The sequence below is a fragment of the Sebastes umbrosus genome, chromosome 17 (genome assembly GCF_015220745.1).
Source record: "Sebastes umbrosus isolate fSebUmb1 chromosome 17, fSebUmb1.pri, whole genome shotgun sequence".
Taxonomy (NCBI): domain Eukaryota; kingdom Metazoa; phylum Chordata; class Actinopteri; order Perciformes; family Sebastidae; genus Sebastes; species Sebastes umbrosus.
This window is the reverse complement of record NC_051285.1, coordinates 16,109,970-16,254,148: the sequence shown is the minus strand read 5'-3', so window position 1 is coordinate 16,254,148 and position 144,179 is coordinate 16,109,970. Positions and strand designations below refer to the sequence as shown.

Genomic DNA, 144,179 nt, shown 5'->3' with positions numbered 1-144,179 from the left:
GCATCTGCCACCTACTGTATATCTCTCACAAGGAAAACTGTGAGGAGGAGAACTGCAAAAGATCCACTTTCCCACTACCGGAGCTTCAGTTCCTCAATTTAGCCGACAACAAGGTGTGTTGGATAATTTCCACATATAAATCAACCGCGTAAATCCTTTTGAAAAATGAGCTAACATGTCTCATCAGTGTTTCTTCACCAGATAGCAGAGGAGGAAGCGCTGATGGCTGCCACTCTTTTCCCGATGCTTCGAGAAATTGACATTCACTCCAACCCTCTGACCACAAAGAGAAGTGGTAATGCTTCTCTCTTCTCCTTTAAGAGAAATTTTTAAAAGATCGGTTTATGGATTGTCAACGCTGAAATTGCTTTGTTTGGACACAGGAGACCCTCCCTTACTGACCCATTACCTCCAAGAGAGACTGGGGATTACGATAAAGCGTAAGAAGACACAACAGGTGGTGAAGCGTCCACTGAAGGTGTCCGCTGATCCTAAATGGAAGGTTGGATGTGTTCTGCATTGACATTTCATCATGACCCTCCAGATTTATGAACGTTAAACAGTTATGATTCATCTTTTCTTTTTGGTAGTTTGTGGAAGAAAGAATCCCAAAGGTGTCAAAGAAGCCATTGTTGATGGATGCGCCCTGTCCTGCTCAAACTCAGGTTGAGAAAAGTGAGGTGAATTTTAAGAGAACATCAGAATCTGAGGATAGCGGAGACGACACCATCCAAGAAAATACAGAGCGCTTCTTTGTTACTCAGGTACGTACATGTCCTGTTTTTGTGGTTTTCAAATTCCTCCTCTCTTTTAGTCTCAACATTTTCTCTTTTTACTGGATCACGCTCAGGTAACAGATGTTCCTGAATATGAGTTCGATCTTCAAGTTGATGAGAGAGAAACTGCAGAACACAAGGACGATGCCATTCCTGAAAGATTGATGGATGCAAAACCAAATCCTGATGTGGTGGAGCCTATCGGTGAGGATTCAGCTATTTATTTTTTGGATATTTTCCTCGAGCTTTGAAAAGTTAGTGAAGGAGAATATATCTATATTTTTTTATAGTTTCTTTGTCTTTCAACAGGAATTCAAACCGCTGTTCGGATGCTGGAACACAAACTGAAGAATCTCAATGTTTACAGAGACTCCAAACCAAAGCTTGATAGCATCCAGATGCCGTACAGAGAAAGAGAGAAAAGGGTTTCATATTTTGCATTAACACTCAATATCACTGTCAAATTATAATAAATCTACTATAAATAACGAGGAACATGTTACCACCTTCATGTCATGACTTTAAAAGAATAACTTCTCTGTACACAAATTAAGGAACTTCCACCTTTGAAGCCAATGAAGCAGCCAACTGATAGGGTTGATGAAATGATCAAGGAAATGAAGGAGAGAACAACGATCAGCAAAGTGCCCTTAAGTATGCACATTTCTGATACAATGAATGTTAACTTGACCTTTCATGACCTTTCTCTATATAACACTTCGTTCTCTGTACAGGCAACGCCATACACGGTACAGGTGTTAGCAAGCAAGAGCATAAGGAAGCTCTGTCTCTGCTGAGGGACATGGAGACAAGGCACAAGATGGTCCATAAGAGAACAATGGAACAAGCAGCCAGCATCGAGTCTGATAGAAACACCAGCCGAAACAGAGCTGAACCTCCACCTATGCAGAGGCCCTCAAGTGCTTAGCTAAACTGTGATTTTCTTTCTGCCTTGAATAACAGCTTGTTGATGTTTGTGTGAGTGGAATTGATGAGAAAACCAATCATGTCAAAAATAAAAGTAGTGGTTGCATGTTGTTGTGCATCTTATTCAACAACTAAGATGCTGCCTGTAAAAACAAACTTTATTTTGAAGTTAACCAGCTAGAAACCTGTAGCCTAGCATATAGCAGGCAATAGATCATGTTGTATCATGTGTAAGTCGCACCAACAGAGTTGCTTAATGCTGAAAAAAAATATTTAATCATGTGGAAATACTTTCTATGATTGAAATAAGATCATTCAAAGAATTATTTTTTGAGTGATGGTTTTGAGCAGCTGCACCACCACTGCTGCTGCTGCTATCGTTGAATGAATCCAGCATGCATAATATGCTTGACTGTTTGCCAATAGAATTCAGGGGTAACAATAAAAAATGATGTGGGTCTTCTTTGGGAAAAGGCCAACTTGTGTACATTTGTATCTTTTCAGTCCAAAAAGAAGTTTCCTTTGGCCCCAACTGCTTCCATAAGCATGCACTTGAACACCCCCAGGCTGTAGTTACTAATCATATGTTTAATTCCAATATACGGTTACGTGCTGTGATAATTAGTAAGGAAGATGCGGATTCCAGCACGCATGTTGTAAGCCTCTACCTCGCTGAAGTGTCCTGAAGCAATAAAGCAACGCAGCTTTATAGATGACTGCTCTGACTTCCTTCATTTCACTTTTCACCTTCTGACAAGTGAAGAAAGACAACAGAATTGTGTGCATTGATAAAATGTCATATTGATAGTTAAAATCAGCTACAGAGCATTTATACTGCAATGTGCTAAGCAATAGGTTTGATAGACCATTGATCCACTATTATAACTGATAACTATGTCTAATAACTAATGTTACATTGTGATATGCATGAATTCGGTATCATCCTTTAGTGAAGCTAGCCGGGATTATTTGTATTGGGCAGGAACAAGAGTATTTAGTGGAGCAGAAGTTGTTTTTAACTTTAAACAGACCTCTTCAGTTCAATATGATTTACAGTCCGCATTCTTAAAAACAAATGGTAATGTTTTATTATACCATAATATGTCATACTTCCTACCACAATAGATGCTTTTTCATTTCATGTTCGGTATTTATTTTTCCATTCCCTTTTTTATTTCATGGACTCGTCTTTCAATTTGTCTCCTTCAAAGCAGCTTGCAGATGTGGAATGCAGGTTCAGCCCAGGTGGAATAAATCAATAAGATATTTCATGGGATTCAGGTGTGGCTATTTCCCTGCTTCTGCTTTGTATTGAATGGTGAATAATATATGTATTGCATACAGTAAGCAAATTTTCCTTTGAAAAAGCTTGAGTCCTTATTATCATTCAAAACCAATCATCAAATTATTTGCTTCGAAATTTTACAATAACCAACCCTGAGACATAGAGTTGGTGCTCCAGCAACCTCTGCAGTACTAGTTTGACATGGGAAAAAATCAGCACTTTTAGCACATTTAAATATGGGCTATTCAAGTGTTCGTACCGGGAGGTTGATTTACCTAAAAAAAAATTATCCACACAGTTACAGACGCTTCTTTTCAAATGTAAATCAATGGGAAAAAGTCTTCTTGGGCCCAATGGCATAACGTGATGGACACAGAAGTTTTAGTACCACCATTGGGCCACTACGAAAATTTGCTTCAAAGCCTGGCGCTCTTCCTGGGGGCTTGTAATGTATTAGGAGCCCTAATGTAACCCAATAAGACGTTTAGCCGCTTCCTGGCCGCTTATGTCACTGTCAAAAACTCTAATTTTATTGCAAGATGGGTTTACAATGTAGGAAAGCCCAGTGCCTCTCATACCGACATTAAAGGGTGCCTTGTGCATCGGTATATAACGGTGCTTGGACTTTGGGTGGAGTCGGTCCGGGTTTCTGTTTCTCTTAACATGTTTGTCATGAGAAGCCTGTTGTGCAGCGATGGCACGGAGCATCTGCACAGTGAAGCCAGGCCACACAGACCTACCCCACTCTAACAAACTAAGCACGAAGAGCAAACAAAAAACGTTGAGCAAATCATGCAGATAGGTTCACATGGTACCTTCTGCCAATTCACACACCTCTACACAGCGAGGACAAGCAACAGAGTGAAGCTTTCACTACCTCTCCCAATGAGACAATGAGTCTGAGCTCTGAAACCATGGGAGGCCATCTTGTCTTTAACCTTCTCTGATAAGGAATGGATAAAAGCTACCATCAGGGCTTCCCTGTTCCACCCCGATTCAGCAGCTAAGGTGCAGAATTCAATGGAGAACTCGGCTACACTGGTGTAGCCCTAATGTAATCCATAACATGTTTAGCAGCTTCCTGGCCGCTTATGCCACGGTCAAAGACTCTCCTCATTTCGGCCACGAAGAGAGCAGCATCCGAACAGAGAGGGGTCTGCTCCTCCAACAGTGCCGTAACCCATGAAAAACCCAACACATCCTCATCACAACACGTACTGACGCTTTGTTAGAGCCCTCTGCGTCACTTTTCGGTCACAATAAACACATGCTTAATATTGTGAATTAAAGAAAAACACTTGCTTAGGTTTAGGCAATAAAACCACTATAGTTAGGTTTAGGAAAAAACAACATGGTTGGGCTTAAAACTACTATGTTCGTACACATGTTCGGCACTCTAACAAACTAAGCTCAAAGAGTAAACAGAAAACGGTGAGCAAATCACGCAAATAGGTTCACGTGGTAACTTCTGCCAATTCACACACCTCTACACAGCGAGGACAAGCAACAGAAAGAAGCTTTCACTACTGACAATGAGTCAGCATCCGAGCTCTGAAACCAGGGGTAGATATAGGCTTCACACACCTGATCCTCATCAGGGACAATTGGGCTCCACAGCTGCCTCTCCTCAGAGATAATGATAATGAACCCAACCAGCCCAGTGGCAAGTGGCCCTCACATATACTGTACATCACACACATCTCAAATATTAGAAATTTAAAGTTACAATACCATAGGTAGTTTACATATATGACAGTGTGGTTTAATTTAACTTAGAACAGTGTTGATCTGGTAAATAATTTCACATTTTGAAAATCAATCAATTTTTATTTATATAGCACCTTACGAACGAATCAAATGCACTTCACATCAAGTGCTTTACAAGCGATTGACAAATAAATTGACAAATGTCATAATGATCAACAGTTCCTCAAAGTAATGTAGTAGTAGTAAAATGTTGATAAAACCAAATGAGTAAAATAGAGTATAAAATAGTATAAATAATAAAACCAGTAAAATTGTAAAACACTACATGAAAGCCAGACTAAATAGATACAAAATGTCAATATTTTCAGCTTTTTTCAGATCCTCTGGAAGGCCGTTCTAGCAGCTTGGAGTGCGATGGCTGAAAGCAGCATCACCAAATCGTTTTGCTCTGCTTTGTGGAACAACTAAAAGAGAGAAACCTTCCTGGTTCACAAACCGAAAGCATTTCTGAGATGTAGTCTGGTGCACGGCCATGCAGTGCCTAATAATCTAGTAAAAGAATTTAAAAATCAAAACGAAAACTAACAGATAACCAGTGTAAAGACTTTAAAATAGGCGTAATGTGTGCTCTTCTTTTGGTCTTGGTCAGCACTCGAGCAGCAGAATTTTGAATTAGTTGTAGTTGATTTATTGTATTCCTTGGTAGACCAGAAAGGAGAGCATTACAATAGTCTAGCTGCTAGTTATATAAGTGTGAATCAGTCTCTCTGTGTTGCTCAGAGAGAGAAATGGCCTCACTACACACAATGTTAAAATGCTGTGTTTGTGACACCCCACACATGAGCCTTCAAATTAAAATCTGAATCAAAAATCACTCCTAGATTTTTTACTTCTTGACTTGGGTTTAGTCTTACTGTATTTAGTTTGGAGGCCGGTTTCTCTCCCTGAGCCTTTGAACCAGTGATCAGTTCTTCTGTTTTACCCTGGTCAAGCTTTAAAAAATTCTTTGACATCCAGGCCTTTATATCTAAAATACAGTTAAAAAGTAAAAACAATCAGTTTCCTGATCTATGCAATCAGACAAACACCTGGCCTTCAGTCTGAGGGTCTGGTTGGGATCTTTTCATCTTTAGCGGTAGGCTATATTTGTTGGTAATGAGGACACTGTGCCAAATGGCAGAGATTTGACACGCTGCAGAAATACTATTTTCCAGTCCGCTGGAGCTCAGCTCCACTCAGCAGAGCTCGCCTGTGTTGCAGAGTTATCCCACAGTATCGGACACAGCTGCTAAAAATATCTGATGTTCAATGTGATTGAATTTGATCAAAATTGTGATAAATCTCCTCCGAATTACTATTTGTTCCCCATAATACTTTCCCTGTTTTATTCAGGCTCGAGGGCAATTCACGAAAAAAACTTCTGAGGATTTGTTGTTGCTTTTAGGAACAACATAGTTTGTTTTCAGCCAGTGAGTCCTGGCACGACTTTATTTTGCCTGACCAGAATGCTGTTACTATGTAATTTCGAAGTGATAATTATTAGTACTTCAGACTACGGTTGCATAAGTGCAATGTTTTCATGATGGAATTCTAGAAAGAAAATGGACTATTGTGCAAGAGGTATACACATACTTTTTCCACAGTTTTGGGCGATGATCAGTCACAGTAACGACTGTTATGTTCCAGGGAGATGTCGGCATTCACTGACTTCATCACAGAATCATAAAACACTTAAGTAACAGAAAATCTGAAACAATTTTTCCCCACATATGCATGTTCACAAGATGGTGAAGAATAGCGTGAATGTGTTTGTCGGCTTGTGTTTGTGCCAACTATTATAATTAAAACCTGCCAGAATGATAACGTGTGTAGCCAGACCTTTCTTTAACGCTGTGGAGATAGGTCCGGCTATGTGAGACTAACATCATCATGAAATACCATCAAACAGAGGAACTGTTAAAGGGGTACTCCAGCTATTTTGTATTGGACTTCCATAAAGTATGGGGACTCACAAGAGACCTATTACAAAAAAGAGCGATCAAAATCGAAGCAGCAGAGGCTGAAATATCCTGACTTTTAGCCCCTTTGGTTCAAGCTCCAAAAACACTGGATCCTACACTTCCCATAATGCAACTTGATGGCTTGTCTTTTATTGAAACCTCCCTGTCTGGTAAATTGGTGCCTTCAAATGTGGTCGTGTTTACCGTGTTCAGGAGAAGAATCCCTATGAACGCCCCCCTCTTGTGGTATTCACAACCTCGTGAGTGGAAAGTTTCTGAAAGCCCAGAGTTCACGAGTTGTGACGTGTTTGTTGATGTCAGAAATAGAGGCCATTGAAGTTAATTTTTCAGTGGATAATAAGTTAATATATTGTCATTTTAGTCATATATTGCTTTTCTTCGTCATATTAAAATATGTCTGAGGAAAATGTTGATATTCCCAACGCTCTCATTTTTTTCCTCTGTCATTACGCCTTTGCATTTACTGCATTATTACCACTTGCTAGCTTGCTAAATGTTAGCCGTTGTGGCTTCTAGACGCCAACAGTAACGTTAATATTGCCGTTGCTTAGCAGCAGTGTTCTCACGACTTGAATGGTAAGCATATCGTCTACACGACTTCCCATGTTGTAAACATAAGCTCACGAGTTTCATTTGAAGGCACCAAATGCCCACATCGTATTCAGACTCCACACAACAAGGTTGTAACGAAGGGTTTCTGTTATAAATTGTAGTCTCTAGACCCAAGATAACCCTGATGACATCACTATGACGTCATCGGGATTATTTATTTAGACTCTGGAGTGCTCCCCCATGAGTCACAGAGGCATTAAGATTTTTTTTGTTCATGTTACTTTGATTAGCCTCCAACTTAACTCCCATTTCTAATTGTACTTGAGTGGCTTTTGAATGTAACAGTGTGACATTCTGGCTTTTCAAACGTCACTACACATCTGGCCAGCCTCATGGAGGCATGCATGCAAAAGAAGTGAAAATGGGCTATTAATGTGACAAATCACTTCAAGATTGAAGATAATTGCTCCATCCACACATGTCTGCAATTTGTTTCCTACAAATATGTTGTTATTCCTGAGGTTTCGTTATAATAAGCACAAGGTTAGTGGTAGAGTGAAGCCATTAGAAATGCATGTCTCTTTTTATTTTCATTGGACTCTTCCACACATTAACATCAGCACAGAATAAACAGGCCGACATAAAAGGTTCAGTTGTGCTTTTCCTCTGTAACATCTTTTGTTCTTAGCATGACAAACTGATGAGGTGAGTTATTAACTGAAAACACATTTTCATCCATGCTCTCTGTGATATAACAAACTCTGGCAGGAGAGCGAGATACTCTGTCCAAAATAACAAAAAACATGGTGCAGAAAGACATCGATGGTTTGTGTCAAGACGGATCTTTGTTTATATATCTATAAGTGTTTTGTTTTTTTTCCCTTATATTTCAACGCAGCACATTCTCACATCTGGAGCAGTCATCGCTGCAATCAAGCCTTGAGAAATGTTTGGGTAAGGTTTGTTTGACTCTGAAATTGAGGTCCAACAGTTAAGCTTTGAGAATAACCCTGTGGAGACTCAGACACCAGATTTGGCTCAGGACGAATAGGCCTGAATACCTCATCAACACTCCTCATTACTCGAGTGCCAAATGAGTTCACTGCGGATCGGACCTATTCATTATTTCTTTTGATGGGACAATTGAACTGTAACACACTTATCATGTAATCCTGGAAAGGCCTCGGACACTCTGGCTGGCATCTGAAAAGAGGCTGTTATTAGTTACAGATCATAACCGTAAAGTTGTTGGTCTTCTCCGTCCTGTGAAACAAAAGATCTTGCTGTGGTCTGTCTTTAATAGTTTACAGTCACTACAAACACGTGTTTAAAATGTTGTCCTTGAGCCGCTCTGGATAAGGAGATGAAGACCAAAGTTTTCACGACATGTATCCCGGTATAGTTCATGTTCTCTTGGCCACAGTCCAATCATCAGCTAAAATGATCAGGGCCAACTTAATTAATGAGAGGGTAAGGGTGTAAAAAAACAGAGCCCTTGATAGATTTCGGAAGTATTTTGATGAAGTATAAGCTCAGGGCTTCTGCTGAGCACCTTAATCAGCTATGAAAGCAAACACATCTATCAGACTCAATTAACTTAACACAGTTTGGCTCCCTTTGAATCAAAAGACTGATTTGCGATGCTTCAGTTCCTCACAAACACTGTACGTGCATCAGCGAGGGACTACCTGCTGCAGCACATGAGGAAATGTTTTATTCAATCTTCTGAAATCAGTTCAACTCAGCTGCTTTTCTTTGCAAGACAGCATGTTCGTTAGCCATAAAGAGAAACTCTGTAATAAAATCCTTTATTAACATGAACTCAAAGTCTTTTGTGCGACATGCATGAATTGGTGTTCTCTGAGACTTGTTAATATCACAACAATGGCTCAGAAGTGCATCCAATCCTGGGCCGAGTCTTGACCCCCAGAGTCTCACATTTTCTTCCCTTCTAGCTGAATCTGGGCTACGTGGGCAGCAGGGTGGAGTACACTACTGTATACACAGAGAGCTGAGCAACTGCATGATTTATACCTACTGACTGCCCCCAGCTGTTACAATTGCCAGAGCCAAGACTAAGCATGCATAGTTGAATTGGCCCGTGAGATGAATTTAAACCTCCACAAAATGAGGACTGATAGGATTTCCATCAAAAAAAGAGATCGAAACATGCAGTGTGGACACGTCATGTTCATTGCTTAATGACCTGCATGGGAAAATGGCTGCGTGGAAATGTTAATTACTAATTTCAGTTGGCAGCAATAAAGTAGAACACCTCTTTCTCACCCTTTTGACCGGAACAGCCTCTTTGGGCAGCTAAGGGAGAGGCTGTTATAAACTGTCAGCTTACAGAGAAATATGACAGCCTTTATGTGAGAGTAATGAAGGCGTACAAGGGGAGTGCGTCCGTTTCAAAATATTGTTTCATGCCTTTAGTGAGAGAGAGACAGAGAGCCGTCTGGCGCAAAGTGTGAAAGAAACACAATGAGTCATTGTGGAAGGGGAGGGGACAGGGAGAGCACGTCGGGGGTTCACAGAGAAGGGAAGCAATATTATTCTGAAGCGCCCACTCAGTCTACCAAATCTACCGTTGCACACTGACTGAGTCATGGGAACCACGGTGATAATTTGACACCTGTTGATCAAACAAGCCTGCGGACAGACTGTGGAGCAAAAAGACGGCTTTCACATAGGTTCTAGGGTGCTTATTATTTCCATGAAATTGTGTTTGGATAGGAAGTGTTATACTTCCTTTACTCTGTGTTTTGGAAATACTTCATTTTCTTGGCCTACATTTAGATCTAACAGCACAATCTCAACCATTGACAATTGAAATCACTGCTACATAAATTAAATATTAAGGTTTATTATTTTGGAGTGATCTATAAGGTTTAAGTTACAAAGGGCCCCCTGATGGCTGGGAAAAAATGAAGATTTATACTTGCAGCCATGCCAGAATATTTATTGTGCGGTCAGTTATTCAAAATTGCACTTATAGATTTTATGGGCAAATGAAATTGAATCTGTGTACATAGACACAAATTTCCCTTTTTTTTCCGTGACACTCAGCATAACTTTCAACTATGTATTTTTTCCCTACGAATGTCCAGCAACACGTGATGCATGTGTCAATTTCCGCTCCAGTCTTTTCAAAATAAAACTAGTTAAGGTTTAAGAAAAGATAGACTTAGTTAGGTTTAGACTTTAGACTGGGCGAAAGTCCAGTATTTACCCATCCACCCCAACCTCCTCCCTACACGGCGTTCGCTGGTATTTATATTTCCTAGTTCACGATTACGTGAATTACACACAAATTGATTTTGTGGGGTATATACGAATTACAGTACATTACTTTTTGTAGATATAGCTACGAATGGTGTGAGACCAGCCTGTGCAACCACAACACTGACATTATCACCATTTGAGTTGATACGACAAACACCTTAGCTAACAGTTGCTTATCGACACATCCAGCAGATACAGAGTAACATTAGCATTCAGGTGTTTCTGACCTGATTTACTCTTTTTAGCTCTACTTTTGGTCTCCACCATGATGAGCAAAATATCTGTCCCTTTACCTGCAAAATGCTGCACTATGTTCACCAGTTAGTTGCTAACTTTGTCTCTATGCTGTTTGGTGCTGGGATTACTGGATATAGCAGTAAGTTTACTCAAAGCTCAAAGGCATATTGCTTTATGGCATAGAACACGCAAAGAGCACTGTTACGCCAGTGTACATAGAGGTTTTTTTTGCAATATAAGATGGATCAAGTCTAGGCTGTTCTTGGCATCCTGAATCACTATAACTAATAAGAGGAGAGATTCAACATAGAAGTGTAAGGATGAGGCACTTTACGTCAGGAAAATCTCACGTATTCATTTTGAGGAAAAGGTAGAAAATGCTGATGTTGGGAAAATAGTGTGTGTTTGTGTGTGTGTGTGTGTGTGTGTGTGTGTGTGTGGTGGTTTTGAGTTTGAACCTCTGCTTTTGATTTCCATGCCTCTGATAACATTTCATCTCCAGCGGGAAAACAGTTTATCCGGCCTTCCGGAGTTTGATTTAATGGAAGCCTTCAGGCGACGACGGTGTGAGGACCGCTCTGCATGCAGACCATAAATGAATCAGCAAATCGTTTTCAAGCAACGCCTTCAAAGGCAACTCTGAGCTCAGTGAGCTCACATCTTAAGCCCATCTCAAGTACATATTCCCAGTGTTTTACTGTGCAGGCTATGACTCCATGCAAATGAGTCCGTCACATGTGGGCACAATTTAAGCATGAAAGTTACAGCTAAAAACAAATCAGACAAAGTTTTCTGGTGTAAAACACTGAGAAAACTTTATGCATTAAAATTGTGAGCAGAAGTACAGAGTGCATTCAACTATGATCACTTTAAAATACAAATATTTCTGGAATGTGGAGTTGTAGAATGTCATTAGGCTACGATAACAAACTAAATCCTGTGGCTGCATAAAAATAGCTAAAGTATGTCTATATTTTGACATCAGACAGAATTAGGACGGCTGTTTTCTCTCTAACAAATACACAGCTGGTGTATTTGTTAGAGCAGATTGAACCCCAAAGCAATGCCTCTTGCTACTTCATGCAAATAAAAAACATTCAGACAGTCTAATGTATATACACAGAAATGATACAAGAACCAATACGCTTTAAATAAGGTGACAAAACCTCAGTTTGTATTTACAATAAATATGTTGATGACCATATAACATCCTTAAAAAAAACTTTATATTCTGAACAGAACATGGCCCGTTGTCCAACATATTCTAAAATGGTTAAAGCAAAAGGTTTGTTGGAGAAATACTGATTGCAAAATGTCCTTGGTCATTAAAGGGGGCAGAGGCAGAACTATAATGTGCCAGTTTATGACCACGACAGTTATCAAACACTGCTACTGTATATCATGTGTTTTGTAACCTAATAAATTACATATAAAAATGTGATGATTAAAACATGATGGACAACAATGTATAAATCAATAAACAATATTATAAATGAGAAATTCCACTTGTATTACAGGAATGACGTAGGACATGTATGAATAAAGTATGCACTGTATGTCAACCCTGTAGTTATTATTGGGAATATTGATATAAAAAGAAAGTCAAGGGAGGAAAACCCATCAGGGTGAACACAGGTCTTCAATCTGCTTGGGATTTAAGAAAGTCACCATCTCCCGAATGCCGTCTTCGCAGATTGTGGTCTGAGGAGCTGTACTCAGATTATCTCCCTCCTCTTTAAATTTTCTCCATGTCTCTGAAAAGTTGAATTAATATAAATCTGTCACCAGAACCCTAAAATAAGTTTCACCAAATTAAAGTATTTCCAAAATCTAGAAATCAAAAAGGAATCAGGAAACAAACCTTCATCAAGTGTCGTAAGTAATGTGTAATTTTCTGGATGATCCACAATATCTTTTCTTTGAACGTCACCAATTTCCATTAATTGTAAAACACCTGCATGAATAAAGAACACAGTTGAGAGTCATACATGCATGCAACAATACTGTGTATTTGTCTTAAAGGAATAGTTTGACAGTTGGAAAATACTCATTTGTTTTCTTGCAAAGGTATACAGGTGTCGTTCCAACACATGTGCGTGTGTTTCTTTTAATCGGGAAATACTGTGTGCTTCTGTGGAGAATAATAAACCCACAGTACTTTAACTTTGTTTCACGGATGTAGTGATTTGTTTGGTCGGGGTGAAATTGATTTCCGTTTCCTGATTTCTTCTACGTTTTCTTTACATTGAGGTTTGCTAAATGTGACACTGCCTCCTAGTGGACACGTACGTTATAGCCAGTCCGTACAAGTATAAAAGAACCACATATGTGCGAACGTGAACTAATGACATCTGTCTGTGTTCAATTACCTGCAGCCCAGAGAAGCATAATTCCAGCTTTAGTTGAGAAGACTCAGATCACTCATGTCAATATGAGTAATGTGAAGGTGCAGTCAGCAGCCGGTTAGCTTAGCTTAGCATAAAGACTGGAAACAGGGGGAAACAGCTAGCCTGTTAACAAAATCCTTCGACTAGCACCTCTAAAACTCATTAATGAACATGTTATATTTTGTTTTTTTAATCCATACAAAAACAAAGTATAACATTTCTGAATTTATGGCAAGTTATATGCTAGACTATGTCTTGGCTAGCTGTTTCCCCGTTTCCAGTCTTTACGTTAAAGCTAAGCTAACTGGCTGCTGGCTGTAGCTTCATATCTAAAGGACAGATATCAGAGTGGTGCAACGTATCCTCATACAACGTATCCTCATACAACGTTCCGTATAATATCTTTGGAAAAGTTATTCCTCATTTTTCGTGCGTTTTCCTCCGAATGTCCAGTAACATGTGACGCCCGTGTCAATTTCCGCTCGTTACATGCATGCAGTCTTTTCAAAATAAACTTCCGTCTTTACAGGAAATAAAAGGTTTAGGCAACAAAACTACTATGTTAGGTTTAGGAAAGGATCGTCTTGGTTAGGTTTAGGAAGCAAAACTACTATATTTTAGTTAGGTTTAGGAAAAGATCATGGTTTGGGTTAAAATAACTCCAGAAGTGGCATAACTGAAGTACGGAAGAAAAATGACGGCAACAAAACTACTTAGGTTTTGGAAAAAATCGTGGTTTGCGTTAAAATAACTCTGGAAGTGGCGTAACTGAAGTACAGAAGTTACATGACAAATAAATCAACGTTGACTTCTGGTTTCACACGGGGTACGAACACCTGTCTACTGGGTGAAAGTCCAATGTTTTTTGATCTGTCCTTACAGTACGTGCCGTTTGTCACTCTTCATACTTCCTGGTTCACAATTTCATGGATTACATATGAATTGTTTTCGTGGGATATATATGAATTACAGTGAATTACTTTTCATAGGAATAGCTATGAACGGTGTATAAGAACAAGCCTGAATGGTATCAATCTTCTCATTTGTCAAACTATTCCTTTAATATAGTTCCCACTAGTAGTTACAGTACCTTCTACATTCTTCCACACTTGCACTTCAACCTCAGCAGTACTTTGTCTTTCAACAGCAATGATCCTGACTGTGTTGGGTGGATCAACCTTCAAAGATGAGTCTACTTTATACACCAGGAGGTTATTTTTATATCCGAGGTAACACTGAGTCTGGTTACTTTCAGCTTTACTCTCTAGAGGGACAAAACAGAGACAAGTTGTGCGGATGGTGTTTACAGCCAATCAACGTAATGTCGGTATAAACAGTTCATTATGTTGGCCATGTTTGACTACCTGGACACGTCTTGCAGCACTTCCCCGCTGATTTCATAGGATGTTGGCATGGGTACTGGCTGGGACACGTGATGCGTTTGCAGTCCTGGAGGCCATCAGTACAAGTGCAGAGGATGCATTCCAGGACCTTCCCCAAAACTGGGTGCCACATGTCTCCATGAGAGTACGTCTTGCCATTGTACAAACACGCTGAGAGAAATGGGAAACATCTGAGCGTTGCGCTACATGTGGAAGCGATCGTAAAGTTGTGAGGAACATGTCTATAAAATCAAATACCTGTACAGGATCTTTCTGTTTTGACAAAGTCTCACCTCTTTGGTGTTTCCTCTGCAACAAAATCTTCACGGTGGTCTCCGAAGCCCCTTTGAGGTTGAGTTTACTGAGGATCAGGCCTCGCGGAGCAGTCCTGACCCTGGGTGGGGTGGCACGGTCGAACCGCGCCCTGCTCTGCTCTCCAGAACACTGGTCGACTGAATGCCTCTTTTGTAAACACAGATATAATAGAACACAGTTATCTTTTATCTATTCAGCTCTTGGCTTTACTTGCTTTTCCCCTGAGTGATAGCTGAAGGAGCATCACATCATAGCCTGGCTCCAGATCTCTGAATCACAGCCCACATTTCAGCAATTCAAAGAGAACATGGCAATTCAGTCGTATCATCAGGCCAAGTGGTTTATGGATCTTGAGGGAAATTTGACGGCTTCAGCAAACTGGATAATTCAGAAATTATTTAAATAATGTGATCCTCAAGGGAAAATAATCCCCTTGCACAGGGAGGTCAAAGGTCAGCGTGAGCTACAGAGCAGCGCCCCTAAAGCTTGTAGTGAACTCAGTGTTATGTTCAAGGACACTTCATCAGAGCAGACACTTGCCTATGTAATTAGAGTGCAGCTGCTCAACTGATAACACCACGTTGCTACTTTCAATTTCATTTCAATATATTTTCAAAGACAGACACGATTCATAATATGAAAGCAATGTCTAAGATATGTAAATTTTATGATGAATCAGCAAGAACGTACAACGCCTCTGTTCAGTTGCTGGTTTCCATCCTCAATTGATGAGGACCCACTGGTGGCATGATCTAACGACCAAAGAGAAAAAAAATAAGCGTGAGGACAATGTAATTAACATGGACAATATGACTTGAATTATCATATATCAACTTTTAGTTGAATCGTATCATGATGATATGATCACATTGTGATAATTTGTTGCGTGCTGTCTAAATTAGTGTGTTACAGTGAAACAAGATTCATTGAATTGAACATTATTTTGATTATTTTCAGTGTAATTTTGCATGTATTTGCATTTTGCAATATATACTGTATATCAATATGAGAAAAAAACATTTTTAATAATCAGCCATATGATCAGGCCTAATCTACAAAATATTATTGCAGAGAGTTGACTACCTTTACACACCAAACAGCAGGTATCTGAGACTGAGACTGGTGAGGAACAGGTGATTGGTTGACACGTTTTCAGACCGCAGAAGATATTTCCATTCTGAGAAAAGAAAGGGAGGGGAAATGTATTATTTTCTAAATTATAAACTATGAGCTCTAGAAGCCAAGGCTCAAGTACTCCAAGGTTTCTCTAGAACTGTTTATGTATTTATATGGACCTGAATTTATGTCAATCAGAACTCTCAAACAACATAATCACAGCGTCTCCTCAGATCTAATGTTCTTGAAAAATACCAGCAAACATGTACATGTAATATTACATTAAATTTATTTTGATTTAGTCCAAATCAATTGACATATTCTTATACTTAGACACACTCACACTCCAGTGGTGGCTGAGCTGCTGTGTGAGGTGCTTTGCTACTCATCTGAGGCAATAAATGGTTCAGTGTTTTGCTCAAGGACACAAATACCTACAAATAATGGACAACCTGCTCTAGTACCTGAGCAACCTCCGAACATATAAAGGCATGTTTTGAAAAACTTTCAGATGAATCCATTTTAAAAACAGCAGTAAATCATAATCCCACTGTCCTCCGTCATATACAGGAAACCGCTATCGTAGTAATAAACAAAAGCTGTGACGATGTTACACTGAAATCAGGTCTGAGAGAAAAGAACGAGATAATATTGACTAAGAGATCCATGGAATTGGTGATTTGTACTGCTCTAAAAAAATTGTTAAGTATATTGTTATGTGATGTCTCCCTGGAGACATCTGTTATCAAACAACACTTAACAATTCATTAAATTAACTCCTAACATCATGTAGCTAGCCTTTCAAAGGACAACTCCAGGGTGATGTCAATTTTGGCTTAAAAAAGTATTCTGCTTTTCTCTCCGATATCTGCTTTTGGTTTTATAAATTGAAAACTGTTATCCATTTTCTTGTAAAAATCACAACCAAAGTAAGCCATGCAGCTACAAAATCAAATGGAATTTAATTATACATTTCGACTTTCATAGCATTGGCAGCTGCTGTATATGTTGATGGGGGAGAGACTTTTCATGACTTTTCATGCATACGCAACATTACATGCAGCTCAAAAACACAAACACACATAATGAAGTTTTGAAAAATGTAAAATCTTTCAATACATGAAATATGAGACATTTTAACATTCATTTAATGTGCCTAATGTCAGCTGGGATTGGCCCCAGACACCCGTGACCCTGAATAGGATAAGCAGTTACAGATAATGGATAGATGGATAGTAATTAAAGCAGTTATTTTTTATTTGACTTTTAAGCTGTGCTGGTAGAGCTTAAATGTGTTGTTTAAGAGGAAATGAACTATTCCCAATCAAAAGAGAATTGTGAGAAACTCATAAATATTCAGTGGGAAAACATTTCGCAAACATAAGACACCATTGGCAAATATTGAGGTTTTGTTATGTACTTTAAAATTAAGATACATCTGAAAATTCTGCTATTTTTCTGTTTTATTCTTTAATTTCTTCATTTCTTTATTGTCTATAAAGCACATGGTCACTTTGCTCTGAAAAGTAGTATGAACAAAAGGAAAGTATTTGGTACTTTTTAGATAAATGTACAGATCTTGTTTGGAGCAGTGAGTATTTGATGTAAAGTTAATCAACCTATTTTGGATTTGGGGATTTATCTTATAATTGTTATCACTGTCATTAATGTTTATTTAATTTATAATAATTTATTTTATAATTTATTATTTTATTTTATTATTTTAAATTGTCTTTTTTTTCTTTATTATTATTATTTATTTTTTATTTTTTATCCTACCTGAATAAAATATAACTGAACAAAAAAAAATGTTGCTACATGTAGGATTATAGACCTTAAATGTCTTACATACTGCATACATTTAGATAATAATACTATATCACCAAATCAATAAAAATAGATGTAACTTACAGAACATGTGCACATGACACACTGATTGCTTTGCTTGGATGGGAAGAGGTCAAGCTTGGTGAAGGTCTCCCCCGGCTGATAGATACTTCCATTATGCCTGCAGGACTTCACTGAGGCTCTCAGCCCTGCAGGGATCCTGGGCTCATCTGAGGAGGAGGACACATCACACATCACACAACACACAGGACATGTCAGGAGTGGCTTTAAAGTCAGTTTCTCTATACAACTCTGATAGAGGACAGTCTACCTGTGCATCTGGGACAACACTGCTGAGGCTGAGCTACTGGGTTTTCACATGGCAGAGCAGGACACTTGATTGTGTTACATTTCACATGACCTGTCTAAAAGAGAGAGTTTACTAGCACCTTTAATTAATCCACATCACAGAGTTCTTCAGACAGTTTAGATGTTGGTTTAGGAGTGATAAGTAAATGTTCAGAGGTACCTCTGTGCAGACACAGCGCATGCAGAACATGAATCCAAAGGGCTCCAGATAGGGATGCCAGCTGTCTCCTGGGCTATATGTCTTGTCTTTGAAAGTACACACCACCCCGGAGCCTGGGTGACAAACATGAGGAGGAGGATGAGCTACATGTGAAGATGAACCCGATGGCAAAAACAAAAGCAGTTCCTAGTGGACTAATATATATATATATATATATATATATATATCCTCCTGAGACCCAGCCCATTGACATGTGTCCTCTGTAGTGGACATTTTGTCCACATGCATATCCTCTTACTCTTTTGACCTACTCTATCAACCCCTGGTGTATTGTAAAGAGGACATCTTAGGCTTTCAAGTGATATGGCATGTGCTTTGTTTTTTTTAATCAATTTGAATGTATTTTTGGTTTGATATCACTCTACAGCCATAATCTGTTCATTTGTTTTAGTCTTTTCACACTGAAATAATCCTGTAGTCCACTACATTGGACAATAAAAATAAAGTTTAACAAGCCTAAATTGTTAAGATTTTCTTTTAACCCCTAAATAGGAAGGAAATCACAAAAAAAAGTAATTGGAAGACACATTTGTTAAGGACATTTAGTCAAAGTCAATCAGCTCCAAGTAATGCAAACCAGAGGAAAACATGTGGAACTGCCACCAACAGCCCATCAAAACAACACAAGTTCAACTTTTAGTGGCTTGTGAGACAGAATTATATAAATAAGCTTTAAAACAAAACACCACAGCTATGTTTAGAGCAATAGAGGATGTTAATCTTAAGTGTCAGTTCAGTTTAGTCCAACTAAACTTTCCATATCTTAGCCACATCTTCATGCTTTTCCTTATTTTAAGCATCTGATGAGGACAGAAGAAGCATCAACAGGGTGTGAGTCTTACCTTTCCGGGGTTTTAGCTCCGCATCTGCAAACCAAATGATGAAAAAGAAGAAAAACGTGGACTTCATTTTTTCACATGTGCGTGCCTGAGTGTTCAGAGCGCAATAAGTGTGTTTCTGCAGGACAGAAACTGCAGGGCAGTGTGAGACAAGGATTAAAAAAAAAACTTTTTTCTTGGTTGAACTCTGGCGCCTCCTGCAGGAGACAAAAGGTAGTTCAGGAACAGCAGACTACATGACTCTAAAATAGATTACATATGAAATGATTAAATAACCTTTCATGACTATTATTAATACAAATGCATTATTGGCATTTCTTATAGGTTAGCTGGTTGAGGTGGACATCATTTTAATGATACATTATACTAGAAATCTATAACTATGCATAATATTTTCTGAGCTATTGTGCTATATCTATCAGATAAATGTAGTGAAGTAAAAAGCATTAAGTAAAAATATTTCCTTCTGAAATGTAGTGAAGTATAAAGTAGCTTAAAATGGAAGGACTCAGTAAAGCCCCATTAGAGTACTGTAAATGCATTTGTTTACATTGCACCACTGCCAAATAATTCCCATAAATGCACATTACCGTCCATAACATAATATTTTCTCTATTGGTCTCCTCATGAGAGAATGTTAGTTGTCAGAGATACAAGTACAGAAGTTTATGTGGTTGATATATACTGCGTACTTGAGTTGGATTAAATTATATTGTAAGACACTAAAAGCAGTCTAAAAACAGCTGACATTCAAAAATGAGGCTACTAAGAAATGAGGGCAGCATCCAGACAAAGACTTAACACTGATCTCCGTTTTATTAACACACATGGGGGGATAAAACAGTGCAACCATGTTAAAATAGACACCAAGATGCCGAGAAACTTACTTGAAGATATGACAAACAAAAAAGAGAGATGTGACCAATATTCCTACAATGAGTCTGGTACTTCTGCTCCATAATGTGATGCCTATTGCCTGGCTCAATAATGAAACATTTAGTTTGGAGTAACAGTGTAATTCACAGTCAGTGCAGACGTATCGGAACAAAGAAAATCTCAGAGACTTAAATCACAGATTCCTAAAATCCACAAAACAGTATTTTCTAAAATGAGATTCCTCCTGAAATGGAGGAAATGGCATGCTTCCAACGCTACAAAGATCTGAAACAGGTTGAGACTAAGATAAAAAAAAACAAAAGTTAAACCAAAAGCTGGTCATTAGACGGCATTCCTGTTTCCCTTTTAAAAGCTGCACTGGATATTTGGAACACTTACTTTTCCACCTAAAAACGTGTCAATATTTTCATGATTAAAATGTCACTTAGACTGTGAATGCTCATCTGCATCACACATAATCACTGCCAAAAATGTCCTTTAAAAAGTATGTATGAAGATTTTGGGTGTTTTTTAAGTAGCTGAACACCCAGACATGATCTTTGTTTTTTGTTTTTTACTGAAAACAGGTTTTTCATACTGCCAAACGGTGTGTGTGTGTGAAACTTGATAACTGACGTCACAAGCAAATGTTTAACACGTATAGTAATCCACCTGCTGGATCAGATCCACCTGAGCATCCTCCACTAAACAAGTCAGACAGTGGCATACATACAGGATTCAACGGCTGTCATATAAGTTATACTTTTAAATGTCTGAAGTACAAGATATTGCATTATAGGATGAATTTGACCACTAATGTGCCCACACACACTCTCTCACACACACACACACACACACACACGCACACACACACGCGCGCACAACAGAAAGCAAAAAAATGGTGGAGACTCAAGAGCTGCTGCTGTGCGCCCCTGAGTCGTCCCCCAGCTTCTGCCGTTTCTTCGCTCTGATTTCATTCATGGCTTCCTCTATGGAGCGAGTGTCCCTCTTGTTGGCCACTGGCACTGGAAGAGGAAAAATACCAACATGAGGAGTAAATAAAAAGGCAGGACTAGGAGGCGAAGCAATGCAATAAACAGCGCGACAACATTTATTACTCACCGCAGCCATACGTGCTGTTGGCCTCTAGTGTGTGTGCTGCATCTTTTGCAGCCGAGGTGCCGATCAGGTGGCTGTACTTGTCTCTGTAGTTGGAGTTGGGGCACATTTCCGTCTTCTTTGTCTGACTGGATGCCGTTTCCTCCAATGCAGCCTGTTCCTGCAGCGAAGAGGAAAGAGAAAAAGTCAGAGTGACAGAAATTCAAGGATTAAATCAACCCCTTATACATAGTTAGATATCACATTCTAGGAGTTACTTGGCAATAAAAATGTAAAACGAGTTTTTATATATACCTGCTTCCGCTCAACCTGCCTCATCAGCTTCTATTTCAATAAATAAATTAACATAAACTGGGAAAGAAAAGTTCGTAAACTTGGGTTTGGTCGATTATTTCTCTGTTGTTACAATGCTAATTGGCATTTTATTTTACATCGTTGGAAAGCCTGTTTATTTACCTTCACAATGATGTCAAACTTGTAAGGGTCATGCATTTGTAGGATGAGCAGCACAGCTGATTATGTGGGTAGCGCCCAAGAAAAATTTGTCAAAATGCTCTGCGAATGGTAAACAGTGTATTCTCATAAGGCTACCAGGAAGCCTGCAATGACTGCCCTTCACCGTCAGGCCCGTTTGCGCTGGTGTCGACAACACAGACAATGGAACCTGAACATGTGGGGGAATGTCATGTTCAGTGATGAGTTCAGGTTCTGTCTGCGAAAGTTGGATGGCAGGGTCAAAGTATGGAGCAAAGCGGAGAACGCTATGCTGATTGTTGCACCGATGGAGTAACAGCTTTTGGTGGGGGCAGTGTCGTGGTGTGGGGCGGCATCTCCCTCACTGGCAAAACAAGGCTTGTCATCATTGAAGGCCATCTCAATGCAGTGAGATATCGGGATGAGATTCTGCAGCCAGTGGCGATCCCATATCTCCACAATCTGGGACCTAACTTCATCCTCCAAGATGACAACGCTCGCCCCCACAGAGCCAGGGTTATCACAGACTACCTCCACAATTTGGGAGTAAAGAGAATGGAACGGCCTGCCAAGAGTCCAGACCTCAACCCAATCGATGACTTGTGGGATCAGCTTGGGCGTCCTGTACGTGTTAGAGTGACCAACACAACCACGCTGGCTGACCTACAATGAATCCTGGTTGAGGAATGGAATGCCATCCCACAGCAGCGTGTGACCAGGTTGGTGACCAGCATGAGGAGGAGGTGCCAGGCTTTTGTGGTTGTGTATGGATCTTCCACTGCTACTGAGGCTCCTGACGGTGTATTAAATGAATAGAGTGTAAAATAGCCAATATGTCTTGTTTGTTCCTTGTTACTGATAGAGAGTTCAATCATCCAATCCACCAAACAACTCAAAACAAGAGTCAATTCCAACAGGAGAATACACTGTTTACCATTGGCAGAGCATTTTGGCAAATTTTTCTTGGCCGCTACCCACATAATCAACTGTGCTGCTCATCCCACAAATGCACGATCCTTACAAGTTGGACATCATTGTGAAGGTAAATAAACAGGCTTTTCAACGATGTAAAATATAATGCCAATTAGCATTGTAACAACAAAGAAATAATCCACCAAACACAAGTTTCCGAACTTTTTTTCCCAGTTTATATACCTGCTTCCCATCAACCTGCCTCGACAGCTTCTATTTTAGTAAATAAATTAACATATTTCAACTATAGATCAGATTAATGTAATGGGGTGCATGTCTGAAAGGGGCCACAGTGAAATAAAAAAAAGAGCATCTAGTCCTACTTTTAGCCTGCGCCGTTGCTCTGCCAGCTTGGGATCCCACTCCTCTCCTTTGCGATAGGCTTCTAGCTCGTCATCTGATGGAGCAAACTCCTGCCACAGCACAATGTGGAGATTAGTCACATGTCCCCACATTATTTTAATATCTAAACATTGGATTAAAAGCAAAGTATTCAGACCTTCTTGAAAAGCATGACATAACGGCTCTCCTCATCCTCCCCAAAAGAAAAAGAAGTCAGACCAGCCACTTCTGAAACATCATGCCTATGAGACGGGGAGGGATGAAACGTAAATAGTTGTGAGCATCTTATCACAAAACATGTCATGTTTCTTGGAGCTTATTGTAATTATCTGACTTACAATATACTCCTTTCAATCTTCCCCATAGGGTTGTATTTTCGTTTCTGTTGTGCACTGTCTTGAATGAAGTCTGACACCTCTTTCTCCATCTAAACAAGAAATATAGGGAGAAACATGCATGTGATAAATACCAACAGTAGTGAAGGGAGGTCACAGGAGCTCTGTGTGCCAGAGCTACAGAATATTCTTTGTGTATTAGATGTGACACTCGAGCTCTCACCTTTTTCCTGAACTCTGCTTTCTTTCTTTTCTCATCTTCCGCCATCTTCTTGAGTCTCGCTGCTTGCTCTGAAAAAAGGGACAGAAATTAACGTTTTCATGTGGTTTGTTTTTGTCCGATAGCATTTAAAGTTTCCGTTGTAAACCCATATCACGTAGTCTCACCGCTACGAACCGGCCTGATATATTTTTATTAAAGTCTGAAGTCACAAAAAAAGCTAATCAAGACACAGACTTCCTGTAATCGCAAAACCACATTTCCGAATCATTCAGGGCAAGTACAGAGTGACTCAAATCCCATTATTTGTTGCATGTGTCTACCGGCAAACAGCCTCTGATGTTTTATTGGCAGGCATACTCATAACAGTTAATGAAACGGATTTGGTCACTTTTTTTATCACCGCTGTCATGTGCTTATGTCTTCACAACAACTGAACATTGAACGCTGGACAAGTCTGGAGTTTTGAGTGCCTCAGTATGGTCTGAATTTATTGTTTGTTTGTTTGTATTTCCAGTTTGTTTGTTTGTTTTTCTATAGACATCTGTTTAGTTACAGCAACACTCCACTAAACACACCGACAGTGTTATAATGTAGAGGTGGCCTCTGAAGAAGTACAGGTTCCACGTGAAGCTGTGAAAACAGGAAATAGTAGCTGCTGTTTGTCACTCTGAAAGTCTCTAGTATTTATCACTACCAATGAACAAATATATGAATCATGTCTATTATTCACATGTATCTACTTATAAAATGCCCATAACCTAATCTAATAGCAAAGATGATGCTTTCTGAAAGCTGTGAATTCATTAGCAAAGAGAAAAGGTGGCTGATCATAAATGGGAATAATAGGGTCTTATAATAAAGTGATATCTAAATGCAGAGCACCATGAATGCTCTTATAAAAAATATAATAACTTCTTGTCTGTGTCAACATACAGCAGGCTGCAGCAGCAGCAGATTAAACAGTACTGGTTGTTTACAGGGTGCTTTTAGTAGCTTTGTATTACAGTAACAGCAGAGCCACTTGACTGACTGTATGATGATGATCTCACATTTAAGGATTTGGCCAGCAGATGTCGTCATTTTGGACTGTATCAAATGCTTCCAAACATTAAACCGTGTTCAATACAAAGTGTTTCAGGTGGCTTCATTTGTTTCCCACATCACTAGCCAAGACTGTGACCTCAGGTCTGCGGCAGTCTGCAGGACATGCGGGGCTGCATGCTCCCGTTGAGGCGGTGCTAAACCGAGGCCTATTGAAGGAGGCTAGGACACGCGTCATACCATGAGGGGTACGAGGCATGCGCAGTAAAATCTGGTCTAGCTTCAGTTACACTGCGCATGCGTTATACCCCACACCCCAAGACCGATGTCCGCCCATGTCCTAGCCTCCTTCCATAGGCCCTGTGCTAAACCCGGGTGCTTACTTGAAGTCTCAACTGGCCAATGGCAGCACCAGAAACGCTCTCCTCGCCTGTCCTTTTCATTTTTACACACACACACACACACACACCTTGTAATATCCATTTCAACCGTTTCAAACTAACGCAAAACGAGTCGTTATTTAAGTCAAACATGATGTACCTCGAGCCTTTCGTCGGCTCTCCTGGTTGCCGACTGTTGGAGGCTTCTCCATCGAGTTTAAGATCGAGCCTAGGAGGTCCGCCATCTTGGAATGATAGAGCGCACCGTTCACCCTGTTGTTGTTGTTGGCTGCAGCTGGACAAGACTGCGCATGCGTGGATGACCAGTGTTCTTCTTCGCTGTGTGGAAAAACCGACGTGTAGAATCTCTGTCGCCACCCTGTGTACCAGAGAGTTATTACTACCAGTAGTGACATGTAAATAAGTAGGACTAGCCTACATTTACTCAGGTATTGACCAAAATTGAGGTAGGCCTACTTTACTACTTTACTTTAGTATTTATATTTTATGCTACTTTACACTAAGTTCTACTCCACTATAATTCAGAGGGAAATATTGTATGTATCCTACTCCTATCTGACAGCATTAGTTAAGATAAGATAAAATAGAACTTTATTAATCCCAAAGGAAATTCTTGTGCCAGAGATTGCTCAAAAATACAACAAAATTACAACAAGTTCAAGTGTGTATAAAATAAAAAAGTACTATTTCCAGCACCAGTGCCTAATAGAATAACAATTAAGTAAGATACATTTAGTAAAATGAGTAAATATGATAAGATAAGTAAAATAAAAAAGGTAAAGTAAGCTAAAAAACAGAAAAATAAGTAATATTGCACATGTTGGACATTAATATTGCACACAATTAACAGTGATATTGCAATTGAGAATGTAAAAAGTAGTATTGCACATGATATTGATATTATGTGCAATAGTTACTTACTAGTATTATTGGCGCAAAAATAAATAATAAATTGTGAGAGTTAAACCTCACTTAAATGTTTTTTTTTAAAGAAATGGAACTATATATTAAGACAATATCTTCTGCAAAAAAACAAAAAAAGCCTAGAAAAAGAGTGAGTTTGTGCTCCCCATTTTAAGGTTTTTACACAAGTTACTATTATTTATTTATATTAACCTCTGGCATGTTTTTATATTAACCCTCTGGCATGTTTTATGTTACTTTTTTTATTTATTTATTTAATTTTTATGCTTGTTTGTTTTAATTTATCCCTTTATTTCCTTTATATGTAGTGTTTACCTATGTGTTGATTTAATTGTTCTTTCTATTAATTACAAATTGAAAGAACATTTTTACTTACTAGTTACTTTTTATCAAGATTATATATGTCAGTTTATCAAATGTGCATTGTTTTAAAGGGAAATTAGCCAACACTATATACAGCTGTTAAAATCAACAATACCTTGACAACATTCAGATGCACCTTAGACGATTATGAATCAGGAATAAAATCGAAAAAGAAATAGGAATGACAATAACCGGGTTACTTTTACTTTTCATATGCTAAGTACAATTTGCTGCCTATGTATTTGGATGCAGGACTTTTAGTTGTCAGAGTATTTTTTTTTTGCGGTAAAAGTAGAAATACATATAGTGAGAATGGCTTTCTGCACTATTGCAGCCTCACTATGTGATTCAAACTGATTATTTTCAGCATAAAATATTATCCAGACTAATGTTCAATCAAAATAATGTAGGTCATTCATTGGCAAAAAAACAATTTGATTTCTCAATTTCTTTGTCATTGATCACATTTTTACAATTGTGTGCAGCCCTGGGATTTGAGATGGGAGAGCTTGAGTAGGTTTTTGCTCCTCTTCAGGAAAAGTGCTTTTAAATTTGGCAGGTTGCTCCCTGCCCTGTCCTTTATTCTGATGCTGAGCACAGTAATGCTGCGAGGCTCCTCGTGCTCAGTTGTTTTCTAATTTCGGAACACCAAGTCCAAGATCTTTAGACTGATTAATCACAGATTGGCTCACGATTTGTCCCTTTATGCTGGTTTATCTGTACATGTGTGTGTGTATGTGTGAGTGTGAGAGAGAGAGAATAAACAGGCAAACATCTGTCCATAAGCACTAGGGGGCATGCTATACAAGTACATGTCTGCGTGCCTTGTGTTGTTATTGTTTTGTTAACAATCCTCCTCTGTGTCACTGGAGCAGCATGTTTTGTGCTGTTCGATTGTAGTTTCACAGCATCAGCGATAACACACTACAACACTACTGCCATATTCAGATGTGGGCAGAGCAGTGGTGGTCGAACAGAGGGCAGCCCTGAAAACACAGCAGGACAGACAGAACTGTACTGCTTACTGTGTCTAAAACAAACAGATTCGTTAGTATTTCACCTATAATTATAACTTTTGGAGGGTTTGTTGTTTTGAAGGAGTCCTTTGTGGTACAGCCATAGGGGTGAATGTAAGTACAAAACCAAAGAACTCCCTTTTTCATTTAGATTTCTGTGTTGGTGAACAGCAGGATACAGATACTTTACAGTATCTCTAAATCACAGAGCAGGTTGAATAATAAAGTAATGTTTTGCACAGAAATTACAGTATAGCTCTTTGTTTTGATGTCTTCAATTTCTCAAGAAGCTGCTGCGGCTGTTGACTAAGCTGAGTAAGCTGATAGTCCTGACCTCCAGCCCCTCAGACTGCCATCATTCAGCGATACTTTGTTATTGTGATTTGGACAGAGCACGACGGACTCCTCCCCCGTGGTGGAAATGCTGTATAAATGCAGCATCAGCCTGTCAACAACAGAGTCTGAGAGCTTTTTGGTACCCAGACATGAAGGGACTGAGCTTGGTTCTCCTTGTGCTTCTCCTGATGCTCGCAGTCGGGGAGGGTAAGCGACGGATACACCAATTTTCTTACTGTGTGAGATCAAATCAAGCAAATCATGATATCAAACTACACTGTGCTCGCTGCTGGGCTTGTTTGTGTGGCTCTGAGGAGTAAAGTAAATTATGAAATCACAAATTTGACAATTTTCTTAACCATTAAGTCATTTAAATTGCGCTAACTTCTTTTTAAGATGAAGGGATTTCTTGTGATTACAGTTTATGCAAAGGTCAAAAGTCAATATTCGCGATTCTTTTCTAATTCTCTCCAGGCAATGATCCAGAAATGCAGTACTGGACATGTGGGTATAGAGGACTCTGCAGACGGTTCTGCTATGCTCAGGAGTACATCGTTGGTCATCACGGTTGCCCTCGGCGATACAGGTAGGACTGCTAAGATCATAAAGTACAACTGTGCACAACATTGTAATATTTGTACTTTTATTGCAAAGACAACAGACAGACTTAAGTTGTACTGTGCTCATTTTCAGATGCTGTGCCGTGCGGTCTTAGCACCTGCATGCATGAGGGCTGACGTCTTCAGTGCAGGTAGCTGGAATCCTGGTAACCGACGACAACCTTCTGGATAAACCGTTTTGACAACTTCAACCCCTCTTGTGCTTCTAACATGCAGTGGGATCTGATAAAAGAGTGCTTTTGAAGTGGACTTCATATAGTTATACCAAGCTCATTTACAGCTATTGTGTTATGTTATTATTGCCTAAAACCGTGTGACTGATCATGTATCTCAACATTTAATAACAATTGATAATCAATCCTTTGTGAAATGCAGTGTTGCCAATAAATGCATGAAAATAAACTGTCTGATGTTTTTAGTTTGTTGCTGTTTAGTTAGGATAATCATCACTATCAGTTTTAATTATAATATAAATATATTCCTAAATATAATGCAAACACATCTAACATATATTGTTACCAATAACTCTGCAGCCCATCGCCAACTTGGCTTGACCTTATGGGGAATAACAGCATGGAAAGCAGTCTGATTTGAATCTGGCATGCTTTCACTCAGGGCTCTACCGACAGGACACAATAACGGTCAAGTGACCGACCCGAATAGCTGTGATGGAAAAGAGCTTTTGTGAATGAAGTGTTATGTCTCTTGTCTGTGTTTATGTTATCTCTCCATTCTGTCTGTCTGGACAACAGTGTCTGGAACAGACGGACTACGTCACCATCCAACAGTCAACGCAAATTCATTACCATATTGTCTCCGATTGGAAGGTCAAATGTCTTTGTTGGAGAACTTTGGCTTTATTTTTTTTGGAAACAACATAACTGTCACCTGAAAACAAAATATACTAACCTTTACATACATTAAATACTGACATCTAGTAACCAACTAACTATATGATTCAAGCATTTTATTATCCATCTGGTTACTGGATGTTGTACCAGAGTTAACAGATCCAGGATCTGAAGATGGTTGATGGCTGGTCCGGGCCAGTAGGTGTTAAAGGCATGGATGCTATTTGTAAACAAGAGCCGCTGTATTGTGCCCTGCATTGTCATCTGAGTGGAATCTTTGTGCTATTCAGACAGCGCAGCGTGACCCAACTACAAAGGGCTAACCCGCCACGAACCTGTTTACATGAGGCTGTCTGTCTGACACAAAGTTATTACAGGATGGATGTGTTTTTTTTAACAGTATAAACCTGTCTTACGGTAGAGAAATTAGGGTTTGAAAATGCTGCGGGCGCTTTTTTATGAATTGAAGAGAAATCACATAGACATATTCTAATGCTAGCAGGAAACGATGACCTTTAACAATGCAGTAAGTCCTGGTTAAGGGTGCAGTTCCTCAAGTCTGAGTGTCTTATCAAAATAACTTTAATGAGAAATTATTAATTAGAGAGGAAATCACAGATCTGATACTTGACTTTAACAATGGCGTCTTTAATATAAGTAAAAGTGAATATGTTTTTGGCAAATTGAATGTTAATCTCATAATACTATTGGCCCAAGTATTCACTAAACACATGACATCATCAATACATGTGTAAAAGCATCAAGGATGATTCAAAATGATCTTTGACTTTTCTACAATATTTGCATTTAGAATATATTTACCATTTCTGAAAGGTGCTATATAGATAAATAAATAAATAAAGATTATTATTTGAGCATTTATCCATATAATCCTATCATGTACGGAAGTTTTTTTAGTGTATCTTCTGCTTTGGTGTTAAGACTCAGTCCTGAATAAATCAAAAATATCCATTTGCAACTTCCAGTTCCTCAACTACAAAAACAAACAAACAACAAATTCAGACCATGACTGAGCCACTCAGAAATCCAGACGTCATTGTCAGCGGCTTCTGCTCGCTGTTATACTAAAAGGTGAATCTTTGCCCAGATCAGAGCACTCTAGCTAATATTTGCTTAAATGACCTTTGTCTTGAGTGTCCCAGGCCTTGAAGCATCTCTTGTATAATCCACCAGAGTGATGGCATTATCCAGGTGATGAACAATACCTGGATTTCATTTCAAGTAGCGCTTGACATTCAGGCTAAAGTTTAACTTTTGTGTAGTCGAACCAGAGAATCATTTTCCTCTCCCTCTCAGTCCATTAAGTGCCATTATACAAGCTCTGGGTAGAATGTCATAAGCTTTGTACTTTAACAGGCATAAAGGCCTCATTGATGGAGCACTGCAGACGGCTGTAGAGGATCTCTGACGCTCTGTTGGACTGCACCTTTCTTCTTCTTCTTCTTCTTCTTCTTCTGTCACTTCTATATGCAAAGCAAATGTTTCTACACCCCTCGTCCGGTCTGTGTCTCTCTGCTATTGGGTGACCTTTTGTTTCCTTTCGACTTCATGCTTTTGTATTTGTATGAATGATGTACATGAGATATGTCTGATTGTGATGAAATAATAATACATTTTAAATTGAGTATTTCTAACAACCACAGAAAAAAAATGAGGATGAATGAATACTTACTGATGCCGTTGTACCAAACAACAGAAGTAACACCAGTACAGTACTATGCAATCCACGACAATAGCCCTGCAATAAACGCTATCATTAGGATGCTGTTGTATCGGCTTGTATTACAATGAGCAGGTGTTATCGTTTGTGTTCACACCCTGTTCCAACCAAACTTTGGACTGTAGGTCATTGTGTTTGATGATCATGTAGACCTTTATAGGGAGACATAAACTGCATGAAGTAACAATTCCCTTTATACAGGAGCAGCCAGAGCACATACAGTAATAGGAAACAGGGCTGCCCTTCACACATCATGTGATTAAAATCTCATTTACTTTTACTTTTAACTCACCGCTTCCTTCATAGTAGGTTACTAACCTCTTTACAGATGATCACCTCTATAAGAACACCTATGGGCAGACCACCAGCCATCGCTCAGTACAGCACTTGTTGCTCATCAGAGCAGCTTCTGAAGACAGAACACAGCAAAATGTGAAAAAGCTGCATGACAGATTGTATAATTGGTACAAAAATGCAATTGAAAAAGTAGCCCACAGCTTAATGTCTGCACCTACTTCGACCCAAAAATTACATTTAAGTTAAGCAACCTTATAAGGTGCTGTTGAAGCAAATAGTGAACCATCAAATCTAGAATCACTTTTAATCCATTAAAATGTTAAACATAGAGAAACATTCAGGTGTACCTTGTTGTTCAGAGGCATGAAAATTAAAAGCTTCCCCGACACAGGCGGTATTTTATTCCAAGTTTTTCCAGAAAACTGATTCTACAAAAGTTAAGGTACACATAGAACATCAACTGAAACTGCAAAAATGTTAGTTTAATTCCCTCGAGTCGTATCAGTGCAAATATCAACGGGAAGAGGTGAATTTTAGCGCTGTTAAAAATCACACAGCCCTTGAGTTTATGCAATATTTTACGCTACAAAGATTTAAATTTTTTTTTAAAAATCTATTTCACTACAGTTGTAGAACAATTTTATGTACTTTCATCTTAGAACATTTCTAATAAATGAGAAGCAGGTATGCAAAGGTAAGTCTGGCTATTGTTTTGTCACGGCTTTATTGTGTTTATGACCACATATTTGATCAATATTTCATTGCTGATGCTGCTCAAATCTTATCATTGGGTTATAGCTACACGTTTTAAAGATTAGCTACTGAATATTGCTTAGGGCTCAGTGTTGGATGTGAAGTGTACTTTCTGTAGCATCCACAGCTCTGTTGCACAAAGAAGAATTACTAAATTAACAGCATAATATAGTTCAATACCAGTTTAAACGACTGGCGCCCCATAGCCCTCACCCCCATAATCAGCAAGTGTTTTGAGAAACTGGTTAAATCCCTAATCTGCCCCATGCTTCCCCCCACACTCGACCCCCTACAATTTGCATACCGCCCAAACAGAGGCACAGAGGACGCCATCGCCCATGTACTACACACCGCCCTCTCCCACCTGGAAGGAAGGGACACCTATGTGAGGATGCTGTTCGTGGATTACAGCTCAGCGTTCAACACCATAGTGCCCTCCAGGCTCGTCAGTAAACTCAAGGATCTGGGCCTGAACACACCACTGTGTGACTGGATCCTGGACTTTCTGACGGGACGCCCCCAGGTGGTGAGAATCAACAACCTCACCTCGACTTCACTGACTCTAAGCACAGGAGCGCCTCAGGGCTGTGTTCTCAGCCCCCTCCTGTACTCCCTCTACACCCACGACTGTGTGGCAACAAGAGCTTCAAACACCATCGTGAAGTTTGCGGACGACACAGCAGTTGTGGGGTTGATCTCCCATGGCGACGAGATGGCTTACAGGGAGGAGGTGACCACCCTGGAACAGTGGTGTCAGAACAACCACCTCTCCCTGAACATCTCAAAGACCAAGGAGGTCATCGTGGATTACAGGAGGGGGGGTTGCACTCACCCCCCAGTCACCATCAACGGCACAGCGGTGGAGAGGGTGGACACCTTTAAATACCTGGGTATCAACATCCATAAGGACTTGACATGGGCCACCCACACCACCGCTGTAGTCAGGAAGACCCAGCAGAGACTGTACGCTCTGAGGCGACTCAAGACTTTCAGACTGAAACCGCAAATCCTCAGGGACTTCTACCGGGGCACCATAGAGAGCCTCCTGACAGGCTGCTTCACCACCTGGTTCGGCAGCTGCACCAACGTGGACCGTAAGGCGCTGGAAAGGGTGGTGCGCTCGGCCCAACATATCACCGGGTGCGAGCTGCCCAGCCTGCAGGAGCTTTACACCCAGCGGTGCCTCAGGAAGTCCCTGAGGGTCATTAAGGACACGACACACCCCCACAACAGCCTGTTCTCCCTCCTGCCCTCTGGTAGAAGATACAGGACCCCCAGGACTCTCACCAGCAGACTGAGGAACAGTTTTTTCCCCCAGGCCATCAGACTTTTAAATCTATAATTAATTTGACACATTCTTACACAAAAATATTTCTTATACTGTATATACTGTATATATTGTTAATACATATGTTCTTAATATGCCCTTGTATAAAGTATTTCCTTTTATAATTGTAATGTAAATGTAATTGTAATGTAAATGTAAATGTAATATAATTTATTATTTAATGGAGCTTCCTAGCGAAAAGTATTTCACACGTTTGTACCTGTACAACCGGCGTGACAATAAACATCTTGAATCTTGAATCTTGAAAAATAAAACCCAGAATAGCTGTTTATCTCTTTCTCTTCAGCCAATCCATTTCTTGGAATGGGTCCCCAGTTTTCAAGTTGCAAATAAAAAACATATAAACAAACAAACAAAATTATTAAAAAAAAACGCAAAACTGCTATTTATCTTTTCATATTTACTCTTGGTTTTCTTTGCAACATGAAAACCTGGACCCCAAAGTTTTCGCATTCAGAACTACACTCAGATTTGTATCCATCCTGCACTATAAAATTAATTTTGGTGATATGGTATTGATTTTTGTTGGCTTTAAGGGCAGAATTACAATTTTGAAGAGCAAATATTGCACAGAATTGTGTTGTACACCACTATAACATGAATATGAGATCATCTGAGCATCATAAATCTGTAATATTTTTCATCAGCATTAAACCATGTTGAAACACTCTAGTTTGTGTGCAACTTAATTTCATAAAAATGCACCGACTTCCTCAGAGAGTACAAAAAATGTGTAAAGCACTGTATATGACAACATGCAATTTCACATCTCCAGCAAAGACGTGCTGTTGCCTGAATACCTGGACTTAAATCAGGCCTGTTGGGTTAAAGTCTGTAAGATACCGCTGCTGAGACTTTTGTTAAACGTTCGTCTTAACTTAGGGAGAAAGGTGTGAATTGGTGCCGTGTCTGACGTCAAAGTCAATTCTCTTTCGATTCAAAACATAACCTGAAGCTTCATTTTATAGGTTGATCAGTGTTCCACAACTTGTTATAAAAAGTTTGATGGAAAAAAGTATTGAAACTTTAAATCTCTATAACACGTCAAATGAAGTGAAATGAGATAGCATTGACAACAAACACTCCTTTCAAACAGTTTATAAAAAAATAAAGAGCCAATCTAACAATCCATGTGCCTGCCAGGACAGAACAAAGCAAACACATCAGAACTTTGCAATGTACATATTCATGTGTTGTTACAGAACTGGATTAGCGGTCCGTTTTAGGACAAAAACTCAGACTCGCTCACAAATTGGCAGCAAACATTTGAAAAAACACACAAAAAAAAGAAATCCACTGGAAAATGACAAAAGCAGAACTTAATATTGACAACAGTAAAACAAATTTTGCAAACTTATTTACATTGATCACTTACTAAAATAGAAACATATCATCTTTCTTCTCCTATACGCTAGTATGCCAAATTGAACCAGTCGGAAAAACGGAAGGTTGTAGATCAGCAGTGCACACCAGTAAAGATACAATCACAAAGACTGAAACCTAGAACTCTCCTCCTCATTAGGCCAAAGACTTAGATGATGATGATGATGGCGGCATATTTAGTTAAATTCAAGAGCAAAAGACCCATAGCACTTCAATACAAACAGCATTTTTAATATTTAAATTTGGTAAAAAAAAAGTCATATGGATATATTTCATTCCTTTTAGTAATAATCAATTTTCTATAAATTTTAGTTCAGCATTACAGAAGTTCAGTCCAACTCTAGAAAGTGATTCTGATGCTGTTTGAATTAATGCCTGTCCAGTAGTGATCATCTATACAGCATTGAAGAGGCTGACGACAGGCCTCTGCCTCATATTTTACACTTCATTATGCTCCCAGTTATTACAGACATTGTAAACGACATATATAAGGTAGGGCTATGGCTTCACTGTCATTAAAGAAAAAATAGATCACTGCATGCTACGGATCTATCTTGCAAAATAGTCCTCGTGGTCTCTGTGCTGAATTATCTTGAGCTGAGCCGACGCCTGGGTGTCAGCACGGCTCAAATGTGCCCCCTACCATTAGGATGGAGCATCGAAACGGCTTAAAGAACCCATGAAGTGATTTTGTTGCTTCCAAAGCAGCCCAAACTCTCAAGTAAATTAGGTTTACATTTAAAAAAGCCAAAACTCGTTTCTTGAAAATGTAGATTTTTCATCTTGCACTGGGGGATTTAACATTTTAGCTGCTGTCAGGTTTGAGGTACCATACTAAGTAATCTTCTCAGTGCTAGTAGGCCTGCTAAAACTACATACTTTCTCCATGTTATAATGACAGAATGTAAAACTTGATGACTGTCTTTCACCATGACACTTTTTAAGGAACTGACTGTTACTAAAACAAGAGGCAAACCTTGAAAACATCTCATCTGTGCACTGAAGCATTCACTATTTCACTGGATGTTTGTTGTTTTGGCTGTTTTAAGTGCACCTTTCTCATCGTGAACAATTGTCTTTATTGCTTAGACAAGCCACTTTTCACTTCATAGCATCTTAGGTTTGAGCAATTTAGGAGCTTTTCATATTGTCCATTTCAAAATGTGGACATTTTCACAGCTCTGTAACAGATTAAAGTCAATTCAGCTCCAAGGCCTATTTTGCAAAATAATGACAAAAAATATATATTAGGGTTGGAAGATGGGACAAATACATCAGCTATTAGGCTGAATCTATGCCCGATGGAATTTTTTTGACCGTTTGAAATTCTCCAAAATATTTGCATTTATATGTCTGCTGCAACAGGACAAACATGATGCAGATATTTAACTACTAAGAGCACAATTTCTATGTCATCAGTAGTTGTGATGGATGCGACAGAGTGCAAAACACATCACCTGCATTCCAGTGTGGCTTTTCAAGAGACGTCATGTCAGTATGATCTGTTTAATGGCTTTGTAATTCAGTGGTGTGCTACAGTTTTGCAGGTGCAACACACAGTTGGGAGTAAATTTTGTGATGTGGTGGCCAATTGGAAAAGTCTGACCTATCGCCCAACCCTAATACAGTATGTATAATGTGTGGTGATGTGGTGGCACAGAACAAAGTTATGAAAGTAAAGATATATGGCCAAAGATTTTTCAAACACATGTTATGGCCGTGCATCACACTGGAGCATCATTAGCACAAGGATAGTCCAAGGAAATGATCAATGAGCACCTCTTCCACAGTCTGGCCATCAAGCTATGGTGTTTGGCTCCAGGTTATACACATTGTGGAGTCCTATCTGAGTTCACTCCATTACTTTTTAAGGATTTGTAGTCAAGGAGGATTCTGATTCGACAGAGCTCATCTTTACGAAATTAATTCCACTTTTGGTCCCATTCTCCTCTCTGAATTTCATCTCCAGCGTCTGAAAAGCTGGAGTAGCTGTTGAGGACTCAGATGATTCCTTGCAGTCCGGGGCAGCTGGCTGGCTTGTATGTGTGGTGGTGGTGGCTTAGGCTACTCACATTCAACGATCTTCAAGGCAGGAGCGGTCATTTGTGAAATAAGTAAATTGGCCTCTGAAAACCTTGATGTGATAGAGAAAAATAAACATTGTAAATGACATCAAGCTTACAGTGGTGAATAACATGTAATGCATAAATGGGTTCTGACAAATGAGTGAATTACCTCTTATTGAACACTTGGGGGCCCCAAGGTACTCGGAACTGGTGAAGCCCACCTCTGTTGTGAGGTATGATGCAAACTGGTCAGGTTTGAGGCGGATGCTGTGAAAATTCCTGCTGATATCATCCTGTCAAATGAGAGGGAAAACACATTTTTCAGTCGATCAAACCAAGCTTTAAAATCACAAAGTGCACTGGGTATATCCCAGGTGTCTTTGCTTTGCTACAAATCTCCTGGTTTGCATCACAGCAGCTACCTGCCATCTCGATTTCTTACCGTCAGCTTCTTCCTCCGCACGTAGGACTCCCAGGGCTGCGGCTCCAGGATGAACATGCCTCCAGGACGGAGATGTCTGTAGACTCTCTTGAAGAGCCGCTTGAGGCCGCTGTCTCCCCAATTCAGGTGAACCCATTTAGTGACGCTCAGGCACATGATCACGTCGTACTCTGGCCGCTGAGTCAAAAGAAGATTATCGTTGTCCAGTACATAATTGGCCTAAAGGAGAGAAGAGGTGCGGTCAGAAAAACATTGCCTTGACAGGACAAACTCCTCAGCACTATGACTGTAATAAAGTACAGACTTAAACACATTAGGGGTATGGCCAAAGCCGAAAATCTGGTTTCTGAAAATCTTATTTGACTGACGTTTATGAAAGTGTCTTAAATTTGTTTTTTGGTCTATTGGACAGCAGAGTGCAGTGATGTGCAGGTCGATCCACTCGTCAACAAACCATTACTTGCATATCGGGCAAGTTTATGGTCAGAATGAGAAACCCAATTGTTGGGGGACAGCAAAGAGAAGCATTCTTTTTAAGTGCTTAACAGAGGACGCATAAAAACAATAAAAAGTAAAAAAGACCATAACACCAAGAGGCTATAAGTACATTTTTTTAAATACATTAGGGATGCACCGATACAGATACTGGATCGGATATTGGGCCGATGCTGACTCAAATAGTTGGATCGGGTATTGGTAACAATGGGGTTGATCTATTCAAGTCAATGTTCATATACTATTTACATCGTATACTGTAATTTTAATTCCTGTTTAAGTTTTGACCAATTTGCTAATGTATTTAAAAGTTTTACACCTGAATTGTAATTTCTGTTAATTTTGAAGATTTTCTACCAAGTTGCTGATTTGTTATTTTAATAATAAAGAACAATTAAATAAATGTATACTGTATCTATGTATGTATTTATTGGTCACAGTTTGTTTTACAAAGTTAGGAAAGCAGTGTTTTAAATCAGGCCTGATGTTGCCTTACACATTAAAGAATGATCCCAGTCACTTCCACACAGTGTGGTATCGGTACTCGGTATCGGCCGATAACCGAAGCCCAGGTATCGCTATCGGTATCAGGACTGAAAAGGTCGGATCGATGCCTCCCTAAAATGCATCCTGTAATTAATATCTAATTATAGGATGCATTTAAAAATGTTGTATGTATTTGTATGTGTGGTGCTGACTCTTTGGCTCTTATAAACATTGAACAGGTGAGGTGATCTTCCAATTCAAGCTGGGGATGACAACAAAAACTAACACATGAGCTATTGAGGAAGATAACCCACCAAATTTGACTGCTGCTCTGTGAAACCATTTGACTTACAAATGGTGCCAGATTAATATGAAAGCTTGTGTGTAGGGAAATCCAGAAGGGGATTTGTTGTAATAATTGATTCAACAAATCGAGTCATTTATCAAGTGAACATGCCAAACTCTAGCTGGCTCCCACTTCTCAAATGCAGAGATATATGGACTGATATACAAGACACAAACACCTGCTGTATTAAATTAAATATGCTTCCCTACAACTTCCCACACTCTAACTTGATACCAGGGTGGACTTGTCCAACAAATACTAGGCAGTCTGACGTTTCTCCCTAAAATCCATCTTGTATTGTTCAGGCTGAGGGGACTCAGGCGGTCGTCTTGAGGCTTTTCACTCATTTACAGGATAAGCTCTGTGCTGCACTGCCATTATCTCTAATGCTCGTAGCAGGGAGGAGGCAGTTATCGATTTCATTCACAAACACTTTGCTTTCTGCATCCAACCAATTCATGTATCTGCTTACACAAAGCCTGTAAGTGAAGTGGAGAGAAGAAACTTCGATAGAAATTAGAATAATAAAACCCTTAATGAGAAACCTTTGTATTTACGAGAATAGCTGCCGTAACATTTGTAAAATTCTCCACCAAGGGTGGCACCGATAGGTCGATGCCATTAGAAATGCTTCCAGCCACGTTGCAACATCAACCTGGTGAAAAGGACACACTGCTGCTTCCCCTTTCCTGCTTCCATATTTCAGTTCTCAAAATCACTGGCAGCTTCTTCAGGCAATAGTGAGCCACTGGTTGGAAACACACATGATGAGGTGTACAACAGACACACAAACGTTAAGGGTGGACAAACTAGTGGTAATTCCCTCCGTACTCAGTCTAATTGAAGTGAGTCTGAGAATGAAACTGGTGCAGATGCTTCCTTATTAAATAATCTAACCATAAAAGATCCTGGCCAACATGATTGCTTTATATATCTGTATTAACTTTTATATGAGGAGAGAAACCTGTGTCCTTTTGACTGAGAGCAGAGTAGTTTTTGTTAAAAAAAACAAGACAACAACAACTGAATTAAAATGTAATTAATTTGCCAAAGTTCCCACTGATTCCCAAATGTTTTAAAACTCCCAATGTTGTTGAAACTTTCCAACAATGCATCCAATCATGAAAACGTAGTCCAATGTCCTCAAGGATCTAGTGAACATATTTGATTTATGCTAAAGCTGAAACGATTAATCGATTAGTTGTCACCTATTAAATTAATCGCCAACTATTTTGATAATCGATTAATTGGTTTTAGTAATTTTTTAAGAAAAAAAAGTCTAAATTCTCTGATTCCAGTTCCTTAAATGTGAATATTTTCTGGTTTTCTTTACTCCTCTATGACAGTTAACTAAATATCTTTGAGTTGTGGACAAAACAATCCATTTGAGGACGTCATCTTTAGGCTTTGGGAAACACTGATCAACATTTTTCACCTTTTTCTGACAATTTCTAAACCAAAAAGTAAACGAGAAAATAATCGACAGATTAATTGACAATGAAAATAATCGTTAGTTGCAGCCCTAATGTATTCACCTTTGTAGGCCTAATGACAATCATTTTAAATATGAAATCTGTAAGACTGATAAATAAATGTAGACTCAATTTAAATTTCTATACTCAATTACAATGTTAACTTGCTAGCAATTCAAAACTGCTTTTTATTTTCCTGGTAAGTTAATACCTTATACATCTCGTCCATATAAGCTACAAGGTGCTACCTGCATGCGATAATGGAACTGACTTACCGTGCTGTGACAATGCTATCCCTAATATAGAGCCAAGACAATTATCATTGTCATCAGGTTCCAGGGAGAATAATTGGGTGCACAATTTATGTCAAGTCCTCTTGTGAAATCAGTCAGTGTTTCCGTAACATGCAGCCTCCCTCAGTGTTTTTGGGTGTGTTTTAATATGTTTTACAATGGACAAGGGCTGGTTTCTTTACATCATGCTGCTACTGCTTAGTCTTAATAAATAAGACACACACCGTGCCGAATTGTGAAATACTGATTTCATTTTGACCTTCATCTCGGCTCCCAAGATGCAATAACATGAGAACCTTGTTCATGCTGCCACCAAATGTTCACACCGTCTTACCTTGATGAAGGACACATTTGAGGGGAACTCTCCGGGCCGCGTGGTGGATGATTCTGTTAGTGGAGGTGCAGCGATGGGCCCCCTGGAGATCCGTAGGGACACGGGAAAAGAGCAGCTCACTGAGTGATCAGGGGGGGATGAATCACAATCTGCCTGCTCCGTTTCCTCTGTTTTGCCTTCCTGCCTCTGGGTCCCTGCCTCATCTGTGCGACAGGAGTCAGTGTCATTTACAGCCTCTGCAGGGCCACTTTGTCCTTTCACTGGTTTCCCGTTTTCAGCCCTGCTCTCGGCTTCATTGTGCTTCTTGTCTGCGCCCGTGAGACTCTTGTTTCCATTCCTCTCCTCCTGTTTGGTGCTCTTTTTCTCCTGCATCGCATGCCTGGCCTCTTGGGTCTGCAGTTCAGACAGGTAATGTCTGATGTTCTTGCGAGCTGCATGTACCAGACCGCTGTCAATATCCAGGCCCAATATGCGGGCGGGTCTTAGCATTTTGGCAATATAGAGTGTCAGGTGGCCTGAGTTGCATCCCAAATCCAGAACGTCTTTCCCTTCAAACCATTCTGGACGAAGCAAACGTACCCGTGCATCTTCACTAGCGCCTGGGTTACGGTAGCCATAATACTTGTTGTAGTTCCCAAACTGGAACTTCTTCTTCTGTTGCTCCTTCGCTTGGTTGTGCGGCTGCTGGTGCTGACGACCTCCTGGCCCTGTTCTGGAACCACTCCTTGGTGTGTGGAAGGACTGGGAATGTCTCGATCCCCCCGTTCCAAAACTCCTGTCTCCTGATACAGACTTTCCGATTGGCGTAGAATGGGTGACAGGGGGCTCCACTTTGCCAGAGTTACGCCTACGCTTGCGTCTGCTTGTGTGCTGGTTTGGTGCCCCCGATATGGAGGAAGTGGACTCCTCTACAGACACAGATGTCATCTCCTCCTTGCAGCTGGATGAGTTGTCAGCTGAGTGCTCGCGGGAATCCCCTGTGATGCTGGAGAAACTGTTGGACTCTTTGGAGACCTCTAGTGCAGAACATGAGGCTAACATACCTGGAAGCGGTGTGGAGGTGACAGTTTTGACCTCACTTTTTCCTGATTCTGACAGGTTGATCTGTGTGGTTGAAATCCCACTACCACCAATCCCACCCCCACCTCCGCCTCCTCCTCCATGGTGTCTGTTGCGGTGTCTCTTCCTGCCACCACTCTTGAAGGGGGACACCAAAAAGCTACCGTCTGCTATCCCGCTGTTCAGGTTCAGTGGATCTGTGATGTCTCTGGGGATGAGGATCTCCACGGGGTCTCGACTCTTCGCCGGCAGCGGTGAGGATTTGGGCGTCTCCGCATTGAGTGCCCTGTTGACCTCCTCATCCAGCAGGCTGTTGAGGTTCAGTGGGTCAAAAATGTTCCCACCCAAGAGGAAGTTGGTAGGCAGGACGGAGTCGCTCTCAGAGTTGGCCCTTCGTCTCCTCTTGCCAGATGTGGGATGCTTGAAACTAGAGTTTGCAGTGTTGCGGCGCTTCGTAAGTTTTGTTTGCTGTGGTTGTTTGGAATGATGAAAGCTGTTCCTGGGATTGATGTTATTCTCGTTCCCTCTGGCTACCTGTCCGGCGTCGTCTGATTGGGTGAGTGCGTCAGTTGTGCTGGTGTGTTTTGGTGAGGCTTCGGTGCCTGAGACAGGACAAGCAGCTGCAAAATCAGGGGTGGCTGCGGTACCCTCCACCATCACAGATATATTGCTGTAACCTCCGGTACATTCTGAGAGCTGCATAGATGAAGTTGAGCTGGCCTGTGGACTGCCAGTTTTTACAGTATCCTCATCAACAGACATCTCTTTTGGTTTTCAGGACTGCTGCAGACATGGAAATTGTTCTGGATCTGAAAGTCACAGAAAAAAAACTGTCAAATAAAAAACTTGAATAGCATAAATCCTTAAGTATAGTGAACAATGTTAAATAAAATGAGGTGCATCCTTATCGCTGCAACTACACTCACAGAACTACAATGTAAAGTCAATTATACCAACACAACTACTAGATAATGCTTCTGAGATTCTCAAACTTAAAAGGGAACTACGCCAATTTTCTAAATTCATACATGTTTTCCAATGGTCTAAAGCTGGGCATACACTGTACGAGTTTAGAAATGTTGTGCAATTCCTACTCCTACTGTACGAGTAGAATGTTTGCAATGTAAAGCCAAAGCTCACGATTTATGTGCTCACACTGTACGGTCCGATTGTCAGCCACAACCTAAGTGCTCACACTGCACGCGTAAAATAGAAAAAAAAAACACTTGAAAGCTCATAGGCAGGTTAAGTTTGTTTGCTAGCAGAGGTCTGTACGGGTCACAATGCTAACCAGGCAGAAACGTGCTGCCTTGATCATCTGTGCCATCCTGTCTGCTGGGAAAAAAAAAAGAGGTGCCGGCGTATATGGACTTGCAGGTGGTTAGGTAGATGTGGACAGTATGGCTTGACCATTTTGCAGAGAGAATTGGAGGTAAGCTTGCTACGTTTTACAATATCTATTGTAGATAGTTATTTTGATAGATACTCTCTGATTACTGTAAGAAAAGCAGAAATAAGGCACTGACGTTGGGGAATCGGCTCGTGGCTCTGCTTCAACTGTGCGAGAGGCTGTGGACGGCCGATCAAAATTTCTTACATGTCAGAAATTCACCCGACTGTCCGACGGCCGGTCGGGAGGAGTCTTATCGGTCTTTATTCCCCCCGTACACTGCACGGCAAACGATGCCTGACGAAGCTGAAATTTGGGTGTCGTGTGGCTCAAAATTTGGGCCAGAAACAGGCTTAAAATCGTACATCGTGTATGCCCAGCTTAAGACAGTCCAAAAAATATTAGTAAACATAAACTCTCTCCCAAGTCCAAAAACTAGAGCGTTAAAATAGATGACACTGAGAACACCTAGGGGAATGATCTGAGTATATGGGTACCTTTTTGCTTTCCCACCTGAGAGCATTCTAATAACGCTCATTTGGGTATAAAAAGGGAAAGGGTAGGAGAAGGGAAGCTTGGGGTCCCCTGCTGGAGCTGTTGCCCCCGCGACCCGACCCCTGAAAAGCGGTTGAAGATGAGTGAGTGAGGGGGAGTGGGTATAAAAACAAACACAAAATCAGTCTCCCATTCATTGTCTATGGAGCAGCTCCTTACTTTATACCCAATGACATCACCATTTTGAGTTTTAGCACTCTAGTTTTTGGATGTAGGAGAGAGATGTTCATTTTTAATCATATATTTTTTGGACTGTCTTAGACTATAGGAATAACATGTATTAAGTTTAAAAATGGGCGTAGTTCCCCTTTAAGTCCCAAGGACGTGCGCCTGAAAAAAACGAGGGTCAGTGAAGTGCACATGGTGGTCAATCACTTTGTATTTACAGAATAGGATGAATACTAGATAACACTTTACACTGTCATTTTTCTAACATAGTATTACAATAATAACAACATTTTTAGATGCAGAGGACTACGTCGTTATTACATTGACATCTGAAGCGTGTCTACTCAGTGATCTGAAAAGTTGAGGAGTCCCTGTGTTGGACAGTTATCTAGTTAGTTAGCACAGCTAGCTCTTAGCTGCTCTATCGCGGGCCAGAACGTCGACTAAACGTTCAGCTCCTCTCCGGCCAGTTACTAGACAAACACTGAAGTACCCACCTCGACGTGCTGCTGCCTGAAACCCCCTAAAACCCTCAGTCACATTGATCAAAGTGATACTATCTACCAGATGGCCACCTAGATGCGTAACAGTCAACAGTGTAGTCACCATCAAAGTAACAGTCTCACCTCACAGTTGTCCCCGCCTCCGGCCGGACTGTCACTACCTCTCTCTCTCTCTCTCTCTCTCTCTCTCTCCCTCTCTCTCTCTCTCTCTCTCGACTCGGAGCTAACGTTAGCACGTAGCTAGCTCTCAAGTGTCCCTACATCAACACAACGTTGGCTAGCAACGCAAACACGCCAGTTAAAACGCAGCGCGGGTCAACCCGGGCTAGTCTGTCCGCCCGTAAAAGGCTCCTCTTCTGTCTCCCCCAAAACTGTCTGGTCGACTTGTTCAGTGAACTCCTCTAGTTCGCCCAGTGTCAGTCAGTCAGGCAGGTTGGTGAATAAATTATTCCATTCGCTGATAGAGAGAGTCGGCATGGCGGCGCATCCGGGCTCCGAGCAAGGCCTATAGAAGGAGGTTAGGACACTGGTCTTGGGATACAGGGTATAGCGCATGCGCAGCGTAACTGAAGCTGAAGCAGATCTTACTGCGCATGTGTAATACCCAGAATATATTACGTATTGATGACGCGTGTCCTAGCCTCCTTCGATAGTCCTTGGCTCCGAGCTGTAGTTCCAAGACGACTGGGGCGGAGATGAGTGACTGGGAGGAGAGCTCTGTCGGTATTATAATGAGCCTCACTGATCCTCATGCTAGGAAGTTATAGCCAGAAATATTAGGCCTGCAACTAGAGAATATTTTTTTAATGACAATTTATGTCAATAGATTTATCGATAGTTCCAGTCCCAACGTCACATTACATTGTGGTAACTGTTGTTTTAATATAGTTCTCTAGTTGTTACTCTGAATATCTACCGTATGAGTATAGGCCTATATATACAATTTGTGTTTTTTCATTGCAGGTTAACACATTACTGACAATTTTCTTTCTGAATATTCTAATCATGATTTAATTAAGAGCTTAAAGCAGCAGTAGGTAGAAATGTCTGAGCAAATCTGATTGAAAAAGTTATTTTTGTAAAATGGTCACTTTATCGTGACAGTAGTGCATGAGACAGGTAATCTGAAAAAAAAAATCATGTACCTCTGTGTCCTCCGGTGTCCTTGTGCTCCTAATGGCATCTGCAAGATTTCACAGACTGGAGGAAAACAACCAATCAGAGCCGAGCTGGAGCCTTGCCCTCTGAGCAGCTGTCAATCACCCGCAAATTCCGATTAAACGGTCAAACTAGGCAGCGCTGATCAAATATTAATCTATATTCTGTTACTGTAATGCCTATTTCTCGTCTCAAATCTTTTCTGAAACATCTTGTAGTGTACTGTTTAGCTGTAAAATGAGAAGGTTTGTGACCCGGCAGCCTTGTTGAGAACAGTTGAGGAAATACCAAGCACCGCCCACCAGCCGGAGCACAGCGAATAGGAATGTTCAATAGGAACGCTCTCTCTCTGAAATGACCTGTGATTGGCCAAAGTCTCCCGTCACGGGCTAGATTTTTCAAAGCCTGAAAACAGAGCCATGAAGAGGTGCAGAAGTCTTGTTTTCTCTCAGAACACTTGGATTACAATATGCTGAAAGGTTATTGTGGAATTTTTGCCCAATGATGCCAAAAACATACTGCCTACCCCCACTTAAATTAGGGAAATTGTTGTGCAGCAGCTGCAGTACAAAGTAGGAAATAGTGCAAATATGAAATATAAATTAAGGTGCAAGTATAAACATACCAATACATAATTTTACTGAGATGTTCCACAGCAACTGTCATTTCTAGTGTGCATTAATAAATGCAATGTCCAGAAATTATAATAATTTGATGTGTCAGGGTGCATTTGATTACAGCAACATAGAAAGAGTGCAGCTTCCTGCAGTATTAAATGTATCACCACTTTTGTCTTCTCTCTGCACAGTTGGAGGAGTGACCCGTCTAATGTGGAGGTATACCATGTGAATGCAACTTCAAGCTCCTCATGGTAAGGTCGCACACAAAATCAATGCCACATTTTGGATGTATATGCCAGTTTTAAACTCAAAGACGACTTGGTTATTCTGTTCTCCACAGCATCGCAGCCATGGCTACAACCCACAAACCAGTGGTTGGTGCTTTGGTTTTGATGACACCCTCACAGTCAACTTCAAGGCCACAGTCTACCAGGTAGGCTTGTTCACCCTATCATTGCTCCTCTGACCAGTGTCTGGAGTAAGCCTGAAATTAGAGCTCAGGATGTGAGCTAAGACTGAGGCCATTTTGCTGAGGTAGCAGGGCGGCTTCTTGTCACTGAATGGTCTTTGTGATCTGAATCTTAACCTCCTGGTAGTGAGGAAAGAAAGTTTTACACCTTATTGGTACCTTATTAAGTAAGGAAATAACAAAAGAGTACCTTACGATTGGTAAACATACTATGCTTTATGCTCTAAATGTTTTTGGCTATTTTTTGGCGATAAAGTATGACCGTGATGAATGCAAAATATACTGGAAAAACAAAGTTTGGAAACTTGTGTTTGGTGGATTATTTCTCTGTTGTTCCAATGCTAATGGTCATTGTATTTTACATCGTTGGAAAGCCTGTTTATTTACCTTCGCAATGATGTCCCACTTGTAAGGATCATGCATTTGTGGGATGAGCAGCACAGCTGATTATGTGGGTAGCGCCCAAGAAACATTTGCCAAAATGCTCCGTCAATGGTAAACAGTGTATTCTCCTGTTGGTACTGACTCTTGTTTTGAGTTGTTTGGTGGATTGGATGATTGAACTCTCTTTCAGTAACAAGGAACAAACAAGACATATTGTCTATTTTACACTTTATTCATTTAATACACCATCAGGAGCCTCAGTAGCGGGTGAAAGATCCATACGCATGCCAAAACAGCCTGGCACCTCCTCCTCATGCTGGTCACCAACCGGGTCACACGTTGCTGTGGGATGGCGTTCCATTCCTCAACCAGGATTCGTTGCAGGTCAGCCAACGTGGTTGTGTTGGTCACTCTAACATGTACAGCACGCCCAAGCTGATCTTACAGGTGTTGAATTGGGTTGAGGTCTGGACTCTTGGCAGGCTGTTACATTCTCTCTACTCCCACATTGTGGAGGTAGTCTGTGATAACCCTGGCTCTGTGGGGGCGAGCGTTGTCATCTTGGAGGATGAAGTTAGGTGCCAGATTGTGGAGATATGGGATCGTCACTGGCTGCAGAATCTCGTCCCGATATCTCACTGCATTAAGATGGCCTTCAATGATGACAAGCCTTGTTTTGCCAGTGAGGAAGATGCCGCCCCACACCATGACACTGCCCCCACCAAAAGCTGTTACTCCATCGGTGCTACAATCAGCATAGCGTTCTCCACGTCGTCTCCATACTTTGACCCTGCCGTCCAACTTTCGCAGACAGAACCTGGACTCATAACTGAACATGACATTCCCCCACATGTTCAGGTTCCATTGTCTGTGTTGTCGACACCAGCGCAAACGGGCCTGACGGTGAAGGGTAGTCATTGCAGGCTTCCTGGTAGCCTTATGAGAATACACTGTTTAGAGCATTTTGGCAAATTTTTCTTGGGCGCTACCCACATAATCAGCTGTGCTGCTCATCCCACAAATGCATGATCCTTACAAGTTGGACATCATTGCGAAGGTAAAGAAACAGGCTTTCCAACGATGTAAAATACAATGACCATTAGCATTGTAACAACAGAGAAATAATCGACCAAACACAAGTTTCCAAACTTTGTTTTTCCAGTTTAGATGAAAATATTTGGGGAATAAAGCATGGCCTGGTGGAGAAGTTATGTCAGCATTACAAATTTACCTGAAATGGATACAGCTTTATATAAAATATAATGATTTGTAGAATATATTTTTTGAGTACATTGAAGATTTAAAGCACTTGATTCACAAAAGTACAGATCTCATAAGTTTGTAGCCTTCTAAATTCAGGAGTACAGAAGATGCTAGCTGTCCTCCAAGTAACCACTAGAGGGAGACAAAATATGACCTTAAATATGCTGTAGACCAGCGGTCCCCAACCTTTTTAGCGCCAAGGACCGGTTTAACGTCAGACAATATTTTCACGGACAGGCCTTCAAGGTGTGGCGGATAAATACAACAAAATAAAATGATACGACCGGCATAAAAACAGTGGTATATTGTAAATATAATAATAAACGTGAATGCACTGTGTACTCATATGCAACTTTATTAGCAGCGTCCTCTTAACATCGCGCCAACAACATAACATGAGTATCATCCTCTCTGCCCCCTAACGCTCTCTGGTCGCTATGGTAACGTTTAAACATGCCTACAAAAATAAGATACAGATACACCACAAAAACGAATATAAAGTGCATGAAAAAATTAACTCACCATAACGCTAAATCAATGTGAGCCCTGAGCTTGTTTCTCTGCAACGAGACGGTCCCATCTAGGGGTAATAGGAGACAGTGACACCCGAAGTGTGTTGCTTATGTCCAGTCTACTCCGTAATTTAGTTTTGGTTGCTGTCACTGCAGAAAACCCCGCTTCACACAGATAGGATGTCGGAAATGGCAACAGGGTTTTCAGTGCTGTTGTGGCGATCTCAGGGTATTCTGCCGAGACTTTAATCCAGAACACCGGCAGAGTTGTTGTCTCGAACACACTTTTAAGGCCGCCGTCATTTGCGATCTCCAGCAGCTGATCTTCTTCTTGCACAGACATGCTGGATTCTCCTGGTTTGTTGACAAATGGGTCGCGGATCCATTCCTTGGCAGTTCGTGGGTCTTTTGTGGTTGGGAAGTAGCGCTCGAACTCTTTTAAAAGCAAAGACAGGTGATCGTGCACCAGCTGGGAGAATGAAGGCTCGGGCTCAGTCTCACCCAAAATCCCCGCTAATGTTTGAAACATGTCCAATATGCCTCTGTTCACGCGCCGTCCCCACAAATCCAGTTTGGCTTTAAATGCAGCTACTTTATTAACGTATCACTACGATGTAACGGAGAGAATCCGGTCATTTTTCAAAATAAAACATCATTCAGATTCAGATAATAAATAAAACGGAAATAATGTAAGTTATTTATTCTTTCTGTGCGGCCCGGTACCAAATGACCCACGGACCGGTACCGGTCCGCGGCCCGGGGGTTGGGGACCGCTGCTGTAGACCATTAGGCTGTATGTACACCTACATAAATACACCTTTGCAGCATTTCAATACTCTCTCTCCCGCTTTCTCTATAGTTTCTTCTTTTTAATCATACTGCGCGGTTGTGATCATAATGATTTTTATTATTGTATCGCTGCAAATTAACGTGTTGCAGTTCAGCTTTCCCAATAAGTTGGTTTATTTTGCATAAAAAGGAAGACATTTCTTTCATGAGAAATTCTCCCATTGTGGTTGGTCTGACTAATTTAGTGAAAACAACAGAGCGGCCCCATTCCACCCAGAGAGAGGCTCCAGCGTTACAATCTGCAGCTGTAGCAACAGGAGTGTTTATGTCTTTAGGTAAAAGATGCCTCCAGTGGAAAGAAAGGAAAACACTACCAGCCACTTTCTCTATTGATACTGCAGGATGGAATTTTTGGCACAGCAGCTTTCTCTAAATCATCAGGGGTTTTATGATGACTAAGAAATATCTTAACCAGGTCCAGAAAGATTCAGGAAAATCCATTTTCATCAAGTTATGTTATAGGTGACGCTAGATATTGTTGCTTTTTAACAACATATAAATTCCCAAATAATAATCAATAAGTGCTCTAGCTGCTTTAACTCTAGCATTTACTAAAGTAATAATGCTGAGCTGCAGATTACATGAATACCCAGTGTGTATATTCACTCAAATCTGAGATTTATGGAGATAAAAAAAATATTTTACTCATTCAACCTGCTGGCATTTAAACTCAATGGTATAATTGAATGAAAATGAGGCGTCATAAACCTTATTCACTCAAATATTACAGCAATTCTGCTGAAGATCTGTAGCCACACACATAACAAAATACTTTTTTATAATAAAAAACTCAAATATGTTCCTTTTAATGTTGTAATAAAAAGATAACCTTGAGTCAGTTACTCTTGGAAACCAATGTGGCACATGCAAAATGAAATTCCCTAAATAAGTAATGAACTGGAAGTCTTAAATATGAATAAGCATAGATGAGACTTTTTTTTTTCAAACAGGATCCTTACATTTGATATTCTCTGCTGTTGAGTTGACAGCTTGCTCCTAATTGGGTTCCAAACCAGCGCCGCAGCCTCTAAATGAGTCACCCCCTTTTAATCTCTATGGAGGGGGGAAATAGGAGAGAGGGTACCTGTTCCCCCGCCTCTGTCCCTCTCTTTTCTCATGTTAATGGGGGTGCGGTCCTCGATCCCGGGCGCCATCTGCCCTTCCTCGGGGTTTGGGCCCCAAGCACTCCAGACGTGTCCCATTGTTTGTGTGTGTCCAAGCAGAAAGTGGTGAGTACACACGGTTCTTGTGGCCCAAAAGGCTCCTCCGTCAAGGGCACGAGCCTGCTGTTCATTAGCCTACATGTGACGGAGGGAGGGGGCTGCTCGCGTGCCCCGTCTGCAGTAACATCAGGGGGATCCGCCGTTTGTTTTGCTGTGAATTCTGTTCAGATTTTATGATGTCATTGTAAGAAACCGTTGGCTGAGGGATGACTCCACAGGTCAACATACTCTTTAAAGTAGCACATTATATCAGACATGTTGTGACTGATTGATCTTTTAACTGATTTAGAGCATAATTCATTCGAATTTAGTCAAAATCTAATGATAATGTGTGGTGGGCAGGTGTAACAAACAAATGAACTTTAGACAATGATGATGCAAACTTCCAAACAACACAATCTGCACAAAATAAATAGCATTACTTTTTTATACTAAACTTGAAACAAATAGCACACCCCAAAAATAGAATCGTAAAAGCACATCAATACCAAAAAACAGGGTTTCTGTTAGTGTAAAAAGACAGAGAAGTTCTGTTTATACCCACTGAAAGGTTTTCAGAGTCACAGATCATACAGTATATCCTTCATACACTGAACCGAAGGGAGTGGATACGGTGCCTTGCTTGAGCTAATGAATATAGCTTTGTTGACCTGCATCATCCCCACTGAGCTTAGTCAAAACTGTGTGTCTGAGATGTGGCAGATAGATGAATGAACTGAAGGATGGAGCAACTACGGCTGCCCTTTCTCAATTTCATTACTGTGGGGGGAGGTTAAAATGACGGATCAAAATGTCATTTGCAATCTTGGGAAGAATAATTGCAAAACGTGCTGCGACAACCTTTGATATAACTAACTTGATTCCAAAGCAAATTATTCTGCAGAGGACAAAAGAAGAAATTAAATCAACGTGGTAAATATTCAAAGTTAAATTAGGCAAAGTAGGTTAATAATGTGCTCCCTGAGACCTGTGCAGAGCTATTGGCTGAATACATTTTAATAACTAAACAGAAAGGTGTTCAAAAATCATGAGGACATATAAGTACTCAAGAGAAAACATACAGACTACCTGCAAAACAGGTTTGAACCTATCAGTCTTTTCTAACTCTTCTGTGCAACCAAGGTGTGTTCTCCTTTTTCTGACCCGTCTACGAAACCTTATGTGAACTGACAAGGTAACCTCCCAGTTGCCTGACACGCCGCCGACAAGCAGATTATGACTTTCCATCGGGCCTGCCCTCCTCATTTTCAAAGCTACATGCTGCTGGCTGCATTGAGATTAGTTATTGAACTGTCCAAGCAAAGGGAAACAAGGCCGCTTCAGATCCACAGCACACAATGAGCCAGCTGTCAGGGGGAGGGGCTTGTTCAGACCACTGTTGTCATGGATAGGAGTGTTGTGCTGCTCTCTGAGAGCCGATAGGTGCTCCTGTCATGCACTAATTAATATTGACACAAGGCTTGATTGAGGACAGGGAGAGTAAAGCAGGGTGTATGTCAACACAAACATGCCAGCAAAGGTGAAGTGAATATGGATGCTCTGTGGTTTTATGCAAAGTGTGCGTACAGGATTTTTTGAGACATAAAAATTGTGTCGGAGGATGTTGGATTGTGCTACTGCTGCCCTTACCACTGACCACTGGCCTATCCTTTTCATAATAACAACTGAATAATAACTCAGACACACACAAACCCCCTCTCTCTAACCCCCAGAGACCCCTACCCGCTGTTTTACATTCAGAGGTGTGTCTCTGAGCATCTTCTTAGCAGCAGCAGAGCTGCTGTCCTTGCAAATTGTTCCAAATTGTGTGATTTCACGCTGCTTCACTGAATGATGTACCTGTGTTGTTATGCTGCACTAACATTAATAATAATAATAATAATAAATTCAACCTATATAGTGCTTTTCTGGAACTCAAATAATACAGAACCACAGTTGTTTATTTGTATCATTGTTATTCATAGCCCTGTATATAAAATATATCAACGTTTACTGGCTTGTGTGACATCCTACAGTAGGAATATAAACACAATTCCTAAAAGATGCTATGGTGGCCTTTAGGCAGGTCATTTTTCATGTTTTATTTTATTACTTACAAAATGATGTTAGCCTCCCTGATTGTTACACTCAGCTGTTTGGTAAACAGCATTTCAAATGAATTAATAGATTCATATTTAAAGGATTTAGTATTCTGGGGTAGCTATCGGCGGAAATTGGAATATAATATTTTTTGGTATATAATCACCTGAACATAAGAAACATTGTGTTTTCGTTACCTTAGAATGAGCCGTTTATATCTATATATGGAGCGAGTCCTCTTCATGGAGCCGGCTGCCATGTTTCTACAGTCGCCCAGAACGGACAAACCAAAAGGGCCATTCGCGTTTTCGCGTCGGCCACTGTAGTTCTCCTACACGCTTGGCACACGGGATGAGTTTCAGTTGGTTGTAATCAGAATCAGAATCAGAATCAGATATACTTTATTGATCCCCGAGGGGAAATTGGGGTGCTACAGTTGCTCTTGTATAAACATAAGAAATGTAAGAAAATAGAAACATGTAACATGTAAATTATGTACATAATGCTACAATGTTTACATAATGCTACAATGTTTACATAATGCTACAATATAAACAAAATATAGATACAGAAATATAAGTACTAAAATTAACAATAAGAAAATGAGAATATAAAAAATATGAAATATGTACAAGTATTGCCTTAAGACGTGCATACCGCACATCTTAAGGCAATACTTGTACATATTTCATATTTTTGGTTATACCTACCACAGTGCAAAAAAGTAAATACAAAATGCTGAGAAGCGGGATCCATTAAGTGTGTTAAATATAAATGCCAGAATGGTATAAATAAGAAATAAATAAGAATATTTCTTGAATGTACAGTATAAATGCAGTATTACTAGATGCCAAATCCTACACACTGCACCTTTAACCAGCATGTCTTATACCTGACATATTTGCTTAAATTTGTCTTAAATGTATATTGCCAGCCCCCAACAACTTTGTTTCACACAATAATAACAGTGTGGTGCTCCCTTCCCTCATTTTAAAGCCAAAGATAATGTAAGTATAAGATGGATTTGTATATTGTAGATTTCACTGTCACACAAAATGTCATAATGAAAATCCCCTAATCCCTCTTTAAGAACGGATTTACCAGACTGTGTTACAATCCAGAGGTTATAGCATGTTGAATGGGGAAAGTTTAACAGCTGGATGAGACTTAACATCACTTTAGAGGAATGAAAACAAAGGAGGAGTTTTGAATTGTAGTTGTAATGCCGCATTTCTACAATGTGAATCATTTCCCTGGACAGCTGTGGTGATAGATATAGGATAGAATAGATATATTTCACTAGGAAATGAATGAGTTTCCTCCAGTATGTGATGCTACCCTGAGTGCAAATAAAATAGTTTTGATATCACCGGATTTCATCAGCACAAATCTCTCAAATTGGTTTAGCATCACAGGCCGTCATGTATTAGATTTACTGCAACTATGCTCAGATCACATCAAACACATCACAGCCATCACACACAGCAGACTATGATACTGCAAAATGTCAATAAAACCCCCGTCCACAGGCACCACCCCAATGTGGAAAACCACAGATTAACAATGTGATGAAGGACCTGTGTTTGATGGCACAAACTAGCAGTCATGATCCAAAACACATGGTAGCAAAATGCTCCCTGAGTAAGCAGGTTGCAACGTGTAACGTAGCCTACATTTAAAATCTTGGCAAAACAGCCAAGGTGTTAAGTGCGCAACATTAAACCACGCTGTAATCTGTAATTACTGCGCTCAGCTGTCGGCGCTTACATTACTGTTTTTTCACTCTGAAAAATGGTGAATACGCTTAATGAGCTCTTGTACCGCAGCTAACCTATCAATAGGTTACCCATCATCAGCAGGATAGAGGCCTACTAACCTCAATTATATTCCTTTGGGGGGTAATCTCTGCTGTGCCAGTGCACACAAAAAGTATGAATGTAGCTGTATAGCATGGATGAGCGTGACCCATTATCTTTTACATGCCAAGTTACCAGTGGAGGGCTTACAGAAGTTAATCTGATGTGGTAAAATGAAGAGCATTTATTACACTGTCCATACCAGCCGTCTCTCTTCTGATTTATCCACTGACATCAGCACACTTAGAGCAATACTCTATAATGCTGCATATGCTTTTTGTTGGTGGAGCATTTGTGCAATATATTGTCTTTTAAACACAACATTTTGATTGTAAAAAGTACTATAAAATCATTCAGTTTAGGTTTTTGTTTATGCTGAAAAACTCAATGTAAATGTGCTTGATTTTGGGAATATTACTGCTATTTCATTGCAAATATCCTCTGTTATTTATCAATATAACTTGCACACTTCAGACGATAGACCTGCTTCATCATAGTAAACCACAGTTCAAACAAGCGTCAAGTTCATTCTTGAATTTAGCCAAAGAAACAGGAGCACTTGCGGCTTGAAACCAGCAGTAAACAACCTTGACAGTTTGCTTTCCTAAATTGCACAACCTGATGTCAGCATTGACTAAAAGAAAATTGCACAGTTGTTATCACAAGATATATTTTCAGGCAAAGGTGAGAGATTTTATCGATCCCCATAGCTGAAGTTTAGTTCAGTGGGATTCACCCTCTCACTTCATCTCCTCTCATATATCATCATTTCCTGCGAGGCTTGCGCGTCTCTCTGAAGCTTCCCTCTACCTCTGCTCCCAAGGCACATTGAGCTCTGCCATAATATGATAATCCAAACCATAATTTGATATGGTTTATACAATAGTGATTGACCAGTGCTGTGATTATTTGATTCAAGACCAAAGAACCTATCATCTCGAATTTCTTCCTTCCATTTTGCACAATGATGCATTCTTCTTGGACTGATGAGGAAGGATAATCAGGAAATACACACACACACACACACACACACACACACACAAGAAGAACAGTGATGAAATGTCACATTCATACTGCAAAATTGCAAATAAAATGTATTAGATTATAAATTATATGATGTTTCAGTTGATGGGATTTATGGCTGGCCCTGCCAGGTTGGTACTGTAAACCAGAGTTCTGTCTCAGATGAAATAGATTGAACTGGATTGCAAAGCTTCACTGCCATAAATGAGAAAACGGGTCGATCACACTACAGCAATGCATGATATTTCCTTTTCCCTAGAAGGCAAACATATTCTAAAAACCAAAGAACCAATAAAACATGCACAAATCTTTGTACATAAGTTACAAAGTAGATACAAACAAGACTAAGAGTCTCCAGCCATGCTAGCAGCTCTGTGGGGCTGTACTTATATGCAGTGGTGTTTTGTGGCACCAGACAAAAAGTCAAGGATCTAGAAGGGATTTTTTTGAGGATTTATCTTCTTGACACCAAGTAATCCATCAAATAATTGTTGAGAGATTTCAGTATAAAACAAAAATGTCAATCTCATGATGGCGCTATAGAGGAAAAGTCAGGAGGTCACCAAAGTCAGTAGGATTCATCTATGCAGGGGACCATGAATATCTGTACAAGATTTAATGACAACCCGTTCAATACTAGTCTAGACTAGACTTGATACGTATTTTCTTTACTTTCCCTTTACATAATTCTCATGTAACAATAGACACTTTGTCTGGCATTTTCTGCGAAAAATCTAGATGCCACATTGAAGAAAATATGTTTTATTAAAAAGTAAATTATTTCAATGTTGAATGAATTCATTAAATTATGGGTTGCAGTAAAATAACAAGTCTGAAACTTTAAAATTACAGGCAGGTAACGGGAAATTCAGATGCTTATAAAGAGATTATAAGACTGTTTTTTAGGAACCTACCTGATTATGTTATTAGATTATTAGTCAGGATATATGTCGGTTATACATAATAGGTTATACAGATTTCATTTTCAAAGCAATTTTCCAGACTCTGCCCACAACACTAGTAAATTCCAGATGGGGCTTATTACAAAATGTCACCACAGAGATGTGCTCTGCCTCCGAGGATATTTATAGGATTCATTATATAAACCTGATCACTCACAGCAGCCTATGGATACTAGTAAATCATGCTCCTCTTCGCTGCAGCTGCAGGTTGTCCTGTCAGCTCCTGATCTGAGCTTTCAGCGCCACGCGTTAGGAAAATGATCTGCCTTGAGTATTACTCGGCTAAGTTTATGAGTAAATGTCACATATTTAGCGTGTGGAGTGTGGAATGGAGAAAATATTGCATCAGGATTTATGCAGCTGCTGGAACTGATAGTGTTTAAGACAGAACTAGAGGGGGATACTGTGTGTTGTAGGTCTTTAATTAAAACATTTTATGCATTCTTATCTATGGTGATGTTCAATGACGGAGCAGGTATGGGTTCAGTACTTTGAAAGGACACGACAACAACACACATGGCTGTGAAAGGACACACACTGGCTGTGTTAGAAAGTGACCTTTCTAATAACTGTTGCATCCCGGTTTGTTTCTTTCAGAGTACAAAATACCTGTTCTTCTCCTTGGGCGGACTCACAGCGTTAATCCAGGTGAAACGCATAATCCTTTGTTCACTTCACCTGCTAAATCTACTTGAATCTACAAAATGAAAGGTTAGAGAGGGACTTAAGCATAATTTGGAGCCTACGTCGGTGCAGTCATTCAAGTAAGTGGTTATGTGGTTGTATGGGATTTCTTTGTTGGTTGTGGTCCAGATTCTGGCCAGTGCTCCATAAATGTTAGGGCCAATCCTATTGATTGGCCGAAGGAGGCTGACATGAAATACTCACAGCAACAGATGTGTTACAATTAGTGAACTACAGCCCTTTATATAACTCATTATACCATGACATTCACTCTGTAGTGGATGGCATAAACACAGTTGGCCAAGAGCACAAAGCTGTGGTTGCATTGGTTCAAGAAACAAAAACAAAAGAAATTCGTATATTTTAAGAATACAAAAGACTTGGATTGATCAAGCCCGGTCTAGGGCTGCACGATTATGGCCAGAATGATAATCACTTCTATTTTGATCATTATTGTTATCACGATTATTTCCCACAATTATTCATTCATTTTAGCGACAACATATTTGTATTGCACTTTCACATTAAAATAAACAGAGCACTGTTTTCACTTCCATGCTGTGCGTCCTGCTAATGTATAACTTAGGGCTGCACGATGTTGGAAAAAACTGGCATTGCAATATATTTTTTTCTGCTAAATATATTGCAATATAAAAAAATACGAAAATATTTACCCTACCCCTTACATTTTTATAGTTAAATTCTTTAATCTGGTGCACTTCTAGAGCAAAATTAGCAACATTAAGAGGCTAGATAAACAATTTCAGCCCTCAATTTAACCATAAACACATTGGTTGTATAGATAATATCTATACCCAAAAGTGAAGCCAAAACATCTTGATCACCGGCTGGTGGCTTGCTGTTAGTTTAGGAAAAGCTTGATTTGATATGCAGCAGAGTTTTCTTTGAGCAGAAAACACATTTTAAACACCAGTTTCGCAGGCGATCATGTTCAATTAATTGTGGGAAGCTAAAATCGTGATCGCGATTAATATTCGTTGTGCAGCCCTAGCCCGTCTCCTCATCTCCTCTTGTAGGGTTCTGCATGTTTCTGTGTCTGTGTGGGTTTCTCTTGAATCCAAAGGTCAGTGGACTTGGTCAACGGTGACCCTGAAATGGTCATATGTTTGAGAGTGTCCATGTGTTGGGCCTGTGATGGACAGCTGACCTGTCCACGGTATTTCCCCTCCGTCAGCCAAACGCCTGCTGGGGTATAGCCCCACCGTGACGCTGACTATTTATACATTACATTACAGTCACATGAGCGGAAGTCATGAGCATGGAAAATTAATTAAGTAGTTGTTGTTGCTGTCTTAAACTGATGGGAGTATTAGATTGTAAAAAAGTTTAAAAAAAAAAAAAAAAAAAAGAGATCTGAATAGAACTGATAACATCGAAGAGGCCAATATCATCCAAATGTTGTCATGCTTTAAAGGCTTTGTAGTGCTGTTGTCTCAGATTTAGAAGCATTTTGACACTTTTCTGTATCAACTGTGCCTCGCTGCATCTGTGTACAGTGATCCTTAGTGTCTGCTGTCAGGAGTCAGAGCAAAACCCCTTCTCTGCGTGGCACTGCTGAACTAAATTCACATTTGCATTTCTCTTCCGTGTCTGCATTGGCAGGGTTTAACCAGGTCTCGCTATTGCAACACTTGTGTGCCTACAAAGCTGGAGAAAAACTTGTAGTGTCAGAAAAGATTCAGACATTTACCATCATTTAGTGTATTCTATAATCCACATTATTTAAATTTTTTCCTGGGGTTTCTCAGAAAATATAATTGCAATTTATTTAAAAAAAAAAAAAAAATCCTTCAGATGTGAGTAAAAGATTATAAGGGACACTGTGTTCTCATTATCAGCAGGTTCTCCATCTGAGTGAACACTGTCACAGAACAGCCATATTACTCTCCGACGAGGAATCGACATTACAGGGGTTGTCAGGACAACCAGCCATGATTCACAGAGCCTCAGAGCCTCAGATAGAGGCCTCCACCTTGGGCTTGAAGCACTAGCCATGAGACTGAGCAGATGCTGTGCCAGTCAGCCAATAGCAGGTGAGATAGAGGAAAAAGATGACATCATAGGCAAATTAGGGCAAATGCAGTGAGTCTTTTGGTTGTCGTCTCCGCCTGCTCATGAACCCAGAGACACTTTTTACACTGAAAAAATAAATCTGTAGGTGTTTGATAACGTTCTTGGTTTAAATTGTTGTATCATTTCCAAATGTGCAAACCAGCCCTGATAAAAATTAAAAAAAGAAAGTGTGAAAACTGAAGAGTCCACACAAAACTGTAAATTAAGCATTTTATCAGACACTTTATTTGAGCTGCTTGTCAAGCCAGTAAAATATATCTATATCTATATCTATATAAATATAGATATAGATATAGACAGATATACAGTAGGGCAAAAATGTAGCATTACTGTAAATTAACAACATCACACCAACATAATTTTGCCAGAAATGCACATTAGTGCGGAGACCATGCATACCTTTGTTAGAAGTGACTAACACCATGATCCTATATGTCATAGTTTACCTTATAGCGATAGGAAGCCTTCTTTCATATCAATATTTATGTGATGAGCATGACTTGTCATAAACTAGTCACGTCTCTGTTTGTGGTTTGTGAAATCTTAAACATCTTAAGAAGTAGATACCAGGAGCATCTATCTGTAAAAAAAGAAAACTGTATACCTATTGCCAGAATGAACAGATGTTTATTATCTCTATTTATTTTGAGGACTAAAATCATTTCAAATGAAAGATTCCTCCTTTTTTTCACGAAATAAATGTGTATTTTTCAGTATTTTTATTTACTGCAGATACATGAAAGTTTGGGTGGTGTTTGCGATACATTTGAAAAATATAAAAGAATGCAGAGATTATTATCATATTTTATTATATTTTTACTATTTACTTACTTACATGCTGTATTCTTCTATACCTCGTGAGACTATAGAACCAGTGCATCAAACACAGCCCTTTAAAGGCATTGTCAGTTCAAATTTTGCACATAAAGAAAACAACTTCTCAAAGCCTAATCTTGATAAAGTTGCAGTTGTTGCGTCACATTTGATCAGCCTCCCTGTACTATTAAGAGATAGATCACTGCCTTGCCAAAGAGCAGCTCCTGAGCTGGATATAAAGTCCCTCCCTCTCTCCTGGTCTTCTCACTCAGCAGGTCTGTTCTGTTAAACAGAAAACCAACTCTGTCTGCCCGTTGGCTGCCTCCTCCCCCAGACCTCGCTTCCTGCATTAATATTCAGCCTCTCAGCCAATGAGCGAAGCAGGGTGGATGACATCATGGGCTAGGGAACAGTGAGCAGCCAGTGAAGCATCCAGCCTGCCGAACAAGCTTGCTTTTAGGGTCAGGAACTGGTCTGACAAGAGAATGGCAATCCTGCCTTTAAACTGTCACTAGGACTGTGCGGCTGACGATGAATCCACCAGAGCTGCGGGCTCAACGGCGAAACACTGAGCAAGAGAATGTGAAGACATATTTCAGGTAATTCCCTCTCTGTGTATGGCAATAGGGGATGTGGAAGGGGGGGGGGGGGGGTGGGGGGGGGGAGAGGTAGAGGAAGGAGGAGAGGAGAGGAGAGGAGAGGAGGGGGAGGCTGTGTATGTAGGGGTGCTTTGTAGCCTTTTTTCTTCCACTCTGCATTCTGCCCTGGTAAGAAGGCAGCTGTTTCATCAGCAGTCTGTCCGTGAGGGCGAGATGGAAATGGATGCCTGCATCAGATGGGCTGGAGATGTATTTGTATGATCATATACCCCCACCACCCCCCACCTGCATCACATCATCATCTCTGTATGCACTCCCTTGTGTCTCGCAAATAGCATCTTTATTGATGGGGAGGTGTTAGAATCAATGGAGGCGTTTGTGCAGGCCTTGTGTGTATGTATGCGTGTGTGTGTGTGTGTGTCAGTCTAGGAGAAATGCAGCAGCTGCAGTGGCAACACTGGAACAAAAAAGAAGCAATGCTATTTTGGGTCTGTAGACCCGAGGCTGACGGATGGATCAGAGCTGTATATGCTGTGGATGGTGGAGGGAGGGGGGTGATGGATGGTTATTATGCTGATGGATGCTCTTTTGTTATCTCTGCACTGCCTCACTTGTGGCCTTTCTAGGGAGGGTTTCTCAGGAAGAAATTTCCAAATATGTCTTTCAATGACCACAGAGAGAGAGAAAGAGAGAGAGAGAGAGCAGAGAGGAGATGTGCCGCTGTCTCCTGGCTTTAACATGGATGTGTGTAGCAGTTTCATGGCGGCTGTAGTGACAGGGAGATATACAACATCTGGTCACCTGACTTCATTGGGGAGCGGAGGAGTGGGGGTGGGGGCCGGTCCTGTGAAAGCTGAGCTATTCTGCCTCGGATTCTTCCACTGCCAGCGGTGGTGGTGGCGGCGGATGGATGGATGGATGGATGGATGGATGGAAAGGATACAGTAGTGAATGTGTCTCCCCATCATCACCTCTGCTCATTTAGATTGTGGTGTTACGAAGAGGGAGGTACATCTCCAAGGGAGCGCAGTCATCCTGTGAGAAGCAAGGCCTGATGGGAGACCTGTTGTCTGGCTGTCGTGTGAAGGAGGGATGTGAGGGAGTCATGTCAGTGATCGAGGGAGGTGGAGATGAGTAGAGGGGAATTGGGGGAAGGGATGCCGAAGGTGCTGCTCCCTTTCAACGTTGGCCTGTTACATTGATATAGATGTAATACATGCCCTTCCATTCAGCACTAATCTATCTGTAGAGGCACCATGACTGCACTCCTTTCACTATGTTCCCCCCCAAAGGGTTTGTATTGTGTCCACTGCTATCTTTATTTTATGGAATCATTAGTGTCCCTAACCACCACCACCACCACCACCGCCACCATGGCCCCTCTTTATATAACAATAACATAATTCGATGATCTAAACTGTCATTTCTACATGAAAATAATTGGTAATTTTGTCAGTGCGTAAAATAGTTTGTGCCAGTACAGCACATTACACAGCTCTGGGCTTGGCAGAAGACACCAGGCCTACAGTATAGTAATCTAATGCAGTGTGTCAGAGACAATCAGACAGAGATGCTGTGATATACCATTAGAGTGTTTGGTATTTATACGTCCTGCTGTTCACACTGATCTGTGAAACCGTTGCTGGGTAATTGGCTGCCGCTCCAGGTCTTAGACGCTGTGCATTATATATTCATCACACCTTTATCTACACAGGTCTGTTACAGGCACATGGACAGTTAATAGCTCTGTATATTGTATATTGTACCATCAGGTCACAGTATTCACACAGGCCTTTTTCCTTTGTGTAGGTTACAGGCACCTCATGCAATTTTTATATTTACAAAGAAAGCTCACAGGCCAGTCAAAAGGTGGTAATGTGTCAGGTCTGTCTGATATACTGTGCATTAGGGCCGTGTATTGGCAAGAATCTGACGATACGATACGTATCATGATACAGGGGTTACGGTTCAATATATCGCGATATATTGCGATACGGTAAGCAAGACGATATATTGCAATTTTTTAAATCTAATTTTAGGAAAACTGTTATAGTACAAAGAAGACACCAACATATGCATAAAATCTGTGTAAAAAAGTTGACTTTTTCATGCAATCTGAACAGTGGGATTTGCATTTACCACAGTCCCTGTAACATCCAGCATTATAGCACTACTTTGAGAGGACACATACACTGAAACGACACAAATGAAATAAAGCATTGACTGAATTAATCTTTTCATGTGAACTATTGAACTGTTTTTGAGAATCAATATCGTCTCGGAAAACAAAATATCGCGATATTCGATATTTTCTTACACCCCTGTTGTGCATATGCTGCGCTGTATTACTAAATATGAAAGTAAAACTGCACCCTGTTTATAGTGTAAACATGGATTGTGCAGGCAAAGCTTATTGTGGTTTGGCTTTCTATGCAAATGTTTTCACAACTGAGCCTTGTCATGATCAACTTGCAAAACCAAAACAACCATTTTTATTAATCATATCATTTCTGTGAACACCTATATATGGAATAACCTCTCAAGGTTGAAGGGAAGGAAACATGGAGAGAAAAACATCTATAAATCCACATTTAGATGGTTATTTACAGTATTTTTGTCCACTGTAATAAATGATGGTATAGCTTTTCCTGGTTAACAAAATAAATGTTTAATTCTACCTTGATTTGTCAGGCTTGTTATCTCTTAGCAATTTGGATAAATGTACCAATAGATGTTTCATTTTCCTTTGTTTTATTGATGTTTTTAATATGATCGTCTGTTCAGACCTGTGTGACCAAAATGAAATCTGCCACCATATATAAGCATAAATTGTCCAGCACCTTTCTTTAACATAATCATAGACAGCACATGATACAATCAGAGCTTTATTGTACACTGAAGCAATGTGAAACATTTCTTTTTTTTCAGTACATCTGCCTGTATGTCTCCATGGCTATTACTGTGTGCAGTTCTGGGCTTCCCCTTGTTTTCCACTGGCCGGTGTAACCCAACACACACAGCTTCTCTTACCTCACCTCAGCTAACAAAAGCAGTAGACACAGAACCTCATCTTGGCTTGTAGCCGGCTAACTGGGCTGCCTGAAATATGATAGTGGGACACACAACACATACAAGTATGCTTCCATCTGTTGAGGACTTAGTCTGGATGAGTTATGCTGCTATTGTTCGGTGCAGTTAGCCTTTAGGACGCTTGTTGACGGTTTATCAATGTGTAGTGGCCTCATGTGGGGTGTTTGTGTGTGTGTTTAAGGGCATATATCTGTCTAAAGCAGAGCAGTAGTCCTGTGGTAGGTGTGTCAGAGCTACAGTCTGTGTGTTGTGGATTAACATGTAGGATTGGAAGCCATCTGGCCATTTTGTCTCAGAACGGGGAGGGGGAGTAAGCGAGAGAGATGGATGGAGAGAGACAGAGGAAACACTCACACACTGACACATTGACACAGCTCCCTTCGTAATCTCCCTACTTGATGTCTGTTGCTACTTAGAAGAGGGTTGTCTGTGTGTTTGTATGTGTGTTTATGTGTCTCTCTGTGCACTTTGCGACAAAGAGAGTCCCTCTGTGACTTTTTCTGACGTATCAAACACAAATCATAAATGTGGCTTCAAGATAGTCAGAGAGATGTCTTGGGTGGATTCAAAGATTCTGGAGAGTAAGAGGTGTTAAAAGCCTTTACAGTATGAGATGATGCAATGCGTGAAGACGTTCCAGATGGATAGAGACTGCAGAGAAGAAAAAGATGAAGAATTGTTGCAGAGGAGGAAACAGGTTCAGGGGGTTTAAGAGATTAACAAGTTTCACTGCTGGGTCAAGAGTTTGTAGAGAGTTTGCAGAAGGGTGCTAGAGAGAGAAAAAAGACTGCAGATAACCTCAGATGTGGTTCAAAAAGTGACGGATTTGCTCTGATTGTTATAAACTCACATTTCAGCCCTCATTCTGTTTTGTATGCACAGAGGTGAGACCTTTACATATGCTCCAGCTATAATATCTATATTAGACGGTTAGGGAGACTTTCATTTCAACTGGCACAGGCACAGTTTTGGTGCCAAATGATAGGAAAGCTGTAGTCATGACCACATGATCTAAGATTTGTAACTCCAGGTAGAAGGAAATTACTCATCTGTCACAAACAAATAACACCTTTAGAGCTCAAGCTCATCCGGAGCGGTGCTGCTGTCCAAATAAACTACGACGAACTCAGTTTCTTTTCTTGGCTGCACGGAGGTGCAACTACTGTGTGTGGCACTGCCTCTCAGTTGATTCATTTGTTGACACAAATATTACAGTAGTCCCATGGCAATGTTTGTCTATGCAAAATCATAATGCAGCTACATGGGTTTGGCAGGGGAGACATTATCAAAATGAAATAGTTATGACACAACAGTAAGATATTATGTGCAGTATAGTTGTAAAACATGATACACAGCCACACAGAAGGATATTACACTTAATCTCAAAAACTATATATTAAGTGACTGGCATACATTGCTGGGAAAAATACCGTAGAGAATGACAGCATGTACATATGAACGGGTGCATTTTAACCCTTTCAACTGGACTCAGAGCAGGTGCACCAGCTGGCATTGCAGGAGGGAATCCACTCCCCTCTCTGCCTCCAGCTGGCACTCAAACATGCCCCCCCCCCATGCCACACTAATGCACAAAAAAACAACAACATACACACACACTTTGGAACCTTAAAGCGGAAAATACGAGATGAGCATTCTTACCTGTTCTTGGTGCTCACATCTTTGTTAGGCACAAACTTACTGTAACTCAAACCACATCTTTTGTAAGAAGTAAGAAGAGTGACTAGTTACAGTAAAAGAGCAAAGATAGTCGCTGTTCGTACAAGTACAAGTTCAAGGTAAGACGTGAAACAAAAAATTCTACAGTGTAATATTTGAAACTTAGAGATGCTCACATTTCTGTCCGAGAATGTGTCAGTGTGAAGGACAGGGAGCCGTTGGTGGCTCTTACTTGTCATTTTGATATGTTGTATGGCTCGTTACTTACAGCGTATTCATTCCATTCATGTATTCATGGTTTACAGCCATCAACATGGGGCGTGGGTTACTTAGAATTTCAAAATTGTATGAAGTATTCAAGGTTTTGGGCATCCCCAATGTTCCCAATGTGACCTAGTGGTCCAAGATGCATGATTTATAACTGCAATGTCTTCTGTTTGATTCTCCCGCTGTTTCCTGAACTGTAAGTCTCCACGACCAACTTTCAAATGAAGGAAAGATGCCATAAAGAGGTATTCAAGCTGTTTGAGGTGCTGACATAAAGTTACTGGAAGCCAACAGCAACCATAAAAAACATCTGCATCCATTTGTATTGTGGACCTGACTTCATTATTACATCTCTGAAATCTTGAATGTAAGGTTAAGAGTAGAACATGAACGCAAAAAGACTTCATATTACTATCAAATGTGATTGAAAATAATGCATTCTGTCAAGTGAGATAGTGTTCATTCTGTCAGGGAAAAGGTATCATAATGTACTCATATGATAAATTGGCTCCGTCTATCAGAATAAACTAACAGTTATAGAAATGTGTTTTGAATAAAAGTAGGCCTTTCTGCCAGGAAGGAATAATCTCTCAAAACAGACAACCAGTAGTGTAAATAAGGTGGCTAATTCTGTCACGTTTTTAATAGCTTTTGTCTACTTGACAGAATGAGCCACCATGTTTTTAAGCACATTTATACTACTGCTAGTCCGTTTTCACGGACGTTTTCCACCTGGCAGAGTAAAGTGTCTCTCTTTAAAGCACTTTTATTCTATCGGTAACTCATCCGGAGAGAGCAGCTCAAACTGTCAGAACACGGTGCACTGCAGGTTCGTCAGCTGTGACTGTTCAACGGTTTTATTTCATGCTTTTTAATTTGATGTTGTTTACATTCTGCTGCTGGCATGTCACTATCAAAAAAGAAGTGCGCACACAGCTAATTAAATTACCTCAGAAAACACCTAGCAAAATGATTACTTTGAGATGCAAAAGTCGGTTGAAAATGAGAAAACTAGCATGACAGGTTTAAGACATGTAGTGTAAGTGTGTGTGTCTGTTCAGCCTAACTAAATATTAAATGACAGCGAGCCCTCCAGCCTCCCCAGCGGTGGAGGTACTGTAGGGAGAGGACGATGCCTGGTAAAATGAGAGTCATGGTGGATCGTAGGCTGTGGTGAATAAATAGATCTTGAGTGTAGACTAACCTGTTTTTCACTGCTTTGTTTTGAATATTAAAATGTTACTCCACAACTTGTGAGCACAGGGTTAGTTATAGTAAGTAAGTCAGATATAGTGTCAATATTTAGAATTTTGATTGCTGGAAAAACGACATCTCAACTCAAACTGCACATGAGATATGTGGTGGATTTAGTTCTGTGGAGTTCAATTTGTCTTTCATTGTTATATCCACTACAGAAAAATCAAGTTTTGTGACTGCTGTATGACCCATTTTCATTGCTGTGCAATGTTTGTGACATTTGTATGGAAACAGAACATTAATATATAATATAAATATAGTGAAAAAATCCACCAGTATGCATACGCTATAATAACACTGGGTGTTTTCTACACAATCCATTCATAAAAATGCCACGATGAATTGAAACAAGATGAGACATCTGGCTGGTGGCTAATAATAGACCACTGGTTAGAGATGTTTACGCACTGTGGAGTGTTCTGTCTTAGTAAAAATAACCTTGATAGGATGTGAATCGACAGTGTTTCAGATCTGTGAGGGATGCAGTGTGGGAGGTCAGTGTGAATGGACTATTGCATCCATTTAGGTTTGCTTTTAATATTGTGTAATCACGCTCTAGTTAGCGTATTATGAACGGGTACAAGCCTTTTATAGAAACATGATTAAAAGATGTTCAACATTTCCGCGGCTTTCTCCCAAGGCCGGTGTATCAGCTAAAAATAGAAGTCGGAAGAAAAAGTTTGATTTTGAGTAATGAAACACATGATTCTGCTGCTGTGACGCAACTGTCAAACAATTTCCCGCTTTATGAAAGGTGACAACAACTGAATCAATATTTATGAATATGTAACGAAGCTTTTATCAAGCTCTTGCTCAAGCATCATTAATATGTTAGTGAGTTCATATTTATTGTTACCCAGTATATAGATGTTTTTTGCCTCTCAAATATTGCTGCAAAATTTTTTCCACAAACTGAAATATGAGACAGGAACTTCTAGTGAACTCAACAAGATTTATGCTCCGTTGTCGAGTTGAGAATAAACTCACACAACCCCGTCTCACCTGGTGTACGCAAACTGATGAGATTGCTGTGACTTGTCCCTTTCCTGAACCAAACCTTGGCAGCTGTATGCAAAGTAAAGAGTTTTTGCAGGAGGGGGACCGAACCAGAGAGGTGGAGCCTCGTCAGACAAAAGCTGATGTGTCAAACATTTTTATATCACAGTGAGCAAGTCGCAGACATCAAAACAGTGGCCAGCTGTATTTAGATGATTTGGAAATTCCAGGTTCAACGTGTGTGTCGGCTTCACAATGTCACATTTCAGCTCTTTTAGTCATTAATCTAACAGCTTTATACGTGCAAACATGTTGCGGATTAAACAAACAAGATGTAACATGTTAATCAGCGATCTTTAGAGGTGCTGGTAGGAGGATTTAGATACCTTTAGGTAGAGCCATGCTAGCTGTTTCCCTCTGTTTCCAGTCTTTGTGCTAAGCTAAGCTAACATTTACCATACTGATATGAGAGTGGTATCAATGTTCTCATCTAACTCTCCCCAGACAACAATGTTGATGTTGGGCGATTCTGCAAAAGTCTGGATTACGTTCATCAATTCCAGATCCGTGACTGAATGCACAATCTGGTACACGCCCATGTGACCACATGTCCCAGGGAGACTGGACTCAACTTGTAGAAATCTTCAGGAAAAAGATCTATTTAATAACTTAAAGGTCCCATATTATATAAAAGTGAGTATTTCATGTTTTTTTTATGATAAAGCAGGCTTAAGTCCTATATAAATACTGTGAAAGTATCGAAACACTCAATCCACAGGGAAATACACACAGCCCGTATTCAGAAACTCTGCATTTGAAACAAGCCGTCAGGATTTCTGCCCATTCGTGATGTCACGAATATACAATATTTAGACCATTACACGGTTTTAAACGTAAACATTCTAAATGTGTCTCAGTTTATTCCTGGTTGCAGTGTGTATGTGAATGTCATCAGCTGACAGGAAGTACACATGGACCCAAGCTGTTGCCTAGCAATGCAATTCTGTTGCAATTCCGTCAAAATGCGCTAAAACGGAGCGTTTCAGCCAGAGGGTAAATACAGGCATATTCAGGCTAACAGTATGAGGAAAATAAAGGGATTTTTGAACATTACAGCATGTAAACATGTTCTAGTAGAAACACAAAATACAAGTATGAACCTGAAAATGAGCATAATATCGGACCTTTAACAGCCATGAGGTGTCAAGGCTCAGTCACATAACATTATGTTCCCAAGTCAAACAAAATATGTTAAATTTTTCTATGAACTAAAAATGAATCAACTAAAATTAGATTAGATGATTTCCTCGTTGACCACATGAGGTTTTGATCTTGTGACCATTTCCCCTTTCAAAGACCGTCCTTTTTGACAGAACTGAACTATAACACCCGAAATCCTCCTCCCCCAACCTTCATATGAAATTAAAGGGGGTTAGCATCTGCACTGTGACTTTGTGTGTTTGATTTTGACCTTGAGAGGCCGACCATGTGAGAGAGGAACGTTAACATGTTGACATCTGTGTGTCGTCGGCCTCCGGTGCTCTAATGTCTGGGTGAAGTGTCTGAGAATGTCAAGTGAACTGGCCTTGTCTTTCTCTGCTCTTGTTAACAGTATAATGGGCCAACTTTTCCAAACCAGTAAAAGTATATGGACAGCACAGAGATAAAGGAGATAACAATGATATTGCAGCTCTGGAGTGTTCCCCCCCTCTTCCTCCTTATCCTTTGAATGTCCTCTAGCTGTCCGTCCCATCCAAGTAATCAGCATCCTTCAAAGAAGCACAGCCAAAGCTAAAGCCAAGTCAAACAGAGAGCCGTGTCCTAATCAGGGGCATGAAGAGCCGGGCTTATGGAGCCCTCCCCCCACAGCGGGGCCATTACTGGGCCGCTACGGGCTCAAGATTAGAGCCTCTTCCTGTGTTAGCCATTCAAATTCTGCATTAATGTTTGAAAGAGCAGAGAAAATGCCTGCTCTTCATGGATAGATTAATATTTTATGGAAGAGAAATGTGAAAACATCCTTGGTACTATTTAAGTTGAGCCGGTGTGTCTCTGTGTGTTTTTTTAGACAATTGTGCATTCATACTGTATATCGCTGTCAAAACGTCACATCCTACCGGAGCAAGCCAAGCAGAATGAGGTTGTAATTTCTGATAAATTAGCATATCGTGGATCAGTGTTACAGCTGCGTTTGTGACAGAGATTGGTCGCTTAGTGATGTTTTTTTTTTTCCTTGTGTGCTGAAATAGCCTCAGAGTTGATTTATAATGTCGAGAGACTGGCCTATGTGTGTTTCAGAAATAGGAGCTGCTTGTCTCAGGGACAGTGCACTCACTGACTGCTTGCCTGTCAGTCTGCACAGTAAATAGGTCAGTGTTTTATGTGAGTGAAGAATCAAGTAATGTCTGTGCCTCCATGAATCTGCCATCTTTAGCTGTGTGACTGCTCAGCAGATCGAACTGCTGCTGCTGCATGTGATTAACCAAATAGCCTCACAGCAGCAGTGGCGACCGCCTTTTGTAACATATAAAATCATTGGGTTTCCTGTGGTTTCCTGCTGTATTCTGCAGCTGTCTGATAAAGAAATGACCACAGTCAGACACTGAAGAGTTTTTCCAGCTACATAATTCATCCACACTGGCAGTTGTTGACCAAAATTATCATATTTATGAGCATGCGCTTTACCTTCACTGAAGTGTATTCTGCGTCCCAAGGAGGACATGAGTATCGAGGAAGCAAAGGCGCACAGTATGATTCACCCAATAAGCCTCAAGGAAATATCAATTTTATGTTTAAATGGTTCAGAACCTCCTGTCACCTCGTCATTATTTGATGTTGCAGATAGTGTATTTGCTGACCAGATAGTGACCTGATTGATCTCAGTTGCTGTTGTCAGGTCTTGCTTGTGCCAAGGGATGTACCGATCCGACTATTTCTTTCCCAATAACAATAGCGGTACCTGGTAGGGATGTGACGGTGAGGACATTTTCTCACTGGTTGATAAACTTGTGACAACACCGGTGATACCGATTACACCGGCTATTTTACAAGAAAAGATGACGCCAATATGTGTAGCGCGTTTACTTTGATCTTTATTGTCGGGTGGCTGTGTGTCTGGCCACTCCGGTCTGACCTTTGCTGCGGGGCCGGAGGGGTCTACCTGACGCCGTTGCGCCGTGCACACCAGCTGTGACCACTCTGTCCTCCTCGCGGCGATTACCTCATTAACTTTACGGTTCCCTTATAGCATTGGGTTTAAATCTGTAATATTGCCAAATAGGCGCGTTTGCTTTTCGCTTCGACACCAAATCCTCCGCCATCTCTCGGTCTGTCAACTCTCTCTTTCGTCCCGTCAAAAAAGGCCCCTGCTACTCAGAGCGGAGACTCTGTATGGAGCAGATGCATTCACTTTCAGTTTGTAGCATCCAACTATGTACTGATAATAAGCCGCTGATATGCCAAAATTAACTAAATGGGTTTTATTTCTGTAAAAAAAAGCAAAACGGCGGTGGGTACATAATGTAATCGGTGTTGTCCCGACCACCGTTTAACACCGGTTAACACCGACTACCGCGACAAGCCTAGTACAGGTCTTTGGTTATTGGCTGATACCGAGTACCGCGCCTCACTGTGTGGAAGTGACTGGGATCATTCTTTTATGTGTAAGGCAACATCAGGCTTGACTTAAACATTGCTTTCCTGACCAATAAATACATAGATGTGAATGTAAATTTATTTAATTGTTCTTTGTAATTAAAATAATAAATTGTACACCAGCAACTTAAGAAATCTTCAAAATTAGCAAGCGTTACAAGTGTAAAACTTTTTAAGCTTTCGGTATCGGTGCATCCCTACTTGTGCCAAGTGCTCATGTTAGTGAATCCACATCTGTGTGTGAATAAAAGCTGTATGACACACTGCAGCTGGCAAGAAATGTGTTGAAAAGATTACGTATGTTAATGGATTAACAGAGGCATCAGTCACAGCTGCATTAGTCTGAACAAGGCAGAACCACTTGTGTGTGTCTTTGTAATGGAAAACAACTACAGGCAAGGTGGATACATGTGAGGGATTATGCTGACGTAGCTGAAACAGTTACAGTAATTGTGTACAGTATTTCCTCACATTGCCCTAGTGGTAAAATAATATATAATAACATATAGTATTTTGCCCTGTAGCCAATTGTCCCGACGACACTTTCACTTTAACGTTGGGCTCATGTGGCTTCCATGACATACAACCATGTCTTCTTTATTGTCTTCTTTGTTATGATAGCCAACTCCCTGTTGCTCCCCGTCGACATTGTGACATTACTTAGTAAACAGCAGAATTTAGCCGGGTTTTGTTGTTAGTGACACGCCTATAATCTCCAACCTGAGAGAACCTGTTTGCTGCTGTTGTTGTTTGGACTCTCACCTGGAACTCACCCAACACGCTAGAAACTGTCAGCAGCGTCACCCCCACCACCAGATCTTATCTCACAAGATCCTGGAAATACACCAGGAAAATATTCTTAAAAATCTACTAGCGGATTAAGATCATAAAGTGTTTCTCTGTAGCTGTCAGGTTGTTTAGAAATAGCGTGTGCCCTCCAGCTAAGACGAATCAACATTTTATTAGTGGAGTTAACCACAATCTGTCAGGAGTGAGTCTTCTTGGGAAGTGGTAGTTGACAGTTGATACCACCCTGTCACTGATTCAGTGTATATTTGTTGCATGAAAATTCATCTACAGCAAGCTCTGATGTATGGGCCGCCACCTACCAAATAATTTCCTGCAGTGATCATAGAACAGTTTGTCCGATTGAAATGATCACAATGCAGTTTCTGTGTTACATCCTCTTGCCAAGTGAAAGTAAATTGTTATTCTCAGCACACCACCAGCAGAGGGGAACAAAAAACACTGTCCAGTTTATTAGGAAACATCAAGATTGTGTTGGTATTCTCTTATCTCAGACCAATATTTGATCTTTTCACATGATTAAGTATTGGCAGATATTGTGTAGTCTAGTTTATATGAATAAAACATGAGAATCAGTCTAATTACACATGGATGGTTAATGTTATCCAAGGGAAAAATAACTGTTGGATTAGATGAGAAACTCTTATGGAGATAAGACTGAAATATGCTGACTTAATCTAGCTCTGTGTGTACATAAATCTGTAGTAATTAAATGTCTATCAGGTAATAATTAGTTATTAGTATTCTGTCCAAACAGGAAATGACACATTACTGACAAATATGTTTCATAAGACAAGAATTATGTAATAATGATGTTACTGTCGACATATCTGATTAAATCATGGCCTGTTATCAATATATATTACATTTTTCCACTAATCTAATTCCTTCATTCAAAACCAGTTCTTTTGGGGGAATTAACAAAGTGTAACCAACCATATTTTGCATTGGGCTAGAAGATGGTTACATAAAATTGTAAAGGCCACTGTGAAGGCACACACGTGTAATTTGTCAGAGGCAGTGAGCCCTGTGTTAAGAGCCGAGGAGTGGTCTTTGTTTGCTAATGTAGGTCTCCACTAAGGGGGCGGCCTGGATGGCCCGCTTTCTGGGACGGTGGCGCTGCACATCACATGATGGGCTTGGCCTCGGGGTGAGGCAGTGAAGGAGTTTAAGATGGTAGTGGGATGGGGAGATGGGAGATGAGGGGGATGAGTGATGGGAACGTTTACTCTTGCCAGTTTCTCTTAGAATCAACTCCTGTTTTTCACAGATGAACAGACCCCGCTGGACATCAGACTCCACCTCGCTACCAAATAACCTCAATTCAACATCACAATGAGAATTTCAGGAGTTGTGTCCTCTTCTAAATCTAAATAATATCTAAATCTGTTGTGCAAAGTATCAGATGTGTTAACAGAGAATATTTCAGACCTGCAGCCGGTGTCTCTCTAACAGGATTCCTCATGTTACAATGCTAAAATAGGCCAAGGCTCTAAAAATGCAATACTCTGAAACCGTAACTAGGAGACTTCTGCAAGCGTTAGATCTGTCTGAATGCAGCTAACAGGTCTTGATACGGCTTTGACACATTTATATTACCCCAGTTCTGCTGCTTCACAAACCAGAGACAAGAAATTCACCTCAGCCTCTATACAACTCCTAACACTGTCCTAACGAGAGCCCACATTTATCAGTACTCTGTGTACAAAATTAATTAATGTTTATGAAATAGAAGACCACTGAGTCACATGTCAAAATTTGTGAGACTGCCGCAACGCAGAAAGAATTGATTAAATAAACTCAATTTAGATTTTTAAAAAATCACTGGTCCCAGCTTTTTTAAATATGGATTTTAGCTGCTTTTCTCTGTATTACATCATTATAGATTTAATACCTTTGAGTTTGTCACAGTTGGTAATAATGGTGCCTTCAAATGGGGTCATATTTACCGTGTTCACGAAAAGAGTTCATATGAACGTCCCCCTCTTGTGGTATTCACGACCTCGTAAGTTTCTGAAAGCTCAGAGTTCACGAGTTGTGACGTGTTTGTTGACGTTGTCAGAAATGGCGGAGGCCATGGGAGTTACTTTTTCAATGCATATTAACTGAATATATTGTAATTTTAGTGGTATATTGTTTTTCTTTGTAATTTTTTAATAGGTCATAGGACAAAGCTGACAACCATGGGGGATCGTGCCCCCTCGTCGCTGGGGCCACATCTGTTGAACCAGTCCCCAGGCACAATTAGGGCCTCAGACTCACTTGCTGTTTTTAAATCTAATCTTAAAACTCACCTGTTCCTTTTAGCTTTACCCTAGGGTTTTATAATTACTATGATTTTATAGCATTTCTAGTTTCTTTTAACTTATGTCAGGAAGTAATTTGTCTATAATTTTATTTGTCCTATTTTTACGCTTTTAATCGCATGTTTCTTGTGTAAATTGTCTTAACGTTGTGACTGTTTTGCCCTTCCCCATGTTGATATTCCCAACGGCCTCATCTTTTTCCTCTGTCATTATACCTTTGCATATCCTGCATTATGTTACCCACTTGCTAGCTTGCTAAATTGTCAGCCTCTGTGACTTCTAGACGCCGACAGTAACGTTAATGTTGCCGTTGCTTAGCAGCGGTGTTCTTCACGACTTAACAACTTGGAACGGCAAGCATATCGTGTACACGACTTCCCATGTTGTGAACACGAGCTCACGAATTTCATTTGAAGGCACCAATAGAAAACAGTAACTGGACCCAAATACAGACAGTAGAGGAGGCAGCAGAATGATTTCAGTGATTTATTAAAGAGAAGACTTACCGAGTCCAAATGAAGCAGTAGGTCCGGCTGGCAGGTAACAGTAAAAGCCGAGGAAACAAGGAAAATACCAGTAACTCACTGAGAAAACTTGACATTAGGATAAACTCTTGGCAAACCACTACAGAAGGAAAAAGACAGGAGGCACAAATGTAATAAGACAAACTGGCAAAGAACAAAGAACTGGGTATATGTACAGTAGTGAATGACTGATTGGGGCAAAAAAAAGCAATCTTAAAATGTTACATCGCTCCGATTCCGATGGCCAATTCACGCGTCCCTACTGATCTATACCAAGATATTTTAACTCTGTACTCCTCTCTCTTTCTCTCTCTCATAGGACATTGTGAGTGCTACTAAAGATGTCTGATAGTGTTGATATTGAAGAGAAACCACCAGCCCCCCCCTTGAGAATGAACAGTAGTTCCCGAGACTCTTCATCGCTGAATCACGCCTCTAAACCGCTTCCAATGGCTCCTGAAGAGAAAAACAAGAAAGTCCGCCTGCGCTCCATCTTCCCCGGGGGAGACAAGAGTGAGTATCCTCCCCCGCACGTCAACCTCACGCTCTGCCCCACTTTGATTCATCTAATTTACTAGTTTACCTGTGTATACAAATACTAGAGATCAGCCCTTTAATCAGTTTTTGTTCCTTTCCTGTAGCAAACAAGAAGAAGGAGAAGGAACGTCCTGAGATATCCCTACCCTCAGACTTTGAACACACCATTCATGTTGGCTTTGATGCTGTAACAGGAGAATTCACAGTGAGTATCTCTTTCACCTGAAAATCAAGCATAATATAAACAGGGACTGATGTGCTTCTAAAGTCCTCCCATCTAAAAGCACGGTCCCAGGCAAACATTTCTAAAATTCCCTGAAGTAATAAAGTCAACTCATGATATATTTTCTTCCGCATAAGGTTGAAAATACAAGTGACTTGAATGACAATCACTCTATCTCCCCTATCAAGTGAAACCTGCACTGGAATCCTTCAGCGTTTCTTAGTAAATTACTTTTTAGCTGCAGTTTCTGTTGGCAGTAGATGTTTTATTCTTACGTAAGCCTATATAATACCATGACACTGCATTTTCCTTCTTTTATTTTATCTGTTTACACTGAATTTGATAAATTTTTTTCAGTTATTCATGGAAAAAACATTTTTCATTTTTTTAATACTTCATACTACAGTATATCCCAACAATTGAGTACACTTAGTAGATATAATATATTAAGACTATTACACTTAGATACTAGACTCCTCTGTTTGACACAATAGTGAGTGGTTCAATACAATAGCCCCAAAACAAAGCTTATAAAGCTTTTAAAGGTTCAGTTTTTGATTCCATAGATGCTTATTCAGCTCTTGTTGCATTGTATTGTATTATGCACATTGCACCTTGAATTATGTTCTTCCTATATACTGGAGGGGAAGTTGTTGTAATGAATTGCATTATATAGTACAAGTGTTTAGGGCTGCATGATTATGACCAAAATGATAATCACAATTGTTTTGATCAATATTGAGATCATGATTATTTATCATGACTACTCATAGATTTTAGAGAGAAAATATTTTTATTTCAATGTCACATTTAAAAAAACAGAACGTTGCTTTCACTCATTCCAACCATCAAAAACTCTAAATGTTATTACTGGTATTTTACTTTGTTATTGTCATCTATAGTGGTTATTTACATAAAAACACACAATTCAAATGATTAGGAAATAAACGATTATACTTTTATTTAAATATTTGCTTTGATTAAAAAAAGATCTTGGTATTATTAGTTCTAATTATATATTATAAACTGCTTAGAGCTAGTGTTAGGAAGCTAAACAGGTCATAATTCCCTCTCTAACATCTATTTTATATTTTTGTAAAAACATCTCCTTCAAACAACTGTATTTATTCAAGTTTCTCACCAAGGCTACATTTTACAGGATTACATTAGAACTTGATTTATGCAGCAGAGTTTTCTGTGAGCGGAGCATTTTAAACGTCAATATCATAGTCGATCATGTTAATTTAATTGTGGGAAGCCAAAATAATGATCATGATTAATATTCGATTAATTGTGCAGCCCTACAAGTGTTCATGATATTGTTTTGCACACCTTGTATATGGTAATCACTTATCCTTTAGATGATCCTCTGTTATGGGAAAAGCATTGACATTGTGCTATCAAGAATGAAAAAACATAAACGGATTTTATTCACTGTTAATTAATTTAATTTGGTAAATGAAAACATGCATTAGCTATAATAGCATAATAATGGAACCGTAATACTGTAATGTGGAAAAATGGTTTCACTAACTAATCTATAACACAAAAGTGGTGTTTAGTAATATTTGTTTAGAACTGAGAGGATAATAATTCTTGTTCAGGTGACCAAAGTGGCGAGGGCTGGAGACTCTGGACATTTGAGTATTGGACATGAGGTAACCGGATTTAGAGAGAGAGAGAGAGAGAGAGACAGGAAATTCCACCAAAAAGTAGACTTTATTTGAGATGACTTTCCCCTTAAACCTCAACAAGTGGTGTAGCTGCATTGAATACACAAACATAGGGAGATGCATGACATAAACTGCATTCCACATGCATTTACTCATCGTCTCAGTCATCAGGCAGATAATACTTGAACAAACACTAATAATAATAATCCAATGACACATGGGAGGTCTAAAGTTCACCCTTGCTTAGTTGACTCTGAACAGCACAGGTGAGCCTCTGGGTCCTCTCAGAGCTCATCGGGATAAAGGCGAACATGAAACACTCTCTAACAATTATTTTTAAATAAAAGAATTGATGAGCAATCCATGAGCTGAAAGCACTCTTACCCTCAGGGATAGACCTACTGCATGTTTTTCCCGTCTATTTGACTTCCAAATGTCCTGCAGTCAGTCCATGACATCAGTAACAAATAGTTCCTTGTTCATTTGATAAGCTGTGTGCTTATGACACACACACACACACAGAGCTCCATTAAGACAGTTTTAAACCTCTTTGATTTCACTTCTTTCACGGCTTTCTGGGAGGATACAGTATATTACTGTTGATTTGCCCCTTGATCCCCCTCCAAGTATCAATTTTTTTCTCCTTTCACAGAACAAGGCTATTTTTTCAACAGCTGCTTTGAGTGTAAAAATAGCCACAAGTTTACAAAGATGGCATGAATAAAACCCATTGTTGAACTATAGGCTACATTCAGCCCCTGTAAAGAGCTTAATGTCCATCATCAGTGGACACTAAAACATGCAAAACATAGGTTAAAACAGTAGTATGGAAACACCTCTAAAGCTTACTAATTAACATTGTATATCTTGTTTGTTTAACCTGCACAGAAACTGAAATGTCCACTAAATATGATTATACAGCCAGCAGCCACTATCTTTCCTCAAGACAAAACTTGAATATTGTAGCCAAAATGTTGTTAACATTTGAACGGTGTCTATTTGTGCAGGGTATCCCGGAGCAATGGGCGCGGCTCCTACAGACCTCGAACATCACGAAGCTGGAGCAAAAGAAGAACCCGCAGGCCGTGCTGGACGTCTTAAAGTTCTACGACTCCAAAGAGACCGTCAACAACCAGAAATATATGAGCTTCACCTCGGGAGGTAAACAACTCTAAACATACTACTAAAATGAAATAACATCATCACACCAATATAACAAAATTAATTCATATTTATTCTTACGTCTAATACAGAAGATTACAAGAATGTTCCTCTCTGTTTCAGACAAGTCGGCACACGGGTACATAGCAGCAAACACTCTGGTGAGTTCTTTTATCTCTAAGCACCATAAAATCTGACAAAATACATGTCAGTTAATAACCCCTAACTACTATTTAATGCTAAATTTTAAATGGCTTTTTAAACATTTTCCCCTTTTTGTTGGAGGTTGCTCCTCTGTCTGATTTATTAGGAGTTTTATTGCTGCTCTTCATATCTTGACCTCCCCAGTGTCTGGTTATTATAGTAAAAACATTACAAGTACAAATCAACCCAATCTCCGGTTCTTAGCCATGCACGATCTCTGCCATATTTCATTGGAAAAAATCTCTCAACTCAAAGCCATATTTATTCATGATTTATATGCATCCAACAGTGTAATAAAAAAACAGGTAAGTTGCAACATGACATGGCTTTATTTCTGCGTCTTGAACCTTTCCAACTACACCACAGTAAATCTTCCTCACTTAACTATCAATAACTCTGTCTGGACATTTCTGGGATAGATACTCTACAGCACTTCTGCCTCTAATGGGCAAAATGTGCGTGCTCCCCTGCTAGAGGCTTACTGCCCTCACTATGCGGCGTAATTTTACATACACGCCAATCAGTCTGCAGCTCCAGCACAGAAACGGTGACTTCTGCGAGAGCCACTGTTACTCATTGTTTATTTTTCCAATCTACTCAACCAGATTTTGAAATAGCCATAGACAAGCTTCACTGGAGGCTCAACTGCATCTAGAAAGACTCCCGCTGTGCTGACCTCATTCCTGGCTTTGACCACAGTAATCTATGCTTCGAATGCCTTGGCCTGTACAGGCTCAGCCGGGTGAAGAAGTGGAATCTGTTCAGTGGGATTCGCCGCCCCAGGCAAACTACAATGGGATCACTTAATGCAGGGCTATTGCTTGAAAGTGCCAGTGAAGGTTGAGCGGGTGTGGCAGTGAGTCTAAAAGTGTGCGAGCCCAGTGAGGATATTTGAGAGCATCTCAGCCTTGGACTGTCACAGTGGTCCTCGGCCTGCAGAGGTGACTCAGCTGTTGGCTCCGGTGCCACAGATTTCATCCCGAATCGTCTCAGGCAAGCAGAACTATACAGGAGAGGTGCCAATATTTGGTCTGTAGAAGCAAACCGTCTCTTTTCAGAGAGAAACAGTAACCCATCAGGAGCTACCTGATGCAACGTCTACTAACCCGCAATGCAGGTAAATATTTGAGAGCTGGCGTGTTGTTTTCCTCTCTGCTACAGCTCATGTCTACCCTGCAGTTTTCTTGTCTCGTCATTAAGGATTAAAGAACTGCTTTTAGTCAGATGGAAAAGAGACTCATATTGTAAGATCTCTGAGTGTTATTTAACTTCTTTGAGCATCCGTTTGAGCCATGTCGTGAGTCGATCAAGTGCGTCACCTTGACCTTAGCTCAGCGTACATTTATAACTGCGGATAATGCATCCAGGGACACTGTGTTGCATCCTAATTCATGCTTTCATGCAGACCAAGTTGTAATTACATTTGAGATATCTCTGTAAGACTTCACTTCCTGTGCCTGTGTCCACTCGTGCTACCTCTACCAGGCAATAGATTAACCTAAGAAACAATTTTTGCAGGAAACACTTTTATAATACACAGAAATGAAGATGAAACTTAGGACACGTTGGCAATGTTTCAGGATCCATTTTATTGCCTCTTTGTTGCTGCTTTAAGTGATTAATAACTTGGTTTTGTTGGTGTTTGTGTCCTGGTGTTACATGTGAGGAGTTTCCCCTGTTTAGCCATCAGCCAAGTCATATATTTCATTTCACATTAGTTCTAATACCAACCAGGAAGTGTCAAACCACAGGATTCATCTGACAGCTCGACCACTGTTCATATATCTACGTTCACAGTGTGTTTATTAGTGTGAGCTTTACCTCACATTACACTCGACATTTCATCTCTAGACATTACTGTTCAACTTAACAAAAACCTTAGACTCCAGCATTGGTGCATGGAGGTCACAATTTTGCTTTTATAATTCCTTCATGATACCTTGCAGTTCAGGTGTGCTCACACAATACATGGCATCCTGCCTGTTGTGTAGAGGAGCAGCTGAATAATAATATGCATCTGTAATTAATAATGTTGGAATTATCAAGTCAGTATTATGTTTTTATATGGTAGCAGCTCAGCATGATTTGTCAGATCAAATAGTTGTTAGTTCAGTCAGGTGGCTCTGCATTGTTTGTCCTGAGAAAATCTGGCAGTCATTTTCAGGCTTTTTAAGTAAAAAGCTTCCAAAATGCTACACTTTAATCCCCAAATAGGTAGTTCATTAGAAATGAGTTGACGCTCAGAAGTCAACAACAATTGCGAGGACATGACGCAATGTTTATTCATTGCACGGTCATAATTATGATGGTCATAAATGTTTAATAGCTACAATAGAAAACAGCATTTGTCCATTCAGATCAATGGGAGCAGCCACTTCATCTTCACCAGAGCGTTATAGAGCCACTTTTATTTACAGTGAAACCATTTTCCCTGCCTGAGCAGCAATTATGTTCAAGTATCCAAAACAATTCTGCAGTAATAAAACACACAACTTTTTACATTTTTTACCATGTGCCCGAAAAGTGCACAAACAAATATATCGGAAAAGAGAGCTAAATTGTAACACATCTGTCTGTATGTGGGGGTGTTCATATACGATGACATTACTGGACAATAATTGAGGTGTCTCATGGATTGCAAATGAAACAGGTGGAAGCGATCGTCCATATAGTGTTCAAATAAAAGCTGATTAAAGTAGCATTTTATGCAAGAAATTTGAAAAATATGTTCTAGGCTTGGGCGAGGACGGTCCTTAGGCGGTATTATTTGTCTCCATCATGTCCCCTTAGACTGCGAGAAAATTTAAGGACCCAATGTCCACCCCCTGCCCCATACCTTCCCCCACCCCCTCCCCTGAAGTCCACTTACTCTTAAACATTGTGTGGGTTTGTTTTGAGTAAATCCTCCCATTTTCAACCTTCACATTCAGAACCGACTGCTGTCATCTGGGCCTCCTGTCAGCCTTAGAACCTGCAGCGCATTATTTGACAAGGTAACTCCTCCATATTATTTTCCACATGATGTATCTCTGCATTGGCTTTGAAGCTAAATTTGATCTCCTAATTCTGATTATTCCAACTGGCTCATGCAAAGCACACATTAATATTTGATTTTTAGATGATTGGATCTGTTAGTTTTTGATGTTACTATTTATTATCTTCCACAAGAGCACCTCTTATCTTTTTTCAAACCACTGAAACGGCAGGGCAGGGGCGCATGCCACAGAGGGTTATGTGATGACTGTCAAACTGCATGTATGAGCTCATATTCTTTAGAATAATGTGCCCTCATCACCATTGTAGACATTACCGCATGGCTCTGAAAAGAAAGGCAAAAAAAATGGCACTGCTTACAGTTAGACGCTCATTTCTGCACTGCAGTCTTGGCCCGGCCCTCGGTGGAGTGGGTCAGAGGCCCAGTATGTCTGAATGAGGGACTGAGCCAGACCCTCTCCCTTTAATCACTAGAACTAAGCTGCACTGCTTCATTTATGCATGACGAGACTGGAAACGGATGAAATGTTTCCACTCCATAAGAGGAAAGATGATCCAAGGCTAGCAGAGTTTTTGGATGGGGGGGAAATAAAGGCTGAGCATTAGGAATAATAAATATGCCTGAGGCTTATTAATCGCACTTGTTAAAATGTATCTAGAGGATGTCTATCACCATATTGCACATTATTGCAATGTGGCAGCATGTAAATATAACGGTTTGTTACTTTAACATTCATAAAAACCCTCAGATAAACTGCACTGAATGGCACCTCACTCTCTTAATGCTTTCACCGGACTCATAATACTTCCCTTCACTATTAACAAAACTGCTCCCAACAATTTAACCCCATTCATATTTGTTTGTTTGTTTGTTTTTTTACACAAAATGTCTGATGTGTCACAACAGATTAACTGTATTTTGTCACATTTTGAATAACATGTTGATATGATCTGAAGGTAACACTTCATTTTACAGGTCTGCAAATTGCATGGTAATTAGGTGATAATTAGCAAGTAAGTTTTTTAGAATTACTGCCAAATTACCCCGATATTTAACTCAAAATGTATCAAAAATTACTTTATTATAAACATTATTTAATAATTATATGCTAAAATAGCGCATAATAGTTAAAATAGGGCCCTGAGAAGCTAACATCATTGAGAAGCGGCTGTGTGCTGCTCTTTATTGGAGCTGGAAAACAAAGAAATTATAGAAGACCCTTCTGATCAGGCACAAATCTCACCATTGTGTTACTTATTGTCTACACAAATGTAACCTGGTAGCTAATAATTTCAATAGGTAAATTGCTAATTATCATCTAATTACCATGAAATTTGTAGACCTGTAAAAATGAAGTGTGACCAATCTGAATCTGTTATATGGTTGGAGCAATATATAAAAAAATGAATCCACCATCACGCTTGTATGTTAGACAGAGTTTCTTTTGCAACTCAACTCGCCAGAACTCAAACTCTGTTCATGGCTGGTTTGGGGTTTGCAAGCAGTTTACTGTGGTAAACTGTGTACATTTTTGTAATTTGGGGAAAAAATTTGAAGATCTGCACACACTCTTTTCATTCCAGCCTGCTACAATGCACAATGCATCCAGACTCACTTACATCTCTACCCTCCAGGGTGCCAAAACATCATCGACAGAGCCCCCGATCGCCCCGCCTGTGTCAGAAGAGGATGATGAGGAAGAAGAAGAAGAGGAGGAGGAGGAGGAAGAAGAGGAGGACGACGACGAGCAGCCCCCGGTCATCGCGCCTCGGCCCGAGCACACCAAATCTGTGAGTTTATACGGCTGGGTGAAATCACTCTGAATACAAAATCCCCTCCCCTGCATTTCTTTGACTCCTTTCTCCTCTCAGATCTACACGCGCTCCGTCATGGAACCAAAGCTTCCCACTCCCGTGAAAGAAGTGGTGACTCCACCGGAGTCGCAGGTCCAGCCGGACAACACGTCCAACACAATGTACCGCCACACTGACCGCCAGAGGAAGAAGTCCAAAATGACAGATGAGGAGATTCTGGAGAGACTCAGTATGTTTCATTAGCCACCAAAACACTTTATATTTTATTTTTTCCCACTTTAGTTCAGTTCAGTTGTATTTTCTGTGAATTGTATCTCCGTATATTATTGTAAAAGCCTTCTCCACACTGCCAGGAACTATTTTGGTGGAGAAATCCTAAATTTCTTGAATTATTCATCTTTATTTGCCTAAAAACAATTGAATATAAAGATATTATCCCAAATTGTAGACCAAATTTTAAATGAAATGTCTGTTCAATAAGCCCGTTTGGGCAGGGCATATTATCTATGCATGACACAATAATGATAAAATCAAATCATGTAGAATTTAAAGTCGTCCTAAGTTTAAAGCCACACATTCCCGAGAACAATACTGAGGATATGACCTTGGTGTCGAATAAATCACTACGTGGTGATTCAGAAGACAAGCTGGATATTTGGTTCCAGTGGCTGTTTCCACTAGTGCACCAAGTCTGTGTATTTAGAAGAATTATGCAAAAGAACAGGGAGCACTAGTGTAATCAAATTTTGACAACAAATTACCTTTTTTTCATTGATTGTGTCCGTCCCTAGTTCACTCCTCTCTGCAATGTAACTTATAGAAGTAGTAACTACAATGCAATGCAACTACTGCAATGTAACTACAATGAAGTAGAGATGCATGTACTTAGCAGGGCATGTCTGAAATAGAAGGGCAGAAAAGGGTCTGTGATGATGTTTTCTGTGTATTTGTGTGTTTGTGTGAAGGCCGTCATGACTGTGTGCGCCCACACAAGCTCAATCACTACATATCTGCTTTCTCTCTGACTCAGGGAGTATTGTGAGCGTGGGGGATCCCAAAAAGAAGTACACACGCTTCGAGAAAATAGGACAAGGGTAAGTCCGTCCGCGATCACAAACCGGTCGTCACAGTTACTGAAATAGAGCAATTTCAGGAGCAGTCAGTCTCGCCAGGAGAGACGGAGTGGTAGTAACCACCATAGGCAGAGGGAGGGTTAGGTCGAATGACTGGGAGAAAAATAAGTAGAGAGGAAATGAGAACTGTATCCTGAAATTGGCCAAGAGCCATATTAGCTCAGCCATCTCTCTCTCTCTCTCTGCAAGTCTTTCTGTGTTTTACACATCTACACAGATACAAACTGTGGTTGTTATCTGCTCTGACATGCTCACTATTTCCATATTTGATCAGGAAGCTCCAAACGGTAGATAACTCTCTATTGACTCTTGTTTCTCTTGTTATCTTTAACTTATTAGTGGCAGGAAGCTGCTTCTGACAGTACACAGGTGTAAGTGACAGAAAGAGAACCAGGAAACTGCAGTCTAAATTCACAGCTGAAGGTTTTTAGCATCACGAGTTACACTTCCAAATAAGGACAGAATGGCTGCATACCATTCCTTTGACCAGCTATTGGAAATCGTAAATTTCTTGTGGATCTTTGTGCTCATCACTGCTAAATTTTAATTTAATAGCAGTTAAGTTTCTGTGGGGACTTTTACATCCAGTTTGTTAATGAGGAGCCAAAGAGAAGTCTGGCATTAAGTGTCGACTGTTTTACACTGTGGTAGTTTATTATTTCATGACATCATTAAAACTTAATTAGAGCCAGTGATATTTTAACTATATTCTTATATCCCAGCAGAGTTCAGTTTTCTGTGTTTGTGGTCTGAATGTTAACTGGTAAATCTGATGCATTGAACTTATTATTTTGATCTTGTGTATCACCAGAGCGTCCGGCACTGTGTACACTGCCATCGACATAGCAACTGGCCAAGAGGTAAGTCAGCTCCAAATGTTGATTATACAACATTCACATACCGTATATTATTTATTTTATTCCTTACTAAGTCATCAGATTTTCTCTCGTTCTGAGCCACAAACTCCTCGTTTGTTTCCTCAGGTGGCCATCAAGCAGATGAACCTGCAGCAGCAGCCCAAGAAAGAGCTGATCATCAATGAGATCCTGGTGATGAGGGAAAACAAAAACTCCAATATAGTCAACTACCTGGACAGGTCAGTTTTCAAGTGCAGGGTCACATTTCATACAAAGTGAATATACTGTAAGCCTGAAGTCAAGGCCTATTAATGGTTATTTTTGTCTATTTTGCCTCAAAATAGAATTTTAAGTGAGTTGAGTCCAAAGTGACGTCTTCACCTGCTTGTTTTGTCCAACAAGCAGTCCAAAACCGACATATATTTAATGTATTGTTATATAATAGAGAGAAAAGCAGCAAATCATACAAACCCATATCCATATCCAGGTATTGTGCACATTATTAGTACATTTTCTTTTTTAAGATGGTTAAATAATCTCATGCAGCAGTATGAATGCATCTGATGTTCATTTGCCAATAGCAACTGATTTGTGGTTAGAATTTGGACAAGGTCAAGGTCATGTTGTTACCAGTAATGACATTGAAGGATCCTCTGAGCCTGCTTTTCAGATCCTTTTCCTTCTTCCTCATCTCCTTCTTCTTCTTCTTCCTCCTTTTGCCTTTTAATGGTCGTCGGCAAGCATCATTCGGTACATGACTGCCACCTGCTGTACTGAAAAATTTATTCACACAATCACTCAGTTTCTATTACATTTTTAGCATCTGTTCCACTCAGCTCTGATTTCATTAAGTTGGCCTTTCTGCCGCTGTTCACAGCTGGCAGTAACTTGCTCGAGTACCTACTGTGTGTTGTAATTGACTCTGCATCCAGAAGCCTGCTCTGTGCTCTTCTTCTTGGAAAGTTTTGTTCTCATTTTCTGCATAATGTGCCAAGTTTCAAACAGCGTGCTTAGAATATTGATTTTACAAAGCAACGACTGAACTGAAATATGAACATGCATGTCACACTAAACTGTATTTTCCATTCTTGCTGGTTTTAGTTACTTGGTAGGAGACGAGCTATGGGTGGTGATGGAGTATTTGGCCGGCGGCTCGCTGACAGATGTAGTGACTGAGACCTGCATGGACGAGGGCCAGATCGCTGCAGTCTGCAGAGAGGTAAGAAGCCAAGTTTAGACCTCAGCAATGCCCCCCCACTACTTCTGTGGCTACGACAAACTGACCTTTACATTTAGGTGGATACATGCAAACAAAAAAGTCAACACTTCACCCAGCCCTGTCCAAATGTGGCTTCCCTTTGTATGCGTGTCAATTAGATATATTTTGAAGCTTTTATTCTCTTTCTTCAGTGTCTTCAAGCCCTAGACTTCCTACACTCCAACCAGGTGATCCATAGAGATATAAAAAGTGACAACATCCTCCTTGGTATGGATGGATCCGTCAAGCTCAGTAAGTGTTTTTTTGTTCAAACATATAAATTTGCCCTTGGCTTTACTGTGGTAGAATTAAAGTAAAAAGCACCATTTCTGAGAGATACACTAAGTGTTTGAGATTTATGTTGAGAGACGGCAGTGTGTTAAATGAAAGACCACTTAAAATTAAATATGGGTAAATACAAAGTAAAATAGCAGAATGCAAACAAAGACTGTAACTCACCACCGCACCTCTCTTCCTCTGTCTCCCTCTGTCTCCCTCTGCAGCTGACTTTGGCTTCTGTGCCCAAATCACTCCGGAGCAGAACAAGCGCAGCACGATGGTGGGAACGCCCTACTGGATGGCGCCGGAGGTGGTGACCCGGAAGGCTTACGGCCCAAAAGTAGATATCTGGTCTCTGGGGATCATGGCGATAGAGATGGTGGAGGGAGAACCGCCCTACCTGAATGAGAATCCACTCAGGGTGAGACACAAAATGCAGCCACAACACACTGGACTCATGATGCTAGCTCCCTGGTGGTCATACACTATGCATGGAGATGAAATATTCAGAATTATTTTTTTTTTTTCTTTCCAGGCGTTGTACCTGATAGCTACCAACGGGACTCCAGAGCTGCAGAATCCAGAGAGGCTGTCATCTGTGTTCAGAGACTTCCTCAACCGCTGTCTGGAGATGGATGTGGACCGCAGAGGCTCCGCCAAAGAGCTGCTCCAGGTAAAACCTCAATCAACGTGCATGCATATTCTGCAAATGTCACCAAATCATCACAAAATGTCCACTATTTATAATTCCAAATGTGCATACATCTTTCTTTGTCCTCCGCAGCATTCCTTCCTCAAGCTGGCGAAGCCTCTATCCAGCCTGACGCCTCTGATTGTAGCTGCGAAGGAAGCCATAAAGAACAGCAGTCGCTAGGGTGCGCCCTCAGTCCCCCACCCGAGGCTGGAGCTCTGCCTGTGATGTGTGCGCTCATGGGGGGCAGGGGCTTGGGTGTATGGGGTGGTGGGTGACGTGATAGCACAAGGAGGAGGGGGGGGGTTTGTGTGACTTAACCGTGACAGCACAAAGACAAAAGACCCCTCAAGGCCTCACACGTAGGACGGACATCTGGCCTTGCAGCCTCTCGGCCCATGCTGCTGAAAAGACCTTGCCTCCTTGTTTACTTCTCCAGCACTCTGTACATGTAGAGCAGTCCATCACAAGTATGCGTGTGAATGTGTGGGCGTGTGTGTGTGAGTGTACCAACTGTGCACATCTCTTCGTGTCATATGTCCTGTTTGGCAGCAGTCGCTCACCCAAACCGAGAAAATACGGGAAAAAAAATCAAAAAGAACGTGCTCATTTTCAAGAAGAAACTTCATGAGCAAAGAGGAGAAAACTAAAGAGCCTGTGATTCCTTCCCTGCCCAGCTTTAGGCTCTTTCCTCTTCTCCCTCCATGGAGCACAATCAGGCCACACTTGCACCTGCAGTGACCAGCTGATGTGAGAGAGTGACTCTGGACCCAGCCTTTGCCTGCATGACTATAGCTCTGTGGAGAAACCTTGCTACTCCTCTGCAGATTGTCACATCTCAAGGTGGCATATTTATGTGTATGTATGTATGTGTGTGTGTGTGTGTGTGTGTGTGTGTGTGTGTGTGTGTGTGTGTGTGTGTGTGTGTGTGTGCGTGCGTGCGTGCGTGCGTGCGTGCGTGCGTGCGTGCGTGCGTGCGTGCGTGCGTGCGTGCGTGCGTGCGTGCGTGCGTGCGTGCGTGTGCGTGCGTGCGTGTGCGCGTGAGTGCGTGTGCGTGTGTGTGTGTGTGTGTAGGGGTGCAGCTACAGGGGAATAAGTCAGGAACACTTTAACATGACCTATGCCAGCTTTAAACATCCTTCATCAATCCGCTTTATTCTTCTTTCAGGCAGTCTCTGTCGTGGAGTCACTGCAGTTCATTTGCTCATTTCTTCTCTAAATCTGGCGACATATTATCAGATTTAATGTTCTGATTATTCAAAACATATTGAAACATTGTTGGTGCACAATTTGCCTCCATAATACATTGAATTTTACCAGAACATGTCTGAATAGATCACACATGCAAATATTTCATTTTAAATACATAATACTTTCTCATCAATTTCAAGAGGAAGGTGTTATGATGTAGTTAGAGACACTTGATTGCACTAACATGTAAATGATGTGTCGCACATTTAAATCAACATTTGGTCCCGAACACGGCAGATCAGAATGACTATAAAATAATGTCAGCTTCATTGCTAATGCAAGCAATTTATCTGCAAGTTCGACAAATAATTCTAACATGTATACTCTTCATAAACTGTAGCATTCTACGACGGAGTATTAGGGCCACATTGAGGGGAAAGAGAACTGAGATTTCGAGAATAAAGTCATAATAGTCAGTAAAAAGTTGTAATTTAATGAGAATAAAGTCATACTATTTCAAAAAAAAAAGTCGTAATATTACGAGAATAAAGTCATAACTTTACGAGAAAAAAAGTAATTTCCTCTTCCACAAAAGAGACAATTTCTCCCAGGTCTGTGTGTTTCTTTCTTCGGAATAAACGCAGTTTCTTGCACAATCTTTTCAAAGTCCTGATACTTATGATAATGTGGTGCTTATGTGCCAAAAGATGAAGTATTTTGTTATTTGTGAAAGCTATACTAAAGTATAACTTCACAAGATGCTCCACGTTCCTCATTTTCACACAGGTGGCACACTGCTCTATTTCCCCTCTAAAATAACACGTAAAATTACTATTTTATAATATTATGACTTTATTCTCATAATACTACGACTTTTTTCTCTTAAACTTATGACTTTATTCGGGAAATCTCAGATTTATTTTTCTTCCTCAATGTGGCCCTAATACTCCGTCGTAGTATTCATTGTGTACAAGCACCTCAAATAGGATTATCCACATATAATCATTACGTGTGGCTTTGGGTAGACAAATTCAACATCTATTATTGATGTCACGCCCTTCTTTTTATTACATCTCACAATTAGGTATGAAATAGAAAGAAAGACAAATACTAGATCAACAGAAATATAAATGTTTTCACTTAAATATCTATATTTAGTGATGGCTTGTCCTTTTTAAAGGTGCTGGCACACAGTGGACCAACATTACAGCCTTTCAAATAAGCTTTTTTTTTTCTTCCATCGTGGCAAACAGCAGGTCATGTTTATTTACCTACAGCAAGTTGAAGGTCTGGTGCCATACATTGTCACAGTTTCCCATAATGCATCCCTGTGACCTTAAACCTGAAGCAGGAAAGATGCCCCTTGAAAGAGAAAAAAAAACAATAAAATACGTATGAATATATATTCAATCCAAAAGGCCAGTCAGAACAACAGACTACAACAAGAGGTCATCTTGTAATTCATCAATTATTTAATCAGTTATTTGTGGTGACTTCACTTTAAAGTATGAACAGCAATGTAAAAGATAGAAGAAGTTATTCTCCAATGTGGAAAATGATTGATATTTGTTTTTCCAGAAGCACATTACTAAGTCTTGTGGTCTTGCATCTCATTACAGTATGTGACTGTGACTATACCCGTTTGGATTGAATGCCAACAAAAACATGGCCTACCTGTTCAGGTGAAAACATTCATGTCTAATGAGGCTCCTTTTTGGTATTTAAGCTGCTGCTTATTCACATTTCAGTGTCCTTTTGTCTTTTAATGGTGTCTTACGTGTCTTTGTTCATATGATCTGTACGTTTCGTAGTGAGTTTTTGGAACGCGTGGCAGATCAGAGAGGAGGAATGTTATCCACTGAGAGAGGAGTAGTGGAGCGGGGTGCCACTTTATGATTGTACCTTGTCCTAATGAGCACTGAAAACAGAAACTGTAGTAGGAGGGTCATGTTGTTTGCTAACATTCCTTCCATACCTGGTTAGCGTTTAAACTCCTGTATGTACTTTGTGTCGGTAGCTTCGTCAGGCATTTCCCATGTAGCATCCCTCTGTGTGTGTGTGTGTGTGTGTGTGTGTGTGTGTGTGCGTGCGTGCGTGCGTGCGTGCGTGCGTGCGTGCTAGGGGGCTACCTCAATCTGCACTAGAAGATGCCTCACTCGTGTTGTCCACCTTGATTTTGAGGTGCAGAGTAGCTGCTTAGTCATATTGTACCTCCATTGTACAGCAGATGTACAGAAGATGAAGGATGTTAGACAGGAGGATGCAACAGAATCCATGCATGTAAAACAACTTATACACTGTATCTCATCTTCAAATAGGTTAAGATTGTTAGGATATGTATGTATGTATGTAAATATGATGGGAAAAAACCCTCCCCCACCCCCTTTTTTCAGAATCATGTAACTTAAAATGACAATATTCAGGTTGCTCTATGGTATGTATCGATAAATGTTTTGCACCCTGAAAATGAAAAAAGAGAAAAACACACACGCTGTCTCTGCACTCCTGGATCCGGCTCCGGCTTTATGGGACACTCCTTCATGTGGACAGAGAGCCGATGAATGCAGCGCTCTGTGTGCGGGCCCACACAGTCTGTCCTGAGTACCACTGCTGAGTGTTAGTACATGTATGTGTGTGTGCGGTAGGTGTGGGTGGCCTGACAGGAAGCTTCGCCGGGCCCCTGGGACGTCGGGGCCTCGCCCCCCCCCCAATGTACAGGTCTGAACTATGAGCACAAAGGTGACAAGAGACGCCGCTGACGTGCCCCTTTTCTGTGGTTGCTCCTGTACATTCCTATCTTCTGAATGTGTAAACCTGTACACGTGGTGTGAAAAATTCCTCTATTAATGTGTATCATGAGAATGGAACAAAGACAAAAAATGTTACTTTTTAAATTATTATCATTATTATTATTATTACTCTTATTATTGTCTAGCTTTGTAAAACTGCTGATCCATCTGGCATACCTCAGCAGGCCTTTCCCCATCTTTGAAAAAGGACAAACGAGTGACGGGGAAATGAGGTTTTGGATAAACTATTTTTAATTGTGGTTGAAGCAATAGACTTTTTGAACTTTGAATCGTGCATGGCTGTGTCTTGAGTGTAAAAAAACAAACAAAATATCGCAGTTTGGGAACTGGACTGAAATAAAAAGAGGAAGAAAACCAGAGTTGTGTTAATGCTTGCAGTCTATTGTGATTCTTAAGTTTTTTAATTCTTTATGTCATTCAGTGTCTTGCATTTTCTTAATGAGAATAAAACATGATGATATGAACTGATGGAAGAAAGGAGCAGAAGATGCATTACAGAAATAGATGATACATTATGTGTTGTACATGTTTTAAGGTTTTCTGCATAAAAAGTGACAAAATGATAATGTATGTTAAGACTTGATGACAAATTACTGCCATATCACTCACAGTATCTATAGTGTAACATAAAAAGGAATGATATCTTTACAAGCAACTTGCAAAACGTCAATATAAAAATATTTTATAAGTTACACATAAATGATTTAAAAAGTAATAAAGATTAAACATTTTGATAAAAAAATGACAGGAATTGACATTCAGCCGGTCCAACAGTGCCCTGCTCAGCTCTCAACTTTGCAAACAATTCACCAACGTGCAAATAAAAGTATAAAATCACACACAAACATGGACATCCAGCAGTAGAGAACAGTTCGAACCACAACTGTTTTTGGCGCTTGGGCACATGTCAAATAAAATGTTCAGCACTGAAAGAGATTCAGCCCTCGCTCAGGTCAGTGATGAGATCACATGGCAGTCAGCTGAGTAGAAGTGACAATCCTCAGAGTGATGTTACCGGGCATCTCGTCGGCCATGTGGCGTCCCCCCTTCCTAAGCTGGAGCCTCTGGGGGCCGTCGGGGTCCTTCACCGACCCGGACAACACCACCTGGCCCATGAACTCGTCCTTCACTGCGTTGCTGTTCCACACCTGAAGAACACCAGTCAAGTAATAAATGTATTTAAGAGTTTTAACCGTCACATATTACAGAATAACCATAGATCATCTGCTTTGACGGAGGGACAAAGGTGACTCTGATTTGATTGTGCTGACCGATAAGGTCATCAGGCAAAGATGCTCTCAATTACAGCCAGGTACAAGCTGACATTACACCTGTCAGTTGTAACCCATGTCAGATTTTCTAGTTTATGGATTCAATCTTTTCATTTTTATCCTTATTATTAGTTATTGTGAGCACTGAATTTTTTTTTTTTTAAATAATTTTAAAAAAGCATAAAAAATGTAACTAAAAAACTGGGAGGAACTGTGGTTTTGTAATTAGTATATATTCAGTTTTTGTATTTTTTTTTTGTTTATGAAAGAATTGTCATTGACATCATTGAAACTAATACTGTTAAGATAATAATATTCAAGCACTAGTTTTGTTACAAGAGCATTGTTTGTTTTGCTGTGTCAGAACAACCATCAAAAACAGCAAAAGATCCATAAATCTTGTTTTTTTTATATATATAAAAACATTAAAACCTGCTTTTAACAAGTATATTTGGGGCAGCAAATACAAGTTACTTGGTAGTAATATATCTCTGAATTTTATTCTTTTTAATTTTTTAAGATAAATTGAAGGAATTTCTCTTCCCTCTTATGCTTCCAAAACCATTTCAAAACACATCAGATTATTGAACAATGTCTTTTTCTTTGTGCTTAAAATGAGTCTGAGTCTGAAAAGTTGACATTTTGGCAATACATAGTTTCCACGGGACAGTGACCCACGATCCCTTTCCACTGCCGGTTACTGACATTAATTACAGTCATCGGGACCATGAGGGATTCCATCTTACCTCCACAGTTATGGGCTTTCTGGGCTTCTTCCTGTAGAAAATGCCGCTGGTTGTAAACTCTGGTTGCAGGGTGTCCGTCTTGATGGTGGATCGCACTGATTTGCCCTCACAGTATATGATCACATAGGGGTCCGCACCTGCATCACAAACATGTAAAGATCCATCTCAGCAAACCATATCATTGGACGATCACACCGAGGAGTAGATTTGGGTGTAAAAGTCTGACTCTAACCTCCTGTGTTGTCCTGGTTCTGCAGCCCCTCGGCTCCATGGACGTAGACGTGAGTCAGAGCTTGTGGGTATCCGACGAATGAACTCCAGCATCTCACCCTCGGCTTATCCTCGGTCAACTCCCTGAGAGAGCAGAGGAGAATTTATAGAGTACTTACTATATCTTGGTACTCTGCCCTCTTGCTATCATGAAATTGGACGACATGGGAAGGGACATTATGCTCATGTTTCACAGACACAACACTGGTTGGACTAGCCAGCTTGGATGTGGCTCTGTGTTTAGGTCTGTCAACAAGAACGTTAGAAATGAAATCCGGCAAAACAAAATCTGTGGCCAAGAAAAGCAGTAGGAGATCGGTGTTAGTTCCTTTGTAAGTGATTTAGTGTAATTGTATAGTCTCCATTCTCCAAAGCAGTCATTTGAGTGCTTTCCTTGGATATAATCCATCCATTAGTGTCTGAATTGAACAGACAAAAAACAGCTGTGTTCTCGCTTTCCCCGCAGTGTCTCTCAAGACCTTGTAAGATATGTGAATGTTACATTTCTGTCTGACAACATAAATCGCAACCAAGCTGATGATTTGCTGGTTCGACATCACACACCTCCATCACCACGGTCTTACCTGCAGCCTGAGTCCACGTCTGTGAAAACTCGGATCATGTAATCCCCCAGCTCATACGGCTTGAATGTGGTGGGGATGATGATGTAGCGGCCCTTTGGGAGCGTGCTTCTCATGAACACTGCCCGAGCGTTGATGTAGGTGGACGTCTCCACAACCTGCTGGGTCAGGATGTCGTGCATCCGGTACTTCCTGTTCAGTTCCACCTGGTAAAGGAAAACGAATCAGGCTTTATTTAAAAATCACTTCACAAATAACTGACTTTTGAGAGTTACATGCATTTACATGTGCACTAAAGTATGGTGGTTATGATTGGGTTTTTTGCAGTACCCTGGTAATGTGTTTGCAAGAACATGTTATCCCCTACTCCAACAGAAACCACGACACTGTGGCACCCTATTCAGGTTTTTGAACATTCATTGTTGGTGCAGAACAAAGTGGCTTAAATGGTGAAAAATCAAAACAACTGATAATCAGAAACTGGGATTCTGTTAAAATCATGTGAAAATGTACATGAATAACTGTTCTGTGTAAACATCATATCCCAAATATAATAAAACTGTGATGCCACAGTTGGTCTCTCTGTCCCTCCTCTCCGGACAGATTTCTAAACTTTATCAGATTCATCATATACACACAGGTACATACATGAAATTTGACCTCTGCATTTAACCCATCCTTAGGAGCAGTGGGCTGCTGTAAAGCGCCCGAGGACCAACTTAGGGGGTGTTTCGCTCAAAGACACTTCTACATGCAGACAGTAGGAGTCAGGGATCGAACCAATAACCTTGAGGTTAATTGACGACCCACTCAAACCACTGAGCTACAGCCGCTAGCTCTCCAAATCAAAGCCATTTTTCATCCATCCACCAGACGCCCACAGGCAGATAACAGACTGACAAAAAACAGCATTACAACTCTACTGAACTGACAAAGGAGGTGGACCAATATGTGGAGCGTGCGTGGCTGATCAGGGAATGAGATGCAGGTGTTGGTGTGGAAGTGGGAACGGGTGTGTGGATGGCTGTGGCAATCTCTTTAGGGAAAGAGGGAAAGTCTGAGGGCATAGGGTGGACGGATGAAAAATGGCAATGGTTTAATTTGGAGAGCTGGAAATGTGTCTGGAGAGGAGGGACAGTGAGACTAATACAGGTTTGACGTGTGTTACTACATGTCATCCAAAATGTATGCACAATGCAATGTGTGCATACTACATGCACTTAGAATAAATATAATATAGGCGTAGAAGTCTTTTAATCCCTGTGTCATACAGGCATTGGACACAGAATGACTGCATCTCTTGTGTTATTTAAGCAGTATAACTTAATTGCTGCTAACTGCCAATTTGCACTGTTGTATATTGTATACTGTTCTGTATGTTTTTAATGGTTATGTGCATTGTATGTATCTTTGCGGTACTTTGCGGTAGTTTGGGAGAAGCCAAAGACAAATTTCCACTGAGGTGGACAATAAAGTCAATCTAATCTTATTTAATACAGATACATTTTAAAGGTTTAAACCGTATCTAGAGGAGTAATAGTTTACTATTTGCTGCCTACAAAGATTCTTCTGCCTCCTGGTGGTAGAATAATGTATGAAACTTGAATTTAAGTGTCTATTACAGTGTTATTGAAAGCACACAGAGTAATATGATTCTTGCACTGGTAAAATGAAAGGTGTGGCAATTAGGTAAACAGAAAAAACAGGGTTATTCTGCAAATCCTTGTTTGAGTAGTTAACAGCCAGTCATAGTTTAACATAATAATCCTAGTCCTCCTATAGGCTTTCACTGAGTGGCTGGGATGCCCCCAGATGTCCACTGATACATATTTTCAACATGTATTTTGGTTCATAATTGGTAATTTGATCAAATTAAAACTATACTCAAACAGGAAAACGTAGTCGGTGAACACATAAAAAGCAGAGACTTTGGACACCGTGTCTGGAGTCCATCAGATGAAGGAGGAGGATACATCACTTATGATGACGGTAGTCGACAAGTGTTAAATCCAGGTTCAGACTCACAGCAGTTCAACAGTCTGTGTGCTGCTTTCTGAATCACATGCTCCTTGTGGCACCAGCATTTACTGCTGTCCAGAAGCTGCCCCTTTGGCAGCACTTCTGTCAGTGCGATAAGAGTGTATAGAGTGTGTGTTTGAACTTAGCCAGGTCTCTGACAAGTAAATCACATTACGGGAAATGTGATGTCAGTTTTGCCGCGTACGGTTACATAACCTCATTTGAATGTGACAATCTAATCCCAGCAAGTATACAATAAAATCTAGTTGGGCAAGTTTTACAGCTGCAGGAGAGGACTGCATTGGCTCCGTTTAGACCTCTACAGAAAAAACATTACTGAGTTTTATTTGTCTTTATAATTGCTGCAATTCTAGACATAATACTCTCTGTTGTATAACTCTACATATGAAGTACTTTTTTTGGCTTTTTTGTGAGGTTGTGGTTTCAAGTATAATATATTGTAACTTAGAGGGAATGTAAATGCATGGCCACCAACCACCACATTTGCCAATAATGCATGATATTTATATCTGTACTAGATTAAAACACAGGCGACTGAACTCTTAGAGTACCTTACTAGGAGTTTAGAAGAAGTTGTCACTAACTGTGTTTGCTTCCACTCCGTTTTCCAGCTTGGAACAATCAACTAAAGTATGTGCATTTGTCGTGTTTAATCATGTACAATTCAGCCTCTTGTTGAAATGGTCTGTTTTGCTTCTGATAAACCTATCAAGTAATGTCTGCCTGTCATTAAAATCGCCCAACAACTGTTCAATGTTCAAAAAATGAGTTGAAAAGTCAAACGAAGCCAAATTCTTTGACCGAAAACAAAGCCAAAATGTGATGAAATCCCCCTGTTTTCCCCCACAAATAAGTTGACCTTTGACTACCACCATTTCCTCTGTAATGAACTCATCTCTGGTCACACGTCCTTCAAATCTTTTACTGCTATTTAACCTCATGCAACATGCAGTTATAGGTCAATTATCTAACATTCATTAGACCAATAAAGTATAAAAGAAGTATGGTGGAAGTGTTACCCTCAAGACAATGAAGCCAATGCTTAGATTTTCTCCTTGACCGTATTTTCTGTGGCTCTTCAGGTCTTTCTGTTGCAAGGCGATTAAGACCTCATCTACCTCCTTTGTCACATCAAACAAGAACTGTAAAAGAAGTTGAAAAGGATTTAATATGCATGTATAGTAAACATGTGAACACAGGTGATGTGAGGAGTCCATCAGGAGCCTGCAGTATACCTGTGGGTTCTGCAGGAATGTGGGCTTGTGGTTGGCACAGCCACCGCAGCGGTTTAAAAGCGGCTCTGCGTTTTTGGTCCAGCTCCCATAGTGCACGACCTCATGCCACTGCTTATGGACACTGAAGACTGATGTATTGATGAGACGGCAAGCATCTGCTTCTGTGAAGAACTTGCACCAGTCTGTGAAGGACATCCTGTGGATGTGGACAGAAAATGCATTATTACACTCTGGAAGAGGAGATAAACTCCACAGGTGGACTGGTTTGATTGGAGGAACTTCTTGTAATCACTCACCAGAACTCGCCATCGTCCTCTACTGTGATGCCAAGGTTGCCCCTCTCCGTATCACCAATCTTTGACCATTCCACAGAGCTGACATACAGCAAGAAAAGCAACTTAAGATGGTTAGCGAACTACATTTTGAGTCATAAAATGTGTCTACAAGAAGTTTGAATTTTGCTTGACAAAGAATTTACCCTGTAGACAGGTTGGTCAGAAGTACAACAGTAGAGAAAAAATTAACTCACCTGTCACTCCAGGCTCCTTTCCACTCCGTCTGGCCCCAGGGGTTCCTCATGCGGATCAGAGGAATGGTTTCGTTCTTGAAGTAGGCCAGCAGCCCGTGACCCAAACGCACTTTCTTCACTGCAGTTACCGAGTACGCGTGGCCTTTCACCAGCCCATTTGCCATCCTCGCTTCAATCTCATGAGGCTGTGCCTGATGAAATTATAAAAAACAACTGGTCAGTTTTTCTGAAGTATAGAGGCAATTAAAGAAGGAAATATTCACAAAGACCACAGACCTTAATGGAGCAGCTTATGATTCCTCCACGGTCGTAAACCTTTAGCAGATCCTCAAACAGCTGGTCTTGTTTTTCCTGGTCCTTGTAGTAAGCTCCTGTCTCCAGGTCGATGGCTTCAGCCACCGCTCCACTGAAGTCCACCACAGCGTCTCCGGTGTTTCCCCCCTCCAGGGACTCATAGCAGCCAGACAGCCTGGACACAGAGGGGGCACAAGTTTAGTTACAAATTACAGAAATATGAAAATATATACACTGCTCAAAAAAATTAAGGGAACACTTCAATCATTACAGTATAACACAAAGTCAGTTAAACCTCAGGGATATCAATCTGTCCATTTAGGAAGCACAAGTGATTGTGAATCACTTTCACCATTGGTGCAAATGAAAGTCCAGCTCCTCCAGGATGGCACATCCATACGTGCGGTCACAAGAAGGTTTGCTGTGTCTCCCAGCACAGTCTCAAGAGCATGAAGTAGATACCAGGAGACCGGCCGTTACATGAGGAGGGCTGGACATGGCCATAGAAGGGCATCAACCCAGCAGCAGGACCGGTATCTGCTCCTTTGTGCGAGGAGGAACAGGCCTACAAAATGACCTTCAGCAGGCTACTAGTGTGCATGTTTCTGACCAAACTGTCAGAAACAGACTCCATGAGGGTGGCATGAGGGCCCGACGTCCTCTAGTGGGATCTGTGCTCACAGCCCAGCACCGTGCAGCTCGATTGGCATTCACCAGAGAACACTAGAATTGGCTCTCATGCTGGATGATGTTGCAGGCAGCATAATATTCACCACCGCGTCTCCAGACTCTTTCAGGCCTGTCACATATGCTCAGTGTGAACCTGCTCTCATCTGTGAGAGAGAACGGGGCGCCAATGGCGACCCTGCCAATTCTGGTGTTCTTTGGCGAATGCCAATCGAGCTGCACTGTGCTGGGCTCTGAGCATAGGTCCCACTAGAGGATGTCAGGCCCTCATGCAACCCTCATGGGGTCTGTTTCTGACAGTTTGATCTTCAGCAGGCTACTAGTGTGCATGTTTCTGACCATTTTGTAGGGCTCTGGCAGTGCTCCTCCTGTTCCTCCTTGCAAAAAGGAGCAGATACCGGTCCTGCTGCTGGGTTGATGCCCTTCTACAGCCCTGTCCAGCCCTCCTCGTGTAACGGCCGGTCTCCTGGTATCTCCTCCATGCTCTTGAAACTGTGCTGGGAGGAACACAGCAAACCTTGCGACGGCACGTATGGATGTGCCATCCTGGAGGAGCTGGACTACCTGTGCTACCTGTTTGGGCTGCAGGTACTGCCTCATACTACATGTAGTGACAAGGACACTAGCAGAACACAAAACTAGAGAAGAATCAGTCAGGAAGGATGAGGAGAGAGCAATTGTCTGTGGCCACCAAATGCAAAACCATTCCCTTTTTGGGGGATGTCTTACTTTTGCCTCTCCATTGCACCTGTTGTCACTTTCATTTGCACCAAAGCAGGTGAAAGTGATTCACAATCGCTTGTGCTTCCAAAATGGACGGATTGATATCTCTGAAGTTTAACTGACTTGGTGTTATACTGTGATGATAAAGTGTTCCCTTAATTTTTTTGAGCAGTGTATATCGAACACAAGAATGGACTCCACATATTTGAATTTTCTTATACTGTACATACTAACATATTGCCAATATATTGTAATTTTTCTGCAACAATTATTACATGATACAACATGCATTTCCAAAATCTTATATATTTTGTATAGAAAGCAGCAATAGTTGTTTTATTATATTATGCACTGCAAATGTATTAGTAGTTTGTGGTACTTCTGGTAGTATGACATATATTTGCAGTAGTAGTAGTTTTTGTTGCAATTCATAATATTTTAATATAATGATAATCATTAATAATATAAGCTTTTATTTATTTATTTATTTTTTTTATCATAACAGCTTGATATAAATACAATAACTAAATAAATAAAAAATATATTTCTGCAAAAGGGACAGTGTGCAGGTTTAAGTGTACTGACTTGGCGTAGGCCTTCTCCAGCAGAGCACTCCAGAACTCATTGTTGTCCTTAGAGTGACAGTAGATGAGTTCACCGTTGATGGTAGGCAGCCGGTCGTCCACCACCACGTCCACCCATTCTCCAAACACCCAGAACTGAAAGTGGAAGATCCCAGAGTAGCTCTCTGGGTGTTTGGGATCCCACTCCTGCCCTTTGTGGTCAGGAATTACCTGGAAACACACAAACAAAACACAATGCAACAAATACCAGTGGAAATAATGAATCATTGTCCATTGGAGAAGCGGTTAGTTTTGTGGCTCAGGGAAATGGCAAATGGTCCCTAATGGGATGTAAATGAGAGATTTGAATGAAAGCAAAACCATGTAATTATATCTTTGCACGTTAAGTACAACAAAGTATTGAGTGTATAGTACAGCATTTAGAGCAAAGTAGAAAAGCTCTGGAGTAATATCAGAACCTATGGGTGTACATGCTGCTGAATTGAATATTACACAAGGGTGCAATATACTTTTGTTATGCAATATAATTTCATAAACTCCCTGTTGCAGTTCAGAATCAAAATATTGTAAATGATGTTAATCAGCTGAAGGTATTTATGGCTTTAAGAACTTAAACTTATAAGTTTGCTTATAATATTGTAAACAAATATCGCAAACTGAAGTTTTTGGGGTGAATACAGCACTTTGTGAAACCAGAAACAACTTATTAATAGATAAGATCAGAATATGTGACATTGCTGACATTTGATCCTTCATTGGTTCCTCTTCCATAATTGTCAAATTGCCCTATTTTGGTTCATGTAAATGTCATAATCCACCCTGCTCCTGAGGTTATGTTTTTCTCTGTTTCATTTATTCATATCACTCATGTTTAGTGATTTAGTGATTTATTTTGTTACACACCTCTCCTCTCATTTCAGATCACTTCACTTCCTGTCTTTGTGAGTTTTCCCACCAGTTTGGACTGTCTGCCCCGCCTTGATTAGTTTCACGTGTCCCTTGTTAGTCCTGCAGTCATCTCCTGCTCACCTGTTCCCACTTCCCCAATCAGTCATTCACTACATTTACCAGCCCAGTTCCTTCTGTTCTTTGTCTGTATGTCTTTTCATGTAGTGTTTCAGTGCTTCTTCTTAGTGTCTAGTTTTCCCTGTGCTGGTGTTCCCTGTTACCTGCCTGCCTCCTGTTTCATTTGGACTTTGTGTTTGGGTCCAACCCTGCATCCCCTGATATTTCACATTAGAAGTGTTAAGATTTATAGAAATAGTACAACAGTGTAGCTTAGATGATACAATCTACCAGCAAAGACAAACGGATCAGTCATTTTGGCAAAGGAATCTGGTTTTGCTGGGTTAAACAATGCGTGAACTCCCTCTCAGGTGAATTCCTGCTGTCTTGATTTGACCTATGATGTCAGCTGATTAACCCGAACCATTTACCTCAGTGCTGCTGTACCTGTCCTGCAGTTTGCTCCTCAGAGCTACAGTATATAAGCCCTATTAATATTTGGTTACCAACATGTATTCTGTGAACTCACCTGCTTCCAGAGGTGTGGTTTCAAAGCCAGGCAGGAGCAGGCTGCAACAAACCAGCAGTTTCCCACAACCCCCTGGTTCAGGTCATGGGAGCTGATGCCCTCCACAAACAGATGGGGGTCATTGCTGATCTCCTACAACAGAAAAGTGAATGTGAGCAACTTAACACACTTTTTCTCAGTTCTTTAATCTTCAGAATAACGCCACAGAAAAGTGTGGTGTTGGAGGTGCAGTGACCTTTTTGCTTTAACTATGCCTCAGTCATCTGCTCTACACTGAATGTGTCAAACCCAGTGATAAAAATAATTACATTTACATGCTACCTACAGTAAAATATGACTATGATCATTTGCAGCAATAATTTCATGCCCCACTGGACCTCCACCACCTGTGCCACTCACCCCAGGTCGTTTCCACTCCACATAACCAGGAGGTGGTTTCTTAAAATACAGGGATGTGTTGCTGGCTGGGAACTCTGGATCCTCAAACAGCGTCTTGTCGTTGATACAGTCCTTCTTCAGCTCAGGGTACTGCTGGTTTTTGAACGGGGTAGCAGAGGAGAACATGGTCCAGACGCTGAAGCCTCACAGCTGTAGAGTGACGACAGACACCAGACGTTGTCTGACTTTATACAGTGTTTAGTAGAGCTTTATGTGGGGAGGATTTCCCCCCAACGTCTGACTAAGTTTCGGGTGAAGCCTGCAGGATATAAAACTCTACACTATAATTATTCCCAGGAAACAGCAGACTGCTCTGTGACCCAGAGTCCCTCCAGACAGTTTAGGTCCACTGATGAGCCACTGTGGTTAAGATATAAAATGTAATTTACAGCATTTTAAAAACGGAAATATCCATCTTTACTAAAACTAGGCTGTAAATACAGTATATCAAGAGCCCACAGATGGAAAGCTACACTTCTAAAAGGTATCTCACCAAAGTTAACAATTGTTGTAAACTTACAGTATGTTTAATAACTTGGTGTGCTGCAAATGTTTACTTTTTATTAATCTATCAAGACTGACAGAAAAACAAAATAATTACACGTCACATCAACAACAGACAGCCACATGTGTAATTGGCAATTTGTGGATCAGTTTTGATCTAAACTGTCAAGTATAGTAATGAATAACATGAATTGTGGATTTTGCCTCAAAAAGAATAACTGTATTTATGATGAGCAACACAGCTGTATTCTCTGGAGAATGACGCTATTTTAACTCATGATCTTTTTGTCCCCTCACACTGACCGCTCAGGGCTGCGTTTGGACAATACGTGCCAATATAATCATTTTGGATAAATCTTGATATTTAATGTTTGCCAAGAATTACACGTTACAGCATACTGAATTTAATTTACTGGAAACAGCAAGAAAATGAGGAACGAGGAAGTTTGTTCTTCACAAGAAGACCCAAACAAATGTGTATATCTTTAGAAGTCAAATCATTTATCAAAAAAATAATCAAGGAATGTATAACTCTGCAGATAGAGCTGCAATGATTAATCGATTAATCAATAAGATGTCAACTATTCAGTGAATTGGTTTGAGTCATTTTTGAAAGAAAAAATAAGTCAAAATTCGCTGATTCCAGCTTCTTAAATGTGAATATTTTCCAGTTTCTTTACTTCTCTATGACAGTAAACTGAATATCTTTGAGTTCTGGACGTAACAAGACATTTGAGGACATCATCTCGCACTTTGGGAGACACTGATAGATATTTTTTACCATTTTCTGACATTTTATAGACTAAACAACTAATCAATTAATCAAGAAAAACAATCGATAGATTAATCGACAATGAAAATAGTCATTAGTTACAGCCCTAGATACATCTATAGTGTAGAGAGAGGGCAGCAAATTAACCAGACCTGACAAGCAGAGAAATATTAAATGTCTGGAACTGGAAAAGCACAAAATTGAAATAGGTGGTAATGTCTTGGATGTAAATGTGAACAAAATAGGCTACTAGAGATATCCTGGAGAAGAGAAAAGAAATGGAGAGTAAAAGAACAACAAATGTCTACTGTACTACTCAGAAAAGACACTTCTTCCGTCCTGCTCCACAATAAGGAAGTTTCAAGGTGCTTCACCTGCCTGTATCTACCTCCCACACACAAGTGGCCTGTTTCTGTATACACATTGTTAAAGCCACACCCAGACTGTGTTTGTCCTATTCACTATTGGATTTTATTACCTCCTGGTGTTATCGTTTAACCTGACATTAGAAATAAGGAGTGAAATACCTTCAAGAGGTCATAGCTACCACATTTTCTAATTGAGAAACTAAATCATTCTCTGGGTAAGAGGGCAGACAAGGTTGTGATTGTGTGTGTGTTATCTGTTTGAGAGTTCCTGGCTAATGTGGTCAGGCAGGTTATTTTTGGTTGGTTATTTGCTCTTCTTTAGTGGACCATAAGGGTAACACATGTCTGTAAAAAGTTTCTTTCTTCCATCGACAACGTCCACTTGCAGTATTTGGTCTCATATTCTGTGTTTAATCTTTATAATCTGTGTAAAGGTGACAGCAGTTCACATTCCAAACATTTCCATCATACGTGCCGGCACACGGTGGTGATGTTAGGGACACGGTTGAAAGTGTTTTAGTCTTTTTCAGTGGTGTCACAGCAAGAAAACGAAACACATCAGGTCAGATAACACAAAAGATACCATCGAGCCGCAGCCATGTTTAAATATTTAATCTTTTAAAGAGGAGTTTGTACTGACTTGTACCTAAGAAAACCTGTTAGTAAAGCATTGAATGAATGCAGAGATAGAAGAACACCCCCATTAACACAAGTCAGCACATGTCATTTTGTAGGGAAGATTAGGGGTAAGGGTTTGAGGCAAGAAAGGAACTGAAGATAGATGTCTCATAAAGTATTGAAGTGATGGTTATTAATCAAATAAAACACAATAAACGGCATATAGGTAATACCATGAAACCACAGTGAAGCAAAATGTATACAAATGTTACATCAAGAAGTGTAAGCTTGTAGTATAAATTCTAAAAACATAAAGGAAACACTCTCACCTGTGGTGAACTCAAACACAGTCAACCTCCTCTTAGTGTTCCTGTTTGATGTGTTCAAATCAAACCCACATTTCTGTAAAAAAGATCTGTTAAATAAAACAACAGTCTGTTACGCCTTTCTCAGAACCAAATCCAGTTTCTTGAGTTTGAGCTTCTGGCTGCGAGGACTTCCCCGAACACGTACGTATGCACACAAACACTGCCTAAGAACTGGTCTGACGAGCACCTCTGTGCAGCGGGAGGTGTTATGCAAAGGCTCATAAAAAGGGAGGGAAGGGGGGACTGAAATTGAATACCTTTACTCCCACCACCCAACAACTCCTAGGTGAAACTATGAATAAGTTGACAAGTTAAAACTTGTCCTGTTCAGTGTCTGTTCTTTCACAATAACAATAGAAAACTTCTATTTACAGTAATGTCTCACTGCTGATTGTTTTGTCACGTCTATCTCTATTAAATCATTTGTTTTGCCTCACTAATAATACAAAAAAAAATCTTCCAGTTAGCCGGAGGTCAGTCAAAATGAACAAACGCAACTATAATAAGCTAAGTGAACTGTGGTAAGACAATCTGGCAAACTCTCAGTGGTCTGAGCTTAAAGTTTAAATGAGCACAAGAGGCACTTTGATTCCCACAGACACACAAATCTTGTCAGCTATGAAACTTAGTGCTGAAGAAGAATGTGAGCAGGGAGCCAACAGTAATAAGGTAAATCCATGCAGGAGCTCAACAGACAGGAAGAAGAACATCCTAAAAATTAAAGTTAATCATTTGGATTAAGTGATGTGAGAAGGACCCACAGGAAGTTTCAGATATGATCACAAGTTCATGAGAAAAGGCGCGTTTGAGAGATAGGAAAAGATCATGTCACGCAGTGTATGGCATGAACCTATTTAAAAAGAAGACCACCAGTAAGGCCTAATAATGTATAGTTGTCCCTTTCACAATCATTACACTGGGTAAATGGCTGATTAGTTATAAAAGTGCAGCCAATGTGTGGTCTGATGGTGGAACTAGGGAAAGGGTCAAGGGGTCACCAATGTCAAAGGGTCTCTTCTTTGTGGTAATGTATATGTTCACAGAAAATGTCATCCTAGTTAGACATGAAAAAACAAATGCGAAGCCATCGCAGAACTCCCACTTCTTGGGCAAATTATGAACATAGTTGTCACTATTCTAAATCTTTTAAAACGTCTTTCAATATTTAAATGGTCAATTCAATATAGTGTTAGTTAATTACGTCCCTCAAGTCAAGTCAATTTCTTTTATAGCCAAATATCACAAATCACAAATCTGGGGGCTTCCCTCGTAGTTATGGAGCCCCAAAGTGGCCAAAAAAAACCCATTTATTGCAGGTTTATTAGTCTATTGGGGTTCAGTTTAGTTTCATTATATAATTATTCTTATTCAAAAGTCTGTTTTTATTTCATAATGCCATTATTCCCAGTGACACTTGTATTCTATGTCACTTGTTATTTCTTTGTATTTCTTGACGCGCTGCGTTTAACATCAGCTCCTCACTTTGAAACCGACTAACAGGAGCTAACTGGCTAAATTTGGTAGCATTTGTTGAGCTTTCTTGCTTAAGACAGGCAGGGCGCATGTGATTGGCTGAAAGGTGAGGAAATGGTACCTGGTGACATCACTACTGTCATGTGAGGAGACATTTTGAAATGGAAAATGACATGACTAACTGTGACTGGGAATAATGGCATTATGCAATAAATACACATACAGCTGTTAAAATTAAATGGTTTTGTTCCATTATTTCACAATTTACATAGTTTAAATATATTATAAACAATTTATTTATATGGCTATTCATTGAACACGGGGCTCCATGCATTTTAAGTCGTTTAGGCCTATTAGCCCACTCAGCAGGGTCTAAGGATGATTTATTAGGATTTATGATTAAGTCAGTTGGTCTGCTCTGCCAACCATTTGTAGTCCAGAGAAAATTCTGTCATCATCTACTGGCCAAATGTTTATGGAAATTATACATGCACACAAGAAACATCAAAATGTAATGTGCAGATTTTTATGGCATTTATTGAGTACATTCATGCTCACTTGAGGATAAATCTTTTATTAATCCATGAGCTTTTATTCAGGCCAAACATACAAATATACAAACTGATACTGTGACTGACATCAAACTTTCCACAGAGAGTTTAACCTCATGTCCCGTCATCTACTGCCACCCTGAGGACAAACTGTACATTGTCAACCTCACCGCTATAAGGCTCCACACATTGCTCCATTATTGTTTCACTATGTTGTAGCTACACTCTGTCCAAAGCTTTAGTATTGTAGGTTGTATTAAGAAACATTACAGCCTCCTGGGGCTATTACCAGAGATTCACACTTTTCGAATTTAGTGATATATATAATGGATACTGTGTTTTACTTAGATTAGAACAGGACAGGTCAAAGAGAAATATCTGCCCAGCCAATATTTGTGAACATGAAACAATTTCTCTGGAAGCCAGAGGGCGGTGACCTTTAACCTTTAATGTCCTCATTATGTGAAATCTGATCCGTGGGTCGACTGTAAAACCACAAAGTATTTGGAATATGGGTACATTCTCTGGCACAAAATACGAGTCCACAATGTCAACTGAGCTGTTCAGGATTTTCTATCACAATGCCATCAGTATCAGTATTGTTCACAAATATTGATTAGACTGTTTCTAGGCCTCAGGAATTACAAATATGAATATCTTTCTACAAAGCCTGTTTACCAGAGCTATTCTTCTACTATTGGCTTGAGTTTAAACTAAAGCCTCTCTACACACCCACACAGGTGTTTTCAGATATTGGCTGATTAGACCTCTGCTCAGGTTGAAGGTGGCCGGAGCATTGATTGGAGACTCAGGAAGACGTCCACACAGTCCTGAGAAGAGGTCTAATCAGACAGATTGACTGACAACACCTATGTGGCTGCTCAGATGCTAACAGTTCCCTGTCTTATTCACCATTCAAAGACCAAATGGCTACATGTCTCATAAATGATCATTTTGGCAGAATGGCGAATAAACTGCATGCTTGCTTGTTTTGAGTGATATTAAGTATTTTATTCTAGTCTACCTGAAATAAATCATGAAAGAACCAAATGAGCTACTTAAAATGGAGAATAACATATTTAATCTGAGTTAATAACACAGACAACCCTGTGACATCATGCAGCCTCACTTCTGTAGTAACTTTAAAGGGCAGTTACAGAAAAATTATACTATACTAGTAGTACGTATTGATTTGGCCAAAATGTAGCATGTAGTATGCAGTATGCGAACAAAAGCAAAATCTACAGTTTGCCAAAAATACCCGGATGTCATATTGATTTGGAAAAAATCTCCAGTATGCATTTGACCAGTCTACCTCTCCCACTGTATCCTACAATGCAAAGCACTGGAACGGTACAGTCTATAGTCACAACAAGAGCAGCCAAAAACGGCTAATATTTTAAATTTTTCGTAGCTATTTCTTCATTAAATTCACTTCTGAAAATTTTTGAGCCGAGAAATCAACGGTGTAGATTTTGAATGTTTCCAATAATAAAATATTAGATGGCGAATCTAACATTTGCTCCACGGTTTTTGGAGTTTAGAAGCTCTACAAACTGCAGTGACAGCTAGCTAACGCCTGCTGGGGTCGCTACCTCTCAAGAGACTCGTAGACGAGGGGCTTTTATTTCCTTGTTGACAGATAGTTTATTTAAATATCACAACATGAATGTCCATTATAAAATTAACAGGAACCTGTGTTTATCTGTCTTTTGAGTTGAAAAGCCTCAAAAAAATCCCCCGCAGGCATAGTTTGCTCGCCAGCCGGTCAGTGAACAAACTGAAAAAGCAGTTCGAGTAAATTTTGTTGTGCAATGTTTTACATTTTCCCGTCTCCCCTCGTTGATGATCCTGTTTGTCTTACTTCACTATTAGCTGTCAGAATAAATAGTTCAAACCATGCAGTATCTTATAAAGTACACAAACATAACATAAACAAAAAAAAAAAAATTTGTCTTTGTTTTGAGCTGGTTTTAAGACTAAATCCTGGTCTACCATACTGCAAAATACATCGCTTTAACTGTTTCATAGTGCATACTACCAACGAACACAGTATGTTGTTTTCAGTTTATCTGTCTGATTAGACCTCTTCTCAGGACTGCGTGGGTGTGTATCACCAAGGCCTACGGAATGGAGGCTGGGTCACGGCCGCCCGTGACCCAGCCTCATGGGTCTTGGGGTATGGGGTATGACATATGCGCAGTGTAACTGAAGCTGCGGTCGTGCATTGCGATTGGCTGAGCTTCGTCTAATCAGCCAGAATAAATGAAAACACTTGTGTGGCTTATCAGTGCCTGTGTTAAACATTTACAGTAGCCTGTGAGATAGTGACTAATAACATTTTAGCTCCTGTTTATCTTTCTTTAAGTTTGGCAGGATGCCAATCTAAAAGTGGATTTCATTGAGTCAAGAAGTCAATTTTATTGGAATTTAAATAATTTTAGTGAAGCTTCAACTCCTCAGATTTGAGAAATTACAGCATGCACACATCATAGCCAGCAGATGGCAGGACACTCTTTAAGGTAACTGTGTGTCTTTATACAGTAGGAGTTACTAGAAATGGGCTTTTCAGAAGGTAGTGGGCAGGAGCTCAAACAGAGCGTTTCAGTCAGAGGGTGAAAAGAGGTGCCGCAGCACAGCCGGTATGAGAAAAGTATAACGTTTTTTTAACATTAAAGCATGTAAACATGTTCTAGTAGAAACCCAAAATACAAGTATGCACCTGAAATTAAGCATAATAGGTCCTCTTTAAGATGTTGCATATGTATCTTATCATCTGGACTTCAGCTTGGCACATCATATGTGAATATGTGATCACTATACAGTAGATGAACATTAGTCTTATATTCCATATCACATGTATGGATAAATGGATTACTGGGTCGCTGTAGAATTAATGTACACTCAAACTGTCCTCAGTATTTCTGATGTTTTCTTTAATTACAGAACTATGAAATTATATTTGATATTTTATCAATTAACAAAAAACCTGGGCCACATACTATACCCCACACAGGTATTTGGCTCTTCATGCCGCGTGCAAATTTGAAAGTCGTGATTTCAGTTAGGTTGCTAATTGTTAGAGTTGTTGATGATATAGACAAAAGAGCATGACGCATCACATTCAATAGTATATGATTATGTGACAATGTTGACAGTTCAGCTGTTGTTTGAGATTTTGGCCCCCGCTGAAAATGTGAGAGACAGATTTCCTGTTCCCATGGTGATGAAGATGGTTATGTAGTGATCTCCACATGAACACAATACTATTTTTAACTCACCAATCTTTCATCTATTTATACGTCTCAATAGATTCATAGCACACATTGAGCCTGTGCCATTGGTGTTGCACATATACAATATGAACACACAAACTACTGAATTATGAATTCATCAGTGAATAGGAAATAGGTGTAAAAAAGCAAAGAGATATGAGACTCTGTAGAAGTGTTTGTAATAAACCCAAGGCCAGAGAGGTGAAATACAACTGTTTTAATTGCAAAAGGATACCGGTTAATACACTGAATGAAGCACTGAAACAAGCCACTGTGACATTGCAAAATACCACTAAAAAGGACATTGTAGATTTCCGAGAAAAAGAAAGTCATTCATTCGATCAGAAAGGCGTACATATGAAAGAGAAGAGGAAGGGAGCATATTTACACCGTGATAAAGTGTCCTCTAGCTCTAAAAAACAAAGTGTGTATTGGGAGTCCTCCTCATTCAAGACGTTTAAAAAGGTTTTACAAACTGCTGTTAACAAAGATCAAGCCTTCGATGTCCCATTCATATTTTTTTTGTTTTTATCAAAAGACAGTAATCTAAAAAAAAAAGGCACCACTGTAGGTGATGATTCACACCATCCATCTTACATGGTGGCGGCAGTTTAACACAAGACAACCAACGTTTTCTGTTAATGTTTTCTATGCTGTAGCGCTGTAGTAAGCTGTAGAAAAATCGAGGAAACAAGAACATTATTAGCATGGAAGGTTATACAGAACTGATAGTTTGACAACAAATGGGCTTTTTGTACAAAATGGCGGGTAAAGTGAGGCATCCCTGCTGTTGGATTAGCTGATATTATTAGCTATTGTGCTGGTGTGACAGCACTCCCTGCAGGAGAAAGCACCAGATAGGTTGGTGAGCATTAAGAGGCTGATGTAAACAGCTATTCAAAGCTTAGACATACAGACTGTCACATCATCACAATGGATTACCTGAATGGAAATTTCTGTTTTAGTTCCTTTCTCATTAGTCTATTGGGTATAAAAAGGCCATTCCTACAGAAAAGAATAAATTATTTTTAACTATTCTTGAATCCGAATGCATAGATGTTAATTTAAAGGATGCTACTTGTGCAGCATTTTTTTTTGGAGAAATGAATTGTCACACATTGTAATGCTGGCAAGTAGACAGTAAAGTGTCTGATAAATAAGTAGCTCCCTGCTTTGTGCTTTCAGTGTCGTCCAATTTAGCGATTCTCAAGCTCGATTCCCTGCAAAGATCTGAGAAAAACTCTTTTCAGTAGATTTGCAAAGACACACGATGCAAGTCGTGACGATAGAAAAACAAACATGGCCGTAAAAAGTTGCACACAGAGGCTTGAAAAAAGTGTTAAGAGCTCATCATGTAAGCGACTAGAAAGAAATCCTAGACAAGTACCCTCGATATAAATTAATAAAACTTTATAAAAATTTAAAACCCACACATAGATTTAGACAACCGTTACGTTTTCATCTCCCCAGTATCTGAGAACTATGCTGAGCCATGCAAAATAGGAGAAAGCCCACTACTGTTTAGCGCCCTGATAAAACTCCCTCAGATGAGCACGATTTGTGATTTAATCTCAACGTTATTTTGATGAAAGCAACATGCATAAATCTCCAGGTGTGCTTCCTCCAGAATATTAATAAAGTTACATATTTTCCCTTTTCTATAATTCTTGGTCTAAAAATCATTATCATACTTCAAACATCATACTTTGGCTTTGAGGCCTTTATTTATTTATTTATCTTTGAATTTCACATATCGTACTATAAAACGTTACCACAAGTGATAACCTGGCCTAAAAGGGAATTATTAAGATTGGATACTGAAGGTGTGTTAAAAAAATGGGCCTAATATTTTTTTCCTTTGGTTGTTTTTTATGCACCATTAGGTCCATCAAATCAACTTTTTACATGCCCAAAGTTTCATAATCATTCATCAATATCATGCACTGCAGTTTGTGAAAATCTAAAACACACCATGTATAGCCTAATGTCTATGTAGAGGGTCAAAATGGAGGAATCACCAACACAAAGACTTCACTGAGGGCTACGTGGGATGCTTTTTCTTACATACTTATTTCCTTGTCCCTGATTTAGACAAGATGAATGCCAATTATTGCCAACATAAGGATTTTGAGGCCACCATTGTTATGGTGGTTTTATAATCCTCTTGTTTATATATTCAGTTGGGAACATGAATTGAGGAGGCGTTGGCTTCTGATAATCCTCCTCAGTCGGGAGCTGCATCCCACTCATCCTCGCCCTCTGTGGTGCGACTTCACTTTGTTGGCTCTTCTTCTACTTTGACCGTACCCTGTATCATGTTAAGACGGACATCGTAGTGACGTTATGGAAGCACAGCAATGGACATTGGGCTGAGACGTTATGATGGATAGCTATACACAGTATTTACAGCGGGTTAGAAAGAATTCATCTGGCTGAGCAGATTTCCTCTGACAAGGAGCCATTCACACCTTTAACCGTAGGACAGGAGGACATGGAGGAACGTCACGAATACAAGTGATAAAAAAGTTGAGTCAGCTCTGACTAACACCCCTAAAAATATCCATTTGCTGCTTGGAATTGTGTGAAAATATTTAAGTCAGAGTACATCCTTTAACAAAATGCTTGAGACCAAAGTGGATTTTTTTACACCGTGAAATCTGCTGGTCAGTGAACCGTGTGCCCTTTTTGACAAATATCGGCTAACCTCCACATAGAAACTGAACATGAGTGAGCTGATTGTTACAACGTGGTCGAAACAGATGAGAAAAAAAAAAAGTGTTTGTGTTATTCTCAAGCAGCAAATGGTGTCATAGCCCTGGTGGCTAAGGCCTTAAAAAGAGACAGAGAATGGTTCTCCTAGACAACAGGTGGCACTGTGAGTGAAGGTGGAAAGCAGCAGAGGTATAAAAACTTCTGTGTTTCAGGCCAAAAAAGGAGGCAGACTGCAGGAGGAGGGTCTACATGGATTCACCGAGAGAGTCGTCATCATCCAGAGATAAGGGCAAGTAGAGATCCTGCAGACACAGAGGGACAACATCACCTATGTAAAATCACTGTTAAAGGGACTGTATGTAACTTTTTACACTTATAAATTGTTTTTTATTGCAAATGTGTGAACAGGTTGTAACCTAACCTAAAAAATGACACCATCCGCAACCTCTGTGTGTCCTCTATCAGCCTGTAAACTGCTTTTAATGTGAAGGGCCGGTGTCCTAGCGGATGTGACATCATGCGCGCTAGCGTGTGGCTACTCTCTTCAGCACAGCTACAGGGATAGCTAACGATTGGTTAGAAATGGAGTCTGCTAAGGCAAACGAACGACCAGCCTCCACCACAACTCAGACTCCAACACAAGCTCCACGGAAGCACAAAAAACGCAAAGTCATATCTAGTGATGTGACCGACGTCGAGGGGAGGGGGGGGGGGGGGGGGGGGGGGGGAACTAGTGTTGTGGGAGTGTGTGTGCACGTGGGAAGTGAGTGGTGAAGCAAGAGAGTGTGAGCGGCAGTGAAACGAGCGAGCAGCGGAGCAGAAGACAGTTAGTTTAGCTCTGACAATATCAAGTGAATGTACAGCGGCAGAAATAAATGCTGCAGCTCCTCAAGACCAAGGAAGGTTTTCCTGTGTCTTGGTTCCATGCTGCCGAGTGAAGTGACAGGACTCCGGAGCGAGTAACGACTCCGGCCCAGGAGAACAAAACTAGGGTGTCTCCCCTGTGCCTTCTGAAGGTCGAGAGGCTGAAGGGATTGGTCAGCTAGCTGGCTAATGTTGCTAACGTTAATCAACACGATGCTTGTTAATCACGTTCAGTCTTGTGTGTGCTGCCTCACGGTTTTGACCGATGCTCGCTCGCGTCTATGTAATACGAGCACAAGCACGAGCAACAGGACGCCGACTGTCGTTGACTTAACGGCCACAGGTGTCCCTATTAACAAGCAATTTGTGATTCTTACATTGAGTCCCTTTAAGAGCAAAAAAAAAAGAAAAAAAGATGGATTTGGAGACAAAAAGGACAAACAGATAAGAGGTCAGGAGAGGGAGAGAGGACCGGGTACCTTCTGCTTGTTGTTGAGGCCTGGACTGTTGGGGGTGGAGGTGGGGGAATGCTTGGAAATTGGGGTGGAGAGCTGGCTGCTGGAGCCCGTCCCGTTGGCTGAGAGAGCCCACAGAGGAGAGGGAGAGATGGAGGGATAAGGGAGGAGGAGGAGGGAAACAGGAGAAAAAGAGGTAAACAGTAGTGTGGATTAAGAGAGGCTTGGACCTCTTTCATTGGCTCTGAAGGAAAGTCATTCCTGAACTGTGGCCTCATTTGGCTTCAGCGTAGGGGGGACGCTGTCGGTCCAGGTCTAGGTGGCTGACAAGCTCTCTGTTTGTTAGATGACATTTTATTCACCCACTCTGCGTCCTGCCACGTTGCTAGGATTCACTCTGTGTGGAACATTGTGTTTATATCTAAGAGCGGAGCGATGTGATGTAGTTGTGTGTGTTAAGTGCTTTAAAAGAAGTTTTTTTTTTTATCTATAAAGAGATGAAAAGAATTGTGAAGTCTATGAGCCAGATGGCCAGTGTAACTTTGAGCCAGCGAGTGTTGAAAACACAACGCTTCATTGTTAACCAACTTAATGCCACTGGCTCCATTTAACCACTCAGCCAGATTTACAAATGTAAGACTTTACGAGCTGTTTGAAACACTTTAAAAGACAAACCTGAAATTACAAGTCCTATTATTTTGAGATCTTAAAATCAGTATATCTAAACGTGAGCAGCTCTCCTGCACATGCTGAACAGAGGTTTTTTTATTTAGAGACCAAACATTCAGCTGCAGCAGAGAAAGAGAAGCCTTTTCTCTCTATACGGCAGTTGCCCACATTGTCCAGGTTTTGTCTCTAGATTTCTACATTTGAGAGGGTTTATTCATCCTCTGTAGAAAAGTGTGGCGATGGTGTTTAACTGAAGATGACTTTGTTTCATTGTGGGCTTTCATCCCAGGGCCATGGCAAACACACCTTCAATGCATTCAACTCATTAAACCCAGTGCACCCTGATACAAGTAGTTGTTTTTTAGATGTCAGAGGCAACTGTTCTGTAAATTAGATATGTTTTACACTGATATAACTAGGGGTGTAAGAAAATATTGAATATCGCGATATTCGTTTTTGTGATACTGTATCAATTCAGATGGCAACATAGAGTACTTTATAGTATTCATGGTTGATTATAATTTCACAGTGAGGTGCTTTAGCCAGAATCTATATAGATATCTGTATTTCAATAGTGATGCCAATATTGACTAAAATAAAAATCACTTTCTGTCATAATGGGCAGAATTTGCATATGCTTTAAATTCATGCCAGGAAACTGAAACATACACTAAAATGGATGCATTTAATTGGCTTTGTATGGTCTTTTATTTTTACGGCTTTTAATTCATAATGTTAAGTCGTTGGAAAAGATATAAGATCCTGAAAGATTTATTTCAACCTCACACAGACTCATAGCAAAATGCATGCAGCATGATAAGTGATACATGCATACTAAACCCCCCCCCCCCTCCCTTCTGTCTTTTTGAATAATTTAAACTCTTGAAGCTTTATTTACAAGTAGTAATCCCAGTAGGCGAGTCGTCACATACATTTCCCCGTTCTCGCCCTGCTGACCTCTCAGGTATCACAGAGGTGGTTAACACTCAACAATTTACTGCCTCCCCAGCATGCTGGCCAACCATCTGCTGTTTTAAAGGCCATCAGCCCCGTCAGTAATCAATAAAATATTCAAGACCGCTGAAGGACTGAGAGACCCCGCGGTGCCGGAGACGCCAGCACCCTCCCACCTATCGCGTAAAGTGGTGCGTGTACTACCTGCTGCTACCACCCTGTCAGCTCTGAGCATCAACTCTGCATTTATCCTCCAGGGGACTTAATAACTCATCTGCTCTCTCTTTCAACTGTTTGAGAGACACAGTCACACTGCTCATACTTATACAGGCTTTAAGAACACGTAGCAATAACCAGAGGGAGAATTAAAGCAGTTCTACAATATATACTGTATATATAATCTAACGTGCAAAATTTTAACCGGTTATGTGAGACATGAGAAAAATATTGACACCCTATATCTTTCAGAGTGTGCTTTTTTTTCTCCGGTGTTCATAGTTTACGTGAAAGCTGTCAAAGAAGACAGCTTCAGATTTCACAGCACCAACTGTTCAGCTGTGCAGCTCTATAAACTCAGACAGCATTGTAACAAAGAGGTATAGCACTGTTTACTAGTGTTAAAAGCTGCTGTTCACATAAAAGATTCAAGCACGAGCAGGCACCAGTGTCTCTATTATGTTCTATTGCCTCCTGGATATTATTAAATGTTAAAAATGCCTGATTGTCAAACAAACAGCTGAAAGCTGTTTACACTGCCTTTGTTTACTTTTCATGTTTTATTCATGATTTTTTTTTTTTTTTAAGAATCTGCAATAGCAACATTATTCTAAATCTCATCAGATTACCCTCAGTGAACAAAGGCTGGATTTTAACTGTCCCCATTCTCAAGTATTAAAGGGTTTTATGAGGTGTTGTAGTGAGATTAAGGAGTTGATGTTGTTTGGACCCCCCAGTAAAAACAGTCCAACTCCAGTTCTTGCAGTAGAACACAGATGGGAACCAGGATTTTAACTCTTTCTCTGCCTTTTGTCAAATTCCAGACAACAAAATTCAGATTATAGTCAAACAAAATAAAGATATATCTGTTTCCCTCATTAGCACCTCTGCAATTTGCTCACTGGAAGCAAGCATGAGTGATATGTTTAGCCATCTCCTATCACACACTATTGATCCTAAAGGAGAAATCCATCTCTATGTTAACCATTCCCTACAGAGTAAGGTCAAAGGTCAGTTCTATGTTGTATGTAGGAGTTCTTTTCACAGCAAACGGAAATGGCCTGGTTTTATTTTTCTCTTTGTTTTGATTCATAGAACAAGGTGAGGTCAGTTTTCTGCTGTACTTTAAACAGGAAGCGTTACAATGTGGGTGACATAATAATGAGCTCACTCGATTCAGTAGGAGACTTGATGCGCCTGATCGGACCAGGACTCTTCACCGAACCACGTGGAGCTTTGGCTGCTGCTCCCTTCATCACCCTGTGTTCTGTGGAGAGAACCAAGCACAAAGAAAGTTAGAAAAGGAAGTGAGCTGCATGTGATCACGTTTGGTCACGTAGTTCTGTCCAAAGTACAAGTTTAAGGTTCATCAAAATGTCTGAAATCTACAAAGCTCTACCTAGACACAAGTTATAAAATGTGTTTTGTGCGTTTTTATAATTTGTATTAACAGAGCTATCAAATAATGATTCTGACTCCGGTGCCATCGTGATAATGTAAAATGGATAAATGCTTTTCTCAATTTTGAGAACTGTCTGAATGACTGCATGTTAACTTGGCACATTCATTGATGGAAATAACATGTAATACAAGAAGATACAGTGAAGCAACCAACGCACTGGCACTGGCTATGTGTAGTTTTGATAATCCAGCAAGGTTGCTGGCTGCTTTGATTTTAAACCAAATGATTTTCTTCATTTTCATTAATTTTCTAAATGATAAACGGCCTCAGATAGACCGCCTCATTACAATGGTAGTATGCTGCTTCCATTTTGTTGTTGTATTTTGGGTTCTAACAACAATCAAAGTATGGAAACACACACAGTTTTGTATGGGCCCACAGCAAAATCATGATAAGGAGACTGAAATAAGCAGGAACAAAGTAGAAAAGCATAAAATACAACAACTATGAAGAAACCATTTTCCGTAGAATGTCACCACGTCTCTTCTGTCAAGACACAGGCTTTTTATTATTGTTCAACGAGGGCCACATTGTGCACAAATGTGTCAGCTTGAATGGATTTTATCGATGTGCTTTGTTTTTTTTGTACACATCAGTGTTTAACATGCTGAAGCAAGACTATTAGCTGCACTTTAATTATTGTAAATCAAACCTCAATACCTGTGCTGAAAGGTGGTATTGGTGGCATCTTGTTTACTTATTCTTTTGATCAAATATTACATTCAAATCAAAACTGTTTTCTTTTATTTAGGCAAAGACTAAATTCGACTGCTTGTGTTTAGACATTTCATATTTGAGAAATGCTGCTTCCTTTGTTACATGAACATGAAGGGGTTCGTAGAAAAACAGGTTAGTTATCCTTAAAGAAGGGATTTGGTATCAGTATGGAATGGCAAGATACCTACCTACCTAAGGGTTGGCTATGGTATTGAAAAAAAGTGAACAACACCCAGCTGTAACAGTGAATAGTTTCTTCTTTATAGTCCTGCAGGAGAGCGATATCTGTAAATAGCAGTGAGTATTTCTATAAATCCTATAGAAATATATGCAGTATATTCTGGGTCAGTGTATTAAACAGGGTATAGACAGACTCCAGACATTGCTACTCCTCCCTCTGCATCTCCCCCTCTCTGTTTGTACTGTCAGGCTCTCTGTTTCCTCCCCTCCTCCCTCCTCTCTCCCACTTTTGATGCTAATTATACTATCTGTCCTCCCTCCGTCTCCTGGGATCGCACCACGTCTGTCTTCTCTCTCTCTCTCTCTCTCTCTCCCTCTCCCTCTCTTAACCTTCACACACTACTGGATACAGACGTACATTCATTCATGTGCTATTGTTTGCGAGGTGTGCCACCACCACGCCGTTGACAATGCTTTAGACTGGCAGCTTGTCGAGTCTACTCAGTGGTCTCGAAATAGGCCTCTGTGCACAGGTTTCCTCTCAGCTTCAACTGCTTAAACAGAGCTGTAGGTACACATGTCCTCTTATCTGACTGCGTGTCCATCATAGTCTTGTATTTAACATAAGGAGTGTGAAAAATAACCACAAGGGATTTAAATCTATTTTGGTAATTCTGCCAAAAACGAAGCTTAAAAGCGGTGCCAGTAGAAGAAAAGAGACATTTTAAGTTCACATCTAGCCCACACAAAAGTATAGAGGGAACATTTCACAGCATGTGTGTGTCTGATTTTTGCATATATAGAATCTTAACTCCTTGAAAACACAGCAAATGTAACTTATCATTCATTTTTGTGAGGAGATTGTCTTATAAAATCACCATAAATCACCCAGAGTGATCTGTGTGCTGTTGTAATGTCCATGTGATGTATCACAGACGGGGCTCTCTCCTCTTCTACTCCACTGAGGCCAACTCGGGGACGTCTGGATGCTCCAGACTCTCAGCCATTTTATCTAGTATAGCCCCAAGGTTATTATAGGCTGAATGAAACAATTTAGCTGTGGTTCCATTGGGGGGAGTACATGCCGAAAGGAAAGACCAGATCATTATAAATGTACTGGCATCTCCACCCTACCAAGATTCAACAAGGTACTGAGGGGAAGAGACAAGATGAAGGGAGCATAATGACAAATCAGTGCTGTATCAGCGCTGCGTTGAGATTAAAAGACATTTAGAAGATACTGAACGATTCAAGGAGGGGACATTAGGTGGAAGTGGGTTGTTAAAAATAGGGTTTTCAGGTCTGTGGGGAGCAGAGAGGCTCTGCAAGAGGATTGGTTTTTACATTTTCTCTCCTCGACTCCTCAGCAGTATCAGCACCAACAGATCAGCTGGCCTAAACCTGTCACCGGACAGATTAATGGCTCTTCTTCTTCTTCTCTACCTTTTTCTCTATCCCTGCTGCCTGCTGCAGATAACAGACTTCTCTGTTTCTTGGCCTCCCTCTCACATATAGCATTTTTCTCCTCACTATAAATGAGCACAGAGCTTTGTATGTGAACATATTTTACATAAAAAATAATAATATAATCCATTATGATAGGAGCAACTTAGCAGTCACTCTTATGTGGATATTTTTAATTTATATATACACACAGGAGGCATGTAGGTGCACCAGGGGCAGTATATCAGAAACTTGATATCTTAAATTGAATGTTAAGGATTTAGCTAAATTGCTCAAGTTTTATGATTTTTCTCAAATCCCTATTTTAAATATCTAATCATATTATTTTACATGCATACATTGAAAGTGCAAGAACCCTATCAAGTGTTTTAATGTGTATAGATGGACAAATTCATCATTTATACATTTAATGAATCTTATCACAGCTATAATGTTTTACTGTCTTCTGGTCGATATTGCTGCATGATTATTATAAACCTCATGTTGTGTTACCATGTTTTTTACAATAATATTGCACAAAGCTGATAAACTGGTCACCACCATGTCTGACTATGATGTAAAATACGTACTCATGCTGTCACGCTCACCGTTCTCATCCAGAGAGAAGTCGTCCTGGGCATAGCGGAATTTCTCTGGTCCACATGCGATGAAGACGTCGTCCTCACCGAAGAAATCTTGAAGGCAGGTAACCTGCGAAGCAAGACGACAGAAAACTTGAGCACCTTAATAATCTGGCATCTAGTTTAAAGTGTACTTACAGCACAGCAGTGCTTTGACTACTAACAATGACTATGCTAAAATGTTGATGCTAAGCAAGTATAATGTAAATTCTCTATCTAGGGCTGCACAATGAATCAACATTTTTAACACAATATGGCCTTACTGAAATTTTCAAATTGCATGAGGCACAATATTTGCTAAAGGCAAAATTTAAGATTAAATATTGTGATGCTTCAGAGATGTGCTGGCCTAAAAATCATATTCTAGAGACTTAAGAAAATATCTTTGTTTGGTACAGATCCCTGCAAACATCACACCATAATCATTTTAAAATGAAAATGAGAATAATGGTGTAAAAAATATATCATTCCCCCTTATATTGCAAATAATATTGCAACTGCAATAACAGTCAAAATAATCACAATTACAGTACTTTTTTTTTTTTCAAAATCGTGCAGCCCCATCACCCTCTTAGTTTTGTGCGTTGGCAGTTTTGCGCATGAGGCTGATGTGAACATCATTAGCTTTGAAGATAACTAAATATTGGACAAATTTATATTTTCACCTGATGATGAATGCTAGATGAAAGGTCACCGGAGTTATTACAAGTGATACTGAGGGGAACATGAATGGCTGTACCAAATTTCATGGCAATCCATAGTTGTGGTGGACCGAGCCATCCCTAGAGCCACGCCACCGGCAGGGCTAGAAATAAGCGTTTTAAATGCTAATCAATGCCTTTAGTGCACTTATACAGAGAGAGTTACAGAACCCGAGACAACGCAATTGCCAAGGGAGGATAATCTATTCATATTCATCTGATTATATTCATGTTGTTATTCATAATTTCATAAAGTGCATTTGTAATGCTGATTCAGGACTAATTAAAAAATGTAATCCACATTTCCAGCATGATGAGGCGTTGCTAATAGCTGTGCAGAGGAAGCACCATGGATGATGTGCTGCTCACAGATTTGATGACAGAAACAAAAATGTTAAATTTAATTTAAAATGAACTCTGTAAACACACAGCCTTGTGGGGATTAATTCACTGTGTAAAGTCTTCTTGTCTGCCAGCCAAAGGATTTAGTGAGCTTCAGGTAGTAGCAGGTTACCTTTGTGTTTACTCGTCATGTTAACATGCTTCATTCAGTAGCTGCATGTAACAAAACACACACACAAAGGCCCAAACAGAGAGTATAATGTTGCATCTTTGCTGTAATGTTTAAATGATTCAACTTCCTTCCACAGAGTCTTTTTCACTCTATAGCAGCTGTTGACACAATATGTCCTGAGTGGACAGATGTCTCTCTGGGCCACACCTTCTCCTCTGCTCGCCATTATACAGGCGCCGTTACCAGCTCAGGCACGCCTGTTAAAGCCATTCAAGCTAAAAGCTGCGTTTCCTCTTTTTTAATGGGAGATTTGTTACAAAGCATCTCAGCCTCATTTCCACTTTGCCTTTCAACACCAGATGACATTTGTTATTCCTCACTTGAGTCGTTGGATCAAGACAAATGAGCTAATTGAACTACAGATGACTCACTCTGTCTTTAATCACAGGGCTAATTTTGGGGCCTAATTTTCGAAAAACACAAGACTCTCTTGCTGGTCTCTCTGCAGAGGTCCACGGCCCCAAAGATTACCCGCCGTGTTGGGCCGTTTGCCAGGAAAGCTAAGATGCATCACGGTTTCCTTTGTGATACACATCCAAACTATGAGCTGCAGATAAATTGGGAACACCCCACCCCGGCAGCTGCCATGTTGATTCTCCGTCCTGCTAGACGAGCTAAAAGTGTGTGGCGGTGACTCGCTGGCGAGGCATCCAACAGCTGTACCCCTCTCTGTGGCCCACAAGATTCCCCGGATACAGGCCTGAACGATCCCTGCTGATGGTACAGAGATGGTGATTTGACTCCAGGGATCAAAACCTAATTGGTTTTTCAGCCTAATTTAAAAGCCTGCAAATGTGGGTTTTTCCTTCTGAGTTCATTATCAAGAGATTAGATACATGTTACTTTCATTAGGTTAAACTGTTGTGTGGCAACGAGGGCACCTGACAGTTAATCATAAGATGGAAGCATTAAGGAAGCGCCCCACAAGGCCAGCGGGTGGAGGAGAGGAGATGGAGTGGGGCGGGAGGGTCCATGTTTTAATAGCTTTAAGAACAGAGCTGATTAAAGGGATAAAGTGTTTATTCAACAGACTGCTACCTTAATCTCCTTTCACAGAATGAAGCCTCTCTGTTGGTTTCTAACCGGCAGCAGCACTACTTTATTTCTTCACAGTCAATCTGTCCACTCACCTAAGACCAGATTCAATATAAATACCTCAAAACAACTTTTACAACTTTTATAAAGAAACATTTAGAAGCAGGGTGACTCGGACATAACCTGGGATTAATTAACCCCATGATTCATAAAGCATTCATCCTCCTTAAGCGTCCTTAGCAAAAACATTGAATCCTTCTAAGCAATCCTACTAATCCTATTCCCTACAGCGATCCCTTAAGATCCCCACATCATCTGTACAGTCACAGTGCAGATCTTTGACCAGTGCTCTTTGAATCATTAAGCCCACAAATAATTCATGCGCAGTTTGTATCCAATGTCCCTGGGACACTCCAACTATCACCAAAACATGACCTGCATGCGCACAACCTTCTGACTAACAACATTATCATTAGGGGTGTAAGAAAATATCACAATATTATGTTTTGTGACACTGTATCAAGTCTCAAAAACACTGTAAATTTTTAATTTATAGTTTTCATGCAAAGATTTGCACCATCTCAGTGTATGGGCCCTCTCAAAGTAGTGCTATGATGTTAGATGTTACAGGGACTGTGATAAATGCAAATGCAGATCCCACTGTTATGATTGCATAAAAAAGTAAACTTTTTTTACCCAAATTTTATGCATATGGTGTCTTTATACTATGACAGTTCTCCTAAAATTCGATTAGAAAAATTGCAATATATCGCCTTGCTTACAATATCGCAATATATTGAATTGTAACCCCTGTATCATGATACGTATCGTATCGCCAGATTCTGGCCAATACACAGCTCTAGTTATCATCAGGCATTTGTTTCTCCACTCCCATGGGATGCCCATCATGGGTTAATTGTCACACCGGATTTTTTGCCTGACATCTGTCTACAGTTGATAGAAATGTTGTGGGAAAACCATTCTGCTTTGCATGAGATCAGATCAAATGTAAAATGTCAGAGTCCCTTTGTAACATGGCTGCAGTGAGGAAAGGGCAGGCCAGCTTGGGAACATTTGGATATAGGTTCAGAAAAGCATCCGCTCTCAATTTGAAAAGGTCAGTCTGCGTCACCAACCCCACCTGGCAACAGAATCCAGCACAATATGAGAAGACATGATGCCATCAGATTATCAAAAACCCCGTCATATTGCACAGGCAATGCACACATCAGAGTCTGTGTGTATCTATATATATCCACATTTGTGTGTTTATTGGAGGAAGGCGGGTGGGGTTTTCTGGAAAAACTGGCTCCTTCCAGACTCCAGGTGCCCTCCACCCTCTGTCCCACCAAGCCCATCCCTAATCTCTGCCTCACCAGCTGTCAGGACCACATGACCCCCCCGAAAACCACCAACAGCACCAGCAGCTATGCAGGGATCCACCAACTACAACAACTGAATTATTCAGAGTTGCTTTGGCCCGACTCTGGCCGATCGTCCACAGACAGGCCACAGACGTCATTCATTAGGTCACGACGACTTTGGTGGTGAATATAGAATTTAAGCGCCCTTATTCTGAACGTCGTGGTGAGAAGAGAGAGGGCCACAAGTTAGTGTAACTGCTATAGTTCCTCCCTGTGGTGTTTCATTTCAGTATTTGTCTACAAAACTGAAAAAAGTCCAGGAATTACCTCAGATGTGAGACGTTTCACTATCACCTCTATGAAAGTTAATATAATAAATGCATCAATTGTATCCAGTATCATAAAAAATAAAGCAGCAGTGGGTAGAATTGGAGGGAATATGATTAAAAACAGTTATTTTTTATAAACTATATCCAGACAGTAGTGCATGAGACAGGTAATCTGAAAAAAAAACGCATCTCCGATCAAACGGTCAACCTAGGCAGCGCTGATCAAATATGAATCAATATTCTGTTACTGTAATGCCTATTTCTCTCCTCAAATGTTTCCAGAAACATCTTGTAGTGTACTGTTTAGCAACATTTGTGACCCGGCAGCCATGTTGAGATCAGTTGAGGAAATACTAAGCACCGCCCACCAGCCGGAGCACAGCCAATAGGAACGCTCAATAGGAACGCTCTCTCAGTTATGGGTGAAAGGTTGTGGCTTTCTGTCTGTGTTTGTCCAGTTCAATCAGCTGACAAAAAACACAGTTTGATGCTTTGGGTCTGGTGGAGCTCTTTGTTGGTAGAAGATAAAAGCTTGAATGCCAGTGTGCTTGTGTTTGACTTCCATTTCTGGGTTATCTTTAAGGACTATTTCATTGTCAGCCAGTGAGTCATATATTTAGTGTTTTAACTCTTAAATCAGCAGTAGGTAGAAATGGAGTAAATATGATTAAAGAATTTTTTTTTATAAAACGGTTACTATATCCTGACAGTAGTGCATGAGACAGGTAATCTAAAAAAAAAATCATGTGCCTCTGTGTCCTCCGGTGCTCCTAATTACGTCTGCAAGATTTCATAGACCGGAGGAAAACAACCAATCAGAGCCGAGCTGGAGCAGCTGTCAATCACTTGCAAACTCCGATCAAACGGTCGAACTAGGCAGCGCTGATATATATATATTAATCAATATTCTGTTACTGTAATGCCTATTTCTCTCCTCAAATGTTTTCAGAAACATCTTGTAGTGTTTAGCTGTAAAATGAGAAAGTTTGTGACCCGGCAGCCATGTTGAGATCAGTTGAGGAAATACCAAGCACTGCCTACCAGCTGGAGCACAGCCAATAAGAACGCTCAATATGAACGCTCTCTCTGAAATGACTGTGAAATGTGATTGGCCAAAGTCTCCCATCACGGGCTAGATTATTTAAAGCCTGGAAACAGAGCCACGAGGAACACTTGAATTACAATATGCTGGAAGGTTATTATGGAATTTTTGCTCAATGATGCCAAAAATATTCTGCCTACTGCAGGTTTAATGCATGTTATAAATAAGAAAGAGAAGCAAATAACATATATAACCCTCCTCTGCTTGCAGAGAGGTCATATTTAACAGTAAATGAGACAACATGTGTAGAACCACAACCACTGTTGTGGCACTGTGCCTCAAAGTTTATGTCAAATATGTTTTTGTGAAGGCAAGCATTCCAGGTGTAACTCAAACTGTTTAAACCAATCAATGCCAACCTTTTAAACAATTTGGTCTGCAAAACAAATATCTCAGGTCAATAATCACACAGCAGTTCCTTGCCACAGCTTGTATGTGAAGCAGCAGGAAACATCCCCAAACAAAGCTCCTGCATCCTTTGTCTTCTACAGGCAGATGCTTGTCTCGACTTCAGCTCATCCTTTCAGCAGCACAGTCAGTCAGATATAATGAATGAACTATTCTCCAGGTCCACTATCTGTCTCTCTGTATATCTGACTCTACACAGCCCTGTTAATTGATCCCTGTGCAGAAGTAAAGCTATTCAATGTTGCATTATGTCGTTTTGACTCTCTGTCGTGACTCATCTAATCGGTAAAGGCTTACCACCGGCGCTAATGAGTCAGCAAATGGCCAGTCAGTAGAATCCAATATAACTGATTACACTAATCTGCTGTGTTCTGACAGACACCATAGAGGAGTTATCTCAGATCAGTTTATGACGGACATACAAATCAGCTGAAAGAATAAGACTTGAAATTACAACAGAGGCTTTGCAAGGGTGCACACTTTCTATTTCACTGTGTCTTCTTTATGTTAGCTGAGGATGTGACTCTGGGGATGGTGTAAGGGTGAGGGCAGAAAGACAAAAAAAAGACAAAATACAAATCTCACTGTGAGCAGATTAGCTTGTTATATTGTGTTGTCTCAGCATCACTGAGCTCTGTGAGAGAAGCGTGAAGAATAAAAATGATAAAAAAAAGGCTGAAAAGAGCCGGTAAGACCTTGCTTTGCAAACCCATGGGGAAACTCCCACACCGTCTCCTGCACTGTAGCCACACAGACCTGATCAATATCAGTGCCTCTGCTGCACCGAGTGGAATATTCCTCCAGAATACACTCAGCGTCTCCATTTTGTTCATTTCGACTGACACGGTACAGAAGTATAAAAGACGTTCATGGCGGGATGTCTGCTTTTGACGCAACAGCTCAGTTGATGGATATAATGACGGGGTAAAAGTCAAATCCAAAAAAAAGCCACTATTTGATCATCAGCAGTGATTTGTTCCAACTCTAACGATGATTATTGGTGCTGTGGGAGCCTTTCTGACCTCTCTGTGACCTTTGGTGATCTGGTACAGTGTCTGTGTGCTACTTGAGGTGCTCCGGATGCATTTGGAACACAGATGAGCCAGTTAGGCAGCGATATCTGCACAGTCATGGGGAGCAGCTGGTGCCTGATGTTGTTTTAACCCCGCCCCTCCCCGACCCCGAGGAAGCAGGCTTTCCATTTGGCTGACTGATGTGGCCTTAGCATTATTAAATTGTGCTTCCTCCTCTTCCCCCCTCCCCCAGGTCATGTTCACTTGTTGATGTGGTACTCGTGCAGGAAAGGGTGGGGGGGGATGCATACAGGCTACCATGCCTGCTAGAGATGCTTCATCATGGGGACCACGCCCCTCTGTCAGCCTGATTGTCTGCTTCTGTTTAACACCGTGTGTGTGTGTGTGTGCACGTGCGAGTGAAACGTGGCTGCAGTGAGACGTGTTGACGGGTGAGGAGCAGAGAGCAAGCAGGTAAGACCCAATGTAAAGAGCACACTCAGCGTATTACAGCCATTGTCACAAACTGAATCCATCACAGCGGAGCTTATTGCCATGACAACTGCTTCTGCAGCATGGCAAAGAGCAGGCAGACTGCAAGAGCACTGATAACCAAGGGGGAAGCAGGCTTTTCTTCCCCATTACGAATGTATTCTAGGCGTTAAGAAGCCCTAAACCCATGCCCGTATCCATATCCTATTCAGTGAATAATTTCTCACCGTGAGTTATTAACTTTTAAAGCAAAATTGGAATCTTTTGTTCTCCGACAATAACAGTGTGACCTTGTGCCTGAAGCACGCCTGAAGCATCCGTTTCTTTTCCTCTGCAGCTCTTTGTTGACAAATCAATTTTTAGAGAAAAGACTTAAATGCAAACCTCATTTCCAAACCGGGTCAGAATAATGGGCACTGAAATCTGTTAAAGAGCCCCCTGCAACTGCATCTGCAAAACCTTCAACATTACTCACAAATTGCATTTGGATTTGACATCTATTAGACAAAAAGCCCTGCCAAATTGCAATTCAGATGAACAAGCAGTGGATCTTAAATGCAAATCAGAACTATTCTCCTATGCAGACACCTCTATCAAAGAGGAATGAATACAAAATGGCTGCCAGCAATTAAATAAACTGATTTAATGTGGCCTTTAGAAGCAGTGAGGGCAAATCAAGACGTGCACTTTTTCGTTTTAGGCACGGGGAATTATTATTACCCATCAGCGAAAAAACAAAATGATCCTAATTTGCTCGCCGAATGGAAAATGACTGGCCCCACCCTTCCCGATTGAAGTGAAAAGCACCGGCATTTGAGGGGAAAATGGGAGTGATTTTGTTCACAACGCTGACAAAGAGAGGAGGGCAGGCTGTCTTTAGAGTCTACACGGCACTAAGGGAAAAAAGAGGAAGATCAAGAGTGAGAAGTGGGCATTTTAAAAATGCTATAAAAACCTGAATCGCCTTTAATCTCGGCCACAAACTGATCCTTTAAAACACTAAATGCACTAAAAGCCTATCATGCTTCCAGTTCACACCAACAACGATGGAACGTATACAGGTATATTAAAAAGCATGACATGTGAGGCTTGCATTGATAGTAAAACTCTCACACCCACTACAGGATGTGGTATCTGACAGACCAGTCCACACCAGCTGGGCTCTCTTTGTGCCTGGGATGTGGTCTCCTAGCAACCGGTCCCAGCAGCTATCGCAATGGAATGGGAAGAGGAGGATCGGCGCAGCAGAGTCAGGGAGGGGCGGGCACTGCATCAATATTGCTTCTACCATATCACCTCCACCACGGAGCAGCTGCAGTGTGCCTCTGCTGCACACAAAGACGCCGCAATCATGTGTGCAGCATTTTCTCACATTTCGGTGCATCGCAATGAGACTGGCGCAAGCCCAAGACAACCAGTGGACACTAATCATGAAATAATTCATCTATATCTGCAGCGATGACAAACGAGTCAATATGCTCGAAATTGAGACGGCTACCATATGGTGGCTATTAAACTGATTTTGAGGAAACACATCATTAAAAATGCATGGCAAGAAGAGGAACCACAGCCCAACCACACTGATAAAAACACTGAAATATAAGAATAAAATTAATATTCCATAAGGTGGTTACAGCATCCAAACATCTTGGCAAGTGTGTGTATGTGTAAGAAAGCTGGTATGAGACCCTGGGCAGCCAGACTGCACCCCTGGGAGAGAGCATTAAAATCAAATTCCCCCATCTATCATTTCAACACACCTCCCCTCCTCCAAGACACGGGTGATTCCAGCCTTATTAATACAGAGGGAAAAAAAAAAACCTGAAGAAGTACAACACCTAAAGGAGCTCAGCAGGGCACGATCCCCAGTCCATCTGTAATGAATAATACAGGAAAAGGTCCCTGCAGGAGAATTAGCCAACATTTAACCATATCAAAGAGAAGACTGAGGAACAGATGTCCATGTTCCTATCCACACATGCTTTCACGCTTGCTCCACATCCCCGCCTCCGTTAATTAACTACAATTCACAATAGTGTGGAAAGCAAAGGTATTTGATCTGTGCAGTCAGTTACAGGTGTGAGGTTGGAAATTAATCAAGATCAGTGCATTTTAGCGTACAGAAAACTACATTTATGACCAAATTTTACACCCTATTTTGTTGGACTCACTCACATTTCATTTATGACTTCATAAAGTAGCACACATGTTGATATGAAAGGACATATTAGACGGTCCGTCTCCTGTGGAAAGGTCTTTCCAGTCTTCCAGGTGGGTGACCCTGCATGGTGGCTGCTCCAATAAAGCATAACTATGAATAAAACATGATGTCCTTTTAGCTTCACCACTGTGTTCAGAAAACAATAGTCTTCCCCTGGGAGTGACTTTTAGGCAAAGTTACAGCATGTTGTGTGCCTCATATGGATCCTTTGACTAGCTTTCGCCATTCTTGTGCTTTTGTTGTTTCAGCTGAATTTACAGCTCTGTCCCATAACACATTATGTAATCTGCTAATCTTCATGATAAACCTTTATTGGAGGCACAGCTTAAATATGACTGTTGCCAAGCCAACTATCGAATGCATTCTCTCACAATTTGCACTTAATTGTCTAAAAAGCAAAACCTGTGAAAGCATTTTCTTGCCTGCAAAGCCTGTAGCTGCAGCTTGGCTGCTGATATTTACCATCCATGTTGGGAAACAATCTTCAAATGGAAAGTTATGAAAAAAATATCAATATATTCTGCTGGTTGAATTCAGCAGGTAAGCAAATTAAGTAGCTCTATAGCTACGCAGCGTAGACTCATAAAGTTAGCCATAAACCTAATGCATGTTAACAAGTGCCAGTGTGTTAATAAGGTTAATGTGCAATGGTTGGTGGTAAGAAAATCAAGACCATCTTGATTTGTTAATTCAGGAGACACTATATGTATACTTAATATCATACTTTAGTGTATATAAAATACAGGCCTGATGTCAGTGCAGGTTTTTACTGCCCACAGCCTGCCAGCGGAAACTAAACGTTTCTCTTCTCGTGGGGATTCCAGTGCCCTGGTTTCTGCCAAAGGATCCATTAACTGAACACCAGGGAATCAAGGTTGCTGAAGACACTTTGCCCTTTATTCTGGGGCTTATTTTACAGAAATGTCTGCATTTTGATCCTCATCATCTCAAAATGGGAATTCATGCAGACAATCCAGATGTGCCAGTGTCTTTGATAGATTGACTGTCTCTCTCTAGGACTGTCTGATGACTGAAAGCTGAACATTTACTTCCAAAAATGTTTTAGCCCCAAACTCACATGTGTCTCAGCAAGCCAACTCCAAAAAAGGACTATATTCTACCTGACACATCATGTCCAAGTTTAATTCTCTGTGTATGAAAGTCTTCATATGCCACAAATATTCATATGCACAAGAAAAGTAACATTAAGGATTCTGAGCGGTACTGAACTTAGTTAATTGTAAGGATTATGAGTTGAAGGTCTTTCTAGACCCATATTCTCACTGTTTTACTAAAATACCAGCGTGCACCCTCCTAAATAGAGTAACAATGGGGACAAAATGATCAAACACAACAATACAGGGTTTGGCCCTTTGTACACAACCATAGTGGGTGGAAGCAAGAACTTCCCAGGACGTTTGAGCTTTTCAATGACAGATGGACTCATAACCTAAAAACTAACTCCACAACAAAAGGCTGGTAAACGGGACACGAATGACCTGAACCACAAGAGAGGAGAATATGTTGCCTCAGACTAAAGTCAGAATAAAGACAGCAGACTATGAAGGTCATTGTGTCCACAGGTTGTTCTCATGAATGCTCCAGGTTCTCATGGATCTGCCGTGTCACTGTTGACTAAGGATATTAATGTGATGTAATGCGAGTGCTTGGGTTTTTTTTTCTTTTTGCATATGCAAGCAAATCATTTCCTGCTTTTCTTTGATCCTGATATGCCTGGCTGGGTGTGGATGGATGCATGAATGATGAACTGTCCTCATTCCTGACCACGAATTTTCCTATTGTGCAGCTTTGCTTACATAGTGTATAGTACCACCTTTGTTCCAGTTATTCCTAGAACAGAGGGCCCTATCACGCATTAAAAAAAAAATGCAGACAAAATCGGCATTAGCAGCTTGGTACATTTGGATTTTAGTGGGTTAGTTTTTCAACTTTGGTTTGGCATGATGTAAGCTGGGCAGTGGCTAAAACGTGAGACATACCTGCTTGCCGTCGAGCGTGTAGATCCTCTTGACCACGCCGCTTTCAAGTTTAATGGCCTCCGTGATGTCGGTGAGCACCTGCTCGAAGGAGTGGGCCGTTTTCTTGTTGAGCAGGACGCGCACAGCCTTGCGTGGCTTCACGCCGCTGCGCATCACCGTCACTAGCTTGGGTCGAACAAAGTCCTTGCCCTCTCTGGGATCGCCGGTGCCTCTGGCACCGAAGGCCTTCTGGCTCGCCGAGGCCTTTACATTCACAGACCAGTTGGGGTTGACGTTCTTGGTGTAGTCAACCTTCTTGTAGATATTCTCAGATGCACAAACATAGCTCTCCCCTGTGACAGCAAAGAAAGAAATTGGGTTAGTGTGTTGTAACACACTCAGTTATTCAACTCTGACACCTGAGACTCCCAGAGGTGTCCACTCAGAAACATTTGAACCTGCAGGAACTGAAATTATGAGATACCAAGAGCAGTGGGGGAATCTCTGGGCTTCCACATCTTGGATTTCATCTGGCATCGATGTAATAACACAACTAAAAATCATTTTACTTTAAGAAAATAGCATGGTGTCAATAGAAACTTTTCACAGGCCAGCTTTGGGTAACCAGACTGGTTCTGCAGAGACATGTTGCTACGGAGTTTTTCCAAATGTTATTTCTGATCGTCGGTCACCAAAAACGAAATGTTCTTTATCCCCATCGTATTAAGGGAACGACAGGAGTCCCGGGATTGAATGTCTAAACACAACAACTACAGTATCTCGTTGGTTAGATTCCATTGGGATGACTGGGAAACGGGTTGTTCTTGTGATTTGAAAAAATATTGGTGGTTTAAAGTAAACTTCAAAATCCTTTTGAGACGGGGAACAAACTGATTTCATGCCAATGTTTATTTGTCTATTCTAGGGGATAAAATATACATATGCAATATACAATGAGAGCATGTCATTAAATAAAACATTTGAAATAATGGAACAGATGCCGTGTTACTGTGTGATTATGAACTATGCTGTAGCTCACACTTGCATGTCTTTGTCTGTTGTAAAAAAAACACGAGTTTAAACTTCAAGGCTCTCCCGTGAGACCACACTACCTGCTTCACCGTACACACTGACAGTAATAGCGATACAGTGGAGACACAGCTTCACTTTTTAAAGCGTGCATCCCTTGGCTTGGTTAGACTTCAATTCTAACAACCAGCCTGCCTAAGAGTATTCAGTCATCGAGGGTCCATTCATTCTTTGACCATTTTTCAAAAGAAAAAAAATCTGTGATGAGTTAAAATAATCTCATCGCAAATGTCCTTTTCCTAAATTGACCAATCTCCATCCAATCCTCTCAGCAATCTTCCATTTTCGTCACCCTTTGTCGACGTCCATTCTTTACAGCAGATTGTGCCGTTCTTGCTCAGACAGGGAGAGGAGTTAAAGTAAAAGCAAAATGCAGCAGGAGGAGAGAGAACGACGGAGAGAAAGAAATTTGGACAAAAGGGGGAATCCAGAAGGCAACAATTAGGCCGAATGTGGAGAAATTACGGCAAAGACAAAAGACGCAGAGCAGGATTACACAGTGCAGAGGAGATTGAGCAATTAATTATACTCCACAAGAGGAAGCACAATGAAAAGCCCCACCACCACCCATGGTGCTTACTGTGCTGCCCCTACTTTACTGCACCCACCACACACACACGCTGAACGGCACATAAAGGCACACACACACACCTCTCGTATCTTTCCTAAGCAGCTCAAGGAGCAGAGATGATCATCTCATTTTGAACAAATTAAGCTGCAGTTGATCTTCTAGCTTTACCCCGAGATCACTCCGTCCACCTCATCCCACTTCTTTAGAACGATCTCATAGAGTGGACAAGACTTCCTCAGGCTGGCCAATGCATGGAGCATCTTGTCTGGTGCCAAGCAACGACTTTATTCAATAACCAAAAAGGATTTCAAATCATCTTTGGCAATTTTTACAACATAAATCCGTAAGCACGGAAATCACTTCTGATGAAATATAGATTACAAAAGACACTAACTCATTCATACTACTTCATCTATCAGTCAGAAGCACAAGTAAAATTTACAACATTAAATATGTTGTTTTGGCTGCTGAATTAATAAAAAACTAATTCCTTTTCACTATAAATTAAAATCCCAAAAGGTGTAGTTTTCATTGGGATTTTCCGACCTCTGTTACTATGGAGGCTGATGGAGACGCTTGACAGTAAAAACCCAAATTGTGACTGCATGTTAGATGCTAATGCCGTCTGTTAATGAACCATTTATCCCACGCTGAGCTGTAGAGAGCTGACTTTACAGCTCAGTATGAACCCCTGCCAGACTCTCAAGCTAAACGCCCCAAAAACTGAGACCATTAAGTCTAATTAAGACCAAGATAGGAGACCTGCTTTCAGCTTCACAAGCAGGTTCAAGAAATTCTTTGAAAGCAGACCCATGAAATACAATTTCATGAGTAACAGGTTGGGTTGTTGCTTTGCGAATTAAATTAAATTCTCATATACATTTCCTCTTAATAGCCTAACAAAATGTGTGTACAATGTGCAAACAGTTGAGAGAAGTGGACCATGTCACTCGACTGCCCCAAAGTAACTCCTCAGATTAGAAGTTGATACATCATATGAAGAGATTACTGGAGTCTAGACTGAAAAGATAAGACTTCTAATCTCAGAACTGGAAACGTTATGCTTCTAAATCTTCTCACTGACTTGAAACTGCAGATCATCTTTAACATGGAGGCGTAAAATGTCTCAATTTGATCTCATTACTGCAGCTAGACTGACGACATTGACAATCCAAATGATCCCTCATCTCATAAAGTGCTTGGTATGTCCATCTACACATGCTCACCTTCCTCTAGCTCATCCATTGAGCCGATCTTGCGCATTCCATCAATAGTGAAGATGAAGCGGACACCTTGAGGCAAGTTGATGTGGTCAGAGAGCGAGCGCGTGAGGTCAGCCAGGAGCGAGTCAAAGGTGCGGAACCGGTCGTTGGCCACGGCGTACACGATGCCCTTGAAGTAGCGGTCTCCGTTGCGGTAGAAGCGCACCTTTTTGGCTTTCTTCTCATTGGTGAGGGCCTGCAGGGTGCGCGTGCGGTAGAAGCTGCAGTGGGCGCTGTGGGTAGGGCTGGGAAGTCCATTCAGGCGCCCGCCCCGCGCGGTGCGGGTTGACTTGTCTCGCTCGTCAAAATGTCCAAAGTCTAGCTCCATGATGGCTGAAAGTTGAGATGGTTGTGACAGATGTTGGTGGTGGTGACCAGCTCCGGAGAGTCTGGGGGAAAAAAAACAATCCATGTAAAGTAAAATACTGCAATAATACAAAATTGTACAATATCCTCTAGTATATTAGAATAATTTCAGTCACCAAAAAAATTTTTTTCCCGTACTGGATGACTTCACTATAACACAAGGTTAGCTAAACTCTACGATCCATTTTTACCCTCAAGTAAACACAATCTGAATGTTATACTAACCTCTCCTGTTATTAATCACTATACGTTTCTAGTTCAAACACAGAGACATGCATTTTCATATAACTTTGAACATTAGGAACTGAATTCTATAAATCTGCAATGATGTAATGGTTTCATCTGCATACAGGTGGACAATGAATGAAACCACTAGTGAGACTAAAGGACTGGTTCTGAATACTTCAGGCTGCAGCCAAATGTGTCTGTATTGAAAGCAGTGATTGATAGTCTTCCCCCTGACCACTTCAAACAACAGCTTTAGCTTGTGAAAATCACCTTCAGTACAAGGTTTGAGTCATTACTACTATGTGCAGAATATTATGGCACCTCAGTCAGTCCTTTAGTTATTAAAGTTTACACTAAAAGTTCATCTTTACAGATGATCCAATGGGCCTTAAACCTTCTGCACAGTTGATAACCTGTGGCACCGGTGCTGATGTCAATTAAGATAAATCCTTTTAATATCATGTTTAAATCAGTTTTTTTCACTCAATATGGGATTTAAATAATGTATGTTGGCAGATATGAAAACAGGATTACACACAGATGGAGATTAAGATGGCTGACTGACTACATAGCACACATTAAAAGGTGCAATTGATAACAGCCTGATGGAGAAACCAGGGTCAAACTCATCCATTTATCAGTTTTTTCCACATTAACTGGCAACTTGATCACTGTCGACACAGAGTGATACCAACGTTGTTTTACTATTGGCTCACAAGCCTTGTTAGGAGTGGGAACTGAACGTCAGATATCTTCCACAGAGACAAACGAAACATTCATTTTGGACCTGTCAAAATGTTTTAAATGATTCATTCACAATCCTTTTTTTTTGAGGAAAAGACATACTTTTATTCGGCACCTTTCTAAAAGCTCTATGGATGTAATTTTTTTAATTAATTAAGGTTTCCCATTGGAAAAGATTTAAATTAAATCACAAAATACTGTAAGACTACAATTTATTAAACTGACAAGAAATTGTATGATAAAGGGGGATTTAGTGTTGCAAACTCATGATATTTTTGCTTAGAGTAAGATTACAATCCAACATCTGCTTTGGCTAAACTGCTGCGTGAAGCATGTCGCACATACGATACGTCTCTTCTTCTCTAGTCTTCTCCGCCTACATACACCTGTGAGCAGTCGTCTCACTTGGCCAGATGAATCAGTAACTGGCACACGGCCAGTTAAAGAAGTTCAAGGGTACCGTTCTAAAATAAGTCTTTGATAGATCACTTGGGAGCTTACTGATAAGACATGTGAAATCAATTAAGGCCCAAAATTCCCAGGAACCAACAGATGACCAGGCCTTTCTGCTTAGAAAACTCATGCCACAATGTGTTTATGACACATTAGAGGAGGAATTTTTCTATTTCTTTGCTGTTGTTAATATGTCCAGCTGTTAATATGCTGCCATTGTTGTCTAGTTTAATGAAAACGCATTTAGTGGAGCATGTGTGGCAAAGCTATATGTACAATATCAGATATGTAAGGTCTTGTGAAAGCATTCATTGTAGGAATAATGGATTCTCAGAGCAGTGTTTAATATTTGAGTGGATTACATGTTACAGTAAGAAAGTATACGTGTTATTGGGTCAAGTTTCACCACATTAAGACTGAATTTGAATTTTCCATCATTTGAAGGAATATAGTAACTTGTTATTCATCCCAAAATAGTGGGGATTTGAATGTTACAGGAGGTCCAGCTCTTCCTGCTTCCTTAGAAATTATGCAAAAGATGCATCTGTTCAGCCAACATACAATAAACCACTTATACTACATGTGGGACGGTCTGGCCAAAGGAAGACTGGACTCTTCCGGTTAACCTCCCACCTGCACCCGATGACCACAACTCAGTCCTCAAAAGCCACAAAAATGCTCATTGAACCATCAAAGTGAACTCTGATACACACCCATAAAACCCTCACACCCACCCACATAAAAGAGGAAGTTATCAGTTTAAAGCTCAGCTCCACTGACATCATCTCATTTTCAATAAAATATTCTTAAAAAAAAAAAAAAAAAAAAAAAAGCCTTCTCAAGAGTGATCACATCCTTTTAAATATTGTATGTTTGGCAAAGATGTCTTGGATGCCACTTGTTTCTCTTCCAGGTCATAAGTAGCTTGACATATTGACTAAGAGATCACTGGTCTTTGAACTCATCTCCTCTCTGAGTGGCTTGTTAACAACACATACGCCGTTATGTCTTTTAAGATGTTTTAAGTCACGTTTTCCTCCTTCATGACATTTAAGACACAACATCACAGTTTGGCTTCTTCTGTCATGGAAAGAATTGTTCAATCTTGCACCATTTTGTAGCAATTTTCAACCAAACCCCCAGTGAGAAAGGCTTCTAGTTAGAGGTGGGAAATATTGCACTAGTAGTAGTTGAAGTTTTTTCACTTCTTCTTGCACGTCTGAACAGTTTTGTCACACAAATAACACCAGAACACTTCATGTTGCTTTGAATAACTGGAATTATTAGCAGATAAATCAATTAGCTGATCAGCAACTATTTTGATAATCAAATAATCCTTTCAGTCATTTTTCCAGGGAAAAATATCAACCCTTCTCTGTTTCCAGCTTCTCCAATGTGAGGGTTTTGTTGCTTTTTCCTGTTTTATATCAATGTGAACTTGAATATCTTTACATTTTGGACTGTTGGTCAGACAAAACAAGACATTTGAAGATGTCACTTTGGACCACCATTTTCTGATATTTTATTGACCAATCAATTGACAGAGGAAATTAATCACCGGTTGCAGCCTTATCATTGAACGACACAGTATCACATCGTGATATTTATCTTAAACATATCACAAAGTTCTACTTCTAATGAACATTCAACATACTAAAAAGTAAAAAGCACATATTTTCTGAAGCCTCTAGTGCTTATTTCACTCTTATCATACCATGCATGTAAACCAATGAATGAGACAATGTCTATTAATGCTCATTTGCTCACAGTCTTTAACAATATGTAATAATAATTCATCGTCCTCCATGGTGCATATAAAGATTCTGTATAGAGGACCACATTGACAAACAGAAGCCATTAAACCAGAATAGAAGGAAACATGCTGCCGCCACCCGCCCCCCCACCACATCCATGTGGCAGGGCCCTCCACTCCCCTGCTAACCCCTGGCTGTGCTGCTGACTGGGGTTATATGACAGGCACCCTGATAGCTATAGGGGTGGGACTTCTTCTGGGGGGCTCCTCATCTGACAAAGGCCAGGTTTCGAGCCCATCTGCCGCACTAATGGGCAGAGCCAACAGTGACCCTTCCTCAGTGGAGCATCAACTAGGACAGTCCATTGTCTCAAACAGGGTGCCTTGCCTTCACAGTGACATCACCATCACTGCTGCCGGCTCAGCCTCCTGCAGCAGGAGTCCAGATAAAGTGCATCAATGGAAGCAATACACTATCTTTTATGACATCTATAGCTTTTACATCATGATTATCTCTCTGCATGGTTTGATTCTTACATAGAAATCACCACCACAGCTGAATGAATGCATTCTCCCCCTTAAGTGAAGCTGAGCATTAAGCAGCACTGCAGCAACATTGTGTGCTATCATTTGTGTGGTATCACTGGCATTTTTTGGGCTGGATCCTGGCTGAGCCACCCACACACACACAACAAAACCATTATGACTCTCTCCAGTAGCTGATCTACACCATCTAGAAACACCACACCACACATAGTCTTAAATCACAGTCGCAAAAGGAAGAAAAAAAAAGTTTCCTGATGCCACACTTCTTCTCATTTATGAGGTATGAGTGTGGCCACATGGCTGAGAGAGCAAGAGGCACAAAATGCAAGTTTCTCTTTAGGAAAAAAAAAAAGGTGGGGTGTGTGCGCACACCTACTCACAACCCACCTGCTCACATCTGAAAAACCATTTCTTTCACACACACATATATAAAATAACCTGACATCTCAACTCAGCTCCACTCCTAATCCAAACCAGTTTTATATATATTCAGTAAAGTGTGTGGATGATCCTACCACCCGGTAAAGCGGACTCACCTGCGTCGCTGCTTGCGGAGAGAAGGGAGTGTGTGCGGGGGGAGTGTGAGTGTGAGTGTGTGAGAGTGAGTGTGTGAGTGAGTGAGTCGATGCTGCAGGATAGCGGCACGCCGTCTCTCCTCTCGCCTTTGTCTGCTTCAGTCTGAGAGCCGAGCCGCTGCCTCGCTGGAGGAGCCAACTGGGTCCTAAAGCCAACGAGCACTAGCTGGACCCGCCCACTGTGGAACTGCTGGAGGTATAGCAGCAGTCAGTCAGTCAGAGTGGGCTGGGCTGCTGAAGCTTCATCAGCCTTTACCAAAAAGGTAACATGCTGTGAATTAAAGGAAGCTATTATTTACAGTTCTGGGTGAAAGGTTGTGGCTTTCTGTCTGTCTGTGTGTGTGTCCAGTTCAATCAGCTGACCAAAAACCACAGTTTTGATGCTCTGGGTCTGGTGGAGCTCTTTGTTTGGTGGAAGATAAAAGCTTGAATGCCACCATGCTTGTGTTTGACTTCCATTTCTGGGTTATCTCGGAAGGCCTATTTCATTGTCAGCCATATATTTAGTGTTTTAACTCTTCAATCAGCAGTAGGTAGAAATGGAGCAAATAGGATTAAAAAAAAATTAAAAAAAGAGAGGGTCATAAGTTAGTGTAACTGCTATAGTTCCTCCCTGTGGTGTTTAATGACAAAACTGAAAAAGTCCAGGAATTACCTCAGATGTGAGACGTTTCACTATCACCTCTATGAAAGTTAATATAATAAATGCACCAATTTTATCCTGTATCATAAAACATTAAATCAGCAGTAGGTAGAATTGGGGCAAATATGATTAAAAAAAGTTATTTTTATAAAACGGTCACTATATCCTGACTAGTGCATGAGACAGGTAATCTGAAAAAATCATGTGCCTCTGTGTCCTCCGGTGCTCCTAATGGCATCTGCAAGATTTCACAGACCGGAGGAAAACAACCAATCAGAGCCAAGCTGGAGCCTTGCCGTCTCTGAGCAGCTGTCAATCACTCGCAAACTTCGATCAAACAGTCAAACTAGGCAGCGTTGATCAAATATGAATCAATATTCTGTTACTGTAATGCCTATTTATCTCCTCAAATGTTTTCAGAAACATCTTGTAGTGTACTGTTTACTGTAGCTGTAAAATGAGAAAGTTTGTGACCCGGCAGCCATGTTGAGATCAGTTGAGGAAATACCAAGCACCGCCTACCAGCCGGAGCACAGCCAATAGGAACGCAAAATATGAACGCTCTCTCTCTGAAAGGACCTGTGATTGGCCATAGTCTCCCGTCACGGGCTCGATTATTTAAAGCCTGAAAACAGAGCCATGAGGAGGTGCAGAAGTCTAGTTTTCTCTCAGAACACTTGAATTACAATATGCTGAAAGGTAATTATGGAATTTTTGCCCAATGATGCCAAAAATATACTGCCTACCCCCACTTTAACTCAACAAACAAGATTGCTCATCTTCACATAATATGTGACACATTTGGCCTACTTTTTTACGTTTGCTTTTCACAGAACACCTGCACTGTAGTCTGAAAATGTGAAACACGGCTTCAAGAGAAAAGTGCATCAAAGAAAAGTCATTGTATTGTACTTTTCAGGAAGTGGTTTTACATGTTTGCACTTAATGCACTTAATTGATGATGGGAATGACAACCGATCCCCGAGGGCCAAGGGAACAAATGTTTGTGGTTGATTTTGCATGAACTTATGCACAGCTTGCATGATAGGTACAGTGGAGGAAATAAGTATTTGATCCCTTGCCGATTTTGTAAGTTTGCCCACTTACAAAGAAAAGAACGGTCTATAATTTTAATGGTAGGTTTATTTTAACAGTGAGACAGAATATTTAAAAAAAATCCAGAAAATCACATTATATAAAAGTTATAAATTGATTTTCATTTTATTGTGGGAAATAAGTATTTGATCCCCTAGCAACCAACAAGAATTCTGGCCCCCACAGACCGGTTAAATTAGTCCTCTCGCTTTAAGAAAGTACTCCGAATCTCAACTCGTGACCTGTATAAAAGACAACTGTCTCAACTCATTACCTGTATAAAAGACACCTGTCCACAATCAGATTCCAACCTCTCCACCATGGGCAAGACCAAAGGGCTGTATAAAGGACGTCAGGGACAAGATTGTAGACCTGCACAAGACTGGAATGAAAGACCATCAGCAAGCAGCTTGGTGAGAAGGGGACAACTGTTGGTGCCATTATTCGGAAATGGAAGAAACACAAAATGACCATCAATCGCCCTTGGTCTGGGGCTCCACGCAAGATCTTGTCTCTCGGGGTATCGATGATCATGAGAAAGGTGAGGGATCAGCCCAGAAATACACGGGAGGAACTTCTTAATTAATCGCAAGACAGCTGGGACCACAATCACCAAGAAAACCATTGGTAACACACTACACCGTAATGGTTTAAAATCCTGCAGCGCCCACAAGGTCCCCCTGCTCAAGAAGGCACATGTACAGGCCCGTCTGTTTGCCAATGAACACCTGAATGATTCAGAGAAGGCTTGGGAGAAGGTGATGTGGTCAGATGAGACCAAAATCGAGCTCTTTGGCATCAACTCGACTCGCCGTGTTTGGAGGAAGAGAAATGCTGACTATAACCCCAAGAACACCATCCACACCGTCAAGCATGGAGGTGGAAACATTATGTTTTGGGGGTGTTTCTCTGCTAAGGGGACAGGACGACTTCACCGCATCAAAGGGAGGATGGACGGGGCCATGTACCGTGAAATGTTGGGCGACAACCTCCTTCCCTCAGCCAGGACACTGAAAATGGGACGTGGATGGGTCTTCCAGCACGACAATGACCAAAAACATTCGGCCAAGGCAACAAAGGAGTGGCTCAAGAAGAAGCACATTAAGGTCATGGAGTGACCTAGCCAGTCTCCGGACTTTAATTCCATAGAAAATCTGTGGAGGGAGCTGAAGCTTCAAGTTGCCATGCGACAGCCTCAAAACCTTAAGGATTTGGAGATGATCTGCAAAGAGGAGTGGACCAAAATCCATCCTGAGATGTGCACAAACCTGGTGACCATCTACAAGAAACGTCTGACCTCTGTGCTTGCCAACAACGTTTCTCCACCAAGTACTGAGTCATGTTTTGCTAGGGGATCAAATACTTATTTCCCACAATCAAATGCAAATCAATTTATAACTTTTATATGATGTGATTTTCTGGATTTTTTTTTTAATATTCTGTCTCTCACTGTTAAAATAAACCTACCATTAAAATTATAGACCGTTCTTTTCTTTGTAAGTGGGCAAACTTACAAAATCGGCAAGGGATCAAATACTTATTTCCTCCACTGTATGTGTCATATATTACCGTATGGATAAGGCTGTCAGGTTAATTTTAAAGAGGACCTATTATGCTTATTTTTAGGTGTATACTTGTATTTGGGGTTTCTACAAAAACATGTTTAAATGCTTTAATGTTCAAAAAATGCTTTATTTCTCTCATACCGGCTGTGCTGCTGCACCTCTTTTCACCCTCTGTCCTGAAACGCTCCTGCCCCGCCCTCTCGAAAAGCCCAGTGTGCTCTGATTGGTCAGCTGGCCCACTCTGTTATGATTGGTCAACCGAACCAAACTCTTCAGACTCCACTCCAGCTCCGCTCTAGTAGCTTTGTTTGAGGGCGTTCCAAACTAGCCGCTAGGCAGTTAGTATGTGTTACTTTGTGACATCACCACGTTACAGAAGGAAAGGCGGGGCTTAAAGCAAGGCGTTTCAGGCAGTTCAGGAGCAGTGTTTCTTTTCCCTTTGATGTGGACTTTGCGCATTGTAACTTTGCAGACCTTTTACATGCACAAAAAACTATATAACACACTAAAAGAAAGGGAAAAAGCACAAAAGCATAATAGGTCCTCTTTAATTATGACAGGAATAATGAAATATCTGACGATGGGAATGAGAACCGATCCCCAAGGGCCAAGGGAACAAATGTTTGTGGTTGA

At 40.5% G+C, this 144,179-nt stretch overlaps 7 protein-coding genes across 11 annotated transcripts in view; 2 read left to right on the top strand and 5 right to left on the bottom strand.

Annotated features, from left to right (window-relative positions):
* Nucleotides 1–1,813, top strand: part of xrra1 (X-ray radiation resistance associated 1) — a 6,299-nt gene extending 4,486 nt beyond the window's left edge. The window contains exons 10-17 of the mRNA XM_037748437.1: nt 33–113; nt 202–295; nt 384–502; nt 591–764; nt 851–980; nt 1,086–1,201; nt 1,331–1,430; nt 1,511–1,813. Coding sequence (XP_037604365.1) covers nt 33–113; nt 202–295; nt 384–502; nt 591–764; nt 851–980; nt 1,086–1,201; nt 1,331–1,430; nt 1,511–1,704 — 1,008 coding nt within the window. The 3' untranslated portion in view covers nt 1,705–1,813. The remainder of the gene's footprint in view (nt 1–32; nt 114–201; nt 296–383; nt 503–590; nt 765–850; nt 981–1,085; nt 1,202–1,330; nt 1,431–1,510) is intronic.
* Nucleotides 1,814–11,561: 9,748 nt separating this feature from the next.
* chrdl2 (chordin-like 2) lies at nt 11,562–19,376 on the bottom strand. The gene is made up of 11 exons (XM_037748154.1): nt 19,249–19,376; nt 18,347–18,459; nt 18,149–18,242; nt 17,902–18,047; nt 15,958–16,051; nt 15,565–15,626; nt 14,853–15,021; nt 14,542–14,730; nt 14,268–14,441; nt 12,652–12,744; nt 11,562–12,544 (listed from the first exon to the last, which is right to left on the bottom strand). The coding sequence occupies exons 1-11, from the start codon at nt 19,313–19,315 to the stop codon at nt 12,411–12,413; spliced, it is 1,335 nt and encodes a 444-aa protein (XP_037604082.1). The 5' UTR covers nt 19,316–19,376; the 3' UTR covers nt 11,562–12,410.
* A 666-nt stretch (nt 19,377–20,042) lies between these two features.
* Nucleotides 20,043–25,323, bottom strand: spag7 (sperm associated antigen 7). Its single transcript, XM_037748155.1, has 7 exons — nt 25,168–25,323; nt 23,587–23,654; nt 23,367–23,455; nt 23,186–23,270; nt 23,010–23,099; nt 21,244–21,400; nt 20,043–21,146 (listed from the first exon to the last, which is right to left on the bottom strand). The coding sequence occupies exons 1-7, from the start codon at nt 25,250–25,252 to the stop codon at nt 21,031–21,033; spliced, it is 690 nt and encodes a 229-aa protein (XP_037604083.1). The 5' UTR covers nt 25,253–25,323; the 3' UTR covers nt 20,043–21,030.
* Nucleotides 25,324–36,248: 10,925 nt separating this feature from the next.
* mepce (methylphosphate capping enzyme) lies at nt 36,249–44,777 on the bottom strand. 2 transcript variants are annotated; one of them, XM_037748152.1, is made up of 5 exons: nt 44,393–44,777; nt 40,595–42,462; nt 37,169–37,387; nt 36,896–37,019; nt 36,249–36,794 (listed from the first exon to the last, which is right to left on the bottom strand). In XM_037748152.1, exons 2-5 carry the CDS (start codon nt 42,413–42,415, stop codon nt 36,760–36,762), a joined length of 2,199 nt encoding a protein of 732 aa, XP_037604080.1. In that variant the 5' UTR covers nt 42,416–42,462; nt 44,393–44,777; the 3' UTR covers nt 36,249–36,759. The 2 variants fall into 2 exon arrangements, with proteins under 2 accessions (XP_037604080.1, XP_037604081.1); XM_037748153.1 differs by lacking the exon at nt 44,393–44,777 and adding an exon at nt 44,264–44,386.
* A 15,797-nt stretch (nt 44,778–60,574) lies between these two features.
* Nucleotides 60,575–89,197, top strand: LOC119476106 (serine/threonine-protein kinase PAK 3). 3 transcript variants are annotated; one of them, XM_037749314.1, is made up of 16 exons: nt 60,575–60,860; nt 75,758–75,951; nt 76,080–76,180; nt 78,879–79,032; nt 79,156–79,193; nt 82,167–82,229; nt 83,815–84,021; nt 84,103–84,274; nt 85,076–85,139; nt 85,990–86,038; nt 86,162–86,274; nt 87,137–87,254; nt 87,446–87,545; nt 87,797–87,993; nt 88,108–88,245; nt 88,357–89,197. In XM_037749314.1, exons 2-16 carry the CDS (start codon nt 75,780–75,782, stop codon nt 88,444–88,446), a joined length of 1,776 nt encoding a protein of 591 aa, XP_037605242.1. In that variant the 5' UTR covers nt 60,575–60,860; nt 75,758–75,779; the 3' UTR covers nt 88,447–89,197. The 3 variants fall into 3 exon arrangements, with proteins under 3 accessions (XP_037605242.1, XP_037605245.1, XP_037605244.1); XM_037749316.1 differs by having other exon boundaries at nt 60,600–60,860; nt 83,866–84,021; XM_037749317.1 differs by lacking the exon at nt 82,167–82,229 and having other exon boundaries at nt 60,598–60,860; nt 83,866–84,021.
* Nucleotides 89,198–92,472: 3,275 nt separating this feature from the next.
* Nucleotides 92,473–106,009, bottom strand: LOC119476032 (calpain-5-like). 2 transcript variants are annotated; one of them, XM_037749208.1, is made up of 13 exons: nt 105,788–106,009; nt 103,158–103,346; nt 102,759–102,890; nt 101,226–101,434; nt 99,213–99,405; nt 98,937–99,127; nt 98,704–98,781; nt 98,408–98,603; nt 98,192–98,314; nt 95,136–95,338; nt 94,514–94,635; nt 94,282–94,418; nt 92,473–93,412 (listed from the first exon to the last, which is right to left on the bottom strand). In XM_037749208.1, the coding sequence occupies exons 2-13, from the start codon at nt 103,320–103,322 to the stop codon at nt 93,230–93,232; spliced, it is 1,932 nt and encodes a 643-aa protein (XP_037605136.1). In that variant the 5' UTR covers nt 103,323–103,346; nt 105,788–106,009; the 3' UTR covers nt 92,473–93,229. The 2 variants fall into 2 exon arrangements, with proteins under 2 accessions (XP_037605136.1, XP_037605137.1); XM_037749209.1 differs by lacking the exon at nt 105,788–106,009 and adding an exon at nt 104,786–104,883.
* A 5,318-nt stretch (nt 106,010–111,327) lies between these two features.
* Nucleotides 111,328–140,388, bottom strand: LOC119475816 (neuronal migration protein doublecortin-like). Its single transcript, XM_037748871.1, has 7 exons — nt 140,205–140,388; nt 135,543–135,967; nt 132,678–133,009; nt 121,406–121,508; nt 118,167–118,262; nt 115,181–115,278; nt 111,328–114,139 (listed from the first exon to the last, which is right to left on the bottom strand). The coding sequence occupies exons 2-7, from the start codon at nt 135,904–135,906 to the stop codon at nt 114,083–114,085; spliced, it is 1,050 nt and encodes a 349-aa protein (XP_037604799.1). The 5' UTR covers nt 135,907–135,967; nt 140,205–140,388; the 3' UTR covers nt 111,328–114,082.
* Nucleotides 140,389–144,179: the final 3,791 nt, after the last annotated feature.

Excerpts from the sequence above, each read along its gene's own strand:
- chrdl2 (XM_037748154.1), bottom strand. The coding sequence starts at position 19,315 with ATGAAGTCCACGTTTTTCTTCTTTTTCATCATTTGGTTTGCAGATGCG. Across the intron at positions 16,052-17,901 it reads GTGTCATGTGCACATGTTCT|AATGGAAATATCTTCTGCGG; the intron begins GTAAGTTACATC and ends TTCTTTTCTCAG. Across the intron at positions 12,545-12,651 it reads ACTTACGACACTTGATGAAG|AGACATGGAGAAAATTTAAA; the intron begins GTTTGTTTCCTG and ends TCAACTTTTCAG.
- spag7 (XM_037748155.1), bottom strand. The coding sequence starts at position 25,252 with ATGGCGGACCTCCTAGGCTCGATCTTAAACTCGATGGAGAAGCCTCCA. Across the intron at positions 23,271-23,366 it reads AAGATTGAAAGGAGTATATT|GCATGATGTTTCAGAAGTGG; the intron begins GTAAGTCAGATA and ends CCCGTCTCATAG. Across the intron at positions 21,147-21,243 it reads CAACAGCACGTATGGCTGCG|TGCCAGTGGCCAACAAGAGG; the intron begins GTGAGTAATAAA and ends TTCCTCTTCCAG.
- mepce (XM_037748152.1), bottom strand. The coding sequence starts at position 42,415 with ATGTCTGTTGATGAGGATACTGTAAAAACTGGCAGTCCACAGGCCAGC. Across the intron at positions 37,020-37,168 it reads TGCGGAGGAAGAAGCTGACG|GATGATATCAGCAGGAATTT; the intron begins GTAAGAAATCGA and ends CTCATTTGACAG. Across the intron at positions 36,795-36,895 it reads CCCCAAGTGTTCAATAAGAG|GTTTTCAGAGGCCAATTTAC; the intron begins GTAATTCACTCA and ends TATCACATCAAG.
- LOC119476106 (XM_037749314.1), top strand. The coding sequence starts at position 75,780 with ATGTCTGATAGTGTTGATATTGAAGAGAAACCACCAGCCCCCCCCTTG. Across the intron at positions 86,039-86,161 it reads ACATAGCAACTGGCCAAGAG|GTGGCCATCAAGCAGATGAA; the intron begins GTAAGTCAGCTC and ends TTGTTTCCTCAG. Across the intron at positions 87,546-87,796 it reads GGATGGATCCGTCAAGCTCA|CTGACTTTGGCTTCTGTGCC; the intron begins GTAAGTGTTTTT and ends CTCCCTCTGCAG.
- LOC119476032 (XM_037749208.1), bottom strand. The coding sequence starts at position 103,322 with ATGTTCTCCTCTGCTACCCCGTTCAAAAACCAGCAGTACCCTGAGCTG. Across the intron at positions 98,604-98,703 it reads GAGGACGATGGCGAGTTCTG|GATGTCCTTCACAGACTGGT; the intron begins GTGAGTGATTAC and ends CCACATCCACAG. Across the intron at positions 98,315-98,407 it reads CATTCCTGCAGAACCCACAG|TTCTTGTTTGATGTGACAAA; the intron begins GTATACTGCAGG and ends CTTCTTTTACAG.
- LOC119475816 (XM_037748871.1), bottom strand. The coding sequence starts at position 135,906 with ATGGAGCTAGACTTTGGACATTTTGACGAGCGAGACAAGTCAACCCGC. Across the intron at positions 121,509-132,677 it reads ACACGCTCGACGGCAAGCAG|GTTACCTGCCTTCAAGATTT; the intron begins GTATGTCTCACG and ends CTTGCTTCGCAG. Across the intron at positions 115,279-118,166 it reads CAAGTCTCCTACTGAATCGA|CCAACGGGACGGGCTCCAGC; the intron begins GTGAGCTCATTA and ends GGGCTCTCTCAG.